The sequence below is a fragment of the Pseudophryne corroboree genome, chromosome 1, assembly GCF_028390025.1.
Source record: "Pseudophryne corroboree isolate aPseCor3 chromosome 1, aPseCor3.hap2, whole genome shotgun sequence".
Taxonomy (NCBI): domain Eukaryota; kingdom Metazoa; phylum Chordata; class Amphibia; order Anura; family Myobatrachidae; genus Pseudophryne; species Pseudophryne corroboree.
The window spans coordinates 576,704,789-576,848,967 of NC_086444.1; the positions used below are offsets into that span (position 1 = coordinate 576,704,789).

The following is a 144,179-nucleotide window of genomic DNA, read 5'->3' on the forward strand; positions in this document are numbered from 1 at the left end:
GTGACATTTGCATATTCTTGCACAGCTGCTGCATACAGAATCGCACCTCCAAAGGCATTTCCATCCATCTCTGAATCAGGCCCTTAAAACAAATGTATCAGCAATACTTGAATGCAATTATACCTACATACAGCAAAAATCTCTAGTGCTCCCTATCTCTTACAGGGGATGAAGTATAAAGCAGGCCTGCTCAATGGTGTCCATCCCACCCGCCAACAGAAAAAGTATAATGTCTTTCTTTCCCCAAGTGTAATGACAAAGCACGCCAACAGCTTTTTAACAACTGATCACGTTCTTTACTAGAGATCATAAAATCATTACATCGAAAAATTCATGTTGGAAGATGTATTGGAAAATGTTAGCAGTAAAGTATCATCTAACGGATCTAACGGATCAGAATACAATATTTAACAAGCTCGTATATAAAAGCCATGAAATGTTTCCTTGAAGTGGTCTTCATTCTTACGTCAGTCCATTAAATAGCAAAGAATTATACACTATGTAGTTTGGGGAACCAGTTGGTCTTCATGTTAAATTTCAGTTTATGACACTGTCTACCAGCAAGCTGGGAGTTGTACTTCAATTATCAGATAAATGCTCCTGTTGAGAAACAAAAAGCTGATATCCATGTCCATAAGAAAATAAACTGATCTGGTCGTTTATTTTCGATTGGCAGGCTAGACTCTTTGGTTAAACCCTCTGTTTGCAGCCATTAAAAACCATACCAAATGGGCCCCATAAAATTTGGTTGTTCAGACTGACTCCAGAACTGCTCTAGACCGGTATGGCTGTTCGACCCTCAATCCAAAGCAGCATCTGGGGTGGGCAACTTGTTGTCACTTCATGGGCATGAAAGCATCTCACATGTGTTTGGCAACTAGAGCTTCAAGCTTTGCAGGATCAGCTCCACGTAGTTCCTCAATCTGTAATATAAAACAAACCATGTAACTATATTAATTTCAAGGAAGCTAGCATGGTTTGAAACATTTTAAGTTTGCTTTAGCATTATATCCACACATGGGTGGAAATTGACTAAGGTCCCGATTTGATTCGAGATTGCATTTTCGGCCGAAAATGCATCTCGGAAATTTACTAAACACAAATCACGGCAGTGTTGGGGCAATTCATATTGAGATACACTGCTGTCCACACAAATATCAATTGACCATCGGTCAAACACGGTTGTTTGGTCACATACACCTCATACAAGACGGAAATTTACTAAGGATTTGTATTCTTAATCATTGCCTACAATAGCCAAACACTGCCGGAAAAGCATGGAATTCGTACAGAAATAGAACTGTCAAATAGACCTGCTTTTGGCTGACGTGTTTGTAGAATCATGCTTCTCTGTGTAAAAGTATGTGAAATAGTAAAAAAAAAAAAAAATATTTGTGGGTAAGCATAACCAGACCTGGGCTCTTTGAGCCGGTCCTGGTTGTTAACATACCAGGGTAAAAATGAGTAGGGGTCCCCAGTATTTATACAACCAGCACCGGGCTCTTGAACGGGTTCTGGTTCCAAAAATATTGGGGACAAAAAACGTAGGAGTCCCCTGTATTTTTAAAACCAGCACCAGGCTCCACTAGCCAGGGAGATAATGCCACAGTGGGGGACACTTTTATGTAGGTCCCTGCGGCCGTGGAATTAACCCAACTAGTCACCCCTGGCCGGGGTTCCCTGGGGGAGAGGGGACCCCTACAATAAAGGGGTCTCCCCCCCCCCTCCAAGCATTCTAGAGCCAGGGGTGAAGCCCGAGGCTGTCCCTTCCATCCGTGTGCTGTGGATGGAGGGCTGATAGCCATAAAAAGTGTAAAAAAAAAAAAAAGATTAAAATAAATTTTGTCTTTTGGCGTGGAACTACAGGTCCCAGCAAGCCTCCCCCACATGTTGGTACCTGAAGAACCACAAGTACCAGCAAGCGGGGTATTAAAGGGCCTGCTGGTACTTTTAGTTCCACCCACAAGAGTGACCTCAATTAACCTCATGGTCTACCGCAGACCGCAATATTCCCACTATTGATTATAATGGAGAATCGCGATCCTCCATTATAGCCTACGCGCTCCGCCTGATTGACAGGCCAGGTGCATACAGCCAATCAGGGGAGCGTTATGACGTGGAGCTCCCTGACTGGCTGGCAGGTCCCCAACTGACAGAAGTAACGAGGGGTCCCGCCATTCGGGGAAAGGGGATCTATGTGTAAACATGGATCCCCTTTAAAGTGATGGATCGGTTGTTTGTGTTTTTTGTTGTTTTTTTTTACTCCTGTGGATGCCTACATGGATTGAAGAGGACAGATCTACACAGGATAATAGGCTATAATTTTTTTTTAAAGGTACCTCCGGATTCTATTGGACAAGTGGACGTGAATGGCGGCGTTGGCTGTAGGTAAGTATGTGTAAGTCTGTTTTAATAAATGTAAACTTTCACGGTGTGTGTGTGTGTTTCTTTGAATGTTTATTTTGGTGTGGAATTAAAAGGTACCAGCGAGCCCTTTAATGTCCCGCATGCTGGTAATTGTGGTTCTCCAGGTATGCGGGGGAGGCTTGCTGGGACCTGTAGTTCCACACCAAAAGACAATATTTTATTCTTTTCTTTTACACTTTTTATGGCCACCAGCCCTCCATCCACAGCCCATGGATGGAGGGGACAGCCTTGGGCTTCACCCCTGGCCCTTGGGTGCCTGGAGGGGGGGGGGACCCCACTCCCCCAGGGTACCCCAGCCAGCAGTGACTAGTTGGGGGGTTAATGCCATGGCTGCAGAGACCTACATAAAAGTGTCCCCCGGCTGTAGCATTATCTCTCTGGCTAGTGGAGCCCAGTGCTGGTTTTAAAAATTCAGGGGATCCCTACGTCTTTTGTTCCCCGGATTTTTGGAACCAGGACTGGTCCATGAGCACGATGCTGGTTTTATAAATACTGGGGACCCCTACGCATTTTTTCACCGGTATTTAACAACCAGAACCATCTCAAAGAGCCCGGAGCTAGTTATGCTTAGGAGGGGGGACCCATGCATTTTTTTTTAAACTATTTCACATACTGTACACAATGATCCAGCCACGCTTCATTATGTGATGTCAGCAGTATTTTACTAATCTCTCCCGTAAAACACTGCCCGACAATACAAATTACATCAACATTGGTGAGTGCATATTGAAAAAACACGGTAGTTTAGTAAATTACTGTGTTTTTTCTCAAAAAATTGCAATCTGAAACGGCCACTGTCAGCTGAAATTGATCTCAGCTGAAATCGGCACAATCACAAATCTTAGTAAATATACCCCATTATGTTTTTGGGATGTTCTTTTCATACGTAACAAGATTATTGCAGAAACAGATTAAAAAGGTTGATACCTGTAATAATTTGAATTACAGTGGACATATCAAAGTTTGGAAAGAAAACATACAGAAAAAGTAGTTTCTCAGACTGAAGAGAAAATGTACCATGCAAGAGGCAAACATATGCTTCAGACATTTAGAAACCAAGCATAACCCTAACTTCCCCTAACTAAAGCATGGACATGTATTAAATATAGAATTTAAATTCTCTTTCTGTACAAACATGAAAGAATGGAGCAATAAAAAAAAAAAAGGAAGATCCCGACAGTTCAGTGGTCTTTATAACACAATATAATTCTTGCGCACCCCATATTAGAGAAATAATTAATAAGAACTGTGCTCTTCTAGAACTGGATGAAGTGCTAAGAACAGCTTTGCCTGATTGTAACAGTGTGGTGTTTAGAAAAGTATAGAACTTAAAAGACAAATTAGCTCCAAGCTTCTATAAGAGGATCAGTGCTAAGCTGCACACATATCTTGGTTACCACCAAAACACTGTTTTTGCCGCTGTGGTAGAAAAATGGCATACATACCAAATATACAGTAAAGCCACGTATTTTCAGTCAACAGTCTTAAAAAAGAAACGTGCCATCACTAGTTTTCCTAGCTGCATTTCTACATGGATTGGACATGAGTGAGAGGATAAAATGCAGGACACAGAGAGTCAGTGATTGGAAGAACTTCAGATAAAGCTGTGACTTCTGCCAGGTTCAGTGAGAAGATGCATATTGACCTTGCTGTGTGGGTTAATGATAATTGGGTAGCTGCAAGGTGCTGAAGAACTAGTGGCAATGGCGTAGGGTCTGAATTCCACCACCGCTCCCCCCCCCCCATACCATGAAGTTTGTTAGCTAGAAATTATCTCTGTTCCAATACTCTAACACCCAATTTTGATTCTAACCAATATCTAGTATAAATTTTAACTTTGCAGGAGTTTGTGTATTTATTAACTATAGAATACATTGGAATACTCCAAGGATTGGGGTGCCTATGTAATAGGTTCTGAAATTATAAACCGCCAGGATTTCAGTGACTTTGGCGCTAATATTAAAACTTCAATAACTTCTACTGCCGATTCTGCATTATAAACAGATTGCCGCTTTAAATTTAGCAGCAAAAACTCGCTGAAATCCTGCTGGTTGCATAATCTCGGAACCTATTACATAATCCCCATAAAATCACAGGAATTTGAGGGATTAATGAGATCGATCCTCATTAATCACTTTGGGGAATATACATGATAGGCCAGCACAGAGATACCTCTGAGGAAAATGCCCAAAAGAAGCAGAGAAACGCATCAGTCCCTCTGCCGAGAAACTTATCTGGAACACTTCATAGTCTGGTAAAATGAACTGGTAACCACAAAGGGTTTCCTATGTCAGAAAGCATATGTATGGCTTACCTTCGCTCCGTTTTTGTAAAAGTGGAATGTTGGCATAGCTTTAATGCCATTGGCTCCTGCTATATCCTACAAAGACAGGATAAATAATAAGTGCACAAGACATAATATAAAAATAAATAAGAATTAAAGTCAACTATTCATGCAATATGACCCACAGGTCATCAACAATCAACAGAGACACAAATATTGGTGCTGGAAAGGCAGAAATATCAAGTTATAAATAATTAACTTTTGAAAGGTTACACTTCAATGGAGGAACCATAGAAGAGGTCACCCATCAAAGCAGGGTGACAATGACTGACATCTCTCCTGATGCACAGAGTACTATACAGTCACAGCTTGAAATTTTATCAGCTCTTATGTACATGCTGCTCTTGGTTCCAAATAGAGCTTTATATGGAGAAGAACCATTATCACATAGACATTGCTGGTCTACTGGCTGGGGTAATGTCGAATATTCCTTATTTATACCCACTACAGTGGGCATTCTACATTATATGTACACACCCATCAGTTATAACATCAAAACCAATAAAAGGCAGAGTAAATAAAAATGATTATCTAATTAAAATGGCACCTGATGAGGAGTGGGATATAATAGGCAGCAATTGTCAGTACTTGAAGTTGTTGTATTAGGAAGCAGGAAAAATGAGCAAGTGTAAGGATCTGAGTGACTTTCACAAGTGCCAATTTGTGATGGCTAGACAACTGGATTCTCCAAAACGGCTGGTCTTGTGGGGTGTTCCCGGTATGCAGTGGTTAGTACCTACCAAAAGTGGCCCAAGGAAGGACAAAGGATGAACCAGAGACAGGGTCATAGGAGCCCAAGGCTCATTGACATGCGTGCAAAGTGATGTCTAGTCCATCTGGTCCAATCCCACAGAACAGCTACTGTAGCACAAATTGCAGAAAAAGTTAATGCTGGCTATTATAGAAAGGTGTCAGACCACACAGCAAATCGCAACTTGCTGCATATGAGGTTGCGTACCCACAGACCGGTCAGAATGCCCATGCTGACCCCTGTCCATAGCCAAGAGCAGCTAAGATAGGCATAGCTTCAGAACTGGACCATGGAAGAAGATGGCCTTGTCTCGGCTTGGCATCGGCCACTGTGGGAGACCCGCTTCTCACCACTCCGAGGGCTGTGTGGCAGTGTGTGGGGTTGCTGGAGGTCGAAGGCCTTGATGCCAGGTGACACTGGGAAGTCCAGTGGTGGTGTCTTCTTGCCGTCTCTGGGCATAGGCACCGCCATGCTGGTACCATTCACATGACTGGTCTGAAGCAATCCGGGACAATCAGCTTCCCAGCTGATCGTAGCAGCCAATCCCTATTCCCCATTAGGTATAAAAGGGGTAAATCAGAGTTTCAAGTCGACAGTGCAACTCTGCTTTCAGCCTAGCAGCATGTTTGAAAGATCTCCAGTGGATTTTCCAATTAGGTGATTCCAGTGTTTTATTTCAACCTGGGCACTCACTGGCTCCATCTGTTCCAGCCGATACTCCCAGCTCTATCGGTTGCAGACAATATATCTATTCCTGTCGGTTCCAGACAATATTCCTATCTACATCGGTTCCAGTCGATAATTTCAGCAACATCGGTTCCAGTCGATATTTCTAGCTTCAATGGATCCAACCGATACTCCTAGCTCCATTGGTTTCAGCCAATATCCTAGCAACATCCGTTCCAGACAATATCTCCGCTCCATTGGTTCTAGCCAAAATTCTAGCAACATCGGTTCCAGCCGATACTTCTAGTAACATCGCTGCCAGATGATATTCCAGCACCATCGGTATTAGACAATATTCTTGCATCTCCAACTTCACAGCCACATCTTCCAGTTACTCCAGCAACTGCTTCACATTCTGTCCATTGCAATAATCAGCCAAGTTACTACAAATTCAATCTAGTGCCAATGCTGAGTGACCCAGACAGGGTCTAAACCTCCTTGTGGAGGTCCCTGGAGAAAACCAACGGCAAGTTAAACTTTGCGCCCCTGTTCTGGGTTTCGGCCAACTACTCAGTATTGGTTCCAGTACCAGCAGTTTATGAGTAAAAACTAAATCAAGCCAGCTACTTTCACGTTACCCATTTTTGAATCCGCACCAGTTAAAAAATAAGAATTTACTTACCGATAATTCTATTTCTCATAGTCCGTAGTGGATGCTGGGGACTCCGTCAGGACCATGGGGAATAGCGGCTCCGCAGGAGACAGGGCACAAAAAAGTAAGCTTTTAGGATCACATGGTGTGTACTGGCTCCTCCCCCTATGACCCTCCTCCAAGCCTCAGTTAGGTACTGTGCCCGGACGAGCGTACACAATAAGGAAGGATCTTGAATCCCGGGTAAGACTCATACCAGCCACACCGTACAACTTGTGATTTGAACCCAGTTAACAGTATGATAACAACGAAGAAGCCTCTGAAAAGATGGCTCACAACAATAATAACCCGATTTTTGTAACAATAACTATGTACAAGTATTGCAGACAATCCGCACTTGGGATGGGCGCCCAGCATCCACTACGGACTATGAGAAATAGAATTATCGGTAAGTAAATTCTTATTTTCTCTAACGTCCTAGTGGATGCTGGGGACTCCGTCAGGACCATGGGGATTATACCAAAGCTCCCAAACGGGCGGGAGAGTGCGGATGACTCTGCAGCACCGAATGAGAGAACTCCAGGTCCTCCTTAGCCAGAGTATCAAATTTGTAAAATTTTACAAACGTGTTCTCCCCTGACCACGTAGCTGCTCGGCAAAGTTGTAATGCCGAGACCCCTCGGGCAGCCGCCCAAGATGAGCCCACCTTCCTTGTGGAGTGGGCATTTACAGATTTAGGCTGTGGCAGGCCTGCCACAGAATGTGCAAGTTGGATTGTGCTACAGATCCAACGAGCAATCGTCTGCTTAGACGCAGGAGCACCCATCTTGTTGGGTGCATACAGGATAAACAGCGAGTCAGATTTTCTGACTCCAGCCGTCCTTGAAATATATATTTTCAAAGCTCTGACAACGTCCAGCAACTTGGAGTCCTCCAAGTCGCTAGTAGCCGCAGGCACCACAATAGGCTGGTTCAAGTGAAAAGCCGAAACCACCTTAGGCAGAAACTGAGGACGCGTCCGCAGTTCTGCCCTGTCCGAATGGAAAATCAGATATGGGCTTTTGTACGATAAAGCCGCCAACTCTGATACTCTCCTGGCTGAAGCCAGGGCCAGTAGCATGGTTACTTTCCATGTAAGATACTTCAAATCTACCGATTTGAGCGGCTCAAACCAATGGGATTTGAGAAAATCCAAAACTACGTTGAGATCCCACGGTGCCACTGGAGGCACAATCGGGGGCTGCATATGTAGTACACCTTTGACAAAGGTTTGTACTTCAGGCACTGAAGCCAATTCTTTCTGGAAGAAAATCGATAAGGCCGAAATTTGAACCTTAATAGACCCCAATTTGAGGCCCATAGACAATCCTGCCTGCAGGAAATGTAGGAATCGACCCAATTGAAATTCCTCCGTTGGAGCCTTCTTGGCCTCACACCACGCAACATATTTTCTCCAAATGCGGTGATAATGTTGTGCGGTCACTTCCTTCCTGGCTTTAATCAAGGTAGGAATAACTTCCTCTGGAATGCCCTTTTCTTTTAGAATCCGGCGTTCAACCGCCATGCCGTCAAACGCAGTCGCGGTAAGTCTTGGAACATACAAGGTCCCTGCTGAAGCAGATCCCTTCTTAACGGTAGAGGCCACGGCTCTTCCGTGAGCATCTCTTGAAGTTCCGGGTACCAAGTCCTTCTCGGCCAATCCGGAGCCACGAGTATTGTTCTTACTCCCCGTAGCCGTATAATTCTCAGTACCTTTGGTATGAGAGGCAGAGGAGGAAACACATACACGGACTGGTACACCCACGGTGTTACCAGAGCGTCCACAGCTATTGCCTGAGGGTCTCTTGACCTGGCGCAATATCTGTCCAGTTTCTTGTTGAGGCGGGACGCCATCATGTCCACCTTTGGTTTTTTCCCAACGGTTCACAATCATGTGGAAGACTTCTGGATGAAGTCCCCACTCTCCCGGGTGGAGGTCGTGTCTGCTGAGGAAGTCTGCTTCCCAGTTGTCCACTCCCGGAATGAACACTGCTGACAGTGCTATGACATGATTTTCCGCCCAGCGAAGAATCCTTGCAGCTTCTGTCATTGCTCTTCTGCTTCTCATGCCGCCCTGTCTGTTTACGTGGGCGACTGCCGTGATGTTGTCCGACTGGATCAACACCGGCTGACCCTGAAGCAGCGGTTTTGCCAGGCTTAGAGCATTGTAAATCGCTCTTAGCTCCAGTATATTTATGTGAAGAGACGTCTCCAGGTTCGACCACACGCCCTGGAAGTTTCTTCCCTGTGTGACTGCTCCCCAGCCTCGTAGGCTGGCATCCGTAGTCACCAGGACCCAGTCCTGTATGCCGAATCTGCGGCCCTCTAACAGATGGGCACTCTGCAACCACCACAGAAGAGACACCCTTGTTCTTGGTGACAGTGTTATCCGCTGATGCATGTGCAGATGCGATCCGGACCATTTGTCCAGCAGATCCCACTGAAATATTCGTGCGTGGAATCTGCCGAATGGAATTGCTTCGTAAGAAGCCACCATCTTTCCCAGGACTCTTGTGCATTGATGTACTGACACATTTCCTGGTTTTAGGAGGTTCCTGACAAGTTCGGATAACTCCCTTGCTTTCTCCTCCGGGAGAAACACCTTTTTCTGAACAGTGTCCAGAATCATTCCCAGGAACAGCAGACGTGTCGTCGGGGTCAATTGAGATTTTGGAAGATTCAGAATCCACCCGTGTTGTTGAAGCACTACTTGGGTTAGTGCTACTCCGACTTCCAGCTGTTCTCTGGACCTTGCCCTTATCAGGAGATCGTCCAAGTAAGGGATAATTAATACGCCTTTTCTTCGTAGAAGAACCATCATTTCGGCCATTACCTTGGTAAAGACCCGAGGTGCCGTGGACAAACCAAACGGCAGCGTTTGAAACTGATAATGACAGTTTTGTATCACGAACCTGAGATACCCTTGGTGTGAAGGGTAAATTGGGACATGCAGATAAGCATCTTTTATGTCCAGGGACACCATGAAGTCCCCTTCTTCCAGATTCGCTATCACTGCTCTGAGTGACTCCATCTTGAACTTGAATTTCTGTATGTACAGGTTCAAGGATTTCAGATTTAGAATAGGTCTTACCGAACCGTCCGGCTTCGGTACCACAAATAGTGTGGAATAATACCCCTTTCCCTGTTGTAGGAGGGGTACCTTGACTATCACCTGCTGAGAATACAGCTTGTGAATGGCTTCCAATACCGTCGCCCTTTCTGAGGGAGACGTTGGTAAAGCAGACTTTAGGAACCGGCGAGGGGGAGACTTTTCGAATTCCAACTTGTAACCCTGAGATACTACCTGCAGGATCCAAGGGTCCACCTGTGAGCGCGCCCACTGTGTGCTGAAAATCTTTAGTCGACCCCTCACCGCCCCTGAGTCCGCTTGCACAGCCCCAGCGTCATGCTGAGGGCTTTGTAGAAACCGGGGAGGGCTTCTGTTCGTGGGAAGTAGTTGCTTGCTGCACCCTCTTACCCCTTCCTTTGCCTCTGGGCAAATATGACTGTCCTTTTGCCCGCTTGTTCTTATAGGAACGAAAGGACTGCGGCTGAAAAGACGGTGTCTTTTTCTGTTGGGAGGTGACCTGAGGTAAAAAAGTGGATTTTCCGGCTGTTGCCGTGGCCACCAGATCCGATAGACCGACCCCAAATAATTCCTCTCCTTTATACGGCAATACTTCCATGTGCCGTTTGGAATCCGCATCACCTGACCACTGTCGCGTCCATAAACTTCTTCTGGCAGATATGGACATCGCACTTACTCTCGATGCCAGAGTGCAAATATCCCTCTGAGCATCTCGCATATAAAGAAAAGCATCCTTTAATTGCTCTATAGTCAATAAAATACTGTCCCTATCCAGGGTATCAATATTTTCAGTCAGGGAATCCGACCACACCACCCCAGCACTGCACATCCAGGCTGAGGCTATTGCTGGTCGCAGTATAACACCAGTATGTGTGTATATACTCTTCAGGGTAGTTTCCAGCCTCCTATCAGCTGGATCCTTGAGGGCGGCCGTATCAGGAGACGGTTACGCCACTTGTTTTGATAAGCGTGTGAGCGCCTTATCCACCCTAGGGGGTGTTTCCCAGCGCGCCCTAACCTCTGGTGGGAAAGGGTATAATGCCAATAACTTCTTTGAAATTAGCAGTTTTCTATCGGGGTTAACCCACGCTTCATCACACACGTCATTCAATTCCTCTGATTCTGGAAAAGCTACAGGTAGTTTTTTCACACCCCACATAATACCCCCCTTTGAGGTACCTGCAGTATCAGAGATATGCAAAGCCTCCTTCATTGCCGTGATCATATAAGGTGTGGCCCTATTGGAAAATACGTTTCTTTCTTCACCGTCGACACTAGATTCATCTGTGTCGGTACCTGTGTCGACTAACTGAGGTAAGGGACGTTTTACAGCCCCTGACGGTGCCTGAGACGCCTGGACAGGTACTAACTGGTTTTCCGGCCGTCTCATGTCGTCAACTGACTTTTGCAGCGTGCTAACATTATCACGTAATTCCATAATTAAAGCCATCCATTCCGGTGTCGACTCCCTAGGGGGTGACATCACCATTACCGGCAATTGCTCCGCCTCCACACCAACATCGTCCTCATACATGTCGACACACACGTACCGACACACAGCAGACACACAGGGAATGCTCTTATCGAAGACAGGACCCCACTAGCCCTTTGGGGAGACAGAGGGAGAGTTTGCCAGCACACACCAAAGCGCTATAAAAATGTATATAAACAACCCTAAAAGGTGTTGTTTCTGTTATATGCGCTTAATATATATAAATATCGCCAAAATATGCCCCCCTTCTCTGTTTTACCCTGTTTCTGTAGTGCAGTGCAGGGGAGAGTCCTGGGAGCCTTCCTCACAGCGGAGCTGAGCAGGAAAATGGCGCTGTGTGCTGAGGAGAATAGGCCCCGCCCCCTAAAACGGCGGGCTCTTCTCCCGGAGTTTGCGATATATGGCAGGGGTTAAATACATCCATATAGCCTCAAGGGCTATATGTGATGTATTTTAGCCATAGAAAAAGGTATTATACATTGCTGCCCAGGGCGCCCCCCCCCAGCGCCCTGCACCCTCAGTGACCGCTGGTGTGAAGTGTGCCGACAACAATGGCGCACAGCTGCAGTGCTGTGCGCTACCTTATGAAGACTGAAAGTCTTCTGCCGCCTGTTTCCGGACCTCTGGACCTCTTCAACTTCGGCATCTGCAAGGGGGGTCGGCGGCACGGCTCCGGGACCGGACTCCATGGCTGGGCCTGTGTTCGATCCCTCTGGAGCTAATGGTGTCCAGTAGCCTAAGAAGCAAATCCATCCTGCACGCAGGTGAGTTCACTTCTCTCCCCTAAGTCCCTCGTTGCAGTGAGCCTGTTGCCAGCAGGACTCACTGAAAATAAGAAACCTAAAAAACTTTTTCTAAGCAGCTCTTTATGAGAGCCACCTAGATTGCACCCTGCTCGGACGGGCACAGTATCCTAACTGAGGCTTGGAGGAGGGTCATAGGGGGAGGAGCCAGTACACACCATGTGATCCTAAAAGCTTACTTTTTTGTGCCCTGTCTCCTGCGGAGCCGCTATTCCCCATGGTCCTGACGGAGTCCCCAGCAACCACTAGGACGTTAGAGAAACCTAAATGTAGAATCACATAAACCAAAGAGTGTGATAGTTTGCATTGGCCACATGGATCCGACAGCATGTCAAGGACTTAAGGCCTAATTCAGTAAGAATCGCTTGCATTTTCCCGATGGTCGGGAACTGCGCATGTGCAGAACGGGTCCTGCTATCGCATCGCAGGGATGTGAACACCTCTGCCTGACTGACAGACAGAGGCGTTCGCGTGAAGAGACGGTGCCGCAGAAATGGAATCGCGCCATCCCGGTTTTTCGAAAGTGGCGAAGCGTGGCGAAGCCAAGGAATGCGTTGTGGACTCCGTAAGCTCAGGTTTACTTAGCCTGCCAACGCAAATTAACATTGCGATCGCAAATGCAGGAAGGAGGTGCTATGCGAGCAACTTTGCAATTGCAATCCTTACTGAATTAGGCCCATGGAGGTGGTGCGGGGGCAACTTGGCATTAGGGAGGGGGGGGGGGGTTGTCAGGACAACGCAGGCGTGTCCGGACCATTTGAGGGGGGACTGCTTGATGTCACATACGGCCGCTGCGGGAGGGGGGGTCACGATGCATGTGCTGCATTCGCATTTTTAAATGCGATTGTAGCACTGGACGGCACTTCTTATGCTGGGTGGCCTTGCAGCAGTACAGCCACTAGCAGAATTGGTAAGACATGCTCGGGGTATAAGGGGCCCGATGTTGAACAGTATGCAACAAAAGATCTAATTATATGCAGATGATGTCTTAATATTCCTTATATAACCTAAAGAATCACTTCCTGAACTTTTGGACATTGTAGGTAAATATTCAAAGGTCTCTTAACTACAAATTAATTAGGAATAAAACGGAAGCCCTTCCTTTTGTTTATATTTTATTTTTATTTATTTTATCACATTTATACATTTAACAAATAAGAGGATAATAAGAATTTACTCGCCGGTAATTCTATTTCTCGTAGTCCGTAGTGGATGCTGGGAACTCCGTAAGGACCATGGGGAATAGCGGGCTCCGAAGGAGACTGGGCACTCTAAGAAAGAATTAGGACTACCTGGTGTGCACTGGCTCCTCCCTCTATGCCCCTCCTCCAGACCTCAGTTAGGGAAACTGTGCCCGGAAGAGCTGACACAATAAGGAAAGGATTTGGAATCCCGGGTAAGACTCATACCAGCCACACCAATCACACCGTACAACTCGTGATACTATACCCAGTGAACAGTATGAACAACAACTGAGCCTCTCGAATAGATGGCTCCAAACAATAACCCTTTAGTTAGGCAATAACTATTTACAAGTATTGCAGACAATCCGCACTTGGGATGGGCGCCCAGCATCCACTACGGACTACGAGAAATAGAATTACCGGTGAGTAAATTCTTATTTTCTCTGACGTCCTAATGGATGCTGGGAACTCCGTAAGGACCATGGGGATTATACCAAAGCTCCCAAACGGGCGGGAGAGTGCGGATGACTCTGCAGCACCGAATGAGCAAACTCAAGGTCCTCCTCAGCCAGGGTATCAAACTTGTAGAATTTTGCAAATGTGTTTGAACCCGACCAAGTAGCAGCTCGGCAAAGTTGTAAAGCCGAGACCCCTCGGGCAGCCGCCCAAGAAGAGCCCACCTTCCTCGTGGAATAGGCTTTTACAGATTTAGGATGCGGCAGTCCAGCCGCCGAATGTGCAAGTTGAATCGTGCTACAGATCCAGCGAGCAATAGTCTGCTTTGAAGCAGGAGCACCCAGCTTGTTGGGCGCATACAGGATAAATAGCGAGTCAGTTTTTCTGACTCTAGCCGTCCTGGAAACATATATTTTCAGGGCCCTGACTACGTCCAGCAACTTGGAATCCTCCAAGTCCCGAGTAGCTGCAGGCACCACAATAGGTTGGTTCACATGAAAAGCTGATACCACCTTAGGAAGGAATTGGGAACGAGTCCTCAATTCCGCCCTATCCATATGAAAAATCAGATAAGGGCTTTTATATGACAAAGCCGCCAATTCTGATACACGCCTGGCCGACGCCAAGGCCAACAGCATGACCACCTTCCACGTGAGGTACTTTATCTCCACTGTTTTAAGTGGCTCAAACCAATGCGACTTTAGGAAATCCAACACCACGTTGAGATCCCAAGGTGCCACTGGGGGCACAAAAGAGGGCTGAATATGCAGCACTCCCTTTACAAAAGTCTGAACTTCAGGCAGTGAAGCCAGTTCTTTTTGGAAGAAAATCGACAGAGCCGAAATCTGGATCTTAATGGAACCCAATTTTAGGCCCATAGTCACCCCTGACTGTAGGAAGTGCAGAAATCGACCTAGCTGAAATTCCTCCGTTGAGGCCTTCCTGGCCTCACACCAAGCAACATATTTCCGCCATATGCGGTGATAATGTTTTGCGGTCACATCTTTCCTAGCTTTAATCAGTGTAGGAATGACTTCCTCCGGAATGCCCTTTTCTTTTAGGATCCGGTGTTCAACCGCCATGCCGTCAAATGCAGCCGCGGTAAGTCTTGGAACAGACAGGGCCCCTGCTGCAGCAGGTCCTGTCTGAGCGGCAGAGGCCATGGGTCCTCTGAGATCATTTCTTGAAGTTCTGGGTACCAAGCTCTTCTTGGCCAATCCGGAACCACGAGTATAGTTCTTACTCCTCTCCTTCTTATTATTCTCAGTACCTTGGGTATGAGAGGCAGAGGAGGGAACACATAAACCGACTTGTACACCCACGGTGTCACTACAGCGTCCACAGCTATCGCCTGAGGGTCCCTTGACCTGGCGCAATATCTTTTTAGTTTTTTGTTGAGGCGGGACGCCATCATGTCCACCTGTGGCCTTTCCCAACGGTTTACAATCATTTTGAAGACTTCTGGATGAAGTCCCTACTCTCCCGGGTGGAGGTCGTGTCTGCTGAGGAAGTCTGCTTCCAAGTTGTCCACTCCCGGAATGAACACTGCTGACAGTGCTATCACATGATTTTCCGCCCATCGGAGAATCCTTGTGGCTTCTGCCATCGCCAACCTGCTTCTTGTGCCGCCCTGTCGGTTTACATGGGCTACCGCCGTGATGTTGTCTGACTGGATCAGCACCGGCTGGTGTTGAAGCAGGGGTCTTGCCTGACTTAGGGCATTGTAAATGGCCCTTAGTTCCAGAATATTTATGTGTAGGGAAGTCTCCTGGCTTGACCATAGTCCTTGGAAGTTTCTTCCCTGTGTGACTGCCCCCCAGCCTCGAAGGCTGGCATCCGTGGTCACCAGGACCCAGTCCTGTATGCCAAATCTGCGGCCCTCTAGAAGATGAGCACTCTGCAGCCACCACAGTAGAGACACCCTGGTCCTTGGAGACAGGGTTATCAGCCGATGCATCTGAAGATGCGATCCGGACCACTTGTCCAACAGATCCCACTGAAAGATCCTTGCATGGAACCTGCCAAATGGAATTGCTTCGTAGGAAGCTACCATCTTTCCCAGGACTCGCGTGCAGTGATGCACCGACACCTGTTTTGGTCTCAGGAGGTCTCTGACTAGAGATGACAACTCCTTGGCTTTCTCCTCCGGGAGAAACACTTTTTTCTGGTCTGTGTCCAGAACCATCCCCAGGAACAGTAGACGCGTTGTAGGAACCAGCTGCGACTTTGGAATATTCAGAATCCAGCCGTGCTGTTGTAGCACTTCCCGAGATAGAGCTACGCCGACCAACAACTGCTCCCTGGACCTCGCCTTTATAAGGAGATCGTCCAAGTACGGGATAATTAAAACTCCCTTTTTCCGAAGGAGTATCATCATTTCGGCCATTACCTTGGTAAATACCATCGGTGCCGTGGACAGACCAAACGGCAACGTCTGGAATTGGTAATGATAGTCCTGTACCACAAATCTGAGGTACTCCTGGTGAGGAGGGTAAATGGGGACATGCAGGTAAGCATCCTTGATGTCCAGTGATACCATGTAATCCCCTTCGTCCAGGCTTGCAATAACCGCCCTGAGCGATTCCATTTTGAACTTGAACCTTCTTATATAAGTGTTCAAGGATTTCAAATTTAAAATGGGTCTCACCGAACCGTCCGGTTTCGGTACCATAAACATCGTGGAATAGTAACCCCGTCCTTGTTGAAGGAGGGGTACCTTGATTATCACCTGCTGAGAATACAGCTTGTGAATCGCCTCCAGCACTGCCTCCCTGTCTGGGGGAGTTGTTGGCAAGGCTGATTTGAGGAAACGGCGAGGGGGAGACGTCTCGAATTCCAGCTTGTACCCCTGAGATACCACTTGTAGAATCCAGGGATCCACCCGTGAGCGAGCCCACTGGTCGCTGAAGTTCCGGAGACGGGCCCCCACCGCACCTGGCTCCGCCTGTGGAGCCCCAGCGTCATGCGGTGGACTTAGAGGAAGCGGGAGAGGACTTTTGTTCTTGGGAAGTGGCTGTATGGTGCAGCTTTTTCCCTCTACCTCTGCCTCTGGGCAGAAAGGACGCGCCTTTAACCCGCTTGCCTTTCTGGGGCCGAAAGGACTGTACCTGATAATACGGTGCTTTCTTTGGCTGTGAGGGAACATGGGGTAAAAATGTCGACTTCCCAGCTGTTGCTGTGGAAACGAGGTCCGAGAGACCGTCCCCAAACAATTCCTCACCTTTGTAAGGCAAAACCTCCATGTGCCTTTTAGAATCTGCATCACCTGTCCACTGCCGAGTCCACAATCCTCTCCTGGCAGAAATGGACATTGCATTAATTCTAGATGCCAGCCGGCAAATATCCCTCTGTGCATCTCTCATGTATAAGACTGCGTCTTTAATATGCTCTATGGTTAGCAATATAGTGTCCCTGTCGAGGGTATCAATGCTATCAGACAGGGAATCTGACCACGCAGCAGCAGCACTGCGCATCCATGCTGAAGCAATAGCCGGTCTCAGTATAATACCTGAGTGTGTATATACAGACTTCAGGATAGCCTCCTGCTTTCTATCCGCAGGCTCCTTTAAGGCGGCCGTATCCTGAGACGGTAGTGCCACCTTCTTTGACAAGCGCGTGAGCGCTTTATCCACCCTAGGGGATGTCTCCCAACGTATCCTGTCCTCTGGCGGGAAAGGGTACGCCATTAGCAACTTTTTAGAAATCACTAATTTCTTATCGGGGGAAGCCCACGCTTCTTCACACACTTCATTCAACTCATCAGATGGGGGAAAAACCACTGGTTGCTTTTTCTCCCCAAACATAATACCCTTTTTTGTGGTACCTGGGTTAATGTCAGAAATGTGCAACACATTTTTCATTGCCGTAATCATGTAACGGGTGGCTCTGTTGGAATGTACACTAGTCTCATCGTCGTCGACGCTGGAGTCAGTATCCGTGTCGACATCTGTGTCAGCCATCTGAGGTAGTTGGCGTTTTTGCGCCCCTGATGGCTTTTGAGACGCCTGGGCGGGCACGGGCTGAGAAGCCGGCTGTCCCACATCTGCTATGTCGTCAAACCTTTTATGTAAGGAGTTGACACTGTCGCGTAATTCCTTCCACATATCCATCCACTCAGGTGTCGACCCCACAGGGGGCGACATCACATTTATCGGCACCTGCTCCGCCTCCACATAGGCCTCCTCATCAAACATGTCGACACAGCCGTACCGACACACCGCACACACACAGGGAATGCACTGACTGAGGACAGGACCCCACAAAGTCCTTTGGGGAGACAGAGAGAGAGTATGCCAGCACATACCACAGCGCTATATAATGCAGGGAGTTACACTACACAAGTGATTTACCCTATAGCCGCTATATATATAGTATTTGCGCCTAAATTTAGTGCCCCCTCTCTCTTTTTTACCCTATTGAGCCTGGAAACTGCAGGGGAGAGCCTGGGGAGCGTCCTTCCAGCGGAGCTGTGAGAGGAAATGGCGCCAGTGTGCTGAGGGAGATAGCCCCGCCCCTTTTTCGGCTGACTTCTTCCGCTTTTATAATAATAATGTGGCAGGGGTATTTTACACATATATAGCTTCTTAGGCTATATTATGTGTGATTAGCCACTTTAAGGTACTTTAATTGCTGCCCAGGGCGCCCCCCCCCCAGCGCCCTGCACCCATCAGTGACCGGAGTATGTGGTGTGCACAGGGAGCAATGGCGCACAGCTGCAGTGCTGTGCGCTACCTTAATGAAGACCGGAGTCTTCAGCCGCCGATTTCCGTGAAGATCTTCATGCTTCTGGCTCTGCAAGGGGGACGGCGGCGCGGCTCCGGGACCGGACGACCGAGGCTGGGCCTGTGTTCGATCCCTCTGGAGCTAATGGTGTCCAGTAGCCTAGAAGCCCAAGCTAGCTGCAAGCAGGTAGGTTCGCTTCTCTCCCCTAAGTCCCTCGTTGCAGTGAGTCTGTTGCCAGCAGATCTCACTGAAAATAAAAAACCTAATAAATACTTTCTTTACTAGAAGCTCAGGAGAGCCCCTAGTGTGCAACCAGCTCGAGCCGGGCACAGATTCTAACTGAGGTCTGGAGGAGGGGCATAGAGGGAGGAGCCAGTGCACACCAGGTAGTCCTAATTCTTTCTTAGAGTGCCCAGTCTCCTTCGGAGCCCGCTATTCCCCATGGTCCTTACGGAGTTCCCAGCATCCACTAGGACGTCAGAGAAATAAGCATATCCCTCTCAGTTACATAAAATACACAGTACAAATTACACAACAACACACAACATAACATATTGGTACAGGATCTATGATTTTACATCTGGGTCTTAATCACCTACTGTCACGATCCGGGTATCTGGACGCCATTTCTTACCCATCAGATGCCTCCTAAGGCTGGCTCAGCGCTCCAGGACCGGATTCCATCTGTTATCCTGATGTGTACATTCCTGTATCCTCTCCTGTCACTCTGGGACGCTGTCACAGTAAACGCCATATTACACCTGGCATGGCGTCTCCCGCGGCCTCCGCCGCCGTCCCTGAACTTCTGCATGCAGAGTGTCTGAGTGGCGATTACGTCAGCCGCGGCCTCCGCTGTGTCCGCGTGGTTGGATGTGCATCTGTCAGCCTGGCGCTTCCTGTCTCCGGTGGCCGGCGCCGCCATTACTGTTTTCATTACCACATGGATTACAAACCAAACTTCCCTCCAAGTGTCTGCATGGGCGCAGCCATCTTGGATTCTGTCAGCTGATCATTTCCACCAATCTGTTCTCAGTATTGATAATCTGCATAATTGCCTAGCCAATCCCTTCCTTGCTGCAGGTATAAATACACTGTGCCTGAGCAAGGAAGGCGTCAGTGCTTTGGTTGTCAAACCTAGTTCCTGTTTGTCTCTCTCCTGTGATTGTCTTCCAGGTTCCAGCTCCTGTCTCAAGACTTCCACCATAGAGACCCGCACCAGCATTCCACCTGCGGTGTAGCCTGACTCTCCAATCCATTGTGGATTCATCTGTTTCCAGCTACAACATTACCTGCTTCCAGCTCAGCTTCCAGCAGAGTACAGCTTCCCTTAAAGGGCCGGTGTCCTTTCTACACTTTACCACTCTCCACCGGTATTATTATTTCTCCGCTCTCAAGTTCTACATTTCAGTTCATATTTCATCGTTCCCAAGTTCATTTATTATTTAACTGGTTCCAGCCAGTATCCACTCCGTGCTAACAACAGTCTGGTTCCAGCCAGTATCCACAGCAGCTGTTTTATCTTCAGCAACCCAGCTTTTCCTGAAACACCAGCTGGCACAATCCTGGGTTATCTCCATTGCTACAGTCGGGCCTGGTAAGGACTTTCCATCTAGTAGATCATAAGAACTATCTCACACTACCAGTGCCCTGTGGCTCCTGCCATCCTGTAGTACCCAGGAACTGTATTTATTCTTTGCTGACTTTTACGTTTTCTTTTACTGCTGCTGTGTTGCGGAGTTGTCATAATAAACATCATTGACTTTTATCCAAGTTGTCGTGGTCACGCCTTCGGGCAGTTATTATTCATGTTACTTACATGTCCAGGGGTCTGATACAACCTCCCAGGTTCCGGTACATCTCAGCCCCTACAACTGAGGCTGCCTCCCGTCAGCTCAGGCCCTCAGTTGTGACAGTAAGCACTGACCTAATGAATCCAGCCGGAGACCAGGATCAAGCGGCCAGGCCGATGCAAGAACTGGCAGCCCGACTAGAACATCAGGAGGCTGCACAGGGCCACATCATCCGCTGTCTCCAGAATCTCTCTACTCGGCTGGATGGGATTCAGACAACTCTCCGTGGATCAGGCGCGTCTGGTGCGTCAACCACAGTGACTCCAGCTATAACCCCACCCACCTTACCCATTTCTGCTCCACGTCTTCATCTTCCAACGCCAGCAAAATTTGACGGATCTCCAAGATTCTGTAGGGGATTTCTCAACCAGTGTGAGATTCAGTTTGAGCTACAACCTGGCAATTTTCCCAGTGACCGTACAAAAATTGCCTACATTATTTCTCTTCTCAGTGGCTCAGCCCTTGATTGGGCATCACCGTTATGGGAGAGGTCCGACACCCTGCTATCTTCCTACACTGCCTTCGTGTCAACATTCAGGCGCATCTTCGACGAGCCAGGCCGGGTAACCTCAGCTTCATCCGAGATTCTCCGTTTACGCCAGGGGACACGTACTGTAGGTCAATATCTGATACAGTTCCAGATCCTGGCATCCGAACTGGCATGGAACGACGAGGCCCTGTATGCTGCATTCTGGCATGGCTTATCTGAGCGTATTAAAGATGAGTTAGCTACCAGAGACTTACCTTCTAAGTTAGATGAGCTAATCTCACTCTGCACGAAAGTTGATTTACGTTTCAGAGAGAGAGCAACTGAGCGTGGAAGATCATCTGCTCCAAAATCTTCTGCTCCTCCTCCTCGTCAACTGTCACCATCTAAAGATGAGCCCATGCAACTTGGCCGTTCCCGTTTAACTCCTGCTGAGCGCCGAAGACGTCTCTCCGAGTTTCTCTGTCTCTATTGTGCAGCTCCGTCTCACACCATTAATGCCTGTCCCAAACGTCCGGGAAACTCCAAATCCTAGCTCGCCAAGGAGAGTAATGATCTCCTCTCCATCTCCTCAAGATTGTAATCTCCCAGTCTCGCTTCAAGTTGCTCAACGTTATCGGAACGTCATTGCCCTCCTTGATTCCGGAGCAGCTGGGAACTTTATTACCGAAGCCTATGTTAAACGGTGGTCCCTACCCACCGAGAGACTTCCTTCGTCCATTTCTTTAACTGCCGTGGATGGCAGCAAAATTTTTGATGCAGTTATTTCTTTAAGGACTCTACCAGTTCGTCTGAGAGTGGGAGTTCTTCATTCCGAACTTATTTCTTTTTTAGTGATTCCAAGAGCCACACATCCTGTGGTCCTGGGCCTTCCATGGCTCCGTCTTCACAATCCTACAATTGATTGGACGACTACGCAAATCCTGGCATGGGGTTCCTCCTGTGCGGAGACATGTTTGTTTAAAGTATTGCCTGTCTGTTCTTCCTCCCCCAGGTCGTCTGATGTTCCACCTCCTCCATATCAAGATTTCACGGATGTGTTCAGTAAAGCTTCTGCTGATATCCTTCCTCCTCATAGAGAATGGAACTGTCCGATTGATCTCGTTCCAGGGAAGGTTCCACCTCGAGGCAGAACTTATCCGTTGTCTCTGCCTGAGACGCATTCTATGGAGGAATATATTAAAGAGAACCTAGCAAAGGGGTTCATTTGACCTTCTTCTTCTCCAGCCGGCGCAGGCTTCTTTTTTGTAAAAAAGAAAGATGGTGGTCTGCGGCCGTGCATCGACTACAGAGGTTTGAACGACATTACCATCAAGAACCGTTATCCTTTACCCCTGATTACTGAGCTCTTTGACAGAGTTAGCGGAGCTACCATCTTTACAAAGCTGGACTTGCGAGGTGCATACAATCTCATCCGGATCCGTGAGGGTGACGAGTGGAAGACCGCCTTTAACACCCGTGACGGACATTATGAGTACCTCGTCATGCCCTTCGGATTGAGCAATGCTCCAGCTGTCTTCCAGCATTTTGTCAATGAGATCTTCAGAGACATTCTATACCGTCATGTCGTGGTCTATCTAGACGATATCCTCATTTTTGCCAACGATTTAGAGGAACATCGTTTTTGGGTTAAAGAGGTTCTGTCCCGTCTCCGTGTCAATCATCTCTATTGCAAATTAGAAAAATGCGTCTTTGAAGTCAAGTCCATTCCGTTTCTAGGGTACATTGTGTCCGGTTCCGGACTAGAGATGGATCCTGAGAAACTACAAGCAATCCAAAATTGTCCGGTACCCTTAACCCTCAAAGGGGTCCAGAGGTTCTTAGGGTTCGCCAACTATTACCGAAAGTTTATACGAGACTTTTCCACCATTGTGGCGCCTATTACTGCTTTCACTAAGAAGGGTGCTAACCCGTCCAAGTGGTCTGAAGAAGCCATGCAAGCATTTCATCTTTTAAAACAAAGGTTCATCTCTGCGCCTGTTCTGAAACAGCCTGACATCGACTCTCCTTTCATCTTAGAGGTGGATGCCTCCTCCGTTGGAGTAGGAGCGGTGTTATCTCAGAGGGCTAAAGATGGCCATTTACACCCTTGCAGTTTCTTCTCCCGGAAGTTCTCCCCAGCTGAGCGCAACTATGCCATTGGCGACCAGGAGTTGCTAGCCATCAAGCTTGCCCTAGAAGAGTGGAGGTATCTGTTGGAGGGAGCTTCTCATTCAATCACCATACTTACAGACCACAAGAACCTTTTATACCTGAAGGGCGCACAATGTCTCAACCCTCGTCAGGCCAGATGGGCACTTTTCTTTTCCAGGTTCGACTTTAAACTCCAGTTCTGTCCGGGCTCTCAGAATCGCAAGGCCGATGCCCTTTCCCGCTCATGGGAGCAAGAAAATGAGTCAGAGTCTTCAGACAAGCATCCTATTATAAATCCGTTGGCATTCTCCACGGTAGGGATGGACTCTACGCCCCCATCAGGGAAAAGTTTTGTGAAGCCGATGCTAAGGAAGAAGCTCATGCATTGGGCCCATGCTTCCCGTTTTGCCGGACATACAGGTATCCAAAAAACCCTGGAGTTTATCTCTAGGTCCTATTGGTGGCCAACTCTGAAAAAGGACGTCTTGGAGTTTATTGCATCTTGCCCAAAGTGTGCCCAACATAAAGTATCCCGCCAGTCGCCTGCGGGGCAACTGGTTCCACTATCCGTTCCCCGTCGACCATGGACCCACTTGTCGATGGATTTCATTACAGACTTACCCATGTGCAACAAGTTCAATACCATCTGGGTGGTAGTTGACCGGTTCACCAAGATGGCACACTTCATTCCTCTCACCGGTCTTCCGTCAGCTTCCAAGTTGGCTCAAGTATTCATACAAGAGATCTTCCGACTCCACGGTCTTCCTGAAGAAATTATCTCAGATCGAGGAGTTCAATTCACAGACAAATTCTGGCGAAGTTTATGTCAAGTCCTCCAAGTCAAGCTAAAGTTTTCCACGGCTTACCATCCTCAGACCAATGGTCAAACCGAGAGGGTGAATCAGGACTTGGAGGCCTTCCTCCGCATCTATGTGTCCTCCTCTCAAGATGACTGGGTTCAATTACTTCCCTGGGCCGAGTTCTGTCATAACAACCAGTATCATTCTTCATCTGCTTCAACACCATTCTTCACTAACTTTGGATTCCACCCTAAAGTCCCTGAGTTCCAACCGCTTCCAGCAACTTCTGTTCCCGCAGTGGATATCACCTTGCATCAGTTTGCCAATATCTGGAAGAGCGTACGATCAGCTCTGCTCAAGGCATCGTTCAGGTACAAGAAGTTTGCGGATAAGAAGCGTCGAGCAGTTCCTGCTCTCAAGGTGGGTGATCGGGTATGGTTATCCACGAAGAATTTGAGGTTAAGAGTTCCCAGTATGAAGTTTGCACCTCGCTATATCGGTCCTTTCAAGATTGAACAAGTCATCAATCCTGTTGCTTACAGACTCCAGTTGCCTCCCTTCTTAAAAATACCCAGGACATTCCATGTTTCCCTGTTGAAACCGCTGATCTTGAATCGGTTTCATTCCTCACTTCCTCCAACTCCGAAAGTCCAAACTCAACGAGGCGTTGAGTATGAAGTGGCCAAGATCCTGGACTCACGTCACCGTTACGGTCAACTACAATATCTTATTGACTGGAAAGGTTATGGTCCTGAGGAACGTTCATGGACCAATGCTTCTGATGTCCATGCTCCTGCCTTGGTCCGGAGATTCCATTCCAAGTTTCCTCAAAAGCCAAAGAAGTGTCCTGGGGCCACTCCTAAAGGGGGGGGTGCTGTCACGATCCGGGTATCTGGACGCCATTTCTTACCCATCAGATGCCTCCTAAGGCTGGCTCAGCGCTCCAGGACCGGATTCCATCTGTTATCCTGATGTGTACATTCCTGTATCCTCTCCTGTCACTCTGGGACGCTGTCACAGTAAACGCCATATTACACCTGGCATGGCGTCTCCCGCGGCCTCCGCCGCCGTCCCTGAACTTCTGCATGCAGAGTGTCTGAGTGGCGATTACGTCAGCCGCGGCCTCCGCTGTGTCCGCGTGGTTGGATGTGCATCTGTCAGCCTGGCGCTTCCTGTCTCCGGTGGCCGGCGCCGCCATTACTGTTTTCATTACCACATGGATTACAAACCAAACTTCCCTCCAAGTGTCTGCATGGGCGCAGCCATCTTGGATTCTGTCAGCTGATCATTTCCACCAATCTGTTCTCAGTATTGATAATCTGCATAATTGCCTAGCCAATCCCTTCCTTGCTGCAGGTATAAATACACTGTGCCTGAGCAAGGAAGGCGTCAGTGCTTTGGTTGTCAAACCTAGTTCCTGTTTGTCTCTCTCCTGTGATTGTCTTCCAGGTTCCAGCTCCTGTCTCAAGACTCCCACCATAGAGACCCGCACCAGCATTCCACCTGCGGTGTAGCCTGACTCTCCAATCCATTGTGGATTCATCTGTTTCCAGCTACAACATTACCTGCTTCCAGCTCAGCTTCCAGCAGAGTACAGCTTCCCTTAAAGGGCCGGTGTCCTTTCTACACTTTACCACTCTCCACCGGTATTATTATTTCTCCGCTCTCAAGTTCTACATTTCAGTTCATATTTCATCGTCCCCAAGTTCATTTATTATTTAACTGGTTCCAGCCAGTATCCACTCCGTGCTAACAACAGTCTGGTTCCAGCCAGTATCCACAGCAGCTGTTTTATCTTCAGCAACCCAGCTTTTCCTGGAACACCAGCTGGCACAATCCTGGGTTATCTCCATTGCTACAGTCGGGCCTGGTAAGGACTTTCCATCTAGAAGATCATAAGAACTATCTCACACTACCAGTGCCCTGTGGCTCCTGCCATCCTGTAGTACCCAGGAACTGTATTTATTCTTTGCTGACTTTTACGTTTTCTTTTACTGCTGCTGTGTTGCGGAGTTGTCATAATAAACATCATTGACTTTTATCCAAGTTGTCGTGGTCACGCCTTCGGGCAGTTATTATTCATGTTACTTACATGTCCAGGGGTCTGATACAACCTCCCAGGTTCCGGTACATCTCAGCCCCTACAACTGAGGCTGCCTCCCGTCAGCTCAGGCCCTCAGTTGTGACACCTACTCTTCCTATAGAGTTTACAATTTATGTTCTATAGTTTATATTCTATATGAGGGAGGTCCCGATGATCACCCTACCCCTCTCGAGTTTACCCAGATCACCCTGGGTTATATTATCCCCTTTGTTCCAGATACCGGTCCCAATCACACCACTTCTTCACTATGTTGGAGTTGGGAGTTTTGTGTATAGTTTCCATTTTATGGCTATAGTTTATTTTATTTATCACCACCTGTGTAGTTGGAATCAGATCTGGTCTCCACAATTGGGCAATTGTTGCACCAATAGCAATTAAGACCTGGCTTAATAGATATTTCTGTGCATTCCTCATGCTGGGTGGGAAGATGTGTAATAGGATCATTTGGGGTGTTATTTGCACTTCTGTCCCAAAGGTTTGGTTTAGAAAATTCTTTATTTCTACCCAAAAAGTACTCAGTTTTTTACAGGTCCAAAATATGTGCATAATATCTCCCCTTTCTTCTCGACATCTCCAACATAGATCAGGTTGCTCTGGCCAGGTTCTGTGCACCTTGGCTGGGGTTAAGTACATATGATAGAAAATCTTTATATATCTTTCGATATGAGTGATTGACTTAGACATCTGATGTACTGACCGAAACAATTGTGCCCATTGTATTCTGTCCATTAATATATCGCAATCTCGTTCCCATCTTTCTTGCCATAGTGTCTGATCTTCCCCTTTATCTTGTAACAGAGCCTTATACCAAAATGCAATTCCACCCTTTCTCATTGGTGCAGAGAGTTGGTCAAGGACCTTCCTTGGCAAGACCCTCTGAGGCAGTGGGGTAAGATTGCATCCAATGTCTAATTTGTAAATATATATAAAATTCTACTGTAGGGAGCCTATACTTTTTCTTAATCTACGTAAATGACATCAGTTCATTTCCTAGATATAAGTAATTCAATGTAGTTATTCCCTTCTCCCTCCAGCTATCCAGCTTCAAATTAGGAATATTTTTTGTCAATGCGTCAAACAGAAGCCCTACCAATGAATATTATATCGACAGATCTTATATATCTAAAATCAGTGTTTAAATTCAAGTGGAAGATAGATACATTAGTATCTATCATGGAATCCAATTAGTCTCAAGTCAAAAAAATATCTTGTAGACTACAACTATGGTAATCTTCTGCAACAGATACATCATAAAGTTAATATGGGGATGTATCAATAAAACAACATGGGTAGGCAGAATAGCACTGATACAAAATGTTCCTCCTTCCAAAGATTTTATATCTTTTTCGGTGTATACCAAGGTGACTTCCTAAATATTGGTTATATAGGTTTAACTCAATATTCAATAGATTTGTTTGGAGAAATAAAAAGCCTAAATTGGCAAAAAAGTATCTGTTGATGCCTAAATCACAGGGGGGCTAGAATTCCCAAATCTAGATTTATATCAATCTCATTAATCAGATTACTGATTGGGTAACAACAGGAAATCATAAGCCAGGTATAGAGCTGGAAAGAAAAATGGTTGGGGAAATATCACTGAAAGATTTAATATGGCTTCCCGTGCAAAATAGAGATTTAACAAGGTCAATACTAAAGGCAATAGGTGCAACTTTAAAAGCATGGGATGGTTTTATAGGACAGCAGGGTCTTTCCGGAGCTCCATTAAGACATATAATACTGGGGGCACTGACATAAATCATTCCCAATTTGAAATCGGATAGCTGGAGAGATAAGGGTATATACACATTGGACAATCTATATTCAGAGAATGTACTAATGTCGTTAGCGCAAATAAAGGAAAAAGTATCAGTTTGAAACAGGATAATTTTATAAATTCTTACAAATTAGACACTGGGTACACTCATACCCTAGCCCCTCGGAGGTGCAGAGAGTGTTTCCAAAGAAAGTTTTGACCCAGCTCTTTACACCTAAAGGGGCGGTATTGCATTTTGGTATAACGTTCTATTAGAATGTAAGCCAGAGTCTGAATCAAAATGGCAAAAAAGATGGGAACAGGATTTGAATATTTCTATGAATAAGATGAAATGTGCTCAACGGTTTCATACAGTACATAAGATTAAGTCGATTACCCATACTGAAAGATATATCAAAATGTACTATCGGATGTATTTAACTCCCACTAAGATGTATAGAATTTGGCCAGAGCAACCAGATATTTGTTGGAGATGTTGTGAAGAACGTAAAGATATTCTACATATATTTTGGTCATGTAGAAAGTTACCATCTTTTTGGTTGGAAATAGGAAATCTAGTAAAGCAATTATTGGAGTTTGAAACTTGATTAACTCCTCAGATGGTATTAATACATATATTTCCACCTAGTATGGAGAAATCACAGAAATACCTATTAAGTCAGGTGTTTATTGCTGCTAGAACAGCATTAGCCCAGTTATGGAAACTTATACAGATAGTAATAAATAAAATAAATCATAGTTATAAAATGGAAATTTGAAACAAGCCACCTAGTTCTAAGGCCTAAGGCTGTAAAGAAGTGGTGCGAGTGGGAACGATTCCTGAGATAAAGGGGACTTATTGAATGGTTGTTTATGAGACAGAAATTCTGGATACTACCCTGGAAGTACCTTGTAACTCCCATCTGCATGAGTTGTTGAGAATGAATTAAAAGGAAAAGCTTATAGGCCTGTATCAATATGTTTGTTATGTAATGTGTTTTTGTGTTCGTAAGTAACTTGAGGAACATGTACGCATACACCCTCTTGTATGTTAAATATTAAATGTATAATGACATATACGTAATAAAAAATATTAAAAAAAAAAAGGTGTTGGATTTTTTCGCAGTTTGGCCTCACGCATGCGCACTACGATCCGTACGCATGCACAATCGATAATCGTCCGCCTTGCGAATTCGCACAACAATGCGAAAACTCTCTAAAGTCCCCATGTCTTCCCATCCTGAACCCACTTCTACCACTTCTGTGTCTTCTGGGTGCCAGCAACAGTCGCTCATTTACATCTTTCAACACCTAGCAAATTTGATGGTTCGCCAAAGTTATGCTGGGGCTTTGTGAAGTCCAGTTCACTCTTCCCTAGTGACAAGACACGGGTGACTTGCATTGTTTCTTTGCTCAGAGATCAGCCCTGGACTGGGCTTCCCCTTTGTGGGAGAGATCGGATCTATTACTCACCAATTATGCCTCTTTTATGTCAGCGTTTAGGAAGATGTTTGTCGAGCCTGATTGGGTGACTTCTTCTGCTGTAAAGATTATAAGGGTAATTCAGACCTGATCGCTCGCTAGCAGTTTTTGCAAAAAAATCGATCAGATAGTCGCCGCCTACAGTGGAGTGTATTTTAGCTGCGCATGTGCAGTCGAGCGGTACAAAATGATCTTTTGCAGTTTCTGAGTAGCCCAGGACTTACTCAGCCACGGCGATCACTTCAGCCTGTCCGGGACCGGAATTGACGTCAGACACCCGCCCTGCAAACGCTTGGATACACCTGCATTTTTCCAACCACTCCCTTAAAACAGTCAGTTGACACCCACAAACGCCCTCTTCCAGTCAATATCTTTGCGATCGGCGGTGCAAATGGATTCCTCGTAAAACCCATCGCACAGCAACGATCTGCTTTGTATTCGAGCGATGCGCCTGCGCATTGCGGTGCATACGCAGTTCTGACCTGATCACAGCGCAGTGAAAAAAGCTAGCGTGCGATCAGGTCTGAATGACCCCCTATGTGTCTTCGCCAAGGCAATAAAACCCTTGCTCAGTATGTGATTCAGTTTCAGACTCTGGCGTCTGAACTCCAATGGAATAAGGAGGCTCTTCATACAGCCTTTTGGTGTGGGCTTTCAGACAAGTTGAAGGACGAGCTTGCTACCTGAGACCTACTGTGTAAACTCAAGGAATTAATATCTGTATGTAACAAAGTGGATCTCTGCTTTAGATTAGAGGACTAGCATCTTGAAGAAATTGAGTTCTTGGTTATACCCAAAGCTTCACAAACCATTGTTTTAGGGTTCCCATGGCTGCAAAAACATAATCCCCATGTCAATTGGGCTTCTATGGAAATCTTATCCTGAGGATCTTCATGTTCCAAGTCCTACTTACAACCTGTAATTCCTCTTCGAACCTCCAACTCCTCTACTTCCTGGGAGATTCCAGCACCATGCTGGTTCCTAGGGCAGAATTTATTCTCTCTTTGTAATGGAAACCGGGGCCATGTCTGAGTACATTAAAGAAAATTTAGAAAAGGGATTCATATGACCCATCTACTTCTCCAGCTGGAGCAGGGTTCTTTTTTGTCAAGAAGAAAGATGGAGGGTTACACCTCTGCATTGATTATCGAGGTCTAAATGAGATCACAGTGAAAAACCGATATCCTCTACATTTGATCATGGAATTATTTGACAGAGTTAAAGGAGCCACAATTTTCACTAAGTTGTATCTCAGAGGTGCCCATAATCTGAAACAAGTTTGTCCTGTGCTGCGCATGGTAGCGGCAAACTGCGCTGAGAGCCACATTACTTAGTTTCTTCTTGCTTAAAATATGCTCAGCATAAAGTACATCGCTAAGCACCAGCAGGAGATCTCCTACCATTACCCACGCCCAGACGCCCCTAGACTTATCTGTCAATGGATTTTATTACTTATCTTCCTTCTGCTAGTGGGCACAATACCATCTGGGTGGTCATAGATCATTTTTCAAAAATGGCGAAATTTATTCTACTCAAAGGGTTGCAGTCAGCGCCAACTCTGGCTCAATTGTTTATTGTAGAAATCTTCAAACTCCATGGTTTGCCTACTGAGATTATTTCTGCCCGAGGTGTTCGGTTTGTGGCTAAATTCTAGAGAGCCCTCTGTTCCGCTTTACAGGTGGAAATAAAATTCTCCCTTGCCTATAATCTGCAAACTAACGGTCAGACCGAGAGGGTTAATCAAGATTTAGAAGCCTTCCTATGGGGATAATTAACATCTGAACACAGCGGGCGATCAGGTCATAATAACACATGCATGTGCACCGCAATGCGCACGCGCGTTAGGCAACAACTGGCATCGCCGGTCAGCGACGGGATGGTGTAAAAAATCAGATCGCACGGGCGTTCGCAAGGTGATTGACAGGAAGAGGCCGTTTGTGGGTGGCAACTGAGCGTTTACTGAGAGTGTCTGGAAAAATGCAGGCGAGCCCAAGCGTTTTCAGGGATGGTGCGCCGGCCTCGATCAGCCCCGTTCGCATCGCACTGGAGGAGTAAGTCCTGGGTTGCGCAAAGACTGCACAAAGTGGACTTTTGCAGCTCAGCTACACATGCGATCGCACACTTGCACAGTGAAAATACACTCTCCCTGTAGGCAGCGACTATCTGATCGCAGGACAGCAAAAAACGCAGCCCAGCGATCAGATCGGAATTAGGCCCTATATCTCTACCTTAATTATTCTCAAGACAACTAGCTGGAACTATTACTGTGGGCAGAGTTTGCACATATTAATTTATACCATACTTCTTCTGGTACGTCTCCATTTTACATTGTGTATGGTTTCCACCCTCATGTTCCGGATTTTCAAAGTTTACCTGTCTTTGATGTTCCTGCAGTTAACTCCTCACTGCAATATTGCTCAAACATCTGGAAGAATGTACATACATCTTTAGTAAAAGCCTCAGCTCAATATAAGACATTTGCTGATCTAAAGAGACAAGCAGTTTCTAAGTTGAAACCCGGTGATCAGGTATGGTTATCCACCCAAAATTTTAGACTTCATTTACTTTCAATGAAGCTAGCACCTCGGTATATAGGACCATTCGAAACTAAGGAGGTAATTAATCCTGTGGCCTATAAACTGAAACTCCCTCCTTCTTTGAAGATGTCAAACTCATTTAATATATCCCTATTGAAACTTCTAATCTTAAATCGCTTCCAGTCTGCTCTTCCTAGACCTCTGAAAGTGATTTCTCATCAAGGAACTGAATTTGAAGTCATGACAGTCTTAGATGCTCGTAATCGTTATGGTCAACTCCAATATTTAATTGATTGGAAGGGCTATGGTCCAGAGAAGAGAATCTGGATTGATGATTCTGATGTCCACGCACCTGACTTGGCACACAAGTTCCATACTGAAAATCCTCGTAAACCCAAAAGGTGCCCGGAGTCCACATCCAGGAGGAGGGGTTCTATTACGGCTCGGCATCGGCCGCTGTGGGAGATCTGCTTTTCACCTCGCCGTGGGCAGTGTGGAACCGTGCGTGGCTGCCGAAGGTCAGCGGTCATGATGGCTGGTGACACTGGGGAGGTCAGACGGTGGTAGCTTCTCGCCATCTCCGAGAATGGGCGCCGCCATGTTGGTACCAGTCACATGACTGGCCTGAAACCAATACTGGACAATCAGCTTCCCAGCTGATCGTAGCAGCCAATCTCCATTCCCCTTTAGGTATAAAAGGGGTAAATCAGAGTTTTAAGTCGCCAGTGGAACTCTGCTTTCGGCCTAGCAGCATGTTTGATAGAGCTCCAGTGGACTTTCCATTTAGGTGATTCCTGTGTTTTATTCCAACCTGAGTACTCATTGGTTACATTGGTTCCAGACGATATTCCCAGTACCATTGGTTCCAGACGATACTCTTAGCTTCATCTGATCCAGCCGATATTCCTAGCTTCATCGGATTCAACAAATACTCCTAGCTCCATTGGTTCCAGCCAATATCTTACAAACATCAGTTCTCAGCTTCATTGGTTCTAGACGATAATTCTAGCAACATCGCTGCCAAACGATATTCTAGCACCATCGGTATCCAAAAATATTCTTGCATCTCCAGCTTCATAGCCACATCTTCCAGTTAACTCTCTTTTTATTGCAATCATCAGCCAGGTTACTACAGATTCTAGTGCCAATACTGAGTCACCCAGACAGGGGGCCGTGACCTGCACGTAGCCCAAAGTCTAAACCTCCTTGCTGGGGGGTCCCTGGTGTAAACTCAGATGTAAACTGGTGTAAACTGGTGTTAGACTCAGCGCCCCTGTTCTGGGTGTCTGCCAACTACTACAACAAGCCAGCTACTTTCCACTTACCTATTTCTGAATCCCCACCAGTCAAAAACCTAAATTAAGATTCATAAAAACCCAAGAATGTGGTAGGCCTGGTCAGATGAATCACATTTACTTTTAAATAATGTGGTTGGATGGGTGCATGTGCGCCATTTACCTGGGGAAGATATGGTAACAGGATGCAGTTTGGGTATAAGACAAGCCAGCCGAGGCTGTGTTGGCAATGTGCTGCAGGGAAACCTTGGGTCCAGGCATTCAAGTGGATGTCACTTTGACACGTACCACCTATCTAAACACTGTTACAGACCAAGTACACCCCTTCATGGCAACAGTATTTCCTAATGTGCCCTGCCACACTGCAAGCATTGTTCAGGAATGGTTTGAGGAACATGGCAAAGAGTTCAATATGTTAACTTGGCCTCCAAATTCTCCAGATCTCATTTGAACATCTGTGGGATGTACTGGAAAAAAACAAGTCCAAGTTATGGAGGCCCCTGCAAGCAACTTACGAGACTTAAAGGATCTGCTGCTAACATCTTGGTGCCATATACCACAGACCACATTCAGAGGTCTTGTGGAGTCCATGCTTCATTGGTGAGAGCTGTTTTGGCAGCATGAGGGGGACCTACACAATATTAAGCACGTGATCTTAATGTTATGGCTGATGGGTGTATAGCATTATATAAGTACATAGATTAATACTCACTCACTAATATACAAACAGAAAGATACTAAACCAAACAAGATACATTATATGGACAAATGTATTTGGCCACACCTGTTAATTTTTTAATTCAGGTGTTTCAATCAGACCCCTTGCCACAGGTGTATAAAATCAAGCACCTAGCCATGCAGTCTTCATTTGCAAACATTTGTGATACAAAATGGGTCGTTCTGAAGAGCTCGGTGACTTCAAGTGTGGTACTGTGATAGGATGCCTTTTGCAATAAGACAGTTTGTGAAACTTTATTCCTGCTGGATATTCCACTGACAACTGTAAATGATATTATTAGAAAGACAAAAATATAAGTGAAGGCGCGCAAAAAAGTACTAACCGACTGCTGTTTTGATACAAATTAATGATTTATTACCAATTAATATAGTTAAAATCTTAAAATGCATACAGTAAAACAAGAGTAATTACCGTAAGACCAAAAAACATTAATTTTGTTAATTACTCCACATATATTAATGTTAGCTCCACACAGACTAATGCTTTGGTTAGTATAATGCTCCTTCAGGCAAAAAAGGCTTAATTGCATGCACCTATATAGATTAGAACAATTATATAATAGTTCTCCTTCAGCTGGGATGGTTAAGTTTCATGCACACATGTAGACAAGATTAGATTAGTTTTAGTTCCAAGCAGGCTGGCTATTAGTTGTGCAGAAAATAAATCACAGGAAAAAAGGTTTAATTGCATGCACCTGTGTAGATCAGAGAAATTACAGGATAGTTCTCCTTCAGCTGAATTGGTTTAATTTCATGCACACATGTAAGCAAATACATACTTGCCTACCTGACCCTCTCCATGAGGGAGAAAATGCTCTGTTCCTGGACTTTCCTGGTAATGTATGATTGCATCACCTGTGGTGAGCTAGTTAATTGATAAGAAAGGTGTTTCACCACAGGTGATGGCAATCATACATTACCAGGAAAGTCCAGGAACAGAGCATTTTCTCCCTCATGGAGAGGGTCAGGTATGCAAGTATGAGAAAATATAGTATTGGCTCCAAACAGGCTGACTGTTAATTGTGCAGAGAATAATCACAGGTGATTATGTAAAAACACACCACTTAGGGGAAAGGTGCTGTTTGTATTATAGGTGTTGTTAATACTTCACCCATCCATTAGTATCAGAAGCGCTCCTGGAGTGTTAAGTTAAGGACACATTAACGAGCTAATGATCTATCTATTAACTATTTGCTGTGGTTATAAAATAATGCTGATAGAATAGAATGGGATTGTATTCCAACTAAGGGAGACTAAGAGTTAATATAGATTATCCAATTGGGAGCCCCTTGAGGGGATAAAAAGAGACCATGGTAATGAGCCTATCATCCTCTGATGAAACCGCCATCTTTGTGGGCGGAGAAATGCGTCAAGTTACTCATTTCCAAGTGAACCGCAAGTGGAACGGAAGCCGGAAGCCCGAAACCGGAAGTCGCGGCACGCAACATACACAGGCGTTTCCACTCTCCCACAGCCGCTGCAGCTGTGCACGAACCTGTGGACACAGCTACGAGTCCCCATCCCCTGCATCTGATACCAGGACCCCAGCTATTGTGGACCAGGCAGGAGGAATTACTAGGAGGACATACGGGTTTTGCACACTCCAGGAGCGCTCCTGATACTAATGGATGGGTGAAGTATTAACAACGCCTATAATACAAACAGCACCTTTCCCCTAAGTGGCGTGTTTTTACATCATCACCTGTGATTATTCTCTGCACAATTAACAGCGAGCCTGTTTGGAGCCAATACTATATTTGCTAACATGTCTGCATGAAATTAAACCAATTCAGCTGAAGAAGAACTATCCTGTAATTTCTCTGATCTACACAGGTGCATGCAATTAAGCCTTTTTTCCTGTGATTTATTTTCTTCACAACTAACAGCCAGCCTGCTTGGAAGTTGGAACTAAAACTAATCTAATCTTGTCTACATGTGTGCATAAAACTTAACCATCCCAGCTGAAGGAGAACTATTATATAATTGTTCTAATCTATATAGGTGCATGCAATTAAGCCTTTTTTGCCTGAAGGAGCATTATACTAACCAAAGCATTAATCTGTGTGGAGCTAACATTAATATATGTGGAGTAATTAACAAAATTAATGTTTTTTGGTCTTATGGTAATTACTCTTGTTTTACTGTGTGCATTTTAAGATTTTAACTATATTAATTGGTAATAAATCATTAATTTGTGTCAAAACAGCAATCGGTTAGTACTTTTTTGTGTGGCTTTCCTTATATTTTTGGTTCACATTTACATGTTAGGTGGATTTCCAGGTCCGCATTGTGAAGGCAGCCAAATTTAGTTTGTCCTCTCTTTTTACAGAGGTTTAGTACTTTTTATTAATCTAGCGCCAGACACATTGGTTTTGTTTTGTTTCTTTTTCTTATTAGAAAGTCGAAGCATTTAGGAACAACTGCAACTCGGCCACAAAGTAGAAGATCACGTAAAACACAGAGCGTGGTCAACGATTGCTAAGGCGCATGGGCTGGATGTATTGAAGTCCGAGTTGGGTGGCCATGCAGGATGCTGGCCAAACTCGGAGTTTAAAAGGGCAATCATTTATAAGGCATGGTTTAGCCTTGTACATGATTGCTCCTTTAACAAAAATCGTCCAAGTTCGGATGGCATACCGCACAGCCGCCGAACTTGGACTTCACTGCATCCGGCCCATGCTCCAGCCATTGACACCGCTCTGTTATTTACGTGGTCTTCTGCTTTGTGGCCGAATTATGCCAACTGTGAAGTTTGGTGGAGGAAGGATAATGGTATGGAGCTGTTTTCCAGGGTTTGGGCTAGGCCCCTTATCTCCAGTGGAGGGTAATTTTGAACAATGCTATGCTTCCAACTTTGTGGCAACAGTTTAGGGAAGGACCTTTTCTATTCTAATATGACTGTGTCCCAGTGCAACAAAGCAAAGACTATAAAGACATAGGGCCTATTTCAGATCTGATCGCAGCAGCAAATTTGTTAGCTAATGGACAAAACCATGTGCACTGTGAGGTGGCAGATATAACATTTGCAGAGAGAGTTAGATTTGGGTGGGTTATATTGTTTCTGTGCAGGGTAAATACTGGCTGCTTTATTTTTACACTGCAATCTAGATTTCAGTTTGAACACACCTCACCCAAATCTAACTCTCTCTGCACATGTTATATCTGACCGCCCCTGCAGTGCACATGGCTTTGCCCAATAACTAACAAATTTGCTGCTGCGATCAGGTCTGAATTACCCCCATAGTTTGAGGAGTTCAGTGTGGAAGAACTTGACTGGCCAGCACAGAGCCCTGACCTCAACCACATCAGGCACCTTTGGGGTGAATTGCAATGGAGATTACGAGCCAGGCCTACTTGTCCAACAGTGCATGACCTAATAAATGCTCTACAGAATGAATGGACACAAATTCCCAAAGAAACACTCCAAAATTTTGTGGAAAGCCTTCCAAGAAGAGTGGAAGCTGTTATAGCTGCAAAAGGGGGATCAACTCCATATCAAAGTATATGTATTTGAATACAGTGTCCTTACAGTCCCTGTTGGTGCAATGGTCAGGCGTCCGAATACTTTTGCCCAAATAGTGTGTACAGTATACCAAGCAAATAAATAATGGCATTTAGGACTGTTTCAGAGATTCCATATTGATCTGACTTAAAATCATGCAGTAATAATTACCTCTGCCTCATCCACATCTACCTTGTATAGCAGCACACATGGATATTTATCAGCCAGCGCCTGGGAGGACAAATACAGACAGTGTAAGTGGAAGGAAGCTATCCCAGTAACAGTTTGTATTAATGCTTATTCTTTCCCTTTAGTACTGCATCAGCATCAATATTCTACAATACTGCATTACATAACATTACTCATAAATCATCAGCAAACTAGTTGACATTGGTGTAAATAATACCAAGATGATACGTCACAACAATCCACTATTGCAGTATTAAATAAAAAAATTAAATGTAGAAATGTACTGTATGTTGGAAAGTAACAGAAAGAAGAAGGGCAGATGTATTAAGCCTGGAGAAGTGATAAAGCAGTAATAAAGCAGTGATAAGTGTAAGGTGATAACACACCAGCCAATCAGCTGATGCGTTAACGCCTTCCACATATCATTGCTTTATCACTTCTCCATGCTTAATACATCTGCCCCATAGTACCCTACCAGTGATCAGCACACGGCCTAGATGTGCCTTGAGAGACCCCACTGTATTATCCCAGACAACCATGATAGTGTAACCATTATGCTTACTATGCGCAGTCAGCAAGAACTGACCAAGCATGTGGCAGAGAGCATATCCATTCTTTACACATATTGGGGCAGTTGTGGCCATCCTCGCGTCTTTTGCATCAGTCCCATCTTCGGCTTTATGCTAATGGCACTACAAAGTCCTTACCTTGTGTACAATTATGCGTCTGAATGTGCAAGGACTGTGGCTCCCACTGTCAGCGCCTATAGATGCTGAAATACTGCTTGGCGCATCTTTAGATAGCCCATCAACACTTACACCAGCCCTTTGGTAGATGCTCCATCTGAATAAGGCCTCTTATATGAGCGGTTGTGCATAAATGTACGCAATGGTTTTAGTTATACACCCTTGGCACACCCATAAGACGCAACATCTTGGTACATCTTCTTAGCCACGCCCGTTACATCCCAGCAACCATCCAGGAACACCCCTTGAATTTATGCTATCGTGCATCCAAACCTGTACTGCGTCAATGTATGTACAAAAATGGGCTGCATGTGCGGTGCGACTCAAACACACGTGTAAACCAAAACATTGCCACCGCATCTTACTCATTTAAAAGGCAAAACCAATCTCTGGGCCTGATTTTAATTGGTGCTTTAAAGATACAGAGAGACTCATCTGCATATTGCTAGTTATATATGGAACTACAGCTGTTCAGAAAAAGCCGAACACCAGTTAGGTCACCTCACAAGCTGCAGTCACACTATTCCAAAAGCAGAAAACACTAAGCTATATTAGGTTTTTTTTGTGAAAACTACCCCTTTAACACACAAAAAACAAACCAAATACTAAGGGGGTTATTTATTAAAGCATGGAGAGATAGAAGTATCAACCAATCAGCTTCTGCCATTTTTCACAGCCTGTAAAATGGCAAATAGAAGCTGATTGGTTACTACTGTATCTCTCTCCATGCTTCGATAAATACCCACTTTAAGTTGTTAAAGTGTGCTACAGATGTAGCCACCTTTATCTTGACCGATTCTCCGCCTAGACGGACGTTTAGTCACACTAAGGTGATAGCTTAGCTTGCTGAGTTTAATCACAGGCAGGCGCGTTGAGGCGATTCTAGATACTCAGCATGCATTACACATCTCTACCACTGGGTGGCTAATGCTCCACTAATCCAGTACTTTCGACCGTATAGTGGCGGATTGATCTACAGCTCTGGCAAGTGGTCAGTGACGACTGTAATGTTAATAGATTGTGACCAATGGTCAGATGGTGAGAGTTCTCAATATAAATAAATAGTTTATACAGACACAAACAAACATGTTAAAACACTTGTGTATGCAGACGCAAGATTGTGTATGGAGACGCAACTAATTGTGTAAAAGGAAGTATGTACAATGCATAAACACCGTGCTTTTGAAATACATGTACAGTATGAGCGTTCCAAGTTCCCGTGACATTCACTTTATTATAATTTTTTTTTCTTTGTTATACATTCACTGGAAGGGTGCACACAGGTTTCACATAAATCCTGTCTTGTAACCTGATCGGAACTCCCTACCTGTCTACTGCATGAACTGTGCAGGCTCCGAGGGGGGAAGGGGAAAGTGGGATGGGGGTAGGGCGAGGCAGTGGAAAATACCGTGTTCAAAGAACGGGCCAATGCTGAAACAGCATCAGAATCCCCTAGCTAAAATACACAGGGTCGATAGGGATAAGGGAGGTCTATGCACATAACGATACACCAGACCCCATCGCATCACAAAGTGACAAAATGTCCGAGGCACATGATCCCCCACCTTGTAGCATTATGTGCATAGACCCCGCTTAACCCTATCACCCCTGTGTATTTTACAGGTAGCTAGGGGATTCCGACGCTCCTTCAGGACTGCCCCGTAGCCTGCAAAACCTATGCCGTCACTCGCTCCATAGCTGAGTGCTGACACAAGGTGGATGTTCATGTGCCTTGGACATTTTGTCACTTTGTGATGCAATGTTAAGTGCATAGACCTTGCATATCCCTATCGACCCTGTGTATTTTAGCTAGGGGATTCTGACGCTCCTTCAACATTGCCCCGTGACCTACAAAATCTGTGCTGTTACTTGCTCCATAGCCGAGGGCCTCCATGGGGCAAGGAGTCACAGGCGGTAGCCATTTCAATTGAGTCTGCCCTGCTACAGAATTGTATGTGTACCTTATGGTGCATAGAACATTAACAGTACAACCGCTCATGCAGCTTTGCCCTGGTTTATGTGAATAACTCCCTCCCTGTCTACTGCATGACCTGTGCAGGCTCCCAGGGGGGAAGGGCGATGGGCTAGTGGGAGGCGGCGGAAAATAACGTGCTGTTGAAATGCAAGTACTGTATGAGGCCGAGTCCCCAGTATGTTCTTCTAGTGTACTAATTAGCACAAACAGCTTGTAACGTACAGTGGCAAGTTTAATCTTTCTATGTATAACGGAGAGATAAAAGCTCCTCTGTAAGTTCCTGGATGCCAAATCCACGTACTTAGTATCTTTGTACAGTATGTTCTATTAGGGTACTAAATAGCTGTTCGTGCTAATTAGTACCCTAATAGAAAATACTATACAGAGATACTAAGGACAGTGATTTGGCAACCAGGAACTTAGGGAGGAGCTTTTATCTCTCCTAATTATACATAGAAAGATTAAACTTGCCACTGTACGTTACAAGCTGTTCGTGCTAATTAGTACACTAGTAGAACATACTGTACAGAGATACTAAGGATGGTGATTTGGCATCCAGTTAAAAGCTGTTCTTGCTAAATTAGTACACTAGTAGAACATACTGTACAGAGATACTAAGGATGGTGATTTGGCATCTAGGAACTTACAGAGGAGCTTTTATCTCTCTCCATTATACATAGAAAGATTAAACTTGCCACTGTACGTTACAAGCTGTTCGTGCTAATTAGTACACTAGCAGAACATACTGTACAGAGATACTAAGGATGGTGATTTGGCATCCAGGAACTTACAGAGGAGCTTTTATCTCTCTCCATTATACTTAGAAAGATTACAATGGAGAGAGATTAAAGCTCCTCCTTAAATTCGTGGATGCCAAATCACTGTACTTAGTATCTCTGTACAGTATGTTCTGCTAGTGTACTAATTAGCACGAACAGCTTGTAACGTACAGTGGCAAGTTTAATCTTTCTATGTATAATGGAGAGATAAAAGCTCCTCTGTAAGTTCCTAGATGCCAAATCACCATCCTTAGTATCTCTGTACAGTATGTTCTACTAGTGTACTAATTAGCACGAACAGCTTCTAACTGGATGCCAAATCACCGTACTTAGTATCTCTGTACAGTATGTTCTATTAGGGTACTAATTAGCACGAACAGCTTGTAACGTACAGCGGCAAGTTTAATCTTTCTATGTATAATGGAGAGAGATAAACCTCCTCAGTAAGTTCCTGGATGCCAAATCACCGTACTTAGTATCTCTGTACAGTATGTTCTATTAGGGTACTAATTAGCTGTTCGTGCTAATTAGTACTCTAATAGAAAATACAATACAGAGATACTAAGGACGGTGATTTGGCAACCAGGAATTTAGGGAGGAGCTTTTATCTCTCCTAATTATACATAGAAAGATGAAACTTGCCACTGTACGTTACAAGCTGTTCATGCTAATTAGTACACTAGTAGAACATACTGTACAGAGATACTAAGTACATTGATTTGGCATCCAGGAACTTAGGGAGGAGCTTTTATCTCTCTCCATTGCAATCTTTCTAAGTATAATGGAGAGAGATAAAAGCTCCTCTGTAAGTTCCTAGATGCCAAATCACTGTACTTAGTATCTCTGTACAGTATGTCCTATTAGGATACTAATTAGCTGTTTGTGCTAATTAGTACCCTAATATAAAATACTGTACAGAGATACTAAGGACGGTGATTTGGCAACCAGGAACTTAGGGAGGAGCTTTTATCTCTCCTAATTATACATAGAAAGATTAAACTTGCCACTGTACGTTACAAGCTGTTCGTGCTAATTAGTACACTAGTAGAACATACTGTACAGAGATACTAAGTACAGTAATTTGGCATCCAGGAACTTAGGGAGGAGCTTTTATCTCTCTCCACTGTAATCTTTCTAAGTATAATGGAGAAGTATACAAGCTCCTCCCTAAGTTCCTAGATGCCAAATCACCGTCCTTAGTATCTCTGTACAGTATGTTCTACTAGTGTACTAATTAGCACGAACAGCTTCAAACTGGATGCCAAATCACCATACTTAGTATCTCTGTACAGTATGTTTTACTAGTGTACTAGTGTACTAATTAGCACGAGCAGCTTGTAACGTACAGTGGCAAGTTTAATCTTTCTATGTATATTGGAGAGAGATAAAAGCTCCTCCGTAAGTTCCTGGTTGCCAAATCACCGTCCTTAGTATCTCTGTATAGTATTTTCTATTAGGGTACTAATTAGCATGAACAGCTAATTAGTACCCTAATAGAACATACTGTACAGAGATACTAAGTACGGTGATTTGGCATCCAGGAACTTACTGAGGAGGTTTATCTCTCTCCATTATACATAGAAAGATTAAACTTGCCGCTGTACGTTACAAGCTGTTCGTGCTAATTAGTACCCTAATAGAACATACTGTACAGAGATACTAAGTACGGTGATTTGGCATCCAGTTAGAAGCTGTTCGTGCTAATTAGTACACTAGTAGAACATACTGTACAGAGATACTAAGGACGGTGATTTGGCATCTAGGAACTTACAGAGGAGCTTTTATCTCTCTCCATTATACATAGAAATATTAAACCTGTCACTGTACGTTACAAGCTGTCCGTGCTAATTAGTACACTAGTAGAACATAGAGTACAGAGATACTAAGGACGGTAATTTGGCACCCAGGAACTTAGGGAGGAGCTTTTATCTCTCTCCATTATACATAGAAAGATTACAATGGAGAGAGATTAAAGCTCCTCCCTAAGTTCGTAGATGCCAAATCACTGTACTTAGTATCTCTGTACAGTATGTTCTACTAGTGTACTAATTAACACGAACAGCTTGTAACGTACAGTGGCAAGTTTAATCTTTCTATGTATAATTAGGAGAGATAAAAACTCCTCCCTATGTTCCTGGATGTCAAATTAACATGCTTAGCATTTCTGTACAGTATTTCCTATCTAGCCAGAAACCCTGCATCCTGCGCAAGCTAGGCGTACAACTGGAGGGGACCCGATACACGGTTGCTTCCCGTTTCCCTTTCCAGTGTCACATAAACTAGTGGTTGGTCTGCCCTGAAAGCCAAGAGTCTCCTCTTTTGTATGGTACCAGTCCTGAGTCTCTGGGACACCCAGAACCAGAGATATCAGTACACAAAGTGGACCCATTTTCCCATAGACTATAATGGGCCCATTAATTCAGACCCACCATGGGTTCCGACGATTGCCATGAGCCTTGTGGGGGTCACAGAAACTTGGGGTTGGTACCCTCCGGTAGTTAATTGTCTCCCCTTCCATACCAACCTAGCGATGAAGGCTCCCACCTCCCAGGTTTGAGTCCCAAAGTGCCAACCTTTTTTTTTATATGTTCCCGTGACATTCACTTTATTATTTTTTTCCCTTTGTTATACATTCAATGAAAGGGTGCACACAGGTTTCACATAAATCAAAGTAAATCTGCAGCAGCGATTCATTCCGCTATATACAAATACACAGCGGTAATGAGTATAAATTAGTGTATTCCGACGCAACTAACTGAGCAACACAGTACTGTAGATCGTCGCCATTTGTGTATTGTACCTGACCTGAACTCCCTCCCTGTACACTGCATGACCTGTGCAGGCTCCCAGGGGGGAAGGGCGATGGGGGTAGGGAGAGGCGGTGGAAAATACCGTGCTTTTGAAATACAAATATTAGCGCCCGAGTACCCTAAGGCATAAACCAACACCAATGGGAAGGAAGTGCCAACCTTTTTTTTTATGTGTTCCTGTAACATTCACTTTACTATTATTTTTTTTTCTTTGTTATACATTCAATGGAAGGGTGCACACAGGTTTCACATAAATCAGAGTGGGCGGGGGATTTTCCTACATACAGTAGTATACTGTTGCACATGTCTTGTAACCTGATCGGAACTCCCTCCCTGTCTACTGCATGTACTTTGCAGGCTCCCAGGGAAAAAGGGGAAAGTGGGAAGGGGGTAGGGCGAGGCAGCGGAAAATACCGTGTTCAAAGAAAAGGCATAATCAAAACCATGGGGAACTTTGCGGTGTATCGTTATGTGCATAGGCCTCGCTTATCCCTATCACCCCTGTGTATTTAGCTAGGGGATTCTGACGCTCCTTCAGCATTACCCGGTAGCCTGCAAAACCTATGCCGTTGCTCGCTCTATAGCTGAGTGCTGCCACAAGGCAGGGGTTCACGTGCCTCGGACATTTTGTCACTTTGCGATGCGATGGGGTCCGGTGTATCGTTATGTGCATAGACCTCGCTTATCCCTATCGCCCCTGTGTATTTTAGCTAGGGGATTCTGATGCTCCTTCAGCATTGCCCCGTAGCCTGCAAAATCTGTGCTGTTTCTTGCTCCATAGCCGAGTGCCTCCATGGAGCTAGGAGTCACAGGCGGTAGCCATTTCAATTGAGTCTGCCCTGCTATAGAATTGTATGTGTACCGTACGGTGCATAGAACCTTGACAGTAGAAACTCTCCTGCAGCTTTGCCCTGCTTTATGTAAAACTTGTGTTTTGTCAGTTTGCTATGCGATCGAGCCCGGAGTAACGTAATGTGCATAGACCTCACTTATCTCTATCGCCCCTGTATATTTTGGCTAGGGGATTGTGACGCTCCTTCACATTGCCCCGTAGCCTGCAAAACTTATGCCATCTCTCACTCCATATCCGAGCGCTGCCTGCCATGTGGGGGGGTTCAGGGGCGGCGGCCATTTTGCCAGTGTGCTATGCAATCGAGTCCGATGTACCATAATGTGCATAGACCTCGCTTATTCCTATCGCCCCTGTGTATTTTAGCTAGGGGATTGTGACGCTCCTTCGGCATTGCCCCATAGCCTGCAAAATCTGGACTGATACCTAGGGCCTCCGTGGGGCAAGGAGTCACAGGTGGTAGCCATTTCTATTGAGTCTGCCCTGCTACAGAATTGTATGTGTACTGTACGGTGCATAGAACCTTAACAGTAGAACCGCTCCTGCAGCTTTGCCCTGGTTTATGTGAATAAAAAAAATATGAAAGTGTCTGGAAAAAACGAACATGCATTCGTACTTTAGGAATCGAACTCGGGACTCTGAGTATAGGAAGCGGAACACTTCACCACTTCGCCGCAGACAGATGAATAAATCCATTGGTTTTGATTATGCTGTAATGACTACGGGATTAGGACGCTAACATACTGTACAAAATTCCTAATCTCAAGAGGCAATAGTGAACTTCTAACACGTCCATTTGCGACAGTGTACACTACTGGTTTTATGTTGTTTTGTCTGCGGGACTTGGACGCTCACATATTCATAAAGTACTGTAGATGGATCATATACTGTATGCTGTACTATTTGCATCTCTACCGTATATACTGTATTAAATAATGCAGCGTAATGAGTATTTACTGTATTAAATAATGCATCGTAATGAGTATTTACTGTATGCAGCGTAATGAGACGCCTTAGTAAAGTAGTCCTTATTATATATTTCAGTATTGTATATTACGGGAGACCACACGCATGCGCAGTGGTGATTGTAAAAAGCGACATCTGGTGGATGATCGCAGGTATTACACGTAAAGGTAACGCCAAACGCTCTGTCTGCCTCCGTGCGATTAGGTACGCCTCTCTGTGACTAGGCGCACCTCCCTACGCTCCAGTACACTGCGTATGCTCGATCGGGACAAATGCCTCAGCCAGTCAAGATAAAGGTGGCTACATCTGTATGTGCACTGCAATTCCCTCTCCCTTCAAGCATTACTGCACATATACATGTAGCTCTACTTTATATTAGCTTACATTTCAGATAAATTAACAATACATTTCCACTTACTTCGAAGACAGGTGCAATCTTTTGGCAGGGTCCACACCATTTGGCAGTGTAATCAATTACCAAAAGTTTATCACCTGCAGTTTCCACCAAGACTGTAAATTCAGACTGTTAAAAAAAACAAACAGCATATAGTGATTCATATCTAAAGCTTTACAATAAAAAATGACTAGTAAAGAATTAGAGATTAATATATACAGTTATGGGGCGGGATGCATCATGCATGCATACCACCACTCACTGCATGCATATTGGCATTTATTAACGCTGTATGCATGAAGATTTCAGCAAAGGACAGCTCTCCCGACAAGAGCGGTTCTTTGTGGTGTGCGGACTGTTTGCAGAGCTTTCTTGTATTTGCACTGCGTATGTTTTGGAACCAAGAACAGGCGATGCAGAGACCTGCGCAATTCAAACACATTTCTACTTGCAAAGGGGCATAATGGGGTGTCCTCATGTTGGCACAGTCCAGTGAGGGCGTAATGACTGCACTAGGACAATGCAGAGTTGGGCATAAGATTAAATACGTGTTTCCAGGTGATTCATGTGCACAAAGTAAAGGCTGGTGCAAGTGCACCCAATGTCGGAGCGATTAGTCAAAGCCCTAAATGACTACTCAGACTAATATCAACAAAGCTTGAAGATCAGATTGAGGAAGGGGAATAAAAAAACAGAAGCACTGCCACTGACAATTGGTAATCATGATCCACCACTGAGATCCATTATTGCAACCAAACCTGAGCTTCAAATTGTCAGAACTCTGGGCATAATTCACATATGTATGCACATGACTACGCAACTGCGATTTATCAGGCTACGGACTTGAAAATCATCGCAAGTGAAGCTGCCGCCCAGAAAAGAATATAGATGCGCACCGGAGCCATCGCAAAGTCCTCAGCAACTGCCTACACATCTTTGCAGTAGCGAGGAACATCGACTCCCCAAGTGAGTCTATGGTCACGCAGACTGGCCGCGACAGTAACGACACTGGCAACATGTTTCTTTATGTACATGATTGCAGCTGAAGGTAAACGCCCTGAAAAATGCTGTAACACAACTGCGTTTTTTCTGCCACTCCCAGTTACCTCCCTCAATTGGTCCCTTCCTGTCAATCACTCTGTAATGAAATTCTCACTGCGGGTGTCATCACAAAAGTTACCTTGGCGAGTGCGCAGTGCGATCACGTCACATGCGCAGTCTGCCCATTGTCACTCAGCTGCGTGAGCGTCAGCATTGCGTACACACATGAATTAGGCCATCTGGCAGCACAAGCTTCTACATAGTTACTATGACCCTATTGCACATGTCAGCATATATTTGTATTATTGTAGCATCCTTTTTTATTAAGACTCCAGAATGATGGTAAGTACCGTCTCCAGTTCCAGTCCTCCCCTACAGTCACTGGCTGGGCACAATGGGTCTGATTCAGCGTTAGGCGCAAATAAAAAAAGCAGCAACTAACTCCTGGATGAAATTATGTTACAATGCAAGGGGGAAATGTGGTTGCTTGTTCTGTAGCAAATAAATACTGTGCCGCTTTCTATGTACCTTACAATCTAGATTTAACCTTGGAGACACCTCTTCCAAACATAATACCTCTGCACGTTTTAAATCTGCCCCTCCTGCATCTTTTGCCACAGTTGCTTTGTGTCTTTATGATAATGCTGCAACAAAGTCCTTTCCTGGTAGAGATCTGTGCGTCCGAATGTACAAGGGCTGAGATGCCCATTGTCAACCTCCGTAGACGCTGAAATACCGGTTGGTGCGTCTTTAGGTGCATCGCCGTCACACCTTCCTGATGACAAGTGCAGTGTCTACTTCTAAGTATGACCTCCCATGTGAATGGCTGTGCGTGTTTGTAACTCAGAAGCAGGCCATCCTCAGAACTCACCAACAAACCTCTGACTGACGCTGGGGCTGTACAAGAAAATATTACTAGACACAGAAACCGGCTCAGCCAGTCTGCAAGCTTGTAATTATTTCTTACTTGTTTTCATGTTACATGTAGCATGATTTTCCGTTCCCGTCACATGTTAAGGAGTTGCACAATTAAACTTAAACTGGGTTTATCGGACATCTATTAAAGCAGCCCTGTCATATAGAAACAGAAAGGATCTACACTTTCTCCTTCAGCCTCCACGGACATCATTGCCAAATCTGTGCACCAGAATGAAGTACGAATGGCAAACTGGTGTGCATGTACCATAAAGTTACATTTAAATGCAATGAGGGAAACGCAATTTCCACTCTGAACCAAAGGCCTGATTTAGAAATGTACATTAACCCAATGGTTTCTAGAAATCTCTGATGTTTGTGGGTCTGCAGGTGCCCAAGACAAGTTCTGTGCATGTGCAGAACGAGCCTTGCGTGATTGCTCACAGTACCCCCTTAGCAATAACATGATTGACATGGCAGTACAGACAGTGTAATGATTAGCATTACTGCCTCACAGCACTGAGGTCATGGGTTTGATTCCCAGCATGTCCTAACTGTGTGGAGTTTGTATATTCTCCCCATACTTGCGTGGGTTTCCTCCGGGTACTCCAGTTTCCTCTCACATTCCATAAATATACTAGTAAGTTCATTGGATCCCAACAAAATTAACCCTAATGTGAATGTGTCTGCGTGTACAGTACATGTGGTAGGGAATATAGATTGTAAGCTCCACTGGGGCAGGGACTGATGAGAATGGGCAAATATTCTCTGTAAAGCGCTGCGGAATATGTGTACGCTATATAAATAACTGGTAATAATAATGCTGTGGCATTTGGGGGGTGGATCGGGGATAGCATCTGGGACTGTTACAAAATGAAGGCATGCCGTTACCATTTTGTGGGTGTGCCAAGCCCAGGGTTTATGCCTTCAGAAACAGACTTCCTGGCCTCGGCAAAGCAGTTCCGGCGGACAGTCTGAGTATGCTTCAGCTTACTCAGATGGCCGAGTACTTTGAACCAATGGTTGTGATGGTGATGATCCGATGCTGCGTCTTCAAACAAAGCACTTGGATCTGCAATGCCGGCAAGAGGCATCTTTTTCCTACAGACGCCTCCTGCATCATTAGCACATCTCTGAATCAGGCCCCATATTTGCTGATCTCAGTCCCTACTGTGACCAACATTTGTCGTGGTAGTTCCCCTATCAGAGGCGTATCTAGGGTAGGGCGATTGGGGCACGTGCCCTGGGCGCCTTGGCAGGCCCAGGAGAGGGGGGCGCCGCTGGCGGCCAGGGCATCATGCCCCACTCGCCCCCGTCACGCCGAAAGCCAAAATGTGAGGGGAGGAGAGCGCACCGTCTCTCCCTCCCCTCACCGCCGCTGAAAGCCCTAGCAGCGCTGCCAGCAGCGCTGCTGTGTCCGGCCTCCGGCGGCGTAAGCCAATCAGAGCTTGCGGACCGGCTCCTGATTGGCTGCCGGTCCGCGAGCTCTGATTGGCTAGCGATCTGGCGCCACACAGCCGCCGGAGACCTGTCCTGGAGCGGTGAGGGGAAGGAGAGGCGCTCTCCTCCCCTCACATAGAACAAGCGGCGCTGCCGCGCCGGTGACTCGGTAAGTGACCAGGGGGGAGAGAGCACAGTGGGGCATGTAACTGGCACAATGGGGCATGTATCAGGCACAGTGTGGGGCATGTATCAGGCACAGTGTGGGGCATGTATCTGGCACAGTGTGGGGCATGTATCTGGCACAGTGTGGGGCATGTATCTGGCACAGTGTGGGGCATGTATCTGGCACAGTGGGGCATTGTATCTGGCACTGTGGGACAATGTAACTGGCACTGTGGTGCATGTATCTGGCACTGTGGGGCATTGTATCTGGCACTGTGGGGCATTGTATCTGGCACTGTGGGGCATTGTATCTGGCACTGTGGGGCATGTATCTGGCACTGTGGGGCATGTATCTGGCACTGTGGGGCATGTATCCGGCACTGTGGGGCATGTATCCGGCACTGTGGGGCATGTATCCGGCACTGTGGGGCATGTATCCGGCACTGTGGGGCATGTATCCGGCACTGTGGGGCAATGTAACTGGCACTGTGGGGCATTGTATCCGGCACTGTGGGGCATGTATCTGGCACTGGGGGGCATTGTATCTGGCACTGGGGGGCATGTATCCGGCACTGTGGGGCATGTATCTGGCACTGTGGGGCATTGTATCTGGCACTGTGGGGCAATGTAACTGGCACTGTGGGGCATGTATCCGGCACTGTGGGGCATTGTATCTGGCACTGTGGGGCAATGTAACTGGCACTGTGGGGCAATGTAACTGGCACTGTGGGGCATGTATGTGGCACTGTGGGGCATGTATGTGGCACTGTGGAGCATTGTATCTGGCACTGGGGGGCAATGCAATTGGCACTGTGGGGCATGTATCCGGCACTGTGGGGCAATGTAACTGGCACTGTGGGGCATGTATCCGGCACTGTGGGGCATTGTATCTGGCACTGGGGGGCAATGTAACTGGCACAGTGGGCCATTTTCAGTGGCCACACCCCTTCTGGAGCGTGGCCACATCCCTTCTGGTGTGTGGCCACGCCCATTTATCCGTCACGCGCGCCTCAGGCGCGCGCACATGCTTCTTTTGCTATGTTTTTTTTTTCTTTAGGGGGGGGGTAGCGCCATTTTACATTTTGCTCTGGGCTCCAAAAACCCTAGTTACGCCTCTGTCCCCTATAGCTCAGGGTCTGGCTTGAAAAACAGAAGAAAAGAAAAATCTGTAAGGGGTTGGGTAATCCGAGGCAGCCACTTCAAGAAACACGGCAGCACTGGCTTCTGCCACAGCCTTAGCAATTATCATGCCTGCCTGTAGCAGAAGAAATCTAATGTCAGCTTCTGATGCCCCAGGGAGTCCTGGGATTGTGGGCAGGAAAAGTTACATAAATGAAAAATAAATAAATAAATTATATTTTATATATATATATCATACTTGGGTGGAGTTCATTAACCCTCTTGTTGCCAACTACAATCTATATACACAGCTATAAACTTTCAAGGAGGCACTGACAGCATGGCTTTTAGTCCATGCTGCTAGCTTATTGTAAGTTAAAGGATGTGTTTGGCACAGATTTAGGGGCATATTTACTAAGGTGTGGGTTTATTTAGCCCATAGCAACCAATCAAAACCAGCTATTATCTTCTAGAAGGCGCTAGATAAATAAGTAGAATCTGATTAGTTGCTATGGGCAACATCTCCACTTCTATAAACCCGCACTTTCGTAAATATACCAATTAGACTGTAAGCTCCTGTCAGAGATGTGAAATGTGTAAACCTCTGTAGAAAGACTGATGTGAATGTGTAAACCTCTGTAGCATACTGTAAAATATGTTGTCACAATATAAAGATTAATAAATACAATCAGTTATGTTTCCTCCTTTCATGTTCTTGAAGAGAATTGTATCTTTCACTGGTGCTGCGGGTGGGGATGTGCGGGGAAGTGGGATCCGGAGGTGCTATGGGCGGGGGTGCAGGAGGGGCAGGTGTGGGGATGTTGCAGATGGGCGAGGGGGTTCCGGAGGCGCTGCAGGTGGGGAAGGTGCATGTGCACCGCGGGTGGGGTAGAGCACTCCGGAAGCGACGCGCGTGGGGTAGGTCGTGCGTGGGTACGGCAGATGGGGGTGGGAGTCAGGAGGCGCTGCGGGTGGGGGAGGGCCAGTTGCAGGGGGTGACCGCGGATGGGGGATGGTGTCTGTAGGGGCTGTGGGTAGAGGGGGAGGGGGCGGATGTGGGGGGGGGGGACCTGTGGGTGTGAAGTTCTGAGGTTGAGGGAGGGGCAGGAGAGTGGGGGCCGTGGGTGGTGTAGGGGGTCTGGAGGCGCCGTGTGTGGGGGAGGGGTGGCGGTGCTGGGGGGGGGGGGGGTGGAGGGGCAAGTGCGGCAGATGGTGGAAGGGTCCGAAGGCGCTGCAGGTGGTGGATGGGTGCGTGTGGGGGTGCCGTGGGTGGAGTAGGGGGACAGGAGGCACTGGGGGTGGTTGTGGGGGATGTCCGCGGATTGGGGAGGGTGTCTGTAGATGCTGTGGGTGGAGGGGGGGTGGATGCGGGGGTGGGGGGCTGTGGTTGGGGGTTGGGAGGTGCTGCGGTGGTGGGAGGGGCAGGGGAGTGGGGGCTGAGGGTGGGGTAGGGGTTCGTGAGGCACCGCATATGGGGGAGGGTTGGGGCAGGTGCCGCGGACGGTGGAGGCGCTGCGGGTACTGTACCTGGCAGAAAGGTAGTTGGAGGGTAATCAGTAACAGCTATCAGTCACACTGCTAATCTCTCTGGCCCTAGGATCCCATCTCTCAGCAGCAGCAGCAGGGCCGCAGGCCACCCGGGCTCAGTGTCAGGGTAACTATCGCGCTGTCGCGGGCAGCCGGGGAGCACAGCAGTGTGCGGTGTCCCTGCTCCCACGTAACCTGCTCAGTTTCACATCTCCCCCCGCCAGGCAGCTGGGGAGCACAGCAGTGTGCGGTGTCCCTTCTCCCACGTAACCCGCTCTGCCTCACATCTCGCCCCACCAGCCAACCCACATGCAGCGGTCCGCACGGCCCACAGCAGGCAGTCATCATGTCCGCAGCAGGGACGGGCTCTACTGGGAGCATCGGACGGAGCAATATGGGAGGGCTGTGCCGGCAATAGGAGCACAGTGCAGGGTTGCCTCTCTCCTCGCTGGGCCAGGCCGTTGTATAGGCTACTGTGACAGGTGGCAAGAGAGAGGCACCGGCGCTCAGGCGGGCAGCGGGAGTGAGAGACGCTCAGCGTCAGACGGAGAGTGGCCTTCTGGCCTCACATCACCGCCGCGGGACCGGGGGGACGATGGATGCAGCTGGACCGCACCTTGGTCGGAAGACTGGGTACATGAGCGGCGAGAAGAAGCGTGGTGTGTGGCAGAGCGAAGCTGTCCCGCGCCAGTGAGCCCCTGCTGAGCATGCTGATGCGGGGGGTCAAGCACACAGTAAGCCGGTGCCCCTGTCTGTTTGTATGGCATACCCCCTCACACACCCTTGCCTGTCCCATGGCCGTGCCAGCTGCTCCTCATTGGCAGCCGTCACTGATCTGCATAGATTAGCCCACATCTGTGACTCCGCTCAGGGTTAGAGGCCCAGGCATAGAGTCACAGATCTGGGCTATTATATAGGAGAATATATATATATATATATATATATATATATATATATATTCACCCAAACGTCCGGCACTCTTGGTGGGGTATGTCATTACTTGCTGCGGTGCCATCCGTGAGCTTGCTCGCTCCACATAAATAGGGTTGATGTCGGCGTCACTCAGCAGACTGTTGATATGGTTTTAAAAGATGCCTTTATTCACACCTACGTTTCGGGCATACACCCGTCGTCAGGGTAGGACTCACCAGTTTCGTCCGCCATGCTCCATCATCTGCTTCCAATAAAACTATTTTATTGATCTCCTCAAAGGCAGTGATTTTTTGTTTAATCACGCCCAGTTCCCTCGTGGACTCCTCAATTACCAACAGTAACAAGTCCATTGAGCATTTGTTCAGTATCGATACCCATTTACGGCAGAATGTTGTGTTATATCTGCCTATAGTGGGCATATTATGGATTCTGAATCCTCTCTGTATATGTTTATGTTTGTAATAATCAGATAAACTTATTCCGTGATATAAAAAGTCACATTCTTTTTGCTTTAACCTCAGCCAGTGTTTGAATAATCCCTCTGGATCAGCCGATAATGGATCATCCTCTAAACCTTCCTTGTAAAGGATAGCTTCGGCATCAGAGAAGCTGAAGGATTCCTTAGCCTCCAAATAAGATAGGTCTTGCACCTGTTCCGTGTCCACTGCAGACATTGCCATAGCTCAGGGATACTGCTGCAAAAGTGATGAATGATGATACTAATTTCACCAATCTGTGACCCGATAGTGATTAAAACCATGCACACACTGAATAATTTGTGTCCTGCTTCTAGTGCATAATCATCCCATAGGTGCCTTGACTGTGCCTTTGAATCCACTAGCATGTGCTAGGTTCAAAAAGGTACCATATATTCACCCAAATGTCCGGCACTCTTGGTGGGGTATGTCATTACTTGCTGCGGTGCCATCCGTGAGCTTGCTCGCTTCACATAAATAGGGTTGATGTCGGCGTCACTCAGCAGACGACGGGTGTATGCCCGAAACGTAGGTGTGAATAAAGGCATCTTTTAAAACCATATCAACAGTCTGCTGAGTGACGCCGACATCAACCATATTATATATATATATATATATATATATATATATATATATATATATATATATATATATATATATATATATATATATATATACACAGGTTGAGTATCCCTTATCCAAAATGCTTGGGACCAGAGGTATTTTGGATATGGGATTTTTCCGTATTTTGGAATAATTGCATACCATAATGAGATATCATGGTGATGGGACCTAAGTCTAAGCACAGAATGCATTTGTGTTTCATATACACCTTATACACACAGCCTGAAGTCAATTTTAGCCAATATTTTTTATAACTTTGTGCATTAAACAAAGTGTGTGTACATTCACACAATTCATTTCTGTTTCATATACACCTTATACACACAGCCTGAAGGTCATTTAATACAATATTTTTAATAACTTTGTGTATTAAACAAAGTTTGTGTACATTGAGCCATCAAAAAACAAAGGTTTCACTATTTCACTCTCACTCAAAAAAGTCCGTATTTTGGAATATTCCGTATTTCGGAATATTTGGATATGGGATACTCAACCTGTATATATATATTAATATTAGGATTTTAATTACCTACCGGTAAATCCTTTTCTCGTAGTCCGTAGGGGATACTGGGAATCCATTTAGTACCATGGGGTATAGAAGGGTCCACTAGGAGCGTTGGGCACTTCAAGAATTTGATAGTGTGCGCTGGCTCCTCGCTCTATGCCCCTCCTACCAGACTCAGTCTAGGAAACTGTGCCCGAGGAGACGACATGCCTTGAGAGAAGTAAAGATATGGAAAGTGGCGAGATTACGAACCAGCACACACAGGACAAGAGGAACGCCATGCTAACCAAACCTGAAACCAGGAACAGCAACAGCTGAACCAATCAGAATACATAACCAAGTAACAGTGGAGGAAGAACGAAGCACCGGGCGGGTGCCCAGTATCCCCTACGGACTACGAGAAAAGGATTTACCGGTAGGTAATTAAAATCCTATTTTCTCTTACATCCTTGGTGATACTGGGAATCCATTTAGTACCATGGCGAAGTACCAAAGCTCCCAAACCGGGTGGGAGAGTGCTGAGGTTCCTGCAGAACTGACTGACCAAACTGAAGGTCCTCAGAGGCCAAAGTATCGAACTTGTAAAACTTTGCAAATGTGTTCGAACCAGACCAAGTAGCTGCTCAGCAGAGCTGTAAAGCCGAGACACCCCGGGCAGCCACCCAAGAAGAACCCACCAACCTAGTAGAGTGGGCCTGTACAGATTTTGGAACCAGTAAGCCTGCCGTGGAATAAGCATGCTGGATAGTGAGCCTGATCCAACGTGCAATGGACTGCTTTGAAGCAGGACACCCAATTTTATTGGGATCATAGAGAACGAACAGCGAGTCCGAATTCCTGTGATGAGCTGTTCTCTTTACATACACCTTCAAAGCCCTCACAACATCCAAAGATTTTGAAGTAAGAGAGGTGTCCGTCACAGCCGGAACCACAATAGGATGGTTGATGTGAAATGCGTACACCACCTTAGTAAGAAATTGCTGATGAGTTCTGAGTTCATCTCTGTCCTCATGGAAAATTAAGTAGGGACTCTTGTGAGACAACGCCTCTAGCTCCGACACACATCTTGCTGGAGCCAAGGCCAAGAGTGTGACGGTCTTCCACGTAAGGTACTTTACGTCAACCTCCTGTAACGGTTCAAACCAGCACCAAATTGAGATCCCGAGTTGCCGTGGGAGGCACAAAGGGAGGCTGAATGTGCAGAACACCTTTCAGGAACGTCTGGACCTCAGGGAGAGAAGCCAATTGTTTATGAAAGAAAATAGCCAAGGCCAAAATCTGGACTTTAATGGAGCCTATGCGTAGGCCCACATCCACTCTCGAATGCAGAAAAAGCAGGAGACATCCCAGATGAAAGTCCACCGCAGAATATTGTCTGCTCTCACACCAAAGGACATAGGGGGTAATTCTGAGTTGATCGCAGCAGGAACTTTTGTTAGCAGTTGGGCAAAACCATGGCCCTCATTCCGAGTTGTTCGCTCGCTAGCTGCTTTTAGCAGCATTGCACACGCTAAGCCTCCGCCCTCTGGGAGTCTATCTTAGCATAGCAGAATTGCGAACGAAATATTAGCAGAATTGCGAATAGAAAATTGTTAGCAGTTTCTGAGTAGCTCGAGAATTACTCCTACATTGCGATCAGTTCAGTCAGTTTCGTTCCTGGTTTGACGTCACAAACACATCCAGCGTTCGGCCAGACACTCCCCCGCTTCTCCAGCCACTCCCGCGTTTTTCCCTGAAACGCCTGCACACTAGCAGAAAACGGACAGTTTCCGCCCAGAAACACCCACTTCCTGTCAATCACTCACCGATCAGCAGAACGATGAAAAAGCTTCGTTATGCCGTGAGTAAAATACCTAACTTTTGTGTAAAATAACTAAGCGCATGCTCTCTGCGAACATTGCTCATGCGCAGTAAGCGACTAATCGCAGTATAGCGAAGATCGGCAACGAGCGAACAACTCGGAATAACCCCCCATGTGCACTGCAGGGGGGCAGATATAACATGTGCAGAGAGAGTTAGATTTGGGTGTGGTGTGTTCAATCTGCAATCTAAATTGCAGTGTAAAAATAAAGCAGCCAGTATTTACCCTGCACAAAAACAAAATAACCCACCCAAATCTCACTCTCTCTGCACATGTTATATCTGCCTCCCCTGCAGTGCACATGGTTTTGCCCAACTGCTAACAAAGTTCCTGCTGTGATCAACTCAGAATTACCCCCATACTTCTTCCATATACGGTGGTAATGTTTAGACATTACCCCTTCCTGGCTTGGATCATAGGGGGTAATTCAGAGTTGATCGCAGCAGCAAATTTGTTAGCAGTTGGGCAAAACCATGTGCATTGCAGGTGTGGCTGTTATAACATTTGCAGAGAGAGTTAGATTTGGGTGGGTTATTTTGTCTCTGTGCAGGGTAAATACTGACTGCTTTATTTTTACGCTGCAATTTAGTGTTCACTCTAGGATTTTTTTAGGGCAGGGTGCTGAGCATTGAAGAGGGCACATTTTTATTTTGAAGGGCACATTTTTGATGTGACACTTTGCGCACAAAGCATAGTGCATATGTTTATAGTTTTTGTACATACATTTTGCCTTTAGTAAATCATATACCTTGTCAGGAATCCCTCTCCTGGCTAGGATCAGCCGTTCAACTTCCATGCAAGTCTTGATAGACGAACGGGCCCTGTTGCAGAAGATCATCGCGAAGAGGTAGAGGCAATGGATCTTCGATCAGCATCTCAAGAAGATCCGCGTACCAAGCCCTTTGAGGCCAGTCCGGAGCAATGAGGGTTGCTTGAACCTTTTCCCTTTTTATTCTCTTTAGAATTCTTGGGATCAGAGGAAGTGGAGGAAACATGTACACCAGCTGGTATACCCATGGAGTTGTGAAAGCGTCTACCTCCACTGCTTGTGGGTCTCTCGACCTGGAACAATACCGCTTGAGCTTCTTGTTGAGAGGCCATCATGTCGATCTGTGGATATCCCCACCGACGTGTCAACCACCGGAACACCTCCGGGTGAAGGCCCCATTCCCCGGGGTGCAGGTTGTGTCTGTTGAGGAAATCTGCTTCCCAGGGGCAGAACTGTGGGAGGCAGTGGAGTCGGCTGCCGCCGGGCTCCTGACCTCAAGGGGGCACATCTCCTCCACTGTCTCCCGCTGACGATCGCTCACTGCTACTTTCTTTTTTTTAAATGATTCTTACAGACGGAGGAGCTGTGTCCGTGACACGGAAGCTGCCTCCTGAATATACAGAGAGCTGGCACTGGCTGCAGCTAGGGGGAGCTCCAGAGCGCAGCTCCTCCCAGGCCCTTCTAGTTAAACAAGCCAGCCGAGGGAAGCTCTCTGCTCCTCCATCAGGCTGATGATAGCCAAAGGTAGGCACTGGCCTCAAGCTGCACTGTGGTGGGGAAGGTGTAGTTGGGGGTGCTGGGGGGGGGGGGGGGGGCTTTGATAAATGTTGGAAGCACTGTGTTTTGTGTGTGCATGTTTTAAGTGAGGTGTGTGTGTGTGTTTTTAAGGAAAGTTGTGTGTTCAAGTAAAAGAGGCATGTGTGTGTGTAAGTGAGAGGCATGTGTGAGAGGCATGAGTGTGTGTAAGTGAGAGGCATGTGTGTGTGTGTGTGTGTGTGTGTGTGTGTGTGTGTGTGTGTGTGTGTAAGTGAGAGGCATGTGTGTGAGAGGCATGTGTGTATGTGTGTGTAAGTGAGAGGCATGTGTGTGAGAGGCATGTGTGTATGTGTGTGTAAGTGAGAGGCGTGTGTGTGAGAGGCATGTGTGTATGTGTGTGTAAGTGAGAGGCGTGTGTGTGTGTGTGTGTAAGTGAGGTGTGTGTGTGTGTGTGTGTGAGAGGCGTGTGTGTATAAGTGAGAGGCATGTGTGAGAGAGGCATGCGTGTGTGTAAGTGAGAGGCATGTGTGTATAAGTGAGAGGCATGTGTGTGAGAAGCATATGTGTGTGTAAGTGAGAGGCATGCGTGTGAGGCATGTGTGTGTAAGTGAGAGGCATGTGTGTGTGTGTGTAAGTGAGAGGCACATGTGTGAGAGGCCAGGATTAAAGGAGGCATTTGAGCATTTCTACAGGACTATGGGGGTCATTCCGACCCGTTCGCACGCAGCGGTTTCTCGCTGTGGTGCGAACGGGTGCGGAATGTGCATGCGAGGCGTCGCGCCTACCGACGGAAGCGGTCGCAGAGGCGACCGCTAAGAAGATTGACAGGAAGGAGGCATGGCAGGGCGGATTCGGACCGTTGGAGACCGTTTTCAGGGAGTGGTGAGTAAAACGCAGGCGTGTCCAGGACAACGGAGGGCGGAGGTGTGATGTCAAAGTCGGGCCCATCATCGCTGGATCCATCGCACAGGGTAAGTATGTTTAGGGCTGGTCTATTTCTGCTTTAAAAATTTTTAGCTTAGCAGGGCTGCACTAGCGATCGCAGCCCTGCTAAGATAAAATACACTCCCCCATAGGCGTGGACTATTAATTGCAGCAGCAGCTAAAAGTTGCTGGCTGCGATCAACTCGGAATGACCACCTATGTACAGAGCACACACCTGGTCTGGGTACACGCTACCTTACAAATATATGGAGGGGTGTCCATTTCTGAATGTGTGTGTGTGTGTGTGTGTGTGTGTGTGTGAGGCGTGTGTGTATGTAAGTGAGAGGCGTGTGTGTGTGTGTGAGAGGCATGTGTGTGTGTGTGTGTGTGTGTAAGTGAGAGGCATGTGTGTGTTTAAGTGAAAGCGGCGTGTGTGTTTTTAAGTGAAGGAGGCATGTGTGTGTGTGTGTGTGTGTGTGTGTGTGTGTGTGAGTGAAAGAGGCATGTGTGAGAGGCATGTGTGTGTTTTTAAGTGAAAGAGGCATGCGTGTGTTTGAGTGAAAGGCGTTTGTGTGTTAAAGTGAAAGCGGCGTCTGTGTATGTTTAAGTGAAAGAGGCGTGTATGCTTTTAAGTGAATGAGGTGTTTGTGTGTTTTTTTATAAATATCGGCACACCGCTGCGCCAAAGCATCTCCATCGAGACCTGCTGGCGGGTGAGGGAGCACTGTAGGTGTACTATAAAAGTATGCTGGTATCTGTTTGTATTTTAATGACTGACTTGGAGTGCGTCCACTTTTTATGTGTATCTATATTACTATTGGTTAAGGTACCTTGAGCATGCTACTACTTTTCACCCTGAGTGGCAGATAGTTACATATGGTATGTGTGTGTATATGTAGGGGGGCACCAACGTTTATCATGCCTCCAGGCGACTGGGACGGACTTACGCCACTGCTGCTTCCCAGTTGTATACTCCCGGAATGAAGACTGCCGACAACGCCACGGCGTGTTTTTCTGCCTAGAGGAGAATTCTTGACACCTCTGACATTGCTGCTCTGCTTTTCATTCCGCCCTGTTGGTTAATGTACGTTACCGCCGTTACATTGTCTGACTGGACTTGAATGGCCTGATTCTGAAGTAGAGATGAGGCCCGCAGAACGGCGTTTTAGATTGCCCTGCGTTCCAAGATGTTTATTGGAAGGACGACTTCCCGACTTGACCATCTTCCTTGAAATTGCACCCCTTGGGTGACTGCTCTCCAGCCTCTGAGGCTTGCATCTGTGGTTAGCAGAATCGAATTCTGAATCCCGAACCTCCAACCCTCGACGAGGTAAGAAGTCTGTAGCCATCACAGAAGGGAGATTCTGGCTCTTGGCGACAGACAGATCCTCTGGCGCATGTGAAGATGAGATCCGTACCATTTGTCCAACAGATCCATCTGGAAGGGCCTCGCATGAAACAGTCTTTACTGAAGCACCTCGTAAGAGGCCACCATTTTCACCAGAAGGCGAATGCACAGATGCACCGATATCCTGGTTGGCTTCAGGACAGTCCGAACCATCAACTGCATTACCATAGCCTTCTCCAAGGGAAGGAACACTTTCTGGGACTCTGTTGACAGTATCATTCCCAGGAAAGGAAGTCTCTGCGTCGGTTCCAGGTGAGATTTTGGTAAGTTCAGAATGCACCCGTGATCCAGGAGTAGTCTGGCTGAGAGGCCAATGCTGTACAACAACCGCTCCCTGGACAGTGCCTTTATCAGAAAATCGTCCTGGTACAGAATTATGTTCACTCCCTGTTTGCGGAGTAGAAACATCAGCTCTGCCATCACTTTGGTGAACACTCTTGGTGCCGTAGAGAGACCAAATGGCAGGGCCTGGAACTGGTAGCGACAGCCCTGCAGTGCAAACCGTAGATAAGCCTGATGAGGCGGCCAGATCTGAATGTGAAAGTCCGCATCCTTGATATCCAGAGACACTAGGAATTCCCCCTCCTCCAGACCTGAGATCACCGCTCTCAGAGACTCCATCTTGAATTTGAACACTCATAAGTACGAGTTCTACGACTTGAGGTTCAAAATCAGTCTTACCGAACCGTCCAGTTTCGGTACGACAAACAAGTTGGAATAATACCCCTTGTTTTGCAGATGAGGTGGAACTGGAACAATGACCTGAGTCTGTACCAGTTTTTGAATGGCATCCTGTAAGGTTATACTTTCCTCTTGCGAAACTGGTAAGCATGATTTGAAGAATCTGTGAGGTGGGAGCTCTTGAAATCCAGTCTGTGGCCCTGGGAAATAAGATCTATGACCCAGGGATCCTGGCACAAACCTGTACAGATGTGACTGAACAATTTTAGTCGGGTTCCCACCCGCCAGTCTTCCAAGCATCGCGGTCCACAGTCATGCTGAAGGCTTTGAGGAAGCAGAGCCTGAGCTCTGTTCCCGAGAACCTGCGGTTGCTGGTTTGCGTGGTTTACCTCTAGCGCCTCTGGTGGCTGTGGAAGGACCTCTGGTTTTGCCCTTAAACTTGGCAGTCCGAAAGGACTGTAGATTAGGTCCTGAGTAGGCCTTCCTGGCTGGGGGAGCTGCAGAAGGAAGATATGTGGACTTATCAGCAGTAGCTTTGGAGATCCATTTGTGTAGTTCATCTCCAAATAAGGCCTATCCTGTGAAGGGTAGGCCTTCCACGCCTTGCCTGGACACCGTGTCAGCAGTCCACTGGGGTAGCCATAAGCCTCTGCGTGCTGACACTGCCATAGCAGTGGTGCATGCATTAAGCAAGCCTATTTCTTTTATGGCTTCCGCCATAAAGTTCGCAGAGTCCTGTATATGTTGCAGGAGTAAAATATTCTCCCCCTGAGGCAATGTATCTAACCCCTCAAGTAGGTTACCCGACCATTTGGCGATGGCCTTAGTAATCCACCCATATGCTACAGTGGGTCTCTGGGCCACCCCAGCAGCTGTGTACAAGGATTTGAGTGTAGTCTCAATTGTACGATCAGCCGTGTCTTTTAGGGAGGCTGCACCCGGGACAGGCAATACAATTTTCCGTGACAGCCTGGATACTGATGCATCCACTATCGGTGGATTTTCGCATTTTTTTCTATCTTCGGGAGGAAAAGGAAAAGATGATAGCAACCTTTTAGGGATTTGAAATTTCCTATCAGGATTAACCCAAGGTTCTTCAAACAGGGTATTTAGTTCCTTTGACACAGGAAAAGTGGCTCAGGATTTACTTTTTATATTAAAATAAGATTCCTCAGGCTCCTCTGTCACCTTCACACATAGAGGGAAAGAAAAGACAAAAGAAATCCTTTTTGGGAGCACGCTTATTTGAAAATTATTGCAGTATTAAATCATGATATGCAGTAAGATGATGTAAAAATGAATAATCTAAAACTTAACATTTATTCTGTTCCTTAAGATATTGACCAGTGTGGTCTTCTGTTCATAGAAATATCGACCTATGTGGTCCAAATAATTAACATCTCTATCTAAATTTTTAAATAAGGAGATAGGAAGGTGAAAATATAGATTAAAATAGTGAGAGTGAGCAGCATAGAGTTGCTCCACCAGTGTTGTTCAATTGAAAATATAGGTGATCATCTTGGTGATATCCACAGTGCCTGGTATTCCTGAGTGGTCCCCCTTCAGAGTACTAGCCAGGTCTATCCTATCAGCTTCCGAGGTTGAAGATCGGGCTACTTTCAGGATAGTACGACCTTGAATAGTAAAGATGATATATGAAGGAAGAAAGAACCCACTTCTGCTGTCTGTACTCTGCCTGCTATGCGTCACTGGAAAAATTGGCCCCAGGTTTTTCCAGATGAGAAAGTGTTGGAAAGAAGAACCAAAGGCTGTCTTTAAGTGGAATAGGATTGAGTACAGAAATGGTCTTCCCCTTTGAATAGGAGATAGAAAAAGGGAAGAAAGAAAGAAACACTTCTGCTTTCTGTTGTGACAGTAAAATGTACGCTGAAGAGGGCGGAGCCCTTGCCAGCACTACTGTCAGCCAGATGAGAGAGTGATGAAAAAAGGAAAAGGTATAGCACAAATGGATTAATTTTATTTAATACTAAATAGTATGGAGAACAACAATGATTGGTCTAATATTTCTGAATGAGGAACTGGCCAATATTCACACACTATTAAGTTCAGTTGTGTTGCCTAGGTATTGGTCATTCAGCAATTAGTAGTAATCCAGTTAATAATCAAGGCAAGAGTAATGATATCTGTGGAGATGAATGAGCTAATGTTCACCTAGAACGCATTAAAATGGTGGATCATTTGTAAAAACTCTGGTCTCTCACATAAAAATGAAACAATGTTGCAAAAACATCCTCAATCATTTGGTATGTAGACTTAATTCATTGATCAAATGCAATAGATCTGTGTTGATTCCACAAAACAGTATCCACATATGCAAAAAATGTTTAATTGAACTCGTTGAATAGCACAGTATGGTACAAGATGTATCATCAGAAATAATTAATTAGGTTAAATTAATTCAATTCAAAAATTCATTTATCCTCTGATGAACCAAATATAAATTTATACAAGTTCAGACACTTTGGAAATGCTGATCAATATAGAGGTATCAATGTACATGAATTCTGGTCTCTCACATAAACATGAAGCACTGTTGCAAAAGCATCCTCAATCATTTAATATGCAGAATAAATTCATTGATCAAATGCAATGGATCTGTGTTGATTCCACAAAAAAGTATCCACATATGCAGAAGTGCGTAATTGAACTCGTTAGATAGCACAGTACAGCAAAAGATGTATCATCAGAAATAATTAATTAGGTCAATTAATTCAGTTCAAAAATTCATTTATCTTCTGATGAACCAAATAAATCTATACAAGTTCTGACACTTTGAAAAATGCTGATCAATATAAAGGTATCAATGTACATGTATCCTTAAATTGTATTCATGAAATATCACTTTATTGCTAAAGGTATATAATCAGAGATCATAGGGCTAATTGATTCACATAATTCATTCATCAGATAACAAATTAGGTCTGTAGGGATTCGGGCGCTTTTTAAATGCTGATCAACAGTGTAAACAGTTCTAAACCAGAGTCTCTTGCAAGGAGAATTGCAACATTTGTAACAGTATAATAAAGCACCTCAGTGGTGATAAAGGGATATGTGTAAATAAACATAAATCCCAGGTGGTGATCCTGAGCATAGAGTAAGGGAGGAGGGAGCAAGGACAAATACAGCCGTGAATGAGCACTACATGGTGACGAGCATTACGTTACCAATCGCCGCTCCAAGCACGTTTGGATGCCGGCGTTTAGTCAGTCTCCTCTGCTGCTTCGGCGTGGCCTGCTTCCACTTGACCTCACACACCAGGATTAACCCAAGGTTCTTCAAACAAGGTATTTAGTTCCTTTGACACAGGAAAAGTGGCTCAGGATTTACTTTTTATATTAAAATAAGATTCCTCAGGCTCCTCTGTCACCTTATCAGGGATATGCAGAACTTCTCTGATAGCCTCTATTCCCTGTGACAGAGTAGCCTCCCCTACCTCTGAGTCAACCTCCCCCTCCTCCATGTCTGACCCTTCATCATCAGAGTCAGACTGCAGGATATGGGCCAAAGTATGTTTTTGCAGACAAATGGCAGGGGACTGAGACGCTGGTTTGTGTACTGAGTCTCTTTTCATAAACTCAGTCATCTATTGTCTTAAGTATTGCATCTCTCTCTTTCTCATTGCGGGACAATTTAGTAGAAATATTGGAAATCATTCCCTTAATGGAGTTCAGCCAAGCTGGCTCTGCCCCGCTAGCCTGGGAAGGTACACTGTAGTAGTGAACCCCCTGGAGAAGAGGAACACTGTGCCTTACATGAAGCACACTCTTTGTCTGACATACTGTGACAGTGACAAACAAACACACACACACACACACACACACACACACACAGGAACGGGTTAAATGCACAATTAACACACAAAGAGCCCTTACAGGGAGACACAGAGATAGTATGGAGGCAGCACAGTGCGCCCTTACTGCTAATGCCAAGCTTAGCCAGGTCGCAGACTAAGTACCTAAATTAGGGACTCAGTACACTAATAATCACTTCCCCCCTGCTATGACCCCCTGGTACCGCTGAGGTTTCTGGAGTCTCTCCGGAGGAGCTGCATGTCCCTGTCAGTCAGCGTCTGTGTCCACTGCAGAGGGAAAATGGCACTGGTAAGCTGCTGGATCCGCTCATAGTGAAACCCCACCCCTTCAATGGTGCGCGGTCTTCCCGCTCTTTTTTATACTGGCTGAGGTAATTTTGTGCCTAAAATGGAGTCAGCCCCCTTTTAAGTCTGCAATGCCAATCTGGGTACTGTGTACACATATAGTATACTGAGACTCAGTTCGCGCCCTCAGAGCTGTGCGTCTGCACTGTGTACTGAGACTGGAAACCTAGCTGCCCCATGCAGAAGCCGTGCGTCTCCGTACCCTCATGCTGCCATAATGGCCGGCGACCCGCTAACCGTGACGCCAGCTTAGTACTCACCACTCTTCTTTCTTCTGGCTCTGTTAGGGGTGGCGGTGTGCTGCAGGAATGTACGCTCGCTGTGGTGGGGCTCAGGAGCTAGTGTCCTATCAGCGGGGAACGGGACTATTAACCCTTCAAGAGGTTGGTCCGCCCCCCCCCCCCCCCCGGTCCCCCCTCCTAAGTCCCACGAAGCAGGCAGGCTGGTGCCATCCAGTCCTGCCTGAAAATGACAAACTGATAAAATAAATGCAGAAAGCTCTTCAAGAGCTTCCAGCGACGTGACCGGCTCCTACGGGCACATTTTTTAAACTGAGGGGCATAGAGGGAGGTGCCAGTGCACACTATCAAATTCTTAAAGTGCCCAAGGCTCCTAGTGGATCCGTCTATACCCCATGGTACTAAATGGATTTCCAGTATCCCCAAGGACATAAGATAAATATATAAAATAGGCTTTAATGCATAGCACTCAAACATTTGCGGTGTCTGAGGTACTGCTCTCTCCTGGCTGTCCTCCTACCTTTCTGACCATTCCTTCTCTGTCTCCTCTCATGACTCCACCCACCCCCCCCCACTTCCTCTACCAGTAGGTGTCCCCCAAGGTTCTGTTCTTGGGCCTCTCCTTTTCTCTTTCTACACATCCCCATTAGGTGAGCTCATTAGCTCTTTTGACTTAAAATATCATCTCTACGCTGACGATACTCAAATCTACCTTTCCTCCCCTGACCTCTCCCCTGCTCTCCTCACTCGTATCTCCAACTGTCTCTGCTATCTCCTACTGGATGTCCCAGTTCTTTCTTAAACTTAACATGTCTTATGGGCCCTACACACTGGCCGACATCACTGCACGATATGAACGAACTTGTTCATTAATGAACGAGATAACGTTCATATTGTGCAGTGTGGAGGCACCAGTGATGAACGATGCGCGGCCCCGCGCTCGTTCATCGCTGGTGCCATGTCGGCTGTGCATGCAGGCCAATATGGACGAGATCATCCATATTTGCCTACACGTCTACGGAGCCGGGTGACGGGGGGAGTGAAGAAACTTCACTCCCCCCGTCACTGCCCCCCCGCCGTCGGGTCGCCCGTCGGCCGTATCGGCCGTCGGGCACCTCAGTGGCCAATCGCGTAATGTGTAGGGCCTATAAGACTGAGCTGATCATCTTCTCTCCCTCCAGCATAACCTCACCTCCCATAATTTCATTATCCATTGATGGCACAAGTATCTTCTCTAGCCCCCAAGTGTGATGTCTTGGAGTAATCCTTGACTCCTCCCTCTCCTTCAAATAACACATTCAGTACCTCTCACAAACCTGCCATTTCCATCTCAAAAACCCTTTCTCACCCAGGACGCTACTAAGACCCTCACCCACTCACTGGTAATCTCCAGATTGGACTACTGCAATCTACTCCTATATGGCCCCCCTCAAAAATGCCTCTCTCCACTCCAATCTATCCTCAATGCTGCTGCCCGTCTCATCTTCCTCACCAAACGTACTACATCCACATCCCCTCTCTTGCAGGACCTTCACTGGCTACCATTCCCATTCAAAATCCAATTCAAGCTTCTCACACTCACCTACAAAGCCCTCACCCACTCTTCTCCCTCTTACATCTCTGACCTTATCTCTCTTTACATTCCCACCTGTCATCTTCGCTCTGCTAATGCATGACGTCCCTCCTGCCAACTGATTACCTCCTCACACTCCTACCTACAAGATTTTGCACGTGCTGCTCCCTATCTCTGGAATGCTCTACCTCTCCCCCTCAGACTCTCCACCTCCCTACAAAACTTCAAACGGGCTCTCAAGACCCACTTCTTCACAAAATACAGCCAAATCTCCTCCTAACTCTCTTGACTATGCTCACTGTCTACCCCTTCTGTGTCACTCCGGTCTGTTAGAACCTCACCTTTTAGATTGTAAGCTCGTAAGAGCAGGGACTTCTTTCCCCATGTGCCTTTCCTTTCCTTACTTACACTATCTTATACTCCATACTCCCTTTGATGGCACCTAACCACAGGTTTTCTATACCTGTCCTATATGGTCTTGAACTGTGAGTGATGTTTTCTGGTTTGCTCTTTTGATATTGTACTGTGTAATGGGCGCTGCGGATCCCTTGTGGTGCCATATAAATAAAAGGATAATAATAATAATAATAATAATAATGTGAACACACTATTAACTGAAAAGAATCATCCATACTCAGTACTATTTTTTTTTTTTAAATAGCGTGGTCACAGGGATGTTGTTACATTGCCGGCATTCGGGATCCGACGGTCAGGATACCTACGTCAGAATCCCAACCACTGACAATGCCACCAGCCGGAATCCCGGCTAACGGGCTATTCCCACTTGTGGGTGTCCACAACACCCACAGAGTGGGAATAGAACCTGTGGCAAGCACAGCGAGCCTGCAAGGGGCTTTGTTGCACTCCCCCCCCCCCCCCCCCCACCGGCAATCTAGTGGCCGGGATCCCAGCGTCGGTAGGATGACTGCCGTGGTCACATGCCACAGGCACCGCAGATGTCTGAGTGTAGTGGATTAAAGCCCATGATTTATATAAAATGGTTTGCTCACTTTTTCTCCTGCACTCCAGTTTTCCACATGTCAGTCAAATTTTGTCAGCACGCTCCAAAGCTGCCAATTAAGTGATATGCCTGGGTGAGGTCTGTTTCAGATATAGAGCAGGATGTACTAAACCCTAATATGCGTTAAACCCCCCCCCCCCCCCTTCCCCCCAAAAAAACAATAAAATAAAAAAAATGTACTTTTCTGGGTTTTTATCGCATTTTCCTTATGTACCAAGCTCCGGAATGTGGTACAGTGCCCAGCTAAAGTATTCACCCCCTTGAATTTTTAGCTATTTTGTTGCATTACAACCTGTAATTTATTTATTTTTTAATCTGAATTTTATGTGATGGATCTGCACAAAATAGTCTAAGTTTGTGAAGTGAAATGAGAAAAATTATATAAAAAATAAAAATGTGAAAATTGCCATGTGCCTATGTATTCACCACCTTTGCTACGAAGCACCTCAAAAGTTCTGGTGCAACCAATTACCTTCAGAAGTCACATAATTAGTGAAATGAAGTCCACCTGTGTGCAATCTAAGTGTCACATGATCTGTATGACTGAAAGTATAAACTGAAAGGCCCCAGAGGCTGCAACATCACTAATATCCCTTATCCACTAGCGCGCATTTACCCATGTTTTTTTCTAGTGGAAACGCCCCCCCCCCCCTGCAAATTCCCGGATCAAGTGATCCGGGATTCCTACCCAGGTAGCTTGCCGGTAAGTTGTGTAGTGTAAACGGAGCCGCGTCGATGTGACACGGCTCCCGTTCACAGTGTATGGAAGGGCGGTGCTGGGAGATCATGTGATCTCCCAGCGTCGCCCCTGCTGCGTCAGCAGCAGCGTCACCAACCCGGCAATATGCCGGGTTGGTGAGCTCAGTGTAGAAGAGGGCACTAGCACGGGTCGCAGCTGTGTCAGGCTCCTGGCTGCGACCCATGCTAGCAAGTGGAAAAGTGCTAGCAAGTGGAAAAGCAAGAGGCATCACACCATGAAGACCAAGGAGCACTCCAAACAAGTCAGGGACAAAGTTGTTGAGAAGTACAAGTTAGGGTTGGGTTATAAAAAAAATATCCAAATCCTTGATGATCCCCCGGTGCACCATCAAATCCATCATCTTCAAATGGACTGGGTGGAAGGGGGCAGGCTGGCGGCATTTGGCCGCAGTTGTGGGGGCGTGGTCTGGGCAACGCAGGCGTGCCCGGATCGTTGGGGGGGTGGGCTGCTGCAAACCGGGCAGCAACGAGTAGCTCCCTGCCAGCGCGCAGGAGCTGCACTGGCTGGCAGCTACTCCTACAGTACAAATGTATCGCCGCTCTGTGATGCTTGCAGTGTTCTCAAAAACGTGCCATAGCGCGTATTTTACCCTGTTTTGAGGGCAGGGAACTCGCATTTAAAAAGTGGGCGGGTCCCTGGGACACGCTCCGCTGCAGCTTGGCTGGACTTGGAGTGGCGGCTCAGCACGGAGGGCCCGGGGCTGAGTGTTTCTGCAGCGGTGGGGGAGGGTCTCTTAGGTGACGGGGGCGGGTCCTGATGCTCAGCGCTCCGGCGGGAGTGAGTGGCATCTGGCTGTGTTCTTAGTTTTACCACGGCCGGGGGGGTCCGGATGCTCAGGGCAGGCGTGAGTGGCAGATGTGCTTAGTGCGGGGGAGTGGAGGGTATCTGTGTACTACGGGGCCCGCAGTACTGAAAGGCACCACAGCGGCATTGACAGCAGCAGTACTAAAAATGAGTCAGACGGACTCATAACAGTACGCTGCAGCAAAGAAGGAGGAGGCGGTCCGGCCGGAGGACAGGAGGGGAGCGCTCTCCTCTCCTTCTCATGACATTGTTGTTGCAGGGGGTCCTATGTCACAATGTAGTGACCGGCCCCAGCGCAGAAGTCAGGACGTCATGAAACTGCAGCTGAACCTAAACAATGAGGTAAGGGCGGCAGTGACGCCATGAGACCTAGGACGGAGCAATGACATTTCTAGGTGCGCGCCCGCTTGTAGCCAATGTAATTTCCTGGAAAACATTCCCTGCCTTTAAGCAGTACTGTGCATTTATGTTGAACATATTTTACTGTTGTAAGCTCTTAATACATACTCATCTCCACTCTACAGTCTCTCTCTCTTTCATTTTCTTTTTTTAGAACTTTCAGCAGTGACATATAGTAGAGATTATGTATTAAGGGGTTACAGCAGTGATATAGCATGTGCAACATAAATGCACAGTACTGCTTAAAGGCAGGGAATGTTTTCCAGGAAATTACATTGGCTACCTGCGGGCGTTTGTGCATATATTAATGTATCTGTTTTGTGATAACTAAACTGGAAGCTTATTTCTATACAGTACCAATAGTACTGTCTACCCCCCCTTGCCCCAGCAATTTACTCCACAGTACTGCCTGTCCCAATAAACCTCCTTGCCCCCAGTACTGCCATAACTACTATCCACCCTTACCACCTCCCTACCCCCAGTGCTGCCTGCCTCTAACCCCCTACTTGCCCTACAATACTGCTCCAGCTGCTACCTTGCTCTCAGCATTGCCTGTCCCTTGCACCCCCCCCCCCCCCCAGCACTTCCCCAATAGATGCATGGTCTCCCCCCGCCCCCCCGCCAATAATATGTGATGGGACCCGGAAATGGCGCAGTAGGACCCAAATTTTCTAAAGTGTACTTGTACGACGGGGTAGGGCTTGACATGCGGGGTGGACTAGCCCTGTGCTGGGCGTCCTCCTGCATATCAGGGAAGCTGATCTTAGATGTGCTAAATTTAGCACATCTACGATCAGGTCTGAATCACTCCCAATATTTTGTTCTGATTTGCCTGGAAACAATAAATCGTGCAGATACTGTGGTGTACCTGGCCTTAAATCCAGAGCTTTACCCATGTGATAAACACCACGGCTAATTGAATCTGAAGCACAGACTATATTGTTAATGAATTGTGTCTATTTAGCATGATCTACTACTACTGTAAAGCCACACCTCCTGGCGTATTCCACTGCATATATTACTGTTGTCTCTAGGAATAAAACAGGCTGTTATTGCTACTCTTCAGTAGCTGTGCAAATCTTGCATATATGGCAAAACAAAGCTAAATGCTCCTTTTGTGGGGCTTATTTTACATAAGATTTTAATGCAAACTCCATGCACTTGGCAGACTTTATTTGAACTCTTCTTAGAACTACAGTAAATTACCTATATTACAGCTCACATATAAAACCCACAAATAAAGGTCAAAATTTGCAATTCACATAAAATGGTAGATGTTACAAAATGATAGGTACATTGCTTGGCCTGAATCTTGTGACAGCAATTAAGGTCAAAATCATGGAAAAAGCTTTTGTCAATAGGTTATGTCAGTGATTCTCAAACTTTTTTGAGTCACGGCACCCTAGAGTATCTGAATTTTTTTCACAGCACCCCTAGGCCAAAAGTTTCTTATTGAGAAATTTAGAAAGAAATATTAAATTAAATAAAATAAGAATTTACTCACCGGTAATTCTATTTCTCGTAGTCCGTAGTGGATGCTGGGACTCCGTAAGGACCATGGGGAATAGCGGCTCCGCAGGAGACTGGGCACAACTATAAAGAAAGCTTTAGACTACTGGTGTGCACTGGCTCCTCCCACTATGACCCTCCTCCAGACTACAGTTAGGATACTGTGCCCGGAAGAGCTGACACAATAAGGAAGGATTTTGAATCCCGGGTAAGACTCATACCAGCCACACCAATCACACCGTATAACTCGTGATACAATACCCAGTTAACAGTATGATAACAACTGAGCCTCTCAACAGACGGCTCAACAATAACCCTTTAGTTAAACAATAACTATATACAAGTATTGCAGACAATCCGCACTTGGGATGGGCGCCCAGCATCCACTACGGACTACGAGAAATAGAATTACCGGTGAGTAAATTCTTATTTTCTCTGACGTCCTAAGTGGATGCTGGGACTCCGTAAGGACCATGGGGATTATACCAAAGCTCCCAAACGGGCGGGAGAGTGCGGATGACTCTGCAGCACCGAATGGGTAAACTCTAGGTCCTCCTCAGCCAGGGTGTCAAACTTGTAGAATTTTGCAAATGTGTTTGACCCCGACCAAGTAGCTGCTCGGCAAAGTTGTAGAGCCGAGACCCCTCGGGCAGCCGCCCAAGAAGAGCCCACCTTCCTCGTGGAATGGGCTTTCACTGATTTAGGATGCGGCAGTCCAGCCACCGAATGTGCAAGCTGAATCGTACTACAGATCCAGCGAGCAATAGTCTGCTTTGAAGCAGGTGCACCCAACTTGTTGGGCGCATACAGGATAAATAGCGAGTCAGTCTTTCTGACTCCAGCTGTCCTGGAAACATAGATTTTCAGGGCCCTGACTACGTCCAACAACTTGGAAGCCTCCAAGTCTTTAGTAGCCGCAGGCACCACGATAGGTTGGTTCAGATGAAAAGCTGATACCACTTTAGGGAGAAACTGGGGACGAGTCCTCAATTCTGCCCTATCCATATGGAAAATCAGATAAGGGCTTTTACATGACAAAGCCGCCAATTCTGATACACGCCTGGCGGAAGCCAAGGCCAACAACATGACCACTTTCCACGTGAGATATTTCAAATCCACGGTTTTTAGTGGCTCAAACCAATGTGACTTTAGGAAATCCAACACCACGTTGAGATCCCAAGGTGCCACTGGAGGCACAAAAGGGGGCTGAATATGCAGCACTCCCTTAACAAAAGTCTGAACTTCAGGTAGTGAAGCCAGTTCTCTCTGGAAGAAAATCGATAGGGCCGAAATCTGGACCTTAATGGAACCCAATTTTAGGCCCATAGTCACCCCTGACTGCAGGAAGTGCAGAAATCGACCTAGCTGAAATTCCTCCGTTGGGGCCTTCCTGGCCTCACACCACGCAACATATTTTCGCCAAATGCGGTGATAATGGTTTGCGGTAACTTCTTTCCTAGCTTTAATCAGCATAGGAATGACTTCCTCCGGAATGCCCTTTTCCTTCAGGATCCGGTGTTCAACCGCCATGCCGTCAAACGCAGCCGCAGTAAGTCTTGGAACAGACAGGGCCCCTGCTGTAGCAGGTCCTGTCTGAGCGGCAGAGGCCATGGGTCCTCTGAGATCATTTCTTGAAGTTCCGGGTACCAAGCTCTTCTTGGCCAATCCGGAACAATGAGTATAGTTCTTACTCCTCTTCTCCTTATTATCCTCAGTACCTTTGGTATGAGAGGAAGAGGAGGGAACACATAAACCGACCGGTACACCCACGGTGTCACTAGAGCGTCCACAGCTATCGCCTGAGGGTCTCTCGACCTGGCGCAATATCTTTCTAGCTTTTTGTTTAGGCGGGACGCCATCATGTCCACCTGTGGCCTTTCCCAACGGTTTACAATCATTTGGAAGACTTCTGGATGAAGTCCCCACTCTCCCGGGTGGAGGTCGTGCCTGCTGAGGAAGTCTGCTTCCCAGTTGTCCACTCCCGGAATGAACACTGCTGACAGTGCTAACACGTGATTTTCGGCCCATCTGAGAATCCTTGTGGCTTCTGCCATCGCCGTCCTGCTTCTCGTGCCGCCCTGTCGGTTTACATGGGCGACCACCGTGATGTTGTCTGACTGAATCAGTACCGGCTGGTTTTGAAGTAGGGGTTTTGCCTGACTTAGGGCATTGTAAATGGCCCTCAGTTCCAGAATATTTATGTGCAGGGAAGTCTCCTGACTTGACCATAGTCCTTGGAAGTTTCTTCCCTGTGTGACTGCCCCCCAGCCTCGAAGGCTGGCATCCGTGGTCACCAGGACCCAGTCCTGTATGCCGAATTTGCGGCCCTCTTGAAGATGAGCACTCTGCAGCCACCACAGCAGAGACACCCTGGTCCTTGGAGACAGGGTTATCAGCCGATGCATCTGAAGATGCGATCCGGACCACTTGTCCAATAGGTCCCACTGAAAGGTTCTTGCATGGAACCTGCCGAATGGAATTGCTTCGTAGGAAGCTACCATCTTTCCCAGGATCCGCGTGCAGTGATGCACCGACACCTGTTTTGGTTTTAGGAGGCCTCTGACTAGAGATGACAGCTCCTTGGCCTTCTCCTCCGGGAGAAACACTTTTTTCTGTTCTGTGTCCAGAACCATCCCCAGGAACAGTAGACGTGTAGGGATCAGCTGTGACTTTGGAATATTTAGAACCCAGCCGTGCTGTTGTAGCACCTCCCGAGATAGTGCTACCCCGACCAACAACTGCTCCCTGGACCTCGCCTTTATCAGGAGATCGTCCAAGTACGGGATAATTAAAACTCCCTTCTTTCGAAGGAGTATCATCATTTCGGCCATTACCTTGGTAAAGACCCTCGGAGCCGTGGATAGACCTAACGGCAACGTCTGGAATTGGTAATGACAATCGTGTACCACAAATCTGAGGTACTCCTGGTGAGGATGGTAAATGGGGACATGCAGGTAAGCATCCTTGATGTCCAGTGATACCATGTAATCCCCCTCGTCCAGGCTTGCAATAATCGCCCTGAGCGATTCCATCTTGAACTTGAATTTTTTTATATATGTGTTCAAGGATTTCAAATTTAAAATGGGTCTCACCGAACCGTCCAGTTTCGGTACCACAAACATTGTGGAATAGTAACCCCGTCCTTGTTGAAGTAGGGCACCTTTACTATCACCTGTTGTGAATACAGCTTGTGAATTGCCTGTAACACTCCCTCCCTGCCTGAGGGAGTGGTTGGTAAGGCAGATTTGAGGAAACGGCGGGGGGGGAGACGTCTCGAATTCCAGCTTGTACCCCTGAGATACTATTTGAAAGATCCAGGGATCCACCCGTGAGCGAGCCCACTGATTGCTGAAATATTTGAGACGGGCCCCCACCGTACCTGGCTCCGCCTGTGGAGCCCCAGCGTCATGCTGTGGACTTAGAGGAAGCGGGGGAGGACTTTTGCTCCTGGGAACTGGCTGTATGCTGCAGCTTTTTCCCCCTACCTCTGCCTCTGGGCAGAAAGGACGCGCCCTTAACCCGCTTGCTCCCATTGGGCCGAAAGGACTGTACCTGATAATACGGTGCTTTCTTTGGCTGTGAGGGAACATGGGGTAAAAATGTAGACTTCCCAGCTGTTGCTGTGGAAACGAGGTCCGAGAGACTATCCCCGAACAACTCCTCACCCTTATAAGGCAGAACTTCCATGTGCCTTTTGGAATCTGCATCTCCTGTCCACTGCCGAGTCCATAACCCTCTCCTGGCAGAAATGGACATTGCACTAATTTTGGATGCCAGCCGGCAAATATCCCTCTGTGCATCCCTCATGTATAAAAGTGCGTCTTTAATATGCTCTACGGTTAGCAATATAGTGTCCCTGTCTAGGGTATCAATATTTTCCGACAGGGAATCTGACCACGCAGCTGCAGCACTGCACATCCATGCTGACGCAATAGCTGGTCTCAGTATAACACCTGTGTGTGTATATATAGACTTCAGGATATCCTCCTGCTTTCTATCAGCAGATTCCTTCAGGGCGGCCGTATCCGGAGACGGTAGTGCCACCTTCTTTGACAAGCGTGTGAGCGCTTTATCCACCCTAGGGGATGTTTCCCAGCGTGACCTATCCTCTGGCGGGAAAGGGTACGCCATTAGTAACCTCTTAGAAATTACCAGTTTCTTATCAGGAGAAGCCCACGCTTCTTCACACACGTCACCTAACTCCTCAGATGGAGGAAAAGCTACTGGTAGTTTTTTCTCTCCAAACATAATACCCTTTTTTTTTTTTGGTACCGGGGGTAACATCAGAAATGTGCAACACATTTTTCATTGCCTCAATCATGTAACGTGTGGCCCTATTGGAAGTTACATTAGTCTCATCGTCGTCGACACTGGAGTCAGTATCCGTGTCGACATCTGTGTCTGCCATCTGAGGTAGCAGGCGTTTTAGAGCCCCTGATGGCTTTTGAGACGCCTGAGCAGGCACAGGCTGAGAATCCGGCTGTCCCATAGTAGGTATGTCGTCAAACCTTTTATGCAAGGAGTCGACACTGTCGTGTAATTCCTTCCACAGAACCATCCACTCAGGTGTCGACCCCGCAGGGGGTGACATCACATTTACAGGCATTTGCTCCGCCTCCACATAAGCCTCCTCATCAAACATGTCGACACAGCCGTACCGACACACCGCATACACACAGGGAATGCTCTGACAGAGGACAGGACCCCACAAAGCCCTTTGGGGAGACAGAGAGAGAGTATGCCAGCACACACCAGAGCGCTATATAATACAGGGACTAACTGAATTATATCCCCTTATAGCTGCTATATATATATATATATATATATATATATATATATACTGCGCCTAAATTTAGTGCCCCCCCCCTCTCTTTTTTACCCTTCTGTAGTTGTAGACTGCAGGGGAGAGCCAGGGAGCTTCCTTCCAGCGGAGCTGTGAGGGAAAAATGGCGCCAGTGTGCTGAGGGAGTTAGCCCCGCCCCTTTTTCGTCGGACTTCTCCCGCGTTTTTGAAACTCTGGCAGGGGTATTAATTTACACCTATATAGCCTCTGGGACTATATATGGTGTATATTTGCCAGCCAAGGTGTGTAATATTGCCCTCAGGGCGCCCCCCCCCCCCCCCCCAGCGCCCTGCACCCATCAGTGACCGGAGTGTGAGGTGTACATGAGGAGCAATGGCGCACAGCTGCAGTGCTGTGCGCTACCTTGGTGAAGACCGAAGTCTTCTGCCGCCGATTTTCCGGACCTCTTCATGCTTCTGGCTCTGTAAGGGGGACGGCGGCGCGGCTCCGGGAACGAACATCAAGGTCGGGTCCTGCGGTCGATCCCTCTGGAGCTAATGGTGTTCAGTAGCCTAAGAAGCCCAAACTACCACCTGTTAGGTAGGTTCGCTTCTTCTCCCCTTAGTCCCTCGCTGCAGTGAGTCTGTTGCCAGCAGATCTCACTGTAAAATAAAAAACCTAAATATACTTTCTTTCTAGGAGCTCAGGAGAGCCCCTAGTGTGCATCCAGCTCAGCCGGGCACAAGATTCTAACTGGAGTCTGGAGGAGGGTCATAGTGGGAGGAGCCAGTGCACACCAGTAGTCTAAAGCTTTCTTTATAGTTGTGCCCAGTCTTCTGCGGAGCCGCTATTCCCCATGGTCCTTACGGAGTCCCAGCATCCACTTAGGACGTCAGAGAAATTGTATTTATAGGTCATCTTTATGGTCAATTGTGTGATGAGGGACAGCATTTGCTTCTGTTTGTCCACATATTTTTTGCCATTACATTGACCATAAATAAATTTGAATTGGTCCTGGATCACCAACCTGAGGCACCCATGCAAGTGTCTTGCGGCACCCCAGGGTACCACAGCACACAGTTTGGTAACCACTGGGTTATGTAAATTGTTTTGACATTTGGAATGACACAGATCTGAGGGCCTAATATTTACTAGGCCGTGGATTGTAGGCTTGCGAGCAGGGCCCTCCTACCTCTTGGATAATATCCACTCTTTCTTTATGACTACGTTTGTTCCCAACGCTAAAGCGCTGCGCACTATGCTGGCAATCTATATAATAATTGGCTACGGTTTGTCCTGTCTCCCAGATGTGCGGTGGGAGTGTGAACCCATCCCCAGCGGAACCCGTGTAGCGACAACAGGTCAGACCGGCTGGAGGGGACAGAGGACCATGCTGCCCTGTGAACAGGGTAAGTATACAGCAGTGAATGGGGTGGGCAGAGAGGGGAGGGTGATGCAGCATATGCCAGGTCCCTTTTCTAGTACATAAATAAGAAATAATAGGAGTATACTACTGGCAGCCCTGATGCCCAACTCCAACCTACCATCATCAGGCTGGCATTCCAATACTCTCACCCAGAGAGGACACTAGCTCTCTCCATACAACTGTATAACTATACGGGCCGTGTGTGACACTTGGAGCTGCGCTACTACAGCATCACTGCTGCTACACGCCATCTGTATAGGAGATCACGCAGATCAGACACTTACCAGAGACTCAATATACTTCACCATGATAGCGCCGTGCCGCTGCTCTCGCTCCGGTGTATAGCGGGGTTGGGTATACGTCAGTAATGTACAGTGCCCGCGCAGCCGCCGCTGATAGAATCAGCATATGTTCATGAAGCAGCAATTTGTGGGCGAGAATTGTCAGTCATCGCTGGATCCGCCCCTCCTAGGAAGCTGGATCCAATCGGTACTAAGCGCAGGTGGGCGTCTCCCTCTATAGGGCGCAGCCTCGCACACACACTCGTCATCGTCACTGCAGTGCAGCATCGATCAGAGCCTGGCTGACTGTGGTCTCTCCTGTCTGATCTCCTCTATGTGTACTGTGCTGTAGTTAGCTAGACCTGGCTTGCCATATGATACTATGGTAGATGCTAGAATCAAGTGGGCTAAGGGACCTTTTCCGTAAGGGGGAGGAGTTACGACGCAAGGGGGAGGAGCTAGTCCAGCGGGATAGTTCCTCTACTATCCACTCCACCAACTATTACCTTTAGTAATTAGGTGGTGAGCGAAGCGGAGCGGAGCGAGCCACCGTGCCCGAAGCGTGGCGAGCGAAGCGAGCCCGCGAGGGTACTTTTCGGGTACCCTGTTCGCCCGTAGCTCCTCCCCCTGGTGACGTAGCTCCTCCCCTCAATACGTCACAAGGTCCCTTCAGCCCCTCCGATATAGAACCAACCATGATACTATCCCTTTAATCCAGGACACTAATGATTTAGCCAAAAGAAAATAGTATTCCCTATCGTGGGCACACACGGACAGTTATGTTCACGTATTTACAGAAAGTCACCCATCATTTCCATAGATGACCAATAATTCTAAAATATAACTTTTATTTCTTAATATAAAACATATGTGAAAATATGGTGCAAGTGAAACAAATTGTGTGAGAAATAATAAAGTGAAATACAATGCTTACCCACTGTAATTTTTTTGTTTCCTCACTAGCTCTAGTGTTCTTATACAATGTTTCAGTATTTGTAACAATATAGCTTGTTAAGTGTCTCCCACAGACACATACTGTATGTATCATTTGGGCTTATAGCTCCTGTATGTAGCATTCATTCAAGGTCTAAATTACCACCAGTATCTATGTTAAATTCTGTGCTTACAGTGTGCGCATCACTGTGTTAAAGCAGAATATTTATCTTATATAATACCCTTTATGAGGTCTAAGAACACTGTACGCTAACTACGTATGAAGTACCGTAAGGGTACGCACGTTGCGTAACAATCGCTTAGCCGTGGTCGAGACGCTCAAGCGTTACGTTCGCTCACGGCCAAGAGATCACTGGCAGGCACGCTATTGGCTGCCGACTACCGTAATGATTCGCTATAGCGATGCGACCGCTCGAGACCACGAGGAGATCACCAGCGGCGCATACGCTCACAATGTAAAACCTTTATATCTAAACCATAAACAGTGTATTATGCAGTAAACCCTTTGTGTAGTGATATGGTGTAAATGCAACACAGTATAACCTTACTAGTTTAAAAGCAGTTTGAGCGTCACCGACGCTCTGAGAATACTTAACTCTATAAGAAATACACAGATACCTGGGCTTAGGGTCCAACGCCTAATATATATATATTTTGAATGATATACTTGCAAAAGAATTAATACACATACAAATCATACACTACAACATAACATAGACTAACTAACCAGGTAACTACACAGTAAATACAATACAATTAAGTTTAAGACAAAAATGAGAGAAAGAGAAGAGAGAGAAAGATATGGCCCATAATAACAAGAGAGAAACAGTATGATTACGGAGAAAAACTTACGCACAAAGGAAACGATCGCATGCGCCTCTGGACATCCAGCTCCCGATTTTCAGCAATGATAACCGTTGAAGAGTGAGCTGGATGTGATCGGCCTTTCTATTTATGCCCCACACACAATGCAATTCAATGGTCCCTACAATCTCATTGTTCATTGGACACAGGAATTCCTCCTCGCATTATAACAAAAGGTCATAGGTTGATTCATACAGGTGGGCTGTGACTATTTCCAACAGCTCAGGTGGGAGGGAAACTGGGTTTCCCGCCGCATGGGTAATAAAGTGCAAATAAAGTAAATGTTCATAAACTTCTTATGTCCATAACTATTCGCACGAGCGATTGATCTGCTTCAAACCAACACCGGAATATTTCTAATTAAATATTCTTCCGATGGATACTAAACACCACTGTATTACTCCTGTCTGACCCTTCGTATCAAACAAAGAGGGATTTCTCTGTTCATGAACATTCTATATTAACCAAACTTTCAGAATCTATCAAAGGGACCATGATCTACAAAATACATTATATAGTGAAAATATGTAACGATTGAGTCGCACGCTACGATCACATAAACTCTACCGTAAATACGCATACCGTGCACCTGCGGGTGCACGCACCAGCGGGTATGCGTACGCACGGGAGAGCGTACGCATGCGCAGCACGGACCTGTGTGAGGTGCAAATATGGTAGTGTGCATAGAGATATTTTTCTGACTTTGACAGTCCACCCTTTGGCAGTCAACAATAACTAGAAAAGAAAGAGATCACAAAACGGAGACCGTTTGTGATAACCCGGCGCTGTAATAGTGTAAATAGTTATATATTTGAGATGTTTCAGCAGCTAAGCATAAACAACTTGCCAGGTTGCAACGTTAAAATCTAGAGAGAAAAAAAGGAGGGGAGTATGCTTTGCGCTTGAAACAATATATCAAAAATTATATGTGCAGTCGGACAAAGAAGATAGACTCAGTACAACTTCAAAATGATAATAAAAAAACACTTTTATGGTATCAATTAAAGCAGAATATGCCACATATAGAATGAATTAAAATAATGACAGTTTTACAATTTGTTAGATAAACTAAACTGAAAATAAAAATAAACATAAGAATAAAAATAAAACAGTTAAATGATTATATTCAAATGGTGATAATAAAAAAATCACAACACTGGCGTCCCAGTGTATTATTTTGGGTTTGTAATTCCCGCAGGGATAATTGACAGTCTCACAGTCTCAGATATTAATATAGTTCTTTAAAGGAAAGGTGCAATCTGTAATTAATGCTCCCGTGCTGGTTCCTGCATTAGTGTAGAAACAGGGTCCTCATTAGATGAAATACACGAGGAGTAATAATGTGTGCTTTATTTCCTGTTATAATTACAGCTGGTAGTTGCCGTCTTTCCCGGTAAGGTTTTGTTAATTATAAATATAGCAGCAATGTTCAATTTAGATGGATTTAGCCGCCGTGAACAAACTACTGGGAACAGGTGTTAGGCCCCACAGCGGGGGTCACACAGAACTCACCCGACCAGTGTTTGTACAGCCGTGCGGCAATGATGAATCCAGCGTGCGGCAAAAAGCTGTGACCGAAGCTGTCACGGTTATGCTGAGCTGCGGACTGGGTCCTTTCGGCGGGTATCACCAAGTGAGAAGTGTATCGAGAGTGGACGCCCACTCTCGATACACAGCTTCGGTCACAGCTTTTTGCCGCACGCTGGATTCATCATTGCCGCACGGCTGTACAAACACTGGTCGGGTGAGTTCTGTGTGACCCCCGCTGTGGGGCCTAACACCTGTTCCCAGTAGTTTGTTCACGGCGGCTAAATCCATCTAAATTGAACATTGCTGCTATATTTATAATTAACAAAACCTTACCGGGAAAGACGGCAACTACCAGCTGTAATTATAACAGGAAATAAAGCACACATTATTACTCCTCGTGTATTTCATCTAATGAGGACCCTGTTTCTACACTAATGCAGGAACCAGCACGGGAGCATTAATTACAGATTGCACCTTTCCTTTAAAGAACTATATTAATATCTGAGACTGTGAGACTGTCAATTATCCCTGCGGGAATTACAAACCCAAAATAATACACTGGGACGCCAGTGTTGTGATTTTTTTATTATCACCATTTGAATATAATCATTTAACTGTTTTATTTTTATTCTTATGTTTATTTTTATTTTCAGTTTAGTTTATCTAACAAATTGTAAAACTGTCATTATTTTAATTCATTCTATATGTGGCATATTCTGCTTTAATTGATACCATAAAAGTGTTTTTTTATTATCATTTTGAAGTTGTACTGAGTCTATCTTCTTTGTCCGACTGCACATATAATTTTTGATATATTGTTTCAAGCGCAAAGCATACTCCCCTCCTTTTTTTCTCTCTAGTCAACAATAACTGCCACTTCCTGAAAACATTTCAAAAAGAGAAAAATATATGTTAGGGGTTAATACATTTACATGGTTGGGTAAGGGAGGAGAGGAGAAGGTAGGAAAAGGGTATGACCTAGTGAGATAGCAGAAGCATGTGTGTATGAATCCGTGCTTGGGGGTCATGTATCATCGTGCCGTACGTGTTTTAAATCAAGCTTCGAGGTATTGCGAAGTATACATTTGAATTCCTTCTTATCCCGTGGTACGGGTCTGTGGATGGGCTGTCAAACTTTACCGAGCTCTTTTCGGCTTTGGTGGTAACAAAATGGGGGAGCACATTTTAGTTGATGATACATGAATGGGGGAGATATGTGATTGCTGATATCTGTGCCTGTATTCCCTATCGACTATGTGTGTCATTACCTGAGGGTTGTAGAAATGAAGAAAAGACATAATTACGGTAAATGCGGTGGTATTCTATGTCAGGTAAATGTACATTCGTCGATTGAGGTCTTGTTTGGTGTCTGTTGAATGCAGTCTTCTTTGTGCTTTTGCTCATAAGGTGCGAGCAAAGCTGTCAATGTCCATAGATTTACCAAAGTGTTGGGCTAGCGTAATTTTAAAATTTCTAGGGAAACTGGGGATCCATGGCATAGTTCATCAAAAATCTGTGTATCAGGTTGTCAAAACTTCTTCTTTAATCCATCTGTTGTCTGTATATCGGCTCATCAAATTCCTCGTCCAAGTGGGTCTTTTTACCTTGGAGGAAACGGAAAAACAGGTGAAAGAAACGGACCGTAGAAATCGCATTTTCATCACATCATTGTTTCTACATTTGGGTCATAAACCAAGTCCATTGGAATTACAGTTTCCTCACTCCTTAAACTCATTACCCTAGTACGATGATTGCACCTCATTAAAGCCTGACCGCATCTAAATATCAAACCAATCGTTATGATAACACCTAAGATACATAGGAGAAACTTCCCAACATCCATTATAACTCCTTGGGCCCATTCTCCTAAACCGGAGAACCAATTTCGCGGGTTCAACCATGACACCCAACCAGTCAGCTCATTACTCACAGCAGCAAGGGTGAGATTGTGTCTTCTGCGAAATTCCCACTTTAGTTGGAGAATATCGTCCATCTTTTGGTCTATGACCTCGACCGGGTCCTCGGTGCTATTCGTAATATATGTGCAACATTTCACGCCGTATTGTGTTGCCAGTGTGACACAATATCCGCCTGTTACTGCTGTGAGGTAATTAAGAACCATTCTATGCTGGACTAGTTCTGTTTTGTAAGCCTGAAGTTCCCTTCCAGTATACCTAAACGTGTCATCATACATTTCAGTGATATTATCTAACAAATTGGCGAGCGCAGAAATGTATTTATAATTCAGCACTCCTCTAGCGGTGCGGGTGAAATCTAACGCGATTAAGAATTGAATCCCGGTGGATTCACTTATCAGATCAGAGGCCGGATGCTCTGTCTTCTCTATCAGGTGCCTTTTAACAACGTGCTCGTAATGGGTGTGAGTATAAGGAGCTTGGGCACCACGGTGTATGTCTTTCATTTTGTCATGTGATACAGTCATTACTTCAGGCAGTACTTTTCCAATGTAACACAATCCTTCAGAGTTTGGGGCAAGCCACTTATACGCCTTTCTCCCGCATATGAAATATGCATCATCGGGGAGAACATATGGGACGGAGTAGGACATAACCATATTACACACCTTCCATGTGAAATCTCCTAACCCTAATTCTTCCATCTGCTTAGTACACGTATCGGGTTGTACGATATGTGCACAGTATCCTGGTGATACCTCTCCAACTCTCGTAATCCTATTTCCTAAGGTATACCTATACCGGAAAGATTTTCCTCTACTGGCTATGTGGCGTATAAGCTCTGTATCTGTAGGCATTCTATCTGCTCTGTGTGAAAAGGTCATGGTTTGATTACTCCATGACACTTCCCAATTTCCCGGCTTTCGGGGATTGGAGATGTTAAAACATAATAGGGACCTATCCACATGGTATTGGTGGAGCTTCAAACTAGGAGGACTGGAGATATTAAACCTTCTGTCCACCGGTCTCCCACCACTTAACTCAAGTACCTCCCCTAACGTTAAAGGAAATGGTACTAGCCCTGATTTGCTATGACCTTGAGGTACTTGAGAGCATACCCAACAATCTGTTTTATTTAACACACTACCCACTAAAGAGTGATAGTCACTCAAGGGATGCCGGTCCATATGGATATTAAAACTGGATTGGCATTTCTTTATGCACCCATCCTCAATGACATTGTTACAAAGCCGACAGATACAGTTTTCTTCAGCTAACAATCCTTCACAATTCCTTCTATGGTCAATGCTATCGGATCGTTTTCTGATACTCGCCTTTGCTTGTTGATTATGTTGTTCTCGGAAAACTACGCCTCCATTTCTGTCATCAGAACCCATTCCAGAACCTCTCTCGAACTCCATGGTACTCTCGCCGGAACAGACTGCTCTGGTCAACATCATGGTCAACAGGAAAATCCGGATCACAGTCTCTTGGGGCAAGTCCATCTTGTAGGAGGAAACGGAGAAGAATGAGAAGGGGGAAAAAATAATTTGAGAGAGAGGGGATGGGAAGTTGGAGAAAAACAATAAAAGGGAACAGGGGATCGACAACTGCTTTTGATCTTGTGGTTCTCGATGCTCAGGTGCCGCCTTAGTCCTCCTGGAACAGACACTCTAGTGATACAACCTCTACCGTCTGTTCCTTATCACAGAACTTCTCTGGATCAACGACCTTCTTACAGTGGGACGAATGAACCCAAGTCTCTCTCTCAGCAACCTTCAATGCTGTAGTGCTAGTCAATAAGACCTGGTATGGTCCTTCCCATCTGTCAATAAGGCAACCTGAGCGTAGAAAATTCCGTATCATTACATAATCCCCAGGTTCAATGTCATGACAATTACTATCTGGTAAGTCAGGAATCACTAACTTCAGATTATCATTTTGATTCCTTAACTGTTTACTCATGTTAATCAAGTATTTTACAGTCACTTCATTGTTACACTTCAAATCATCCTGAGGGTTAATCATAACATGCGGTTGTCGACCAAACAAGATTTCAAAGGGAGACAGATTAAGAGGGGACCTGGGAGTGGTTCTGATGCTGTACAGTACAATGGGTAAAGCTTCTGGCCATGTCAATCCTGTCTCTGCCATCACTTTACTCAGTTTATTTTTAATAGTGCTGTTCACTCTTTCCACTTTCGCACTCGCCTGTGGACGATATGGAGTGTGCAGCTTGCTATCAATTCCCATCAATTTACACATTCCTTGGAAGACATCACCTGTAAAATGGGTACCCCTATCACTTTCGATAATTCTAGGGATACCATATCTACATACAAATTCCTGCACAATTTTCTTAGCAGTAAACATAGCGGTATTTGTGGCCGCCGGAAATGCTTCGACCCAATTTGAGAAAACATCTATACAAACAAGTACATATTTCAAATTTCGACAAGGGGGTAATTGAATAAAGTCAATCTGTATTACCTGGAAAGGGCCGCCGGCAGGTGGGATATGGGATGGTTCTGTAGGTATTGCCTTTCCAATATTCTTTCTCAAACAGGTAAGGCATGACATGGCTCTTTTACTCGCATGAGAGGAGAATCCTGGGGCGCACCAATATGCTCTTACCAACTTGCACATCCCTTCCCTGCCCAGATGAGTCAGCCCGTGAGCTGCCTCAGCTAAACATGGAAGATATGCTCTGGGGGCCACCGGTTTACCTTGTCCATCCGTCCAGAGTCCTGAGGACTCCTGGCCATATCCCTTTGCCTTCCAGACTGCCTTTTCCTGTGTGGAACACAAATTTTGCATCTCACACAACTTCTGTGTGTTGATGGTATTAAATACCATCAGTTGTGTGGTGTCTGTCTGTCTGGGGGTACCAGCTGCTAATTTAGCCGCTTCGTCTGCTCGGCTGTTACCAAGTGATATTGGGTCTTGGCTATATGTGTGTGCTTTACATTTGATAACAGCCACTCTGTCGGGTTCCTGTATCGCTGTTAGAAGCCTTTTTATGTGAGCTGCATGCGCCACCGGTGTACCAGCTGCCGTCATGAAATTTCTGAGGCGCCATAGGGCTCCGAAATCATGGACTACCCCGAATGCGTATCTAGAATCGGTGTAGATATTGGCTGATTTGCCCTTAGCCAATTCACATGCTCTGGTTAGGGCGACCAGTTCAGCAACCTGGGCTGAGTGAGGTGGGCCTAGCGGTTCCGCTTCTATGGTGCCTTGGTCATCTACGACTGCGTATCCAGTACACAAGTCTCCCGAGTCTGACTGTCTATGACAACTACCGTCCGTGTAGAACGTAAGTTCTGCATCTTCCAGTGGGTTGTCACTGATGTCAGGCCTTGCGGTAAAAATTTGGGTCAAATATTCCATACAATCATGAGTGTCTTCCTTTGTATTAAATCCTCCTTCCCCACCACTCTCATCTTCCACCCTTTGTGCCTGTCCAGGCACACCTGGGAGATATGTTGCAGGGTTTAATGCACTGCATCTCCTTATGGTGATGTTTACGGGGGCCATTAGTGCCAATTCCCATCTTGTAAACCGCGCTGATGAGACATGTCTGGTTTGGGCAGAATTTAACAAGGCTGACACTGCATGTGGTGTATGAATTGTGAGGTTGTGACCTAGCACGACGTCTTCGCTTTTCGTTACTAGCAATGCTATCGCAGCAACGCTTCGCAAGCATGTGGGGAGGGATCGCGCTACCGTATCTAGCTGAGCGCTGTAGTATGCTACCGGCCTGCTGGCATCACCGTGCTTTTGGGTTAGTACACCTGCCGCGCAACCAGCACTTTCTGTTCCGTATAGTTCAAAGGGTTTCCCATAGTCAGGCATACCTAATGCTGGTGCCTGCGTTAGGCACTGTTTAAGTCTCTCAAATGCTGTCTCAGACTCGTCTGTATGCGAAATCCGATCAGGTTTGTTTGAGGAGACCATCTCCTGCAAGGGTAACGCTAGGATGGAAAACCCTGGGATCCAATTACGGCAATACCCACACATTCCTAAAAATGTTCTGATCTGTTGCTGGGTTTGTGGCAGAGTCATGTCTCTAATTGCTTGAATTCTATCAGCGGTCAGGTGTCTCAGTCCTTGTGTTAAATAGTGTCCCAAATATTTTACCTTAGTTTGGCATAATTGCAACTTGTCTTTGGAAACCTTGTGTCCTGTGTCTGAAAGATGAAACAGGAGCTGTTTCGTATCCTTCAGGGATGCTTCCAATGAATCAGAACACAGTAGTAGATCATCCACGTACTGTATTAATACTGATCCACTCACTGGTTGGAAAGACTGTAAACAATCATGCAAAGCCTGAGAAAATATACTTGGACTATCTATGAATCCTTGTGGTAATCGAGTCCATGTGTATTGGACTCCTCTGTATGTGAATGCAAACAAATATTGACTGTCAGGGTGCAGAGGTACCGAAAAGAAAGCGGAGCAGAGGTCAATAACAGTGAAAAATTTCGCAGTGGGAGGGATTTGCATTAGGATGACAGCTGGATTTGGCACTACGGGGAACTGACTCTCAACTATTTTGTTAATCCCCCTTAGATCCTGCACTAGCCGGTAACCCCTCCCCCCACTCTTTTTAACAGGGAAGATGGGACTATTGGCAGTGCTGGACGTTCTTACCAGAATGCCCTGTTGTAGCAAGCGCTCTATTACGGGATAAACTCCTAACTCCACCTCTGGCTTCAGAGGGTACTGTGGGATTTTTGGAGCTATCCTACCATCTTTTACTTGTACAACTACCGGAGCTACGTTTGCCATTAATCCAGTGTCCTGTCCATCTTTTGTCCAAAGTGACTCTGGTATCTGAGATGTCATTTCTTCTACTTGGGAGGGAGTCCTATTTGTCATAATGGTATGTGACATTAATTTTGACGGGGAGTCTAACATGTCTCGTACTTCCTGAGCGTGATTCTCAGGTATGTCCAAGAATACACCTTCAGGAGTACAATAAATGACGCACCCCATTTTACACAATAAGTCTCTACCCAGGAGATTGGTCAGTGCCGATGCAGCCAGCAAAAAGGAATGCTTGGTATGTAACGGCCCTACTGTAATCTCGGCTGGTTTGCTAACAGGGTAGTGCTGGACTACTCCCGTTACCCCTATGGCTGGAATTGTCTTACCAGTGGTTCTCATGCCCACTGTCGAATTTATCACTGATTTGGCCGCCCCTGTGTCTACAAGAAAGTTTAATGATTTACCAGCTACATTGATTGCAATTTCTGGTTCACTCCCAAGGCTTGCAATCAATTTTACTGGCTGCAGATTACAGGTATGGCCACACCCCTATTGGGTATGGTGACCTCCCTGAATCCCGCTGGCAGCAACTACTTGTGAGGGAGTTAGCTGGGAACTACCAGAGGTTTGCCAATCTCTGTTTGGGGGGTATCTTTTTGTTTCCCCTGCATGTGGCTCATAACTCCGTTTCTGCGGACCCTGCTCCCAATGTCGTGTGTCGTGTCGTTGTCTAGGGGGTTGATAAGATTTTTGTACATTTCTCGATCTACAGTCTCGTGCAAAGTGTCCCTGTCTGTGACAAGAATAACATGTTACCACATTTGACTTACCCACAGGGTTTGGTGATGTTAACACAGGCTGTTTTGTGGTCAGGGCCTGTATACTTACTGCCATTAACTTATCACTTTGTTGTTCCCTGTGTCTGGTGATGTTCCTATCGTGATCAATAGCAGCCTCTCTCAAAGTAGCCACAGACAGACCTCGCCAACATGGTTGTGTGGTCTGTACCCTAGTCTTTAATGATTCTTTTAAACCATCCATCAGTACCGATACTGCTACTTCTCGATGGTTTATGTTTGTTTTAATGTCCTCTATGCCTGTGTATTTTGCCATTTCTGATAATGCTCTGTGAAAATACTCTGCAGCTGTTTCTGACTCCTTCTGTTTAATGGAGAATATTTTGTTCCATTTAACTACGGCTGGGAAATACTCCTTTAACTGTAAGCTTATTCTTTTTACATTGTCTTTGTTGTACACATCTGTAAGAGGTACATCCTGATCTAATCCACAGTCAGCTAAAAATTGAGTTGCGTCAACATTGGAGGGTAAACATGCTCTCAGCAATATCTGCCAGTCTTTGTTGTTGGGCTCTACAGTGTTACCTAGGTCTCTGATGTATTTTTGGCTGGCAACTAAGTCTTTTCTAGGGTCAGGGAATTCAGACACTATGGTCCTTAATTCCATTCTGGAAAATGGGCTATACATGGCAATGTTCCTCACAGGGGTGACTCCTGATGTGTCAGTTTTCCCATTTGGAACAGCTATTACCCTAACAGGATTAACTCTAACAACATCACTCTGTGTGGGTTCTACAGCCTGTGGTGAAATGGCTTCAGCATAGTGTATGGTGCCGTACTTACCTGTAGATACGACCTCACCTATCCCTCCGCTAGGGGCCCTTGTTACTAATCTCGTGGGTGGAGCTGTGCCTACTGTGGTCTCTGCTATGGTGGCTGCTAGAGAGAGCGCTGAAATTGTTGCCGATTCGTCTTCTTGATCACACTCCTGAGGAAAGTTCAAAACAGGGTACAACTTGCACGGGTTAATACTTGCATTGGTTAATTGGTTAACATTATCTTTAACATTTACACAGTTGCTAAGTGTTTGTGTGTTACACCTTAGTGCGTCATTCTCCGCAACCAATTTCTCTCCCGATATATATGGTGGCGGTGGGGCCGTGGCTATCAGTTTTCTGATTGAGCCAGATCCCGCCGCCTGAGCCAATCCTCTCTGTATGTCACCCTCCTGTTGCCACAACTGCAAATAATCATAATGCTTGATTCGTCTCTTTGCTGATTTAATGAGACATATCCTTCTCCTTAAATTCGTTAACACTTCTGTGCTGAAGCTACCTACTCTTGGGAATTTCTCCCCGTCATGTACTGTCATTCTCTCCCATTCATCACATAAAACCTCTGTGTGTGAACCGTATTTTTCACACATCACGTATCTTGCCGACCCGACTGGTCGGTTCACTGAATCAACCCGAACCGAGGTTGATCGCCCCCTACCTGAACAAGTGGCCCCCATAGTTCGAAGGTGTTGCTTTATTCAGCCAACCCTTACGCAAACCAAAATGTTCAAAATAGGCTGATGGTGGCGATTTACCGAGTACCCCACTCACTCGCCCACGCCGACCAATACGACCTGATCACACCGATATGGTGCTGGCGTACTCGACCCAGGGCCCCTGCGACCTGAACCTCTATTTACTGGAACCTGTGAGGGTGATCCGAAGAACACTTACTCTTTCCAGTAACTATTGGTTGTTGGATAGTTCCTGAGTGAGCAGCGAACTTCCCTTAAAATAAAAAAATTACACAAATCACGTTAGAATGTACAAATAGCGTTTATGACCTTCGTACACAAATAGTACCGGTCAGGTTTACTAATGTACACAATTACGTGCGGTACAATCGTTCAGCACATAAGCAACTAATCTTATGTACGGAGCGACCAGTGGAATCGAAAATTGCGGCTGCGAATTCCTTCAGCAAGAGCTTGTATGGCCTATATGGGTGTTGCACCAACCCTTTCTTGGTGTTGTGCCTGTGGACTGTATAGCGGACTTCCTTGTCTGCTGTACCTGAACCTGCTGGTCTGCTATGACCTCCTGGTCTGTTACAGTATGACCTCCTGGTCTGCTACACTCTAATGCTCAAATTGTATGTTTTAACCAGGGATGCCTCCCTAGCCACCATGTACGTCACTTACACGCATGTACCTCACGAGAACTCGACTTTTCTTGTGGTTCAACCTGTAAAATTGTATACAACACACTCACTCACCACATGTACACTTTTGTTTCTATTTCTATTTCTGCGCAGAAATTTCTCTTTAGACCAGATGTGTTACAAATTAGGAGAAGGATCTATTAATTTAAATTTCGAATTTAAAATAAATTTGTGCGATTTATCGCCTGGCGTTATTTACCGCGTGGCGCTACTTATCGCGTTGAGAGGAGAGAAAAAAAACTTGTGATTTGAGTTACGTGGGCGTACCCGTACGCTCCGTTGCGTAATATACGCTGCGTGCGTCGGCCTTTGGTTTGCGTGCACAAATCTCAGTCCTTGTTAGAGACACGTGTACGCAAAATAAAGATCCACCGTAACACAATTTATACGTTTATCAATGTAGATGATCCTTGATCATCTACTGCGCACCACACTGACTTCGCCTTGTCTCTCAGGCAGAGCTGTGTGTTTGTCTATACTTTAACTATATTACCTTTACTCTTAAACTTTGAAATAGTGGCAAATCTCTCTTAGCACGTTTATCAACTATATAATAGCGAACAGGAGAGTGATATACGAAAATACACGAATGAAAAGAAATGCAGATATGCGTGCGTGTGTACGCAAGACAGAAAAATAAACAGTTTTAAAAGAGACTAGCGTGTTGTTCTTACCTCCGGTTCCCGGATTCCTTCAGCACCCTTTACTAAGAGAAGCAGACGCTTATCCAAACAGCACTACGAGGAATATGATCTCCCGCCCTTTGCTGCTGGATAATGTCTGCTGTAATTACCTAGTGCAGATATGTGAAGGACAGGACGAGCCCGCAATTGTTAAAGCAGAATATTTATCTTATATAATACCCTTTATGAGGTCTAAGAACACTGTACGCTAACTACGTATGAAGTACCGTAAGGGTACGCACGTTGCGTAACAATCGCTTAGCCGTGGTCGAGACGCTCAAGCGTTACGTTCGCTCACGGCCAAGAGATCACTGGCAGGCACGCTATTGGCTGCCGACTACCGTAATGATTCGCTATAGCGATGCGACCGCTCGAGACCACGAGGAGATCACCAGCGGCGCATACGCTCACAATGTAAAACCTTTATATCTAAACCATAAACAGTGTATTATGCAGTAAACCCTTTGTGTAGTGATATGGTGTAAATGCAACACAGTATAACCTTACTAGTTTAAAAGCAGTTTGAGCGTCACCGACGCTCTGAGAATACTTAACTCTATAAGAAATACACAGATACCTGGGCTTAGGGTCCAACGCCTAATATATATATATTTTGAATGATATACTTGCAAAAGAATTAATACACATACAAATCATACACTACAACATAACATAGACTAACTAACCAGGTAACTACACAGTAAATACAATACAATTAAGTTTAAGACAAAAATGAGAGAAAGAGAAGAGAGAGAAAGATATGGCCCATAATAACAAGAGAGAAACAGTATGATTACGGAGAAAAACTTACGCACAAAGGAAACGATCGCATGCGCCTCTGGACATCCAGCTCCCGATTTTCAGCAATGATAACCGTTGAAGAGTGAGCTGGATGTGATCGGCCTTTCTATTTATGCCCCACACACAATGCAATTCAATGGTCCCTACAATCTCATTGTTCATTGGACACAGGAATTCCTCCTCGCATTATAACAAAAGGTCATAGGTTGATTCATACAGGTGGGCTGTGACTATTTCCAACAGCTCAGGTGGGAGGGAAACTGGGTTTCCCGCCGCATGGGTAATAAAGTGCAAATAAAGTAAATGTTCATAAACTTCTTATGTCCATAACTATTCGCACGAGCGATTGATCTGCTTCAAACCAACACCGGAATATTTCTAATTAAATATTCTTCCGATGGATACTAAACACCACTGTATTACTCCTGTCTGACCCTTCGTATCAAACAAAGAGGGATTTCTCTGTTCATGAACATTCTATATTAACCAAACTTTCAGAATCTATCAAAGGGACCATGATCTACAAAATACATTATATAGTGAAAATATGTAACGATTGAGTCGCACGCTACGATCACATAAACTCTACCGTAAATACGCATACCGTGCGCCTGCGGGTGCACGCACCAGCGGGTATGCGTACGCACGGGAGAGCGTATGCATGCGCAGCACGGACCTGTGTGAGGTGCAAATATGGTAGTGTGCATAGAGATATTTTTCTGACTTTGACAACTGTCTCAGAAAACATCCTTTATTTATTATATAGACATTATGGTGGGCCTCGTTATCTCAGTCTCTGCACTGCCGTGTAGTATTTGATATAGGGAAGCTTATTGATAACAGATATCAATATCTAATTTTCCTCTGAATCAGGGAATTTACTATGCTGCCCTCCTTATTGATGCAGCCTCACAGGGACCCTTCACAGTGTCACTGTGTGATGTGATGCGTACATATACAGTATATATATATATATATATATATATATACCTCTCTCTATATCATTGTCTCTTATTGTCTATCCCTTGTTCAAATCTGTCACACACATATGTGTAACCGAAAAAAATTTTTGGACCAAGTTCACATATTCCCACTTTCTCTATATATCTCATATGATTATAATTAGTTGTTAATCATAAGTTATTGAGCAATCTCCGTTTCCCAGAGTGACTGCGCTCTCATCCCATGTAGTACTGCCCTCTCAGTTATATTACAGGAATAATGATATCAGTATTAGATCACACATGTAAAATATAGAGTTTGCGGTATAGCTGTTATAAATGTAAATAATATCTCAGTGGGGTGAGGACAATTTATTAATATGGATCAATATAAGACAATTTATTAGCATGGATCAATAATTTGCTCTTATCACAATCACACTGGCACAGTATGCTTTTGTATCACGCAGACATAGGGGGAGATTCAAATGTTTGAAAAGTCAGTTGGGAGTCTGTTTTTTCCTATCTAATAGACAGGAAAAAACAGACACCCAACCAACTTTTCAAACATTTGAATCTCCCCCATAGTGTGTCATGCAGCTGTCCTGTCACCCCTGATTTCAGTGCTGTCCGCTGGCTGCGGATCCCGTCTCTGGGACCTCACACACGTACTGGCAGTGTCCCTTCCTAATGTTCCGTCCCTAGCCCAGCACTGCAGCTGGTTAGGTCGGAAGTCTCTGTGCCTGACGCCGCTGGTCTCGGCACAAAGCCGCTAACCGCGGCTCCTGTCTCTGGGACCACCAGCATGGCTGCTTGCGCCTCTTGCTGTAATGCCGTCTCTGTCTTTTGGCTGCCTGCATACACTTTATTCTATTCCTAGGAGCACCTCCCAAATAATGTATTAAAGGTATATATCTATATGATTGAATAAATGGGAAAGGACATTTATGTGAACGAATAATGATTGCGATTTAGAAAAAAGAAGGCGTCTGTGCGACCTTTCATCTACCTTATACACTAATGCAGAGCTGACCAAACCGGTTCTCGAGATCGACCAACAGTTCATGTTTTCCAGGTCTCCTGGAGATCTGTAGAATTGTCAGTTAGGAATGATTGCAGCACATCTTAATTAGCAATGACTACACCTGTGCACCAGCTAGGTGGCCTGGAAAATGTGAACTCTTGGTAGATCTCGAGGACCGGTTTGGCCAGCCCTGCACTAATGCATAGGTTCTCAAACTCGGTCCTCAGGACCCCACACAGTGCATGTTTTGCAGGTCTCCTCACAGAATCACAAGTGAAATAATGAGCTGCACCTGTGGGCCTTTTAAAATGTGTCAGTGAGTAATTAATACACCTGTGCACTTGCTGGGTTACCTGCAAAACATGCACCGTGTCGGGTCCTGAGGACCGAGTTTGAGAACCTGTGTACTAATGAATTATACAGGTTCTGTGGCTGGCAGACTTCAAACCTTCGTTTCTCTTGGTTTTGATCAGCCAAGGAACCTGTGTTGTCCTTAAGCATCCTGGTTTAAAGGAATGGTATGGTAGGGCAGGGGCGGATCTAGACTTTATCTTTAGGGGGGGCAGATTAATTATTTAACCAGACCCCTCCTGTTTCCTGGCACCTCCCATTTCTGGTCCCAACTCCTCCCCTTTACAGTTTTTGGGCAGTTTTTTAGTTGTCACATTTTTTATTTCCATATCTTCTTATTCCTTTTTTTTTTGTACAGGAAGGTGCCAAAAGTCATGTGCCAGTCCCAGCCAGGTGCCCAGATCTGCAGCCACTTACCTGGGTGAGGCACTGAATACACATTGAATGGTGTGCAGAGAGAGGGTGTAGTAGTGTATCCAGGGAGAGAGAGGGGACAGGATCAATCCTGCTGCTGGCTGATATTATATGTCTAAAGGGCCCTACAGACTCGGCGTCCAGCCGCCGAGCTGCCCGACCACCGATACGGCAGACGGGCAACCTGGCGGCAGGGGGAGAGGATGGGGGAGTGAAGTTTCTTCACTCCCCCCATCACCCGGCTCCATAGCAATGCATGCTAATATGGACGATATTGTCCATATTGGCCTGCATGTTTAAACAAGCCGGCACCAGCAATGAACGAGCGCGGGGTCGCGCATCTTTCGTTGCTGGTGCCTACACACTGAAAGATATGAACAGTATCCCGTTCATTAATGAACGAGATCGTTCATATCTTTCACTGGTGTCGACCAGTGTGTAGGACTCTTAACTCAATATAGTTAGGCTGCTCTAGGAGCTGCACTTGCAGCAGCCCCCACACTCAGTGCCCTCAAAACCCCTTCCCCCAGAGTAAGTGCCTGGCATGTGCAAGAGTGGAGCATGCAGTGTGCAGGCTGGGAGAGAGCTGCACTCAGAAATAACTTTCTGGATACTGCAGCCCTCCTCCCACCACTTCCAAGTTCCTTGCACAACACAGCTGCTGCCGATGACTTCCTAATCAATCAGTCAAAAGACCTGATCACTTTAATAAAAGAAAGATATGGGAAAAGACATGACCTAAGCCAGTTCGCATCAAAGCCGAAAGGAGGGGTGTCTGGCCCATGCCGTCACACACAGTAGCGGATCTTGCCACGGGCAAGCAGGACTTTTGCCCGGGGCGCCACCTTCCGGAGGGCGCCGGCGCCATCCGGAGGGCGCCGCACCATGGCAAGATCCGCTGCTGCTGTGGTGCCCCCCGCTGCCGCGGCCCGCTGTCCGTTGTGAAGGGAAACTAGACGCTACGCGTCTAGTTTCCCTTCGTGGGCTGCCCGCTGAGAAGGGAAACTAGAAGCTACGCATCTAATTTCCCTTCCTGGAGAGGACCTTCACTGTAATGATGTGCGGTGCGCATTGATGTCCTCGCGCACCGCACAGCAAAGGTCCTCTCCACAAAGGGAACTAGACGCTTAGCGTCTAGTTTACCTTCGTGGAGAAGACCTTAGCTGTGCGGTGCACGATGATGTCATCGCGCACCGCACATCCTACAACAGTACAGGGGGCGTAACTGACCACGCCCCCTGTATGAAGCCACGCCCCATAATGCCGCCCGGGGCGCCAGAAGCCCCGGAACCGGCCCTGGTCACACAGGTCGGGATGCCCTGGGGGTGGCTCCAGCCTTACTTACTTTCCACTACAGCCTGCATCCTGCTTCCGCACTGTGTGGGGAGAGGCAGATGTATTAACCCGGAGAATGCATAAGGAAGTGATAAACCAGTGATAAGTGCAAGGTGATAAACGCACCAGCCAATCAGCGGAATATGGTTTAATATGCAGTATTTATCAAAAAGAAAAAGTATTCCTTGATTAGGGCACACACAGACTATTACACCTTAAATTACTTTAAGTCATCATCCCATAGGTAGATGACCACTAATTATAAAAATTTAAATTTTATTGAGTATTCATTAATAGCTAGCGAAATATGTGCAAGTGAAAAAAGAAAAATGTGTATAAATAAAAGTGATAATAAAAAGCTAAACCACTGTAGTTGTGTGCTAAATAGTATCTCTCCTAATGCATGTGGGTCTCCAAGATATTCACATGCGTCAGGCTTCCCTATGGCTTCCCTATGATTAAGCTGTAAATGCGAAACGGTCGTTAGGAAGTGCGGTACACGGGAAAACGTGTCTGTTCTTTTAATAGCTAAACCACTGTTCTATGGGTATTAAAGCCCTTTAAATGTTTAATGTTTGTGTGTTAAAATTGCATGTTATATGGAATTAATTGTGTGTCATAGACGAGTCAGTAAATGCAGCCGCTTAACAGCGGGACGTGTATATGGGAAAAGCCTCATTGATATTGTACATAGCCTGATGCATGTGGAGATCTTGGAGACCCACATGCATTAGGAGAGATACTATTTAGGTTATGTGCCAATAATACTGTGTATCATACATGTGTACCATTCATAATCAATATTACATCACAGATTAGCCGGCGGGTGCGGGCCACGTACAGCAGGACACGAGTGTCAGCAGGTCCCGCTGTCAGTGTATATAGCCCATATATGTATGTGGAGATTTTTCGGACCCACATACACTGAGAGGGCAACATACTATGTGCCACTTAATACCTATTAAGTATAGGGGACAGCTAGCTACGACAATTGAGTGTCCCTGGATAAATATGTATGCCATTTGGAATTATTCCTATATTATAGGTTAGCCCAGTGCCGTAACTAGACATTTTAGCGTTGTGTGCAAGAAACGGCATCGGCGCCGCCTCCCTTAATGTAAACCGGCTGCAGTGTGCGTCGTAGTCGCGCCAAAAATATATAGGGGCATGGCTTCACGGGAAAGGAGTGTGGCCACAAAATAATACCAATTCATATAATGGTGCACAGTAGTCTCCATTATTCAAATTACGCCGCACAGTAGCGCCACTACACCAAGTAGAGCCCCTTTTTACACATTACGGCAGACAGCATCCTCTTCTTACACATTACGGCAGACAGCGTCCCCTTTTTTTACACATTACGGCAGACAGAGTCCCCTTTTTTTACACATTATGGCAGACAGCATCCCCTTTTTTACACATTACGGCAGAGTCCCCTTTTTTACACATTACGGCAAACAGAGTCCCTTTTTACACATTACGGCAGATAACGTCCCTTTTTTTTATAAATTACGGCAGACAGCGTCCCCTTTTTACACGTTACGGCAGACAGCGTCCCCTTTTTTACACATTACGGCAGACAGAGTCCCCTTTTTACACATTATGGCAGACAGCGTCCCCCTTTTTTACACATTACAGCAGACAGCATCCCCTTTTTTACACATTATGGCAGACAGAGTCCCCTTTGTTTACACATTACGGCAGACAGAGTCCCCTTTTTTTTACACATTACGGCAAACAGAGTCCCTTTTTACACATTACGGCAGACAACGTCCCCTTTTTTACACATTACGGCAGACAGCGTCCCCCTTTTTTACACATTACAGCAGACAGCATCCCCTTTTTTACACATTACGGCAGACTGAGTACCCTTTTTTACACATTACAGCAGACAGAGTACCATTTTTTTTTACACATTACAGCAGACAGCGTCCCCTTTTTACACATTACAGCAGACAGCGTCCACCTTTTACACATTACAGCAGACAGAGTCCACCTTTTACGCGTTACGGCAGGATAGATCCCTTTTACACATTATGGCAGACAGCGTCCCCCTTTTTTACACATTACGACAGACAGCATCCCCTTTTTTACACATTACGGCAGAGTCCCCTTTTTTACACATTACGGCAGACAGCATCCCCTTTTTACACGTTACAGCAGACAGCATCCACCTTTTACACATTACAGCAGACAGAGTCCACCTTTTACACGTAACGGCAGGATAGATCCCCTTTTACACATTATGGCAGGCAGAGTCCCCCTTTAACACAGTACGACAGGCAGATTCCCCCTTACCCCGTCCCCCTCCTACCCTTAGGGTGTAGTGTAGTGTAGTGAAGTGTACTGTGGTGTAGTGTACTGTAGTGAAGTGTAGTGTAATATAGTGTAGTATGGTGTAGTGTAGTATAGTGTAGTGTAGTATAGTGTAGTGTAGGCACTTACGTGCTGTTGCCTGCTCCTGACTCCTCCTGTCCACTTCACCGAACTCAGTCACAGTGCTGCCGGGACCTCAGCAGCAGTGGCGGCTTAAGCTGTACACTGGCGGGTGGACGGCGGCGGCGGCTTCACCGGGACACGGGTGGGCGGGGTGGCGGCTTCAGCAGCAGGAGTCTTGTGGGCGGCAGCGACTTCCGAATTGCAGGGGAGGGGGGCTGGGCTGCCGCTGGACCATTGAGAAGCCTGCCTGTCACACAGACGCTGCAGCGATGCACTGAACTTACAGCAGCAGCGGTTTCAAAACTTCCTCTGTACTTGAAGAAGCTGCCGCCCACCTGCCCGCCTGTGTCCAGCTGAAGCCGGCGGCTTCAGCTGGACACAGGCAGGCGGGCGGGCGGCGGCGCGGGCTTCAAGTTCAGAGGAAGTTGCGGAACACAGATGGGCGGGCGGCGGCTGCTTCAGCGGGACACGGTTGTGTCCAGGCGGGCAGCAGCTTCAGAGGGACACGGGCGGGCGCCGCTGTCATCAGTGGGACACAGGTGGCACCACCTTCAGCAGTCTGGGCTCGGAGCTAGCAGGTGTGATGCCTGATGGTGCGCCCTCAGTGCATTTGCACTGTGGGCAAGGCATCATCGGCACACACCTAGTTACGGCTCTGGGTTAGCCAGCGGGTGCGAGCCGTGAATAGTGGGACATGTGTGTGAGCGGATTCCACTGGCAGTGCACACGATCCCATATATATATATATATATATATATATAAATATATACATGTGTAGACCTCTCAGATCTATATACACCAAGAGGGGAATGCACTATATGGCATACCATACCTATTAATTGTAGGAGACGATCAGTTATGATAGCGGAGTGCCGTTGGACAAACTGTCAGCTGGGACTGTGTATTCGCTGACGGGGAATGCTGAAAGACATGCCACAGGATATGTAATACGAGTGTGTATTCACACAGACAAATAAATATATCATATATACAGTATGGGACTACTGACTATATATCATAGCCTGGACATGTAATACACATGGGCAGACTCCGGCGATTCATTGATAAATAATATACGAGATACGAGACATATAGCTGTGCCAATTACCCATCAGTGTGTATATACAGTATAAGTACCATCTGGATATATTTATATGATATTAATGATTAATGCCGAGTGGGACATTTGATCACACTGTTGGGTGAGATACCTATTGGGAACATAGAGAAACCACCGACAATTGACGCCGGGAGAATTGGCACTATACCATATATTAAAGTATATGAGCTGATATACACGTTATTATACAATTCAGCCAAATAAAATAAAATTATCATGACTATCTAATATAATGAGCTGACATGGCTCTGTCTAACACTGTAATAATTGTGTATCAAGTCTATTTGATTTATAATTTAAGATAACGTAATTGATTGAATATTCATCCTTTATTACTGACACACATTATCTATCACAGAAATGGGTATACGATATGCCTGTTAGAAGCTATCTATTCTTGGCGCACACCATTAATATGATGTTCCTTTGTCAATAAAGTATAGGAATAAAAATAAATATTGATTTTATCTTATAATAACACATAAAGTGTCAAATGGACACAATTTCATCCTTTCTGGCAATGGATATTGTTACAGTAGCTAAATTGTATACTTTACTTTAGCAACATATGAGATATATCCCAATATGGGAGATTAAGTACAAAGCACACAACTACAGTGGTTTAGCTTTTTATTATCACTTTTATTTATACACTTTTTTCTTTTTTCACTTGCACATATTTCGCTAGCTATTAATAAATACTCAATAAAAGTTAAATTTTAATAATTAGTGGTCATCTACCTATGGGATGATGACTTAAAGTAACTTAAGGTGTAATAGTCTGTGTGTGCCCTAATCAAGGAATACTTTTTCTTTTTGATAAATACTGCGTTTATCACCTTGCACTTATCACTGGTTTAACACTTCCTTATGCCTTCTCCTGGTTAATACATCTGCCCCCCAATGTCTTCTCCCCTTTTGCCATGGGAGGTGCTCGCCTCTTGGAGTGCTTGTATGATGCTCAGAGCAGCAGGCTAGTGAGCCGGAGCAATATGGCCCACCCTCTCGCCCCCTGGGTTGTTTAGTTATGACAACTTGAGACTACCAGGGAGCGGGTGCAGTGCAGGGCACAGTGGTAACCAAGGCAACCAATGTGGCTGCGTAGGGCCCTGTGGGTCCCAGGGAGCCCGCTAATAAGGCTGTATGGAGGGCATTTCTGATGGTCTGCGAAATCTGTCAAAAATACCAGAGCACTGGGCTGACTTAATACTCCCAGTAGGCTGACAGTGATTAGACAGCTGTTGGATGCTGGCTCCAGAAAATGCCTGTGTCTCCAGTTGTGCAGAGTTGTGTGTGTGACCTGTCATAACACACGTATGTATGACGTCACATGCGCAGAGAGAGAAACTGAGAGCGCACAGAGAAAAACATAAGGTCTTCCAGTGTACTTTATTACAGTATTTATGTTGATTTTGTATAACATCCGCTTATTTCAAATTCCAATCAAGCAAGGTGGTTAGGGGTGGACAGTGTTATTTTAAGTGCGGTGTATAACATCTGTCTTCTGCAATCAAGGTCGCCACCGAGCCCGCAGCGTGGCGAGCTGTCATGTACCGGTCACTCACCGCTGCGGGTTCTGGGGTCCATCGGTTGCCAGAGCGGTTTCTCACGGTGCTGTGCGACTATGTGGGGACACGGTGTGGTCGGTGGCAGAGGTAATGCAGGTTCAGGGAGCTGGGAGTGCAGGGACTGAATGGCCAGAGGCACCTCTGTGTGTCTGCAATATAGGAGGCTGCCATTTTGGAGACCAAATGCAGCACCTGTGAGCATTTGTGGGTGTTAACCAATCCTGTACTTGTGCTGCCTTTAAGTAGGCTGGGATTATTTCACACTTGGCCAGTGCTTTGTTGTAGCTACTCTGTACCCTAGTTCTGTGCTCTCTCCGTGGTTTTCTGTGTGATTCCAGTGGTCCAGATATCGCCTCCGCTCCCAGAGGTCTGCCTGCACCCTTCACCGCAAAAGATCCACAAGCTCCCTGCTGTGCTGTCAGTCAATTGCACTCCAAGTGGCAACAAGTGGATTTCCAGAGTCCTATGAGAGGTTTCCCTGTCTGCTTGCTTCAATCACACAGCCTTTGGAAGTTTCTACTTAATCCAGGTGCTCGTTTAATCAGCTCTCAGCTTAACCCTTTTTTCACCATTGTCATCTGTTGCAGCTCTGCACACCCTGCAAGTATTCCTTTCTGTTTTGCATCATTCAAAGACAGCTCTACACAGTTCTTCAGCTTAGCCTTTAAGCATCGGTAACAAGTCTTCAGTTATTCATCTATGTCTACAATATCCAGTTAACACTTCTACAGTTTGGCACCAATCATTGCTTTAAACTGGACAAGTCTTCATTAATCTACAGGCACGTTTTATCTTATTCATATGGACATTTCTTCAAGGCATCTTCAATGCTGATCCTGCTTATCTTTATGCCATTCATTACAATACGTCAGTTTATTCATGGTGACTAATGATTGTCATTTAACTCCTTATTGGAACTGTCTATTAATAATATATGAAACTGAACTATCTTCGTCCTCCCTGTTTTCATCATACTACAGCACCTACACCTTCGGTTGGTCCAGGGGTAATGGAGCCTATAATTGGATCACCCCGACTTTTACTACACTAGAGAAAATCCTCCAGTCCTGAAATATAGAAAGCAGAACCTAATGTAATACACGGAATATACTATCTTTCTGCCTGTTGTACCATACTCATCTCTTTACTGCCACCACCCATGGGAATACAAATAAGCCAAAAGTCCCCTAATGCTATGTCACAATGACACAGTTTCTGTAACCCAAAGTATCCCTTGGTTAGTTGGTCTTCCCCATGCTTCTAGCAATTCATAATGGTTGTGTTGTAACCTTAACTATCTAAAATCTTCTTCAAAGACTGGGTTCTGGAGCATATATGAAAACAGACTAATAAAGGAACACTATTTTCTTAAGGAAGTTCAATGCTTAGTTGCAGAAATGATATAAAGAAAATAGGTTATAGATTACCTAGACAAACGTGATGAAATGTCAAAATGAAAAGGAAAAACTTAGACTTACTGCTTATTCTGGCCAGTGGGCATGGTAGAAAAATAACTTTTATCAATTGTTCCCCAGTCCATTCTGATGACAGGCTAACTTATTAATTAAATCAGTCCATACAAGGACCACCTACATAATATTTAAACTAAATACAGATAACTGTAATTAATGTCCCCTGTGTAAATAGCTATACATTAATAAGAAGTAATATCTGTGTGCTAGAATTGTTACATAGGTGAAGCATAATAATTAAGGTGTTAAAAATTGTTACATTAGTAAAAAATCAGTTTATGTACTAAAAAGTGTTACATTAAGTGTTACAATAATGATGCAGCCCAGCCACACCAAACCGGGGGTTCCACGCCATTCCTACTACTGACATATTATATAAATTTATCCAGGACTTTCCATTCATAGTGCCTGTTCCAATATGTAGTCTGCAAATGCAAGGACCCTATGCTAATTAAACACACCCAAGGGCAGGTGGGAGGAGTGCTAGTCCAAGCTGAAGGAGTATTCCATAGACAAAAAACCTTACGGTTTCACATGTCCCATTCAGGCTTCTTACACATGATCTGGCATTTCAGAAACCTGTTGTAACTCTTCCACTCAAACTCCAAAAAGCAATGAAATTCCGATCATTAAGGCTGACGCCGTAATGGACGTGTTCCTTGCACAATACAGATATGGTATGCCATCACAGCCTGTGGGTAAGTGCAGATTCAGCACTCACAGAGTGAGATTGCTGTCATTCACACAATGGTGGAGCTGCTAATTCACAGATTTGTGTGCTCATTGGAATACACACATGCAGTCTATGCAACTGAAGGTCTGAGCAGTTTTGTGGTGCTCCCATCCCACACAGTGCCCACAACCATCCCATTCGGTCACCACAACAATCCCACCTTGTTACAACAGCCTTCTCGCTCCATACATCCATCTAATTTAGTATACACATTTCGCTCCCTCAAACATCTTGGTTAATTGCTAAAACTATAATATCCCATCTATGATCTATGCATCTACACTTACTTTCCCTATACACCCCCATGCTGCTCTGTCTTCCCCAATCCCTACTGCTGTGTTCTCCCATCTGTGCTAGTCTGTACTAACTTATCTGTACCATCTGTCTATCCCCATCTGTGCCTTGTCTGTACCACCATTTCCTTCTCTCTGTGCTGCTCAGTGTTTCCCTCTTCAACGTCACTCTGCCTCCTCCAATACATGGCAGACTGTCTTCTCTCCTATCTGTACCAGTTTTCTACCCATCCGTGCAAGTGTTTTCAACCCATCTGCATCGTTTCCCCATCTGCACCACTGTCTGCTTAATCTACCCCCTATCCACACCACTCTTACCCTATTCATGTAGATGACATCCTGAAGGTAAGTTTCCCCACTCCCCCCCCCCCCCCAAGGATTAGGCCTAGCTGCCACCCCCCAAGGGAAGGAAAAAATACTTATCCCCTCCGATGTTGGGACTGTATTCCCCTCATCCATGCTGCTCTGCCTTCCTCATCCGTGCCGTTTCTTTCCATCTGTACTGCTCTTACCCCCTCATCCACACAGCACTGTCCATCCATCCACACAGCTCTGTCTCCCCACCATCTGTGCCATTGTCTTTCCCCCATTTGTTGTACTCTGTCTTACCTCCCCCATCTGTGGGGGTAATTCAGAGTTGATCGTAGATGTACTATTCTACGATCATTTACTCTGACATGCGGGGGGACGCACAGGGCTAGTCCGCCCCGCTTGTCAGGCCCTACCCACCTCCCCCCCCCCACAGGTATAAAAGCATTGCACGGCGGCGATGCTTTTGCACCTGACAAGTAGCTCCCTGGCAGCACAGCTCCTGCGCTCTTGGAAGGGGCATAACCGCCGCAGCCCGCCCCCCCAGTGGTCCGGAAACGCCTCTGTTGTGCAGACCTTGCCCCGCCAACGGCATTCTAACGCCGTTTGCACGCCCCCCTCCTTTCCCACAACCGCCTCTGCCTGTCAATCAGGCAGGGTGATTGCAGCCAGTGAGATGCTGATAGCATCTCACTGGGCTCCAGGGGTACGCACGCGTAGTGCGGCCATTGCGCATACGCACCCCACAAACTAATTCAGACTGCGATCGCTGCAGTCTGAATTACCCCCTGTGTTTCTTTGTCCCCCCCATCAGTACTGCTTAGTGTTCCCTCTATCCACACACTTCTGTTCCCCCATCCACACTGCTCTGTCTCCTCCCTCCAATCAACAACACTCTTACCTTATCCGAGCAGCTTTGTTTTCCGCTCAGACCTTCAGTTGCATAGACTGCATGTGTGTATTCCAATGAGCACACAAATCTGTGAATTAGCAGCTCCACCTTTGTGTGAGTGACAGCAATCTCACTCTGGGGGTCATTCCGAGTTGTTCGCTTGTTGATGATTTTCGCAACGGAGCGATTAAGGTAAAAATTGGCATGGTACGCAGTGCGCATGCACTAAGTATTTTAGCACAAAACTTAGTAGATTTACTCACGTCCGAACTAAGAATTTTCATAGTTGAAGTGATCGGAGTGTGATTGACAGGAACTGGGTGTTTCTGGGCGAAAACTGACCGTTTTCAGGGAGTGTGCGGAAAAACACATGCGTGCCAGGATAAAACGCGGGAGTGTCTGGAGAAACAGGGGAGTGGCTGGCCGAACGCAGAGCGTGTTTGTGACGTCAAACCAGGAACGAAACGGGCTGAGCTGATCGCAGTGTAGGAGTAAGTCCCGAGCTAGTCAGAAACCGCTAAGAAATTTCTATTCGCAATTCTGCTAATCTTTCGATCGCAATTCTGCTAAGCTAAGATACACTCCCAGAGGGCGGCGGCCTAGCGTGTGCAATGCTGCTAAAAGCAGCTAGCGAGCGAACAACTCGGAATGACCCCCTCTGTGAGAGTGCTGAATCTGCACTTACCCACAGGCTGTGATTGCATACCATATCTGTATTGCGCAAGGAACACGTCCATTAAGGCGTCAGCCTTAGTGATCGGAATTTCATTGCTTTTTGGAGTTTGAGTGGAAGAGTTACAACAGGTTTCTGAAATGCCAGATCATGTGTAAGAAGCCTTAATGGGACATGTGAAACCGAAAGGTTTTTTGTCTATGGAATTTCATAGCTTTTTTTCAATTTATTATTTTAATTCAGAAATGTAATATTTCAATGTAAGAACAAACATTTGGGACCAAATGCAATGGAGTGCGATTTCTCAGGTGTCTAATAAATCGCATCAAATGGCACGTTTGTAAAGTGTGATTTTTTGATAAAAATCACAAATGGAATAGGGTGTATTTTTTGGGGTCAAAACGTGAGTGCATGCAATGTTTTGCGATATTTTTATTAAAGGAAACATGCGGTTTTTAGTAATAAAAACATTCGTTTTTCAAGACATGTTTTCATTACTTTATGCACTTAGCCAGTAGCGTGCATAGGGGGTCATTCTGAGTTGATCGCTCGCTAGCAGATTTTCGCTGCCGTGCAAACACCAAGCCGCCGCCCTCTGGGAGTGTATATTAGCTATGCAGAAGTGCGAACGTTTTCATCGCAGAACGGCTACAAAAATAATTTGTGCAGTTTTAGAGCAGCTCAAAACCTACTCTGCACTTGCGATCACTTCAGACCATTCAGTTCCAGATTTGACGTCACAAACCCGCCCTGTGTTCATCCAGCCACACCTGCATTTGTCCGAACACTCCCTGAAAACGGTCAGTTGCCACCCAGAAATGCCCACTACCTGTCAATCACTCTGCGGCAGACAGTGCGACTGAAATGCATCGCTAGACCCTGTGTGAAACTACATCGTTCGTTGTAATAGTACGTCGCGCGTGCGCATTGCAACGCATATGCAGAAGTGCTGTTTTTTAGCCTCATCGCTGCGCAGCGAACAAATGCAGCTAGCGATCAACTCGGAATGACCCCCATAGATCAGTATGATCTGTGCATGCTTCTCTTTGGAACAGTAGAATCATAGTTAAAAATAAAAAATAAAACATGCAGGTCCCCCCCAAAAGGTCCTCGTTGCATAAATACGGGAAAAAATTGACTAGGGTTTTCCCGTATTTTACAACAACCAGCACCAGGCTCTTGGACCTGGCTCCAAAAATATGGGGGACAAAAGAAGTAGGGGTCCCCCGTATTTTTAAATCCAGCACCTGGCTCCACTAGCTAGGGAGGTGAAGCCGCAGACGGGGGGACACTTTTATACAGGTCCCTGCGGCCACAGCATCACTCATCCCAACTAGTCACCCCTGGCACGGGTTCCCTGGGGGAGTGGGTCCCCTTAAATAAAGGGGTCCCTCCCAGGCACCCAAGGGCCAGGGCTGATAGCCATTAACAGTGTAAAAAATGATTTTATATATATATATATATATATATATATATATATATATATAGTCTTTTGTTGTGGAACTATAGTTCCCACCATGTGGGACATTAAAGGGCCTGCTGGTACCTGTAGTTCCACAACAGAAGAAATATTCAAATAAAGACACACACACACACACACACTGTGAAAGTATAAAAGTTTATCAAAACACACTTACACACTCACACATACCTACATCCCACGCCGCCATTCACGTCCCCTTCTCCAGTTGAATCCATTAGGACACCTGTAAAAAAGAAAAAATATACTCACCAACAATCTGGCGGAGAACTATCCTCTTCGTTCCAAGTAGGCATCCACAGGGTTAAAAACAAAAAACAAAAACAACAACGAAACAACCCGGTCCTTGCAACTAAAGGGGATACATGTTTACACATGTATTCCCTTTCTCCGAATGCCGGGACCCCTCTTGACTCCTGTCACTAGAGGACCCGGAAGCCAATCAGGGAGCACCACGTCATAGCGCTCTCCTGATAGACAGGCCAGGAGCGCACAGCCAATCAGGCCGGGAGTGCTTAGGCAATAATAGGATTTTAATTACCTACAGGTAAATCAGTTTCTCGTAGTCCATAGAGGATGCTGGGGTCCACATTAGTACCATGGGGTATAGACGGGTCCACTAGGAGCCACTGGCACTTTAAGAGTTTGAGAGTGTGGGCTGGCTCCTCCCTCTATGCCCCTCCTACCAGACTCAGTTTAGAAAATGTGCCCAGAGGAGCCGGTCACAGCTAGGGGAGCTCCTAGAGCTATATTTATTTTCTAAGAGTTAGTTTAGGCACAGGGAGGCTGCTGGCAACAGCCTCCCTGCTTCGTGGGACTAAGGGAGGGGGGGAGTAGTGTCAGCCCCGAGGGGTCTGATCCTCTATCTCCGCTGACAGGATATTAGCTCCTGAGGGTGCTGATTGCTAGCCGCCCCAGGCGACCGCTCACTCCCGCAGCATGCCGCCACCCCCTTACAGAGCCAGAAGATTTTGGTGGCGAGTCAGGTGTCCCTCGCGCGCGCATGTGTGTGTGTGTGTGTCAGGTGCTGCGTTTGTATGCATTAGGTGTCGCGCCTGTATATGTGTGGGTGCCAGGTGCTGCATGCCTGTGTGTGTGGGTGCCAGGTGCTGCATGCCTGTATGTGTGTGTCGGGTGGTGCTGCATGCCTGTGTGTGTGTGTGTCGGGTGGTGCTGCATGCCTGTGTGTGTGTGTGTGTGTGTGTGTGTGTGTGTGTGTGTCGGGTGGTGCTGCATGCCTGTGTGTGTGTGTGTGTGTCGGGTGGTGGTGCTGCATGCCTGTGTGTGTGTGTGTGTGTGTGTCGGGTGGTGGTGCATGCCTGTGTGTGTGTGTGTGTGTGTGTGTGTCGGGTGGTGCTGCATGCCTGTGTGTGTGTCGGGTGCTGCTGCATGCCTGTGTGTATGTGTGTCGGGTGGTGCTGCATGCCTGTGTGTGTGTGTGTGTGTGTCGGGTGGTGCTGCATGCCTGTGTGTGTGTGTGTGTGTGTGTTTGTGTAGGGTGGTGCTGCATGCCTGTGTGTGTGTGTGTGTGTGTGTCAGGTGCTGCATGCCTGTGTGTGTGTGTGTGTGTGTGTGTGTGTCGGGTGGTGCTGCATGCCTGTGTGTGTGTGTCGGGTGGTGCTGCATGACTGTGTATGTGTGTCGGGTGCTGCATGCCTGTGTGTGTGTGTGTCGGGTGCTGCATGCCTGTGTGTATGTGTGGGGTGCTGCATGCCTGTGTGTGTGTGTCGGGTGGTGCTGCATGCCTGTGTGTGTGTAGGGTGGTGCTGCATGCCTGTGTGTGTGTGTGTGTGTGTGTGTGTGTCGGGTGGTGCTGCATGCCTGTGTGTGTGTGTGTGTGTCGGGTGGTGGTGCATGCCCGTGTGTGTGTGTGTGTGTGTGTCAGGTGGTGCTGCATGCCTGTGTGTGTCGGGTGCTGCGTTTGTATGCGTTAGGTGTCGCGCCTGTATATGTGTGGGTACCAGGTGCTGCATGCCTGTGTGTGTGGGTGCCAGGTGCTGTATGCCTGTGTGTGTGTGTCGGGTGGTGCTGCATGCCTGTGTGTGTGTGTGTGTGTGTGTGTGTCGGGTGGTGCTGCATGCCTGTGTGTGTGTGTGTGTGTGTTGGGTGGTGCTGCATGCCTGTGTGTGTGTGTCGGGTGGTGCTGCATGCCTGTGTGTGTGTGTGTGTGTGTGTGTCGGGTGGTGCTGCATGCCTGTGTATTTGTGTCGGGTGGTGCTGCATGCCTGTGTGTGTGTGTGTGTGTGTGTGTGTGTCGGGTGGTGCAGCATGCCTGTGTGTGTGTGTGTGTCGGGTGGTGCTGCATGCCTCTGTGTGTGTGTGTGTGTCATTTGCTGCATGCCTGTGTGTGTGTGTGTGTGTGTGTCGGGTGGTGCTGCATGCCTGTGTGTGTGTGTCGAGTGGTGCTGCATGACTGTGTATGTGTGTTGGGTGCTGCATGCCTGTGTGTGTGTGTGGGGTGCTGCATGCCTGTGTGTATGTGTGGGGTGCTGCATGCCTGTGTGTGTGTGTCGGGTGGTGCTGCATGCCTGTGTGTGTGTGTCGGGTGGTGCTGCATGCCTGTGTGTGTGTTGGGTGGTGCTGCATGCCTGTGTGTGTGTGTGCCGGGTGGTGCTGCATGCCCGTGTGTGTGTGTGTGTGTGTGTGTGTGTGTGTGTGTGTGTCAGGTGGTGCTGCATGCCTGTGTGTGTGTATGTGTCGGGTGGTGGTGCATGCCTGTGTGTGTGTGTGTCAGGTGGTGGTGCATGCCTGTGTGTGTCGGGTGCTGCATGCCTGTGTGTGTGTGTGTGTCGGGAGGTGCTGCATGCCTGTGTGTGTATGTCGGTTGTCGGGTGGTGCTGCATGTGTGTGTGTTTGTGTGTCGGGTGGTGCTGCATGCGTGTGTGTGTGTCGGGTGGTGCTGCATGCGTGTGTGTGTGTGTGTGTGTGTGTGTGTGTGTCAGGTGCTGCATGCCTGTGTGTGTGTCAGGTGCTGCATGTTTATATTAGTGTGTCAGCTGTTGCGCTTGTGTGTGAGTCAGGTGTTACGCGTGTGTGTATGTGTGTGTGTGTCAGGTGTTGCGAATGTATATGTGTGTGTTAGGTTCTGTGCGTGTTAAAAGCCATGTGTGTGTGTGTGTGTGTGTGTGTGTGTGTGTGTCAGGCGCCGCATGTGTATATTAGTGTGTCTGATAGAGATGAGCGCCTGAAATTTTTCGGGTTTTGTGTTTTGGTTTTGGGTTCGGTTCCGCGGCCGTGTTTTGGGTTCGACCGCGTTTTGGCAAAACCTCACCGAATTTTTTTGTCGGATTCGGGTGTGTTTTGGATTCGGGTGTTTTTTTCAAAAAACCCTAAAAAACAGCTTAAATCATAGAATTTGGGGGTCATTTTGATCCCATATTATTATTAACCTCAAAAACCATAATTTCCACTCATTTTCAGTCTATTCTGAATACCTCACACCTCACAATATTATTTTTAGTCCTAAAATTTGCACCGAGGTCGCTGGATGACTAAGCTAAGCGACCCTAGTGGCCGACACAAACACCTGGCCCATCTAGGAGTGGCACTGCAGTGTCACGCAGGATGTCCCTTCCAAAAAACCCTCCCCAAACAGCACATGACGCAAAGAAAAAAAGAGGCGCAATGAGGTAGCTGACTGTGTGAGTAAGATAAGCGACCCTAGTGGCCGACACAAACACCGGGCCCATCTAGGAGTGTCACTGCAGTGTCACGCAGGATGGCCCTTCCAAAAAAACCCTCCCCAAACAGCACATGATGCAAAGAAAAAAAGAGGCGCAATGAGGTAGCTGACTGTGTGAGTAAGATAAGCGACCCTAGTGGCCGACACAAACACCGGGCCCATTTAGGAGTGTCACTGCAGTGTCACGCAGGATGTCCCTTCCAAAAAACCCTCCCCAAACAGCACATGACGCAAAGAAAATAAGAGGCGCAATGAGGTAGCTGTGTGAGTAAGATTAGCGACCCTAGTGGCCGACACAAACACCGAGCCCATCTAGGAGTGGCACTGCAGTGTCACGCAGGATGTCCCTTCCAAAAAACCCTCCCCAAACAGCACATGACGCAAAGAAAAAAAGAGGCGCAATGAGGTAGCTGTGTGAGTAAGATTAGCGACCCTAGTGGCCGACACAAACACCGGGCCCATTTAGGAGTGTCACTGCAGTGTCACGCAGGATGTCCCTTCCAAAAAACCCTCCCCAAACAGCACATGACGCAAAGAAAATAAGAGGCGCAATGAGGTAGCTGTGTGAGTAAGATTAGCGACCCTAGTGGCCGACACAAACACCGGGCCCATTTAGGAGTGTCACTGCAGTGTCACGCAGGATGTCCCTTCCAAAAAACCCTCCCCAAACAGCACATGACGCAAAGAAAATAAGAGGCGCAATGAGGTAGCTGTGTGAGTAAGATTAGCGACCCTAGTGGCCGACACAAACACCGGGCCCATTTAGGAGTGGCACTGCAGTGTCACGCAGGATGTCCCTTCCAAAAAACCCTCCCCAAACAGCACATGACGCAAAGAAAATAAGATGCGCAATGAGGTAGCTGTGTGAGTAAGATTAGCGACCCTAGTGGCCGACACAAACACCGGGCCCATTTAGGAGTGGCACTGCAGTGTCACACAGCATGTCCCTTCCAAAAAACCCTCCCCAAACAGCACATGACGCAAAGAAAATAAGAGGCGCAATGAGGTAGCTGTGTGAGTAAGATTAGCGACCCTAGTGGCCGACACAAACACCGGGCCCATTTAGGAGTGGCACTGCAGTGTCACGCAGGATGTCCCTTCCAAAAAACCCTCCCCAAACAGCACATGACGCAAAGAAAAAAAGAGGCGCAATGAGGTAGCTGTGTGAGTAAGATTAGCGACCCTAGTGGCCAACACAAACACCGGGCCCATCTAGGAGTGGCACTGCAGTGTCACGCAGGATGGCCCTTCCAAAAAACACTCCCCAAACAGCACATGACGCAAAGAAAAAAAGAGGCGCAATGAGGTAGCTGTGTGAGTAAGATTAGCGACCCTAGTGGCCGACACAAACACCGGGCCCATCTAGGAGTGGCACTGCAGTGTCACGCAGGATGGCCCTTCCAAAAAACACTCCCCAAACAGCACATGACGCAAAGAAAAAAAGAGGCGCAATGAGGTAGCTGACTGTGTGAGTAAGATAAGCGACCCTAGTGGCCGACACAAACACCGGGCCCATTTAGGAGTGGCACTGCAGTGTCACGCAGGATGGCCCTTCCAAAAAACACTCCCCAAACAGCACATGACGCAAAGAAAAAGAAAAGAAAAAAGAGGTGCAAGATGGAATTGTCCTTGGGCCCTCCCACCCACCCTTATGTTGTATAAACAAAACAGGACATGCACACTTTAACCAACCCATCATTTCAGTGACAGGGTCTGCCACACGACTGTGACTGATATGACGGGTTGGTTTGGACCCCCCCCAAAAAAGAAGCAATTAATCTCTCCTTGCACAAACTGGCTCTACAGAGGCAAGATGTCCACCTCATCATCATCCTCCGATATATCACCGTGTACATCCCCCTCCTCACAGATTATCAATTCGTCCCCACTGGAATCCACCATCTCAGCTCCCTGTGTACTTTGTGGAGGCAATTGCTGCTGGTCAATGTCTCCGCGGAGGAATTGATTATAATTCATTTTAATGAACATCATCTTCTCCACATTTTCTGGATGTAACCTCGTACGCCGATTGCTGACAAGGTGAGCGGCGGCACTAAACACTCTTTCGGAGTACACACCTGTGGGAGGGCAACTTAGGTAGAATAAAGCCAGTTTGTGCAATGGCCTCCAAATTGCCTCTTTTTCCTGCCAGTATAAGTATGGACTGTGTGACGTGCCTACTTGGATGCGGTCACTCATATAATCCTCCACCATTCTTTCAATGGTGAGAGAATCATATGCAGTGACAGTAGACGACATGTCCGTAATCGTTGTCAGGTCCTTCAGTCCGGACCAGATGTCAGCATCAGCAGTCGCTCCAGACTGCCCTGCATCACCGCCAGCGGGTGGGCTCGGAATTCTGAGCCTTTTCCTCGCACCCCCAGTTGCGGGAGAATGTGAAGGAGGAGATGTTGACAGGTCGCGTTCCGCTTGACTTGACAATTTTCTCACCAGCAGGTCTTTCAACCCCAGCAGACTTGTGTCTGCCGGAAAGAGAGATCCAAGGTAGGCTTTAAATCTAGGATCGAGCACGGTGGCCAAAATGTAGTGCTCTGATTTCAACAGATTGACCACCCGTGAATCCTTGTTAAGCGAATTAAGGGCTCCATCCACAAGTCCCACATGCCTAGCGGAATCGCTCCGTGTTAGCTCCTCCTTCAATGTCTCCAGCTTCTTCTGCAAAAGCCTGATGAGGGGAATGACCTGACTCAGGCTGGCAGTGTCTGAACTGACTTCACGTGTGGCAAGTTCAAAGGGCAGCAGAACCTTGCACAATGTTGAAATCATTCTCCACTGCGCTTGAGACAGGTGCATTCCACCTCCTATATCGTGCTCAATTGTATAGGCTTGAATGGCCTTTTGCTGCTCCTCCAACCTCTGAAGCATATAGAGGGTTGAATTCCACCTCGTTACCACTTCTTGCTTCAGATGATGGCAGGGCAGGTTCAGTAGTTTTTGGTGGTGCTCCAGTCTTCTGTACGTGGTGCCTGTACGCCGAAAGTGTCCCGCAATTCTTCTGGCCACCGACAGCATCTCTTGCACGCCCCTGTCGTTTTTTAAATAATTCTGCACCACCAAATTCAAGGTATGTGCAAAACATGGGACGTGCTGGAATTTGCCCATATTTAATGCACACACAATATTGCTGGCGTTGTCCGATGCCACAAATCCACAGGAGAGTCCAATTGGGGTAAGCCATTCCGCGATAATCTTCCTCAGTTGCCGTAAGAGGTTTTCAGCTGTGTGCGTATTCTGGAAACCGGTGATACAAAGCGTAGCCTGCCTAGGAAAGAGTTGGCGTTTGCGAGATGCTGCTACTGGTGCCGCCGCTGCTGTTCTTGCGGCGGGAGTCCATACATCTACCCAGTGGGCTGTCACAGTCATATAGTCCTGACCCTGCCCTGCTCCACTTGTTCACATGTCCGTGGTTAAGTGGACATTGGGTACAGCTGCATTTTTTAGGACACTGGTGACTCTTTTTCTGAGGTCTGTGTAAATTTTCGGTATCGCCTGCCTAGAGAAATGGAACCTAGATGGTATTTGGTACCGGGGACACAGTACCTCCAACAAGTCTCTAGTTGGCTCTGCAGTAATGATGGATACCGGAACCACGGTTCTCACCACCCAGGATGCCAAGGCCTCAGTTATCCGCTTTGCAGTAGGATGACTGCTGTGATATTTCATCTTCCTCGCAAAGGACTGTTGGACTGTCAATTGCTTGGTGGAAGTAGTAAAAGTGGTCTTACGACTTCCCCTCTGGGATGACCATCGACTCCCAGCAGCAACAACAGCAGCGCCAGCAGCAGTAGGCGTTACACGCAAGGATGCATCGGAGGAATCCCAGGAAGGAGAGGAATCGTCAGAATTGCCAGTGACATGGCCTGCAGGACTATTGGCATTCCTGGGGAAGGAGGAAATTGACACTGAGGGAGTTGGTGGGGTGGTTTGCGTGAGCTTGGTTACAAGAGGAAGGGATTTACTGGTCAGTGGACTGCTTCCGCTGTCACCCAAAGTTTTTGAACTTGTCACTGACTTATTATGAATGCGCTGCAGGTGACGTATAAGGGAGGATGTTCCGAGGTGGTTAACGTCCTTACCCCTACTTATTACAGCTTGACAAAGGGAACACACGGCTTGACACCTGTTGTCCGCATTTCTGTTGAAATACCTCCACACCGAAGAGCTGATTTTTTTGGTATTTTCACCAGGCATGTCAACGGCCATATTCCTCCCACGGACAACAGGTGTCTCCCCGGGTGCCTGACTTAAACAAACCACCTCACCATCAGAATCCTCCTGGTCAATTTCCTCCCCAGCGCCAGCAACACCCATATCCTCCTCATCCTGGTGTACTTCAACACTGACATCTTCAATCTGACTATCAGGAACTGGACTGCGGGTGCTCCTTCCAGCACTTGCAGGGGGCGTGCAAATGGTGGAAGGCGCATGCTCTTCACGTCCAGTGTTGGGAAGGTCAGGCATCGCAACCGACACAATTGGACTCTCCTTGTGGATTTGGGATTTCGAAGAACGCACAGTTCTTTGCGGTGCTACTGCTTTTGCCAGCTTGAGTCTTTTCATAAATCTAGCGAGAGGCTGAGTGCCTCCATCCTCATGTGAAGCTGAACCACTAGCCATGAACATAGGCCAGGGCCTCAGCCGTTCCTTGCCACTCCGTGTGGTAAATGGCATATTGGCAAGTTTACGCTTCTCCTCCGACAATTTTATTTTAGGTTTTGGAGTCCTTTTTTTACTGATATTTGGTGTTTTGGATTTGACATGCTTTGTACTATGACATTGGGCATCGGCCTTGGCAGACGACGTTGCTGGCATTTCATCGTCTCGGCCATGACTAGTGGCAGCAGCTTCAGCACGAGGTGGAAGTGGATCTTGATATTTCCCTAATTTTGGAACCTCAACATTTTTGTTCTCCATATTTTAATAGGCACAACTAAAAGGCACCTCAGGTAAACAATGGAGATGGATGGATACTAGTATACAATTATGGACGGACTGCCGAGTGCCGACACAGAGGTAGCTACAGCCGTGAACTACCGTACTGTACTGTGTCTGCTGCTAATATAGACTGGTTGATAAAGAGATGTAGTAGTATGTATGTATAAAGAAGAAAGAAAAAAAAACCACGGGTAGGTGGTATACAATTATGGACGGACTGCCGAGTGCCGACACAGAGGTAGCTACAGCCGTGAACTACCGTACTGTACTGTGTCTGCTGCTAATATAGACTGGTTGATAAAGAGATGTAGTAGTATGTATGTATAAAGAAGAAAGAAAAAAAAACCACGGGTAGGTGGTATACAATTATGGACGGACTGCCGAGTGCCGACACAGAGGTAGCTACAGCCGTGAACTACCGTACTGTACTGTGTCTGCTGCTAATATAGACTGGTTGATAAAGAGATGTAGTAGTATGTATGTATAAAGAAGAAAGAAAGAAAAACCACGGGTAGGTGGTATACAATTATGGACGGACTGCCGAGTGCCGACACAGAGGTAGCTACAGCCGTGAGCTACCGTACTGTACTGTGTCTGCTGCTAATATAGACTGGTTGATAAAGAGATGTAGTAGTATGTATGTATAAAGAAGAAAGAAAAAAAAACCTCGGGTAGGTGGTATACAATTATGGACGGACTGCCGAGTGCCGACACAGAGGTAGCTACAGCCGTGGACTACCGTACTGTACTGTGTCTGCTGCTAATATAGACTGGTTGATAAAGAGATGTAGTAGTATGTATGTATAAAGAAGAAAGAAAAAAAACCCACGGGTAGGTGGTATACAATTATGGACGGACTGCCGAGTGCCGACACAGAGGTAGCTACAGCCGTGAACTACCGTACTGTGTCTGCTGCTAATATAGACTGGTTGATAAAGAGATGTAGTAGTATGTATGTATAAAGAAGAAAGAAAAAAAAACCACGGGTAGGTGGTATACAATTATGGACGGACTGCCGAGTGCCGACACAGAGGTAGCTACAGCCATGAACTACCGTACTGTGTCTGCTGCTAATATAGACTGGTTGATAAAGAGATGTAGTAGTATGTATGTATAAAGAAGAAAGAAAAAAAAACCACGGGTAGGTGGTATACAATTATGGACGGACTGCCGAGTGCCGACACAGAGGTAGCTACAGCCGTGAACTACCGTACTGTACTGTGTCTGCTGCTAATATAGACTGGTTGATAAAGAGATGTAGTAGTATGTATGTATAAAGAAGAAAGAAAAAAAAAACACGGGTAGGTGGTATACAATTATGGACGGACTGCCGAGTGCCGACACAGAGGTAGCTACAGCCGTGAACTACCGTACTGTACTGTGTCTGCTGCTAATATAGACTGGTTGATAAAGAGATGTAGTAGTATGTATGTATAAAGAAGAAAGAAAAAAAAACCACGGGTAGGTGGTATACAATTATGGACGGACTGCCGAGTGCCGACACAGAGGTAGCTACAGCCGTGAACTACCGTACTGTGTCTGCTGCTAATATAGACTGGTTGATAAAGAGATGTAGTAGTATGTATGTATAAAGAAGAAAGAAAAAAAAACCACGGGTAGGTGGTATACAATTATGGACGGACTGCTGAGTGCCGACACAGAGGTAGCTACAGCCGTGAACTACCGTACTGTACTGTGTCTGCTGCTAATATAGACTGGTTGATAAAGAGATGTAGTAGTATGTATGTATAAAGAAGAAAGAAAAAAAAACCACGGGTAGGTGGTATACAATTATGGACGGACTGCCGAGTGCCGACACAGAGGTAGCTACAGCCGTGAACTACCGTACTGTGTCTGCTGCTAATATAGACTGGTTGATAAAGAGATGTAGTAGTATGTATGTATAAAGAAGAAAGAAAAAAAAACCTCGGGTAGGTGGTATACAATTATGGACGGACTGCCGAGTGCCGACACAGAGGTAGCTACAGCCGTGAACTACCGTACTGTGTCTGCTGCGACTGGATGATAAATAATGATATAAAAAATATATATATATCACTACTGCAGCCGGACAGGTATATATTATATAATGACGGACCTGCTGGACACTGTCTGTCAGCAGAATGAGTTTTTTATAGAATAAAAAAAAAAACACCACACAAGTGAAGTCACACGACGAGTGTTTAACTTTTTCAGGCAATCACACAATATAGTATACTACTAACTATACTGGTGGTCAGTGTGGTCAGGTCACTGGTCAGTCACACTGGCAGTGGCACTCCTGCAGCAAAAGTGTGCACTGTTTAATTTTAATATAATATGTACTCCTGGCTCCTGCTATAACCTATAACTATTAACTGGCACTGCAGTGCTCCCCAGTCTCCCCCACAATTATAAGCTGTGTGAGCTGAGCACAGTCAGATATATATACATAGATGATGCAGCACACTGGGCTGAGCAGTGCACACAGATATGGTATGTGACTGAGTCACTGTGTGTATCGTTTTTTTCAGGCAGAGAACGGATATATTAAATAAAACAACTGCACTGCTGGTGGTCACTGTGGTCAGTCACTAAACTCTGCACTCTCTTCTACAGTATCAGCCTCAGGTCAATCTCTCTCTCTCTCTCCTAATCTAAATGGAGAGGACGCCAGCCACGTCCTCTCCCTATCAATCTCAATGCACGTGTGAAAATGGCGGCGACGCGCGGCTCCTTATATAGAATCCGAGTCTCGCGAGAATCCGACAGCGTCACGTTCGGGCGCGCTCGGGTTAACCGAGCAAGGCGGGAAGATCCGAGTCGCTCGGACCCGTGAAAAAAAACATGAAGTTCGTGCGGGTTCGGATTCAGAGAAACCGAACCCGCTCATCTCTAGTGTCTGATGCTGCATTTGTGTGTGTCAGGAGCTGCATTTGTGTGTGTCAGGTGCTGCGTGTGCTTTAAATGGCGTTCCCCCCCCCCCCCCCCACACACACACACACACACACACACACACACACACACACACACATCCCGAGATCTCTGGATCTGCTCTAACTCCTGAGGAGCGCTGTCTTCCACAGATGCTGGCAGGTTGTCTTTCCCCTGCCTGTCACCGGCTCTGCCGGTTCTTCAACGACTGTCAGCATGCTCTGCTTGTATGACTGCAGATCAGTGGTTCACCTCATACCCCTATATATATATATATATATATATAAAAAGAAAAAAGACGAAGGGGACTGGACGGGGGGCGGCACGGAGGGCACGGGACTGTACCGGGGATCGACACTCAAGGCGCAGGGGACTATACAGTTGGGAAATGCACAGGGCGCACGGAACTGTATAGGGGGCGACACAGGGTGCAGGGGACTGTTAGGGAGGGGTGACACGCAAGGTGCAGGGGACTGTTTAAGAGGAGTGACATGCAAGGTGCAGGGGACTGTTTGGGAGGAGTGACACGCAAGGTGCAGGGGACTGTATGGGGGGGCAACACGTAGGGCGCAGGGACTTACTGGGGGGCACGCAGAGGACTGTAACGGTGGGGGCGACATGCAGGGGACTGTACACGGGGGGGGGTCAACACCTGGGGCACAGGGGACTGTATAGGGAGGTGGCACACAGGGAAATGTACAGTGGAGCAAAACGCAGGGGATTTTACAGGGAGGGGGAAACGCAGGACACATGAGGACTATACGGGGGAGATGACACGCAGAGCACAGCGGACTGTACAGGAGGTGACACGAAGAGCACGGAACTGTACAGGAGGTGACACGCAGGGCTCAGGGGACTATACAGGGGATGGTGACATGCAGAGCGCAGGGGACAGTACCGGATGAAAGCAACACGCAGTGTGCAGGGGATTGTACTGAAAGGGGCAACACGCAGAGCGCAAGGGACTGTACTGAAGGGGCGACACACAGGGTGCAGGGGACGGCAACACACAGGGCACAGGGGACTGTACGGTGGTGATGACACACTTAGGGCGCAGGGGACTGTACCAGGGGAAAGCGTTACGCAGGGCACAGGACTGGGTGAAAGTAACAAGCAGGGTGCAGGGGACTGTATGGGTGCGACAGGCAGGGTACAGAGTACTGTATGGGTGGGGGGCAACACGCAGGGTAGTGTACGGGGGTAGGGTGACATTCAGGACGCAGAGGACTGTACGTGTGTGTGGTGGGGTGACACGTAGGGCACAGTGTCGGGGAAAGTGACGCGCAGGGCACAGGACATGGGGAAAGCAACACGCAGGGTGCAGGGAACTGTAGGGGGGGGGGACACGCAGGGAGCAGGGGACTGTAAGGGGAGCGACACCTAGGGTGCAAGGAACAGTATGGGGGCAACACGCAGGGGACTGGTTAGGTGTGGGCGACACGCAGAGGACTATATGAGGGGGGGTAACACACAGGGACTGTACGAGGGAGCATAACGCAGGGCGCTCTATGTGGGTGGCGACATGCAGGGTGCAGGGGATTGTACAGAGGGCGACACAGGGAGCAGGGGACTAACGGGGGCGACATGCAGGGGACTGTATGGGGGGGTGACATGCAGAGCGCAGGGGACAGTACTGGGGAAGAGAGACATGCAGGGCGCAGACGTCAGTACCAGGGGAAAGGGACACGCAAGGCGAAGAGGTCAACATGTAGGACACAGGGGACTGTACTGAAGGGGGCGAAACAGAGCACAGGGGACTGTACAGGAGGGGCAACATGAAGGGCACAGAGGACTGTATGGGGGGGACACAGGGGAATGTATAGGGGACAGCATGCACAGCATAGGAGATTGTACGGGGGGCGACACGCAGGGGTCTGTACAGGGGGGGTGGTGTTACACACAGGGGACTGTATGGGGGGGGAAATGCAGGGGACTGTACAGGACAACACGCAGGGCATAGGGGACTGTATGGGGAGGCGACACAGGGTAGTGTATGGGTGGGGGCGACGCGCAGGGGACTACCAGGGTGAGCGACATGCAGGAGACTGTTTGGGGGAGCCATATACATGGGGGAGGGAAGCGACTTGTAACAATCTGGGCAGCACGCACCTGGTGAGAAGGAGCAGGATCAGGCATGGAGGAGTACACCGATGATCATCCCTGTTTAGAGTGATCCTAGGCGTTGGGTGCACAGGATGGAAGGCAGTCAAAGGGGGAGGGCTGTCAATGAACATATCCAGGCGGCTGCAGGAAGGGTCAGTGGGGGCGGCAGGCACACAGCATGGGGGGATGAAGCTGGGGTGCCGGGCACACAGCAAGGGAGGAGGAGCAGGGAAGCCGGGGACAAAGCAAAGGGGTGGAGACGAGAACACAGCAAGGGGGAGTGGAGGGGTAGGGGGAGCCAGGCACACGGAATGGAGGGTGGAGCGGGTCAACCAGGCACACGGAACGGAGGGGAGAGCAGGGGAGCCAGGTGCACAGAAGTGGGGGGAGCCGGGCACACAGCACGAAGGGAGGAGCCGGGCACACAGAAGGGGGGGGGGAGCCAGGCACACAGCACGGGGGAGGCGCGGGGATAGGAGAAGATGGGCACACGGAACGGAGGGGGGAGTGAGGCAGCCAGGCACACGGAACGGAGGGTGGAGCGGGGCAGCCAGGCACACAGAATGGGGGGGTGGAGCACGGCAACCAGGCACACGGAACGGGTAGGGGGGCGGCGCGGGGGAGCCGGGCACACAGAAGGGGGGGAGCAGGTACAAAGACCGAGGGGGGGGGGAGCCGGGCACACAGCATGGGGGGAGGCACGGGAGAGCCGGGCACACAGCATTGGAGGGGAGTCGAGAACATGGCAGCGGAGGCGGGAGCCAGGCACCCATAACAGGGGAAGAACGAGGGACCCAAGAACACAGCACGGCAGAAGGAGTGGGGGGGGGGGGCTTGGCACACATCACGGGGGGGAGGAGATAGGAAGGCAGGCACACAGAAGGTGGGGAACGTGGGGCCTGGTGCCCGCCTATCAAGGGGCCTGCTGGGTGACCTGGGCCTAATGACCAGGGTCACCTTATTCCCTAATTTGCCACACTTACACTAGGGCCTAATGCCCTCTATTATAGGCACAGGCCTAATGCCTGATAATGGCCCTGGGCCTAGTGCCCTTCTACTGCGCCCACGGGCTAGAGGCCTGACACTTGGCCATGGGCCTGGTGCCCGCCTATCATGGGGCCTGCTGGGTGACCTGGGCCTAATGCCCAGGGTCACCTTATTCCCTAATTTGCCACACTTACACTAGGGCCTAATGCCCTCTATTATAGGCACAGGCCTAATGCCTAATATTGGCCCCGGGCCTAGTGCCCACCGACTGTGCCCACAGGCCTGAGGCCTGACTGATCCCCCACAGGCCTAATGCCCGAACCCTGATGGTCTAGGGAGGAGGAGAAGGGGGGGGTTTTGACGGGCGCCTACCAGTCCCGGTGGGAGAGGCACCAGGGGGGAGCTTCGTTAGCTCTTGTGCTTTCCACCCCTGGTGACCTCTTCGGTCCTTCACTCTTCTGCCGCTGGCCCGTCCTGGCCAGCGCCGCCGTCGCCTCTTCTCCACGTCCAGCCGATGCTGGACATCTTCTTTGGTGTGCCCGGCATCTTCTGGCCTCTTCCGTGGCCTCAGGAACGCTTCGCCGCTCTTCCACATGGCCTGCTGCGCTGCTCCTCTTCCCCGGCGGCGTCCTCTCTTCAGGTCTAAGCTGCATCTGACGTCACAGGGGCGGGGCCTGGGACGCGGCGAGCGCTTATTGGCTCACCGCAGCCTCCCGTGATTGGCCGGTGCCGGCGCTACTCATTGGCTGCCGAATAGGCACCAAATTTGAAGCACCGCTTCCGTGGCGCTGCCCGTCGCCGCTTCTGGTCCGGTGCAGGGAACCAATGCACGGTCCCAGCACCGGACACCCGTCGCCACTGCACAAACAGCGCTGGGGACAGACAAGGTGCCCCAGCACTGTCTATTGCCTGGAACTGCAGGGGACACATCCCCTGCATACTGCCGCTCACCCGACGCTGGGAGAGGGCAGAGCGCCGGAACACAGCTCCACAACAGGGGCAGCCCGGCAGCAGTGATAGACTGCCGCAGCTGCCCCTGAACCTCCTCCCGCTCTGCCGCCCTCTAATTCATAAGACACAACCCATTCCCCCTAACTGAGAGAGAGGTCGGTCATCTTTTGACACCCATATGAAGCCTATCTAAGTACACCCTCTGCTGGCGGCCCCTGCGCAGCCTCAACAAATTGAAAAGCCCTATCTCTATAATGGGGCATATTTTACTAAATTAAAAAAAAAACTAACTTTCTGAAAAACCTTAACCCCAAAAGGCACTACACTGGGACAAGATCTATCTAATAAAACATACCCCAAGTCTTTATTTGTCCTCTATCCTGAGTTATGCCTTCCCAAAAAACTTCCCATTGACTATATGGGAAAACCATCCTCAAAAGCCAAACAGTAAGTCACAGAAAAAAACTGACAGTTGAAACTTTAGGTTACTCCCAATTCCTCATTTTTTATTATTTTGCCCTGAAATTTGGCATGCAGCCCCGGGTGACGATTCTATTTCAGCTCAGTACCTCCAATCACTTTTGAGGTATAGCCCCTCAAACACCATGCCCCCATCTCAGAATTTCCCTATGGGAGAATTCCGTTTGTTCGATTCAGCCTTAATATAAGGGCACGACCGTGCCCTTATAATATACCTTCAAGTGTACACACATGTACACAATATACAATATATGGGGGGGTTGGACTACACACCCTAACTTTAAACATACTAAGAGGTGTTAACAGGCTAAGACTTTTAGTGCCACACAGAAAAAAGAAAATGCAGGTGCACACTCTAAACTCTGAAAACATTGGTAATCAGGACAATTATAATAAACTCTGCAATTTAACATGGAGTAAAAATTAGGTTCTTAGCATAATGTTTGTCCAACCGCAAGGTAACCTCATCAGGTGGGTCCCTAATATTCCTAAGGTTCAAGTCCAGAGCATGGGATCAACAAGGCCAGCACAACCCAAGCATCCCAAGGCATCACACTAGTGAGAAGTAGCAATACAAGTGTTAAGAAGTGTTACTTTAATAAGAGGTAGCAGCTACTGTATGTGCCGGCTACACATAGGTGGTCATTCCGAGTTGTTCGCTCGCTAGCTGCTTTTAGCAGCATTGCAAACGCTAGGCCGCTGCCCTCTAGATATAGCTTAGCTTAGCAGAAGTGCAAACGAAAGATTAGCAGAACTGCTACTAAAAATTTTCAAGCAGTTTCTGAGTAGCTCCAGACCTACTCCTAGATTGCGATCATCTCAGTCCATTTAGTTCCTGGTTTGACGTCACAAACATGCCCTGCGTTCTGTCAGCCACTCCCCCATTTCTCCAGACACTCCTGCGTTTTTGCCTGACACGCCTGCGTTTTTTTTAGCACACTCCCAGAAAACGCTCAGTTACTTCCCAGAAATGGCCCTTTCCTGTCAATCACTCACCGATCAGCAGTGCGACTAAAAAGCGCCGCACGAACAACAGCAAAACTGCTAAGTTTTAGTTAAATAACTAAGCGCATGCGCGCTGCATACCATGCGCATGCAGCAACAAATCGCAGCATAGCGAAAATCATCAATGAGCGAACAACTCGGAATGACCACCATTGTTCTAGTGCAGTGGTTCCCAAACTATTTTGAATCACGACACCCTAGAGTCTCAGAATATTTTTTCATGGCACCCCATGGCCAAAAGTTTCTTATTGAGAAATATTAAATTGAGTAAATGTGTTTATATGTCACCCTTACGTTCAATTATGTAGTGAGGAACAAGATTTTCTTTTGTTTGTCCACATATTTTATTATTGGCAGCCACAAGCACTGGTTTTGCCTATAATATTGACAATAAATAGTTTGAATTGGTCCTGGACCACCAATCTGAGGCACCCATGCAAGTGTCCCGGGAAACCCCAGGTTGCCACGGCACACAGTTTGAGAAGCACTGTTCTAGTGTGTAGCCAGTGTGACTCTCAGCAGTCATTTTCATGCAGTTTAAGGTGTCTCTTTATTATAGGGGAAGAGCCCTAAATCTGCCTTTAAATAAACCATAATGGGGAGTGTAGTCACCAATATCAGTGCAGGCTGCATCACACATGACGTGGTTAGATTCCACCTGACCAGCAAAACTTAGACATATTAAGAATGTTAGAAACTTTGTACATAATAAATAGATCATATGTAACAGATATCCAAGCTTGAGCATTTCATTCAGATTAAGTACTATAGCCATGAGGAAATTTTTATATTAATATACCATCCTTTGTGATGCTATCTGAAGTGGGATGTCCCGAAAAAAGCACCATTACTTGAAAAGTTTACTGAATCATGGTGAACATAGGAAGTTATTCCGGTTCCATTGCAGACTCTGCTAAAAATCAGAATCTGCAATTCTTTCTATTGCATGCTGTGGGCCGCCCAACGCAGGGCAAGGCCACACAACATGCTGAATAGCCAGCACAGCCGCTGCTACCGCAATTTAATTGCCAATAAGCCCTCAACACTGTCAGACAGACCAGAAGGTCCCCAGCACTATCTGACAGACCAGAAGGACCTCAGCACCATCTGACAGGCCAGAAGGCTCCCAGCACCATCTGACAGCCCAGCAGGTCCCCAGCACCATCAGACAGGTCAGCGGGCCACCAGCACCATCAGACAGGCCATCGGATCCCTAGCACTATCAGACAGGCCGGCGAGCCCCAAGCACTATCAGACATTCCAGAAGGACTCCAGCGCCATCAGACAGGCCAGGTGGCCCCCAGCATCAACAGACAGGCCACAAGATCTGCAGCACCATCACACTATCCAAAAGGCCCTCATCACAATCAGACATGCCAGAAAGCCCCCAGCACCAACAAACATGCCAAAAGGCCCCAGCACCAACAGACAGACCAGAAGATCTGCAGCACCATCACACCATCCAAAAGGCCCCCTGCACCATCAGACAGGCCAGAAGGCCCCCAGCACCATCTGACAGGCCAGAATATAGCCCCTTATACACATCGCATCAGGTAGAGCCTGTTATACACATTGCACCAGGTAGCCCCTTATACACATTGCACCAGGTAGCCCCTAATACATATTTTGCCAGGTAGTCCCTTTTGCAAACTACACCAGGTAGAGCCCGTCATGCACATTGCACCAGGTAGCCCCTTATGCACATTGCACCAGGTAAAATCCCTTATACACACTGCACCAGGTAGAGCCCATTATGCACATTGCACCAGGTAGCCCCTTATACACACTGCACCAGGTAGCCCCTTATACACACTGCACCAGTAGAGCCCCTTATACACATTTCACCTGTAGAGCCCCTTATAAACATTGTAGAGCCCCTTATACACACTGCACCAGGTAGAGCCCATTATGCACATTGCACCAGGTAGCCAGTTATACACACTGCACCAGGTAGCCCCTTATACACATTGCGCCAGGTAGCCCCTTATACATACTGTGACAGTATAGCCCATTATACACATTGTACCAGGTAGCCCCTTATACACACTGTGCCAGGTAGCCTCTTATACACACTGCACCAGTAGAGCCCTTTATACACATTGCACCAGGTAGCCCCTAATACACATTTCGCCAGGTAGCCCCTTATACACACTGCACCAGGTAGAGCCCATTAGACATATTGCACCAGGTAGCCCCTTACTCACATTGCACCAGTTAGCCCCTAATACATATTGCGCCAGGTAGCCCCTTATACACACTATACCAGGTAGAGACCGTTATACACATTGCACCAGCTAGCCCCTTATACACACTATGCCACGTAGCCCCTTATACACAGTGAACCAGGTAGCCCCTTTATATACACTGAGCCAGGTAGAAATGGTTATACACATTGTACCAGGTAGCTCCTTATATAAATTGCACTAGGTAGCCCCTTATACACATTGCTCCAGGTAGCCCATTATTTACGCATTGTGCCAGGTACAGGTAGCCCCTTATACACACTGCGCCAGGTAGAGCCCATTATACACATTGCACCAGGTAGCCCCTAATACACATTGCGCCAGGTAGCCCCTTATACACACTACGCCGGCTAGAGACCGTTATACACATTGCACCAGGTAGCCCCTTATACACACTGCACCAAGAAGAGCCCATTATATACATTGCACCAGCTAGCACCTTAGACACATTGCGCCAGGTAGCCCTATACACACAATGCACCAGGTAGCCCCTTATACATACAACGCCAGGTAGCCCCTTATACACAATGCACCAGGTAGCCCCTTTATACACACTGTGCCAGGTAAAGCCGGTTATACACATTGCACCAGGTAGCTCCTTATACAAATTGCACTCAGCAGCCCCTTATACACATTTCTCCAGGTAGCCCATTATATACACATTGCACCAGGTAGCCACCTTATATACACTGCACCAGGTAGAGCCCATTGTACACAGAAGAGTGCAAGCAGCGGGAGGTGACCAGCTTCTGTGTGTGTGTGTGTGTGTGTGTGTGGGGGGGGGGGGGGTCAGAGGGAGGCGGGAGTGCGACATTGTAAACCAGTGGCGGTTTTAGGTGCGGGTAGTGGGCAGCCATACACAATTTAGAAGGATGGCGAGGTGGCTGTTCTTCTAAAACGCTCCTAAAACCACTACTGGTCCTCATACATCTTGCCTCAATATGTGATGTAGCGGGAGATGCCTGGCGTAAGTGAGCTGACAGGTCCCGTGCAACTCCGTTAGCATCAGGAGTCTTATTTTGCCTGAAATCACTATAACGTACCATTTTGTATACCGATACAGCTGCAGTTGCACACAGAATATAGGGCCTAATTCAGACCTGATCTTTCTCTAATGGGCAAAACCATGTGCACTGCAGGTGGGGAAGATATAACATATGCAGAGAGCGTTATATTTGGGTGGGATATTTTGTTTCTGTGCAGGGTAAATACTGGCTGCTTTATCTTTACACTGCAATTTAGATTTCAGTTTGAACACGCCCCACCCAAATCTAACTATCTCTGCACATGTTATATTTGCCCCACCTGCACTGCACGTGATTTTGCCCATTAGAGAAAAAATAGGATTTTAATTACCTGCCGGTAAATCCTTTTCTGGTAGTCCGTAGAGGATGCTGGGGTCCATTTTAGTACCATGGTGTATAGACGATTCCGCAGGAGCCTTCGGCACTTTAAGACTTTTCAACAGTGTGAACAGGCTCCTCCCTCTATTCCCCTCCTCCAGACCTCAGTATAGGAACTGTGCCCGAGGAGACGGACAACTTCGAGAGAAGAATTTACATTAAACTAGTGGCGAGATTCACACCAGCTCACACCATACAAAACATGCCGCCTAACATGGCTTTCAACATAACCCATGCTAACGTGCATGCATAACGCAACAGCAACAGCTGTGAACATCTTAACACATGAGAACCTGTGTAAAAAGATAAAACGTAATTCTGCAGGAAAAATGAGCACTGGGTGGGCGCCCCGCATCCTCTACGGACTACGAGAAAAGGATTTACCGATAGGTAATTAAAATCCTATTTTCTCTTATGTCCTAGAGGATGCTGGGGTCCATTTTAGTACCATGGGGATGTACCAAAGCTCCCAGTACAGGCGGGAAAGTGCTAATGTTCCTGTAGAACTGACTGACCAAACTAAAGGTCGTCAGCAGCCAAGGTGTCAAACCTGTAAAACTTAGCAAACGTGTTTGCCCCTGACCAAGTAGCTGCTCGGCAAATTTGCAACACCGAGAAACCCCCGGGGAGCCACCCAGGAAGAACCCACTTTCCTTGTAGAGTGAGCCTTTACCAAACTCGGTAACGGCAATTCTGCCGTGGAATAAGTGTGCTGAATGGTACCTCTGATCCAGCGCGCAATAGTCTGCCTAGAAGCAGGACCCTCAACCTTGTTGGGGTCATAGAGGACAAACAAAGATTCTGTTTTCCTTTACCGAGCCGTTCTGTCAACATAAGTCCTCAACGCTCTGACGACATCCAAGGACTTTTGAAATGGCTGAGGTGTCAGAAGCCACTGGCTGGTTGATATGGAAATAAGACACAACCTTTGGAAGAAAATGCTGAAACGTCCGCAGTTCAGCTCTATCTTCATGAAAAATCAAATAAGGACTCTTGTGTGACAGAGCCCCTGATTCAGACACTCGTCTGCCTTAGGCCAAGGCCAACAGCATGACCACTTTCCAAGTGAGAAACTTCAACTCTACCTCTTGTAGAGGCTCAAACCAGTCCGATTTAATGATCTGCAACACCACATTAAGATCCCATGGCGCCGCAGGAGGCACAAAGGGAGGTTGGATGCGCAGAACCCCCTTCACGAACGTCTGGACCTCAGGAAGGGAAGCCATCTGTTTCTGAAAGAAAATGGACAAGGCCGAAATTTGGACCTTGATAGACCCTAATCTCAAGCCAGCATCCACACCCGCCTGTAGAAATAGGAGAAGACGTCCTAATTTAAACTCCACCGCAGGAGACTTCTTGGATTCACTCCAAGATACATATTTTCTCCAAATATGATGGTAATGTTTGGACATTACCCCTTTCCTGGCCAGAATAAGTGTGGGAATTACTTCATTGGGAATACCCTTACGGGCTAGGATCTGGCGCTCAACAGCCATGCCATCAAACGCAGCCGCGGTAAGTCTTGATAAACAAACGGCCCCTGCTGAAGCAGGTCCTCGCGAAGAGGAAGAGGCTGAGGATCTTCCAGTAATAACTCCTGAAGATCTGGATACCAAGCCCTCCTTGGCCAGTCTGGAGCAATGAGAATTGCTCAAACCCTTGTTCTTCTGATGATCTTGAGAACTTTTGGTATTAGTGGAAGTGGAGGGAACAGATACACTGACTGAAACACCCACTGGGTCACTAGTGCATCCACTGCTATTGCTTGTGGGTCTTTTGACCTGGAACAATATTTCTGAAGTGTCTTGTTGAGACGTGATGCCATCATATCTACTTGAGGAATGCCCCAACGATCTGCTACCTCTGCAAAGACTTCTGGGTGGAGGCCTCATTCTCCTGGATGGAGATCGTGTCTGCTGAGGAAGTATGCTTCCTCAGCAGACACGATGAAGGCTGTTGTACACAGCTCTCAATTCCAGAATGTTTATGAGAAGGAGTACTTCTTGACCTGACCATCGTCCTTGGAAGCTTTCCCCTTGCGTGAGTGCTCCCCAACCTTGGAGGCTTGCATCTGTGGTCACCAGGATCCAAGTCTGAATCCCGAACCTGCATCCCTCCAGGAGGTGAGAACTTTAAAGCCACCACAAGAGTGAAATTCTGGCTTTTGTTGACAGGATTATCCTCCGGTGCATGTGTAGGTGCGATCCGGACCACTTGTCCAGTAGGTCCCATTGGAACACCCTGGCGTGGAATCGGCCAAATTGTAGAGCCTCGTAGACCGCTACCATCTTCCCCAGCAGGTGGATGCACTGATGAATCGATACGCGTGCTGGTTTTAAAACTTGTTTGACCATCCTCTGGATCTCCAGAGCCTTTTCCACCGGTAGGAATACTTTCTGTGCTTCCGTGTCCAATATAATTCGCAGAAATGATAACCTCCTTGTGGGTTCCAATTGTGATTTTGGAAGGTTTATGATCCAACCGTGCTGTTGAAGCACCGTCAGGGAAAGTGCAATGTTCTGCACTAGTTTCTCCCTGGATCTCGCTTTTATGAGGAGATCGTTCAAGTATGGGATGACTTTGACTTTCTTGTGAAGAAGAACAATTATCTCCGCCATCACCTTGGTGAATATTCTCAGAGCCGTGGAGAGCCTGAAAGGCAATGTTTGGAACTGGTAGTGACAGTCCTACACCGCAAACCTCAGGTATGCCTGATGCGGCGAGTAGATGGGAACATGTAAATAAGCATCTTTGATGTCCATCGATACCAGAAATTCCTTTTCCTCCAAGCTGGAGATCCCCGCTCTCAGGGATTCCATCTTGAATTTGAACCTTTTCAAATAAAGGTTCAGAGTCTTTAGGTTTAAAATCGGTCAGACCAAGCCATCCGGTTTCGGCACTACAAACAGGCTTGAATAAAACCCTTTTTCCTGTTGTGACACAGGAACTAAGGAAATTATGTTGTCGTGACATAATTTCTGTATTGCGTTCAGCACTTTTGCTCTGTCCTGAACAGAAGCTGGTAAGGCTGATTTGAAAAATTGGCATGGGGGAAGGTCCTGAAATTCCAATTTGTACTCTTGGGATACTATCTGCAATACCCAAGGATCCAGATCTGAGTAAACCCAGACCTGGCTGAAAGACAGTAGACATGCCCCCACCTGATCGTACTCCCACAGGGGAGCACCAGTGTCATGCTGAGGTTTTAGCAGAAGTAGCTGTTGACTTCTGCTCCTGCGAGCCTGATGGTATTGTAGATTTTTTTACCTCTTCCTCGACCTCTTCCTGCGAAGAAGGGGGTACCCTTTGCCTTTTTGGACTTGTTGGGCCGAAAGGATTGCATCGTATGAGAATGAAATCCTTTCCTAGGTGGAGCAGCTGCGGAAGGCAGAAATGCTGACTTGCCTGATGTAGTTGTTGAAATCATGGCATCCAGCTTGTCTCCAAAGAGGTCTTCTCCATTGTAAAGAAGCGCCTCAATATTCTTTTTTGATTCTGCATCAGCATTCCATTGGCGGATCCACAGTGCCCTGCGGGCTGAAATCGCCATAGCGGAGGATCTTGAACTCAGCAACCCAATATCCTTCATAGCTTCAACTAAGTAACCTGCAGCATCTTTGATATGGCCGAGAGTTAGGACTATTTCATCCCTGTCAACTGTGTCTATGTTAACAAGCAAGTTGTCAGACCATTTTTCCACAGTGTTACCTAACCACGCATAAGCAATGGTGGGCCTGAGCACAGTTCCGTTAGCCGTATATATGGATTTTAGGGTTGTTTCTAATTTACAGTCAGCTGGATCTTTTAAAGAGGCTGAAACAGGGGCAGGCAAAACTATTTTCTTAGAAAGCCGAGAAACTGAGGTGTCTATCATTGGGGGTGTCTCCCATTTGTGCCTGTCTTCCTCAGGGAAAGGGTATGCTACACGTATCCTTCTGGGAAGGGTACATTTCTTCTCTGGGTTAGCCCAGGATATTTCAAAGAACGCATTCAAATCCTTTGAAGGAGGAAAAGTCATAACCTGCTTTTTATTTAATTTAAAATAATCCTTTTCCTCAGGGACCAGTGTTGTTTCAGGAAACTCCAACACTTCCTTTATAGCAACTAACATACATTGTATGCTTTTGGCTAATTTGGGGTCTACCCCTCTCAAATCCCCAGTGTCGACGTCAGAGTCGGAATCTGTGTCTGTGTCCCCTTGCATTATCTGGGCCAGATATATTTTCTGGGAACTGGATGGGACCTGAGTGGATGATATGGAGGGGTCAGTAATAGAGATGAGCGGGTTCGGTTCCTCGGAATCCGAACCCGCCCGAACTTCAGTTTTTTTTACACGGGTCCGAGCGACTCGGATCTTCCCGCCTTGCTCGGTTAACCCGAGCGCGCCCAAACGTCATCATCACGCTGTCGGATTCTCGCGAGGCTCGGATTCTATCGCGAGACTCGGATTCTATATAAGGAGCCGCGCGTCGCCGCCATTTTCACACGTGCATTGAGATTCATAGGGAGAGGACGTGGCTGGCGTCCTCTCCGTTTATAGAGATTCGAGAAGAGAGTGAGACAGAGAGAGACACAGTAGTAATTTTGGGGAGCATTAGGAGGAGTACTACTACTACTAGTACTTGCTGAAGTGATAGAGATAGTGTGACTGTATTATCTGACTTGTGGGGGAGACACTGGCAGTGGGGAGCAGTTAGAGTCTGAGAGCAGGACTCAGGAGTACATATAACGTACAGTGCACACTTTTGATGCCAGAGTGCCACACTGCCATTGTTTGTGACCACACTGACCACCAGTATAATATATATTGTGATTGTCTGCTTAGGACTCAGGAGTACTACTTGCAAGTTGCTGATAGTGTGACCAGTGACCTGACCACCAGTTTAATAATCACCACCAGTTTATGAGTTTAATATATATATATATATATATATATATAATTGTATATAATATATATATATATAATATTGTATACCACCTAGCACCTACCCGTGTTTTTTTTTTTTTCCTTTCTTCTTTATACATACTACTATAGTAGCTTACTGTAGCAGTCTGCGGTGCTGCTGAGCTGACAGTGTCCAGCAGGTCCGTCATCAGTCATTACATAATAAATATATATACCTGTCCGGCTGCAGTACTAGTGATATTATATAATTATATATATATATATATATATATATTGATTTCATCTCATTATCATCCAGTCTATATTATCAGCAGACACAGTACGTTAGTCCACGGCTGTAGCTACCTCTGTGTCGGCACTCGGCAGTCCATCCATAATTGTATACCACCTACCCGTGGTTTTTTTTTTTCTTTCTTCTTTATACATACTACTATAGTAGCTTACTGTAGCAGTCTGCGGTGCTGCTGAGCTGATAGTGTCCAGCAGGTCCGTCATCAGTCATTACATAATAAATATATATACCTGTCCGGCTGCAGTACTAGTGATATTATATATACATATATATTGATTTCATCTCATTATCATCCAGTCTATATTATCAGCAGACACAGTACGGTAGTCCACGGCTGTAGCTACCTCTGTGTCGGCACTCGGCAGTCCATCCATAATTGTATACCACCTACCCATGGTTTTTTTTTTCTTTCTTCTTTATACATACTACTATAGTAGCTTACTGTAGCAGTCTGCGGTGCTGCTGAGCTGACAGTGTCCAGCAGGTCCGTCATCAGTCATTACATAATAAATATATATATACCTGTCCGGCTGCAGTACTAGTGATATTATATATACATATATATCGATTTCATCTCATTATCATCCAGTCTATATTATCAGCAGACACAGTACGGTAGTCCACGGCTGTAGCTACCTCTGTGTCGGCACTCGGCAGTCCATCCATAATTGTATACCACCTACCCGTGGTTTTTTTTTTTCTTTCTTCTTTATACATACTACTATAGTAGCTTACTGTAGCAGTCTGCGGTGCTGCTGAGCTGACAGTGTCCAGCAGGTCCGTCATCAGTCATTACATAATAAATATATATACCTGTCCGGCTGCAGTACTAGTGATATTATATATACATATATATTGATTTCATCTCATTATCATCCAGTCTATATTATCAGCAGACACAGTACGGTAGTCCACGGCTGTAGCTACCTCTGTGTCGGCACTCGGCAGTCCATCCATAATTGTATACCACCTACCCGTGGTTTTTTTTTCTTTCTTCTTTATACATACTACTATAGTAGCTTACTGTAGCAGTCTGCGGTGCTGCTGAGCTGACAGTGTCCAGCAGGTCCGTCATCAGTCATTACATAATAAATATATATACCTGTCCGGCTGCAGTACTAGTGATATTATATATACATATATATTGATTTCATCTCATTATCATCCAGTCTATATTATCAGCAGACACAGTACGGTAGTCCACGGCTGTAGCTACCTCTGTATCGGCACTCGGCAGTCCATCCATAATTGTATACCACCTACCCGTGGTTTTTTTTTTCTTTCTTCTTTATACATACTACTATAGTAGCTTACTGTAGCAGTCTGCGGTGCTGCTAAGCTGACAGTGTCCAGCAGGTCCGTCATCAGTCATTACATAATAAATATATATACCTGTCCGGCTGCAGTACTAGTGATATTATATATACATATATATTGATTTCATCTCATTATCATCCAGTCTATATTATCAGCAGACACAGTACGGTAGTCCACGGCTGTAGCTACCTCTGTGTCGGCACTCGGCAGTCCATCCATAAGTATACTAGTATCCATCCATCTCCATTGTTTACCTGAGGTGCCTTTTAGTTGTGCCTATTAAAATATGGAGAACAAAAATGTTGAGGTTCCAAAATTAGGGAAAGATCAAGATCCACTTCCACCTCGTGCTGAAGCTGCTGCCACTAGTCATGGCCGAGACGATGAAATGCCAGCAACGTCGTCTGCCAAGGCCGATGCCCAATGTCATAGTACAGAGCATGTAAAATCCAAAACACCAAATATCAGTAAAAAAAGGACTCCAAAACCTAAAATAAAATTGTCGGAGGAGAAGCGTAAACTTGCCAATATGCCATTTACCACACGGAGTGGCAAGGAACGGCTGAGGCCCTGGCCTATGTTCATGGCTAGTGGTTCAGCTTCACATGAGGATGGAAGCACTCAGCCTCTCGCTAGAAAAATGAAAAGACTCAAGATGGCAAAAGCAGTAGCACCGCAAAGAACTGTGCGTTCTTCGAAATCCCAAATCCACAAGGAGAGTCCGACTCCAATTGTGTCGGTTGCGATGCCTGACCTTCCCAACACTGGACGTGAAGAGCATGAGCCTTCCACCATTTGCACGCCCCCTGCAAGTGCAGGAAGGAGCACCCGCAGTCCAGTTCCTGATAGTCAGATTGAAGATGTCAGTGTTGAAGTACACCAGGATGAGGAGGATATGGGTGTTGCTGGCGCTGGGGAGGAAATTGACCAGGAGGATTCTGATGGTGAGGTGGTTTGTTTAAGTCAGGCACCCGGGGAGACACCTGTTGTCCGTGGGAGGAATATGGCCATTGACATGCCTGGTGAAAATACCAAAAAAATTAGCTCTTCGGTGTGGAAGTATTTCAACAGAAATGCGGACAACAGGTGTCAAGCCGTGTGTTGCCTTTGTGAAGCTGTAATAAGTAGGGGTAAGGACGTTAACCACCTCGGAACATCCTCCCTTATACGTCACCTGCAGCGCATTCATAATAAGTCAGTGACAAGTTCAAAAACTTTGGGTGACAGCGGAAGCAGTCCACTGACCAGTAAATCCATTCCTCTTGTAACCAAGCTCACGCAAACCACCCCACCAACTCCCTCAGTGTCAATTTCCTCCTTACCCAGGAATGCCAATAGTCCTGCAGGCCATGTCACTGGCAATTCTGACGAGTCCTCTCCTGCCTGGGATTCTTCCGATGCATCCTTGAGTGTAATGCCTACTGCTGCTGGCGCTGCTGTTGTTGCTGCTGGGAGTCGATCGTCATCCCAGAGGGGAAGTCGTAAGCCCACTTGTACTACTTCCAGTAAGCAATTGACTGTCCAACAGTCCTTTGCGAGGAAGATAAAATATCACAGCAGTCATCCTGCTGCAAAGCGGATAACTGAGGCCTTGACAACTATGTTGGTGTTAGACGTGCGTCCGGTATCCGCCGTTAGTTCACAGGGAACTAGACAATTTCTTGAGGTAGTGTGCCCCCGTTACCAAATACCATCTAGGTTCCACTTCTCTAGGCAGGCGATACCGAGAATGTACACGGACGTCAGAAAAAGACTCACCAGTGTCCTAAAAAATGCAGTTGTACCCAATGTCCACTTAACCACGGACATGTGGACAAGTGGAGCAGGGCAGGGTCAGGACTATATGACTGTGACAGCCCACTGGGTAGATGTATGGACTCCCGCCGCAAGAACAGCAGCGGCGGCACCAGTAGCAGCATCTCGCAAACGCCAACTCTTTCCTAGGCAGGCTACGCTCTGTATCACCGCTTTCCAGAATACGCACACAGCTGAAAACCTCTTACGGCAACTGAGGAAGATCATCGCGGAATGGCTTACCCCATTTGGACTCTCCTGTGGATTTGTGGCATCGGACAACGCCAGCAATATTGTGTGTGCATTAAATCTGGGCAAATTCCAGCACGTCCCATGTTTTGCACATACCTTGAATTTGGTGGTGCAGAATTTTTAAAAAAACGACAGGGGTGTGCAAGAGATGCTGTCGGTGGCCAGAAGAATTGCGGGACACTTTCGGCGTACAGGCACCACGTACAGAAGACTGGAGCACCACCAAAAACAACTGAACCTGCCCTGCCATCATCTGAAGCAAGAAGTGGTAACGAGGTGGAATTCAACCCTCTATATGCTTCAGAGGTTGGAGGAGCAGCAAAAGGCCATTCAGGCCTATACAATTCAGCACGATATAGGAGGTGGAATGCACCTGTCTCAAGCGCAGTGGAGAATGATTTCAACATTGTGCAAGGTTCTGATGCCCTTTGAACTTGCCACACGTGAAGTCAGTTCAGACACTGCCAGCCTGAGTCAGGTCATTCCCCTCATCAGGCTTTTGCAGAAGAAGCTGGAGACATTGAAGGAGGAGCTAACACAGAGCGATTCCGCTAGGCATGTGGGACTTGTGGATGGAGCCCTTAATTCGCTTAACAAGGATTCACGGGTGGTCAATCTGTTGAAATCAGAGCACTACATTTTGGCCACCATGCTCGATCCAAGATTTAAAGCCTACCTTGGATCTCTCTTTCCGGCAGACACAAGTCTGCTGGGGTTCAAAGACCTGCTGGTGAGAAAATTGTCAAGTCAAGCGGAACGCGACCTGTCAACATCTCCTCCTTCACATTCTCCCGCAACTGGGGGTGCGAGGAAAAGGCTCAGAATTCCGAGCCCACCCGCTGGCGGTGATGCAGGGCAGTCTGGAGCGACTGCTGATGCTGACATCTGGTCCGGACTGAAGGACCTGACAACGATTACGGACATGTCGTCTACTGTCACTGCATATGATTCTCTCACCATTGAAAGAATGGTGGAGGATTATATGAGTGACCGCATCCAAGTAGGCACGTCACACAGTCCGTACTTATACTGGCAGGAAAAAGAGGCAATTTGGAGGACCTTGCACAAACTGGCTTTATTCTACCTAAGTTGCCCTCCCACAAGTGTGTACTCCGAAAGAGTGTTTAGTGCCGCCGCTCACCTTGTCAGCAATCGGCGTACGAGGTTACATCCAGAAAATGTGGAGAAGATGATGTTCATTAAAATGAATTATAATCAATTCCTCCGTGGAGACATTGACCAGCAGCAATTGCCTCCACAAAGTACACAGGGAGCTGAGATGGTGGATTCCAGTGGGGACGAATTGATAATCTGTGAGGAGGGGGATGTACACGGTGATATGTCGGAGGATGATGATGAGGTGGACATCTTGCCTCTGTAGAGCCAGTTTGAGCAAGGAGAGATTAATTGCTTCTTTTTTGGTGGGGGTCCAAACCAACCCGTCATTTCAGTCACAGTCGTGTGGCAGACCCTGTCACTGAAATGATGGGTTGGTTAAAGTGTGCATGTCCTGTTTATACAACATAAGGGTGGGTGGGAGGGCCCAAGGACAATTCCATCTTGCACCTCTTTTTTCTTTAATTTTTCTTTGCGTCATGTGCTGTTTGGGGAGTATTTTTTGGAAGGGCCATCCTGCGTGACACTGCAGTGCCACTCCTAGATGGGCCCGGTGTTTGTGTCGGCCACTAGGGTCGCTTATCTTACTCACACAGCTACCTCATTGTGCCTCTTTTTTTCTTTGCGTCATGTGCTGTTTGGGGAGGGTTTTTTGGAAGGGCCATCCTGCGTAACACTGCAGTGCCACTCCTAGATGGGCCCGGTGTTTGTGTCGGCCACTAGGGTCGCTTATCTTACTCACACAGCTACCTCATTGCGCCTCTTTTTTTCTTTGCGTCATGTGCTGTTTGGGGAGGGTTTTTTGGAAGGGCCATCCTGCGTGACACTGCAGTGCCACTCCTAGATGGGCCCGGTGTTTGTGTCGGCCACTAGGGTCGCTTATCTTACTCACACAGCTACCTCATTGCGCCTCTTTTTTTCTTTGCGTCATGTGCTGTTTGGGGAGGGTTTTTTGGAAGGGACATCCTGCGTGACACTGCAGTGCCACTCCTAGATGGGCTAGGTGTTTGTGTCGGCCACTAGGGTCGCTTATCTTACTCACACAGCTACCTCATTGCGCCTCTTTTTTTTTTTGCGTCATGTGCTGTTTGGGGAGGGTTTTTTGGAAGGGCCATCCTGCGTGACACTGCAGTGCCACTCCTAGATGGGCCCGGTGTTTGTGTCGGCCACTAGGGTCGCTTATCTTACTCACACAGCTACCTCATTGCGCCTCTTTTTTTCTTTGCGTCATGTGCTGTTTGGGGAGGGTTTTTTGGAAGGGCCATCCTGCGTGACACTGCAGTGCCACTCCTAGATGGGCCCGGTGTTTGTGTCGGCCACTAGGGTCGCTTATCCTACTCACACAGCTACCTCATTGCGCCTCTTTTTTTCTTTGCGTCATGTGCTGTTTGGGGAGGGTTTTTTGGAAGGGACATCCTGCGTGACACTGCAGTGCCACTCCTAGATGGGCCCGGTGTTTGTGTCGGCCACTAGGGTCGCTTATCTTACTCACACAGCTACCTCATTGCGCCTCTTTTTTTCTTTGCATCATGTGCTGTTTGGGGAGGGTTTTTTGGAAGGGACATCCTGCGTGACACTGCAGTGCCACTCCTAGATGGGCCAGGTGTTTGTGTCGGCCACTAGGGTCGCTTATCTTACTCACACAGCTACCTCATTGCGCCTCTTTTTTTCTTTGCGTCATGTGCTGTTTGGGGAGTATTTTTTGGAAGGGCCATCCTGCGTGACACTGCAGTGCCACTCCTAGATGGGCCCGGTGTTTGTGTCGGCCACTAGGGTCGCTTATCTTACTCACACAGCTACCTCATTGCGCCTCTTTTTTTCTTTGCGTCATGTGCTGTTTGGGGAGGGTTTTTTGGAAGGGACATCCTGCGTGACACTGCAGTGCCACTCCTAGATGGGCCCGGTGTTTGTGTCGGCCACTAGGGTCGCTTATCTTACTCACACAGCTACCTCATTGCGCCTCTTTTTTTCTTTGCGTCATGTGCTGTTTGGGGAGGGTTTTTTGGAAGGGACATCCTGCGTGACACTGCAGTGCCACTTCTAGATGGCCCGGTGTTTGTGTCGGCCACTAGGGTCGCTTATCTTACTCACACAGCTACCTCATTGCGCCTCTTTTTTTCTTTGCGTCATGTGCTGTTTGGGGAGGGTTTTTTGGAAGGGACATCCTGCGTGACACTGCAGTGCCACTCCTAGATGGGCCCGGTGTTTGTGTCGGCCACTAGGGTCGCTTATCTTACTCACACAGCTACCTCATTGCGCCTCTTTTTTTCTTTGCGTCATGTGCTGTTTGGGGAGGGTTTTTTGGAAGGGACATCCTGCGTGACACTGCAGTGCCACTCCTAGATGGGCCAGGTGTTTGTGTCGGCCACTAGGGTCGCTTATCTTACTCACACAGCTACCTCATTGCACCTCTTTTTTTCTTTGCGTCATGTGCTGTTTGGGGAGGGTTTTTTGGAAGGGCCATCCTGCGTGACACTGCAGTGCCACTCCTAGATGGGCCAGGTGTTTGTGTCGGCCACTAGGGTCGCTTATCTTACTCACACAGCTACCTCATTGCACCTCTTTTTTTCTTTGCGTCATGTGCTGTTTGGGGAGGGTTTTTTGGAAGGGCCATCCTGCGTGACACTGCAGTGCCACTCCTAGATGGGTCAGGTGTTTGTGTCGGCCACTAGGGTCGCTTAGCTTAGTCATCCAGCGACCTCGGTGCAAATTTTAGGACTAAAAATAATATTGTGAGGTGTGAGGTATTCAGAGTAGACTGAAAATGAGTGGAAATTATGGTTTTTGAGGTTAATAATACTTTGGGATCAAAATGACCCCCAAATTCTATGATTTAAGCTGTTTTTTAGGGTTTTTTTAAAAAAACACCCGAATCCAAAACACACCCGAATCCGACAAAAAAAATTCGGTGAGGTTTTGCCAAAACGCGGTCGAACCCAAAACACGGCCGCGGAACCGAACCCAAAACCAAAACACAAAACCCGAAAAATTTCAAGTGCACATCTCTAGTCAGTAAACAGAGCATCCTCCACAGACTGCCTCCAATATTTAGTCTGTTGTTCAGACTCAGAGAATTTTTTTGCAAGCATTGACATATTCTTTTCCAACATTCTCCCCCACTCCGGCTCCTTCTGAGAGGGAAGGGCCACCACATTACCCTCTTGTGTATCATCTAAAATGGGTTCTTCCTGGGAAGAACCCTCCCCAATGTCTGACATGTTACACACTTGTATACACACACACACACACACACACACACACACACACACACACACACGCGCGCGCACACACACACACACACACACACCCCCCTATCACACAGGTGAGCTATTGGGGACAGACCCACACGAAAGTCTGTCAGAGAGACACAGAGGGATTTGCCAGTCCACACACTGCGCCTTATTGTGAATTGTGGAAATATTACCCACTTACAGCGCATATACCAATAATAGGCAAACAGACCTAATTGTAATGAACACTCTCTGCCCCTTCTATAACACCCTGTACTTGTATCAGCGTTGTCATGAGGAGAAACAGCGTTCAGGAGCTTCACACTGGAGTTTCTGCAGGAGAAAATGGCACCCAGTGAGTGTTCTGGCAAGTCTAAAGAGAAGCCCCACCCTTCAGCCTCAGCAATGTAATATTTATACTGGCTGGGGATGGCACATCAGCGGCTGTACATGTATGTACCCTTTTTGCCAGTGAGAGTAAGGTTTTAAAATATGCCCTCAGAGCGCATTGCTCCCCCCCCCCCCCCCCCATGCTCTGCACCCTTGTGCTGAGAGACATGGCGCGCACTGCGCTGGTACCTTTATGCTGCCAACTCTCTGCAGGACTCCGGTAATATACTCACCAGCCTTCTGACTTCTGGCTCTGTTAGGGGGTGGCGGCAGTGCTGTGGGAGTGAACGCTGGCCAGGCTTGGGCTGTGTTCAGTACCCATTTAGGACCTAATGGTGTCCTGTCAGCGGAAGCAGAACCATTCACTAATTGAGAAGTTGGTTCCTACTTCCCCCCCTAAGTCCCACGAAGCAGGGAAGCTGTTGCCAGCAGCTTCCCTGTAAAATAAAAAACCTAAGAAAGTCTTTTTCCAGCAAAGCTCTGTAGCTCCACTAGTGTGCATCCAGTCTCCTGGGCACATTTTCTAAACTGAGGTCTGGAGGAGGGACATAGAGGGAGGAGCCAGTTCACACTGTTGAAAAGTCTTAAAGTGCCGAAGGCTTCTGCGGAACCGTCTATACCCCATGGTACTAAAATGGACCCCAGCATCCTCTAGGACGTAAGAGCAAATTTGCTGTTGTTATCAGGTCTGAATTAGGCCCCTAGGCATGTCACATATGCTCTTGCTTCCTATTTGCAAATAAGATGCATTTTAATAGAAAAAGTTGCATGTGTAAAGTCTGCGCTACTGAGCAATGTCATGTGGTGGGGTGAGGTAGAGCCTTTCCTGTCATACTACAGTTTGCACCACAGTTCTGACTGTATAAAGTATATGAAAAATACAAAGAGGAATACATACAATTTATCGGCAGATGGGATGCTGGCTGGCAATATAGTTACTCACCAAAACTCACCAAATCTCCAGCAGTATATACTGCTGCACCTGTGTATAATGCCCACATGAACCCTATGGCTCATATATTGTGTGTAAATCTGGCTTTGGTACTAGGCAGTGCCTCCTCAGCCAGTTACCTCACTGCATGTCCCTGTTACTGAGTCACACAATCTGTTACAGTGGACTTTTTTAAGATACAGGTTACTGACTATACCACATACTATTTTAGTCAATAATATACCAGCGAAGAATTACCTCACTTTTTGTATTGTGCTGCACCAGAAGCAAAATGATTCTTGCAATATTTGTTTTAACTTCCTATAATAATATTATTTTAAACACTGTAATGAAACTAGTGATGAGCGGGTTCGGTTCCTCGGGATCCGAACCTCCCCGAACTTCAACCATTTTTGCACGGTTCCGAGCAGACTCGGATCCTCCCGTCTTGCTCGGTTAACCCGAGCGTGCCCAAACGTCATCATCCCGCTGTTGGATTCTCGCAAGATTCGTATTCTATATAAGGAGCCGCGCGTCGCCGCCATTTTTCACTCGTGCATTGGAGATGATAGTGAGAGGACGTGGCTTGCGTTCTCTCAGTTTCTGTGTTCAGTGTGCTGCAAATATTTGTGCTCAGTGTGCTGCAAATATCTGTGCTCAGTGTGCTGCAAATATCTACGTTCTCTGCCTGAAAAACGCTCCATATCTGTGCTCAGAGTGCTGCAAATATCTGTGCTCAGTGTGCTTTATTGTGGGGACTGGGGACCACCAGTATTATATAGTAGGAGGACAGTGCAGAGTTTTGCTGACCAGTGACCACCAGTATTATACGTTCTCTGTCTGAAAAACGCTCCATATCTGTGCTGCATTGTAGTATATAGTAGGAGGACAGTGCAGAATTTTGCTGACCAGTGACCACCAGAATTATATCAGTACGGTACAGTAGTCCACTGCTCTACCTAGCTCTGTGTCGTCAAGTATACTATCCATCCATACCTGTGGTGCATTTAAGTTTTTGTGTGAAGTATATATATAGTAGTAGGACAGTGCATAATTTTGCTGACCACCAGTATATAATATATAGCAGTACGGTACAGTAGGCCACTGCTCTACCTACCTCTGTGTCGTCAAGTATACTATCCATCCATACCTGTGGTGCATTTAAGTTTTTGTGCGCAGTATATATACATAGTAGGACAGTGCATAATTTTGCTGACCACCAGTATATAATATATAGCAGTACGGTACAGTAGGCCACTGCTCTACCTACCTCTGTGTCGTCAAGTATACTATCCATCCATACCTGTGGTGCATTTAAGCTTTTGTGCGCAGTATATATATAGTAGTAGGACAGTGCATAATTTTGCTGACCACCAGTATATAATATATAGCAGTACGGTACAGTAGGCCACTGCTCTACCTAACTCTGTGTCGTCAAGTATACTATCCATCCATACCTGTTGTGCATTTAAGTTTTTGTGCGCAGTATATATATATAGTAGTAGGACAGTGCATAATTTTG

General features: G+C 46.8%; 1 protein-coding gene across 1 annotated transcript; it reads right to left on the bottom strand.

Annotated features, from left to right (window-relative positions):
- Positions 1 to 273: 273 nt before the first annotated feature.
- LOC134923354 (thioredoxin-like) lies at positions 274 to 78,294 on the bottom strand. The gene is made up of 5 exons (XM_063920748.1): positions 78,134 to 78,294; positions 46,039 to 46,143; positions 37,477 to 37,536; positions 4,742 to 4,807; positions 274 to 923 (listed from the first exon to the last, which is right to left on the bottom strand). Exons 1-5 carry the CDS (start codon positions 78,155 to 78,157, stop codon positions 861 to 863), a joined length of 318 nt encoding a protein of 105 aa, XP_063776818.1. The 5' UTR covers positions 78,158 to 78,294; the 3' UTR covers positions 274 to 860.
- Between the last annotated feature and the right edge of the window lie 65,885 nt (positions 78,295 to 144,179).

Coding starts and splice junctions, on each gene's coding strand:
- LOC134923354 (XM_063920748.1), bottom strand. CDS start 78,157: ATGGTGAAGTATATTGAGTCTCTG. Junction 37,537..46,038: donor AGATTGCACCTGTCTTCGAA/GTAAGTGGAAAT, acceptor TTGTCCTCCCAG/GCGCTGGCTGATAAATATCC. Junction 924..4,741: donor TTTACAAAAACGGAGCGAAG/GTAAGCCATACA, acceptor TTTATATTACAG/ATTGAGGAACTACGTGGAGC.